The 111,726-nt window shown below is 41.6% G+C and overlaps 1 protein-coding gene across 5 annotated transcripts; it reads left to right on the top strand.

Annotated features, from left to right (window-relative positions):
* The first annotated feature begins 6,166 nt into the window (after window positions 1-6,166).
* On the top strand, window positions 6,167-108,449 carry DENND5A (DENN domain containing 5A). Of its 5 annotated transcripts, XM_026486081.3 has the most exons (23): window positions 6,167-6,333; window positions 44,022-44,093; window positions 44,857-44,966; window positions 46,813-47,470; window positions 55,539-55,726; window positions 65,260-65,577; window positions 66,787-67,002; window positions 67,503-67,737; window positions 74,920-75,070; window positions 75,756-75,849; window positions 78,522-78,653; window positions 87,010-87,162; window positions 93,818-93,902; window positions 96,660-96,744; window positions 97,209-97,337; window positions 101,150-101,271; window positions 102,455-102,600; window positions 103,183-103,301; window positions 103,706-103,887; window positions 104,524-104,606; window positions 105,099-105,222; window positions 105,767-105,935; window positions 107,414-108,449. In XM_026486081.3, the coding sequence occupies exons 1-23, from the start codon at window positions 6,225-6,227 to the stop codon at window positions 107,595-107,597; spliced, it is 3,864 nt and encodes a 1,287-aa protein (XP_026341866.1). In that variant the 5' UTR covers window positions 6,167-6,224; the 3' UTR covers window positions 107,598-108,449. The 5 variants fall into 5 exon arrangements, with proteins under 5 accessions (XP_026341866.1, XP_044235420.1, XP_057172830.1 ...); XM_044379485.2 differs by lacking the exon at window positions 65,260-65,577; XM_057316847.1 differs by having other exon boundaries at window positions 105,767-108,449.
* The last annotated feature ends 3,277 nt before the right edge of the window (window positions 108,450-111,726 follow it).

Genomic DNA, 111,726 nt, shown 5'->3' with positions numbered 1-111,726 from the left:
CCCACTCCCCCTGCTTGTGTTCCCTCTCTCGCTGGCTGTCTCTCTCTGTCAAATAAAAAAATGAAATCTTTAAAAAAAAAAAAGTATCAGAATAAAATTTCTTAGTTGTTAAAAAAAAAGCTGTCTTTTAATATGTGAATTTATTTTTTCTACATTAAAAAAATTGCTTCTGATTTATATCCTTAGCTCAGCTCTACCTTTTCATTTTTAAAAAAGATTTTTATTCATTTATTTGAGAGAGAGAGAGAATAAGTAGGGGGGCAGAAGCAAAGGGAGCAGCAGACTTCCTGCTGAGCAGGGAGCCCAATGTGGGGCTGGATCCCAGGACCCTGAATCATGCCCTGAGCCGAAGGCAGACTGAGCCACCCGGAAACCATACCCTTTCATTTTTAAAAGCTAGCATCCAGGGGCATCTAGGTGGCTCAACTGGTTAAGTGTCCAACTCTTGATTTTGGCTCATGATCTCAGGGTCCTGAGATCGAGCCCTGCATAGAGCCCTCTGCAGGGCTCCGTACTGGGTGGGGCTCCGTGCTGGACTTGGAGACCGCTTAAGATGCTTTCTATTCCTGTCCCCCAACCCTCTCTCTGATTAAAAAAAAAAAAAAAGCTACTGTCCAGGAAGTAAGTTCAAAACAACTAAAGAATGAAGAGTTTCCTTGAAATTCAATTAGTTTCCCGACTGTGGGTTTTTTTTTTTTTTTCTCAGTTTAAAAATTTGTGGTAAAATAAATGTACATAACATAAAATTTACCACATTAATCTTGTTAAAGTGTACAGTTCAGTGGCATTAAGTACACTGATAATGTTGTGCAACCATCACCACCACCCATCTCTAGGACTCTTTTCATCTTGCGCTCTACACCCATCAAATAATGATGACTCACTCTTTTCTCCCCACTGACCCCTGACAACCACCATTCTACTTTAACAATATATCTTGGATATTTTTCCATGTCAGTACACAATGAGTCTCCTTTTTGTTGTTGTTTATACATTATGAAATTGTTTTTATTTCCCAGTTTTTCCATTATTGATATCGTTATCTAGCAACACTCACTAAAAGTAGAGGAAACTTATAAAGTTCCAATGTATTTTTCAAAATATGCTTAGTGATCTTCTGGATTTCATATAACCAAAATATTTCACACTTTCAGTAGCTTGTTCTTTTTTCAGTTTCCCCTTAACTTTTGAGCCAGATAATTTTAAAGGGATTAAAAGTGGGACAGTACCATGCTATGCTTTATTTATTGTTTTTCAGAACTAATAGAATTTTGTTTTTTAAAAAGATTTTATTAATTTGAGAGAGAAAGTGAGCAAGAGTAGAGGGGAGAGGGAGAGGGGGAGGTAGAGGTAGAGGGAGAAGCAGGCTCTCCACTGAGCAGGGAGCCCAACATGGGGCTTGATCTCAGGATCCCTGGATCACGACCTGAACCGAAGGCAGACACTTAACTTACTGAGCCACCCAGGCACCCCACTAATAGAATTTTCTAGTGTGTGTGTGTGTGTGTGTGTTTTAAAGATTTTATTTATTTGACAGAGAGGCAGCGAGAGAGGGAACACAAGCAGGGGGAGCGGGAGAGGGAAAAGCAGGCTTCCCGCTGAGCAGGGAGCCCAATGCGGGGTTTGATCCCAGAACGCTGGGATCATGACCCGAGCGGAGCTGAAGGCAGACACTTAATGACTGAGCCACCCAGGCACCCCTAGTGTGTGTGTGTGTGTGTGTGTGTGTGTGTGTGTGTGTGTGTGTGTTTTAAAGATTTTATTTATTTGACAGAGAGAGAGACAGCCAGCGAGAGAGGGAACACAGCAGGGGGAGTGGGAAAGGAAGAAGCAGGCTCCCAGCGGAGGAGCCTGATGCGGAGCCTGATGCGGGACTCGATCCTAGGGATCCGGGATCATGCCCTGAGCCGAAGGCAGACACTTAAGAACTGAGCCACCCAGGCGCCCCCTAATGTGTGTGTTTTTGATAGAGGGAGAGAGAGAGACAGGAGAGAAATCAAGAATGAGTGTAAGGTTTTTCCATGAGCTGAAAGAATGGGGTTGCCATTTGTTGAGATGGGGGAAGAATGTGGAAGGGGCAGCATTATGGGGGCAAATCAGAAATCTGATTTGGAATATGTTAACTTGGAGATGCCTTTCAGATCTCCAAACTGAGATGATAAGAAGTCAATTAAATATACAAATCTTGAGTGGAGGGACAAGTTCCAGGCAGAATTAATATATATAAAGTGCTTAAAACAGTGCCTTGGAGGTCCTTTTAAAGTAAGTCATACCATGACTCTTTTTTATTAAAAACTCTCCAGTGACTCTTCAATTTATTCAGAGACAGAGGCCAAATCTTGACAGTATGCCTACCAAGCTCTCTGTAGTCTGCTTGGCCCCACCCCAACATCTTCTGCCTTGTGTTGATAATGCTAGCTGCTCTAACAAGTAAACTGCGCAGTACCAGAGGCTTAATAGAATTGAATTTTATTTCTTGCTCACAAAACAGTCCAGTGTGGGTATTCTTGGTCAGCTGAAGCCTTTCCTCTATGTGCTTGATTCAGAGATCCAGGCTTCTTCTGTCTTCTGTTTCACCATGCTTTAGAACCTCAGAATCCTCTACTTCTCGGTGGTGGAAGGTATAAAAGGGAGAGAGAAGCCTCATTTGCTTCTTAAAAATCCTGACCCAGCAATGACACACATAAATTCCTGCACGCATTCCATTGGTGGGAACTAGTCACGTGGCCACATCTAGACGCAAGTGGGACTGGGAAAAGTTGCCAAGACCAGACAGCTGCTTCCTAGGGACAACTCCACACTGTGGAAGGAGAAACATTTTTTGGTGAACTACAAGACACATCCACCATGCCTTCTACAATCTTCTGCCACTCCTCCCACCCCAACACTTTCTAGCCACTCTGGCCTTCTCACAACTCCTTGAACACTCTAGGCACACTTTGGCCTCATGTCCTTTCCTGGAATTATCTTCCCTCAGATGTCCACTTGCTCTCCCTCATGTCCTTCATCATGAAATGGGTGCCCTAGTATGCCACTTACTAAGAGTATATTTAGTCCCAGATATTTGAAAGTCCTTTTTCCATTGATTTTTAAAAATTAATTTAACAGGGACGCCTTGGTGGCTCAGTTGGTAATCGTCTGCCTTCCGCTCAGGTCATGATCCCAGAGTCCTGCATCCCCCCCCCCCCCCGCCCCGCCCCAAATCAGGGCTCCTTGCTCAGCAGGGAGCCTGCTTCTCCCTCTGCCTGCTGCTCCCCCTGCTTGCGCTCATTCTCTCTCTCTGACAAATAAACACATAAAATCTTTAAAAAATTAATTGAACAATCTTCAAAGCAATCTTGTGAAAGGTTAGAATGATTATTCTTATTCCAGAGAGGTTAACTGATGTGCCTCAGCTCACACAGCTAGTAAAAGCAGGAGTGGGGATTTAAATACTAATTCTAAAGAGCATCCAGTTCTGTTTTCTCTCAAAAGAAGCAATCACTCTGCCAAACATATTTCCTACTGGGAAGGAGATCACTTTACAGTTGAGTATTCTAGGCCTCTGAGCAGTTACATTTCCAAGGGCAAATTAATACAGTTGGGCTTTTGTTTCGAACTTGTGTTTTATGAGTTGAGTTAGTGTGAGAGATCTCCCAGCACCTGCTTGCCCTGGATGTATCGGATAAAGTCTCTGGACTTTTAAACTGAGGACATTTCTTTTCTTTTTCTTTTTTCTTTTTTCTTTTTCTTTCTTTTTTTTTTTTTTTTAAGATTTTATTTATTCATTTGAGAGAGAGAGAGAACAAGCAGGGGGAGAGGCAGAGGGAGAGGGCGAAGCAGGCTCCTGGCTGAGCTGGGAGCCACACATGGGGCTCCATCCCAGGACCTGGAGATCATGACCTGAGCTGAAGGCAGATGCTCAACCATCTGAGCCATCCAGGTGCCCCCAAACTGAGGACATTTAAGTCTTTTTCAAGTCTCTTCTTCCATATCACCCCCAAGTGATCATTTTAAGATATTGGTCAGATCTTATCATTCCCCAGCTCAAATTCCTCTAAGTTACCACCCCTCACACACACTCTACAGGATAAATTCTCTGGCCTGGCATATGAAGTCTTTCCTGCTCTGTCCCTCTCCTCTTTCCCTGATTTCATCCCCTTTTAATTCTCCATTTCACACTGAAATGAATTATGTGCTGTTGCCTGAATGTACCATTTTAATCTGTCACTCCCTGTTGTTGCCTATGCTTCCTGAAGCATTTTTCTCTCCCTTTTTACCTGAGAAATTCCTTTTGATTCTTTTACAACTCAGGTCGGATTATACCATCTTCTGGAAGCATTCCCTGACCATCTCCCAACCTGGGGGGATGCCCCAGATGCTGTGTAATTATTTAGCTCTCTGAGTCCCTTCTACTGTCTCTGTGTTCCCAACATACAGGATGGGGTGGGGCATCACCTTGAATAGGATTCGTGAAGCTACCTTCTCCTCCCCACTTTTTTTTTTTTTTTTTTGAGCCCAATGCAGGGCTTAAACTCACAACCCTGAGATCAAGACCTGAACTGAGATCAAGATCTGAGCTGAGATCAATAGTTGGATGCTTAACCAACTGAGCCATCCAGGCGCCCCTTCTCCTCCCCTTTTTGTCCCATCAGTTCTGGAGGTTACATACAGGGAGGGGCAGGTGCTATGGTTCCCAGTGATGTTGGCTGTGAACTCCAGGCCACCCTCCCCAAGGGAACCAATGCTTGAGAGAAGCACCCAGGAGAGAACCCAGGAGAGAGCCCATGGTTGGCCCTTAGGGAGACCAGCTGCCTTCCAGAGTCCTTAGTAGCAGCCTGCCCAAGCAAACCTCTGCTGGAATAATAATTATAATAATATGGAATGCCATCTATGTTCCGGGTACTATTATGACCCTTTTACCAGTTTGCACATTTATTTTATGTAATCTTCACGAAAACACGACTGCCAGAACCTGGAGAGTGCCCAAGGTCACATAATAAATGACAAAGTCAGGATTCAAATCTGAGCATTCTGTTTCTAGAGCCCATGGTAGTAACCACCATACTATATTACCTTCCTGGCTTCTGATCTCCGGTTTCCTGCCTACCCTCTGTGGGAAACCAAATCAGAGGGTCCCAAGACAAGGGCTAGGAGGCAAGTTTCTCTCCTCATTCCCCACTTTCTCTCAGGAGGACAGCCTCAGATATGGATCTGAGAATTCTCATAAGTGGAAGGGGAGCTCTTAAGTGGCCTGAGCCCCTGGAGGCTCCAGGAGAGAAAAGGGGACAGCCTGGTGCATGGGAAAAGGCCTGCCTGGGGTGGTGGGTGACAGAGCTGGGAGCTGACCAGGGCCCAGGATTCTAGTTCGCGTTTTGTCTCTTAGACTCTATATAGCCTCGGGGGAAGTCCTTGCTTCTTTCTAAGCCTTAGTTTCCCCATTTGTAAAAAAGGGTAAATACGCTACTGGCTGATCCACCTCCGCCAAAAGAGGGGGCATTTTCAGCTCCCCTGAGGAAGGGGCAGGGCACGGGAGCCAAGGTGCAGGGGCTGGGGGAAAGAGCTATCTGGGGTCTAGGTCTAGCCTGGAGACGGGACGAGGCAGGCTGCTGAGCTCGGTCCTGCGACCCCATCCCTGCGACAGGGCCGGGTTAAGGAGACGTCGGGACCTCCAGTGTGAGGAGTAGGTGGGGGGACAGAACATGGACCAGGGCCTCAGCTCTGCGGCATGCGCCCACTCATCCCTCACCTCCTTATTCTCTCAAAAGGAGCCGCAGCCCCGAGGGGGTGACGGTTGCAGGCGACCGGGCAGTGGCCGGCCGCGTTGCGGAGGCCGCCTGGGAAGCTGCGGCCCTCCGGGCCCGAAGAGCATCACGTCATCCTTTCCGCCGGGCGCCCGCCCCCTCCCCGACGGCGCCTGCGCAGGCGCGGCGGGAGGGGGTCGCGGTGGGGGCTCTCCTCCGCGCGTTCCACCCTTCTCCAGGCTCGCTCGGGTCGCGGCGCTCTCGGCTGGCGGCGGCGCGGAGAGGAAGGCGCTCAGGATGCGGCGCGGGGCGGCCCGGTGCCCCCCTGCCCCGTCACGGCAGCCGCGGCGGCCGCGGGGACCGGGCCAGGGCCGGGGGCGGCGGCCCGAGCCGCGGTAGCGGCGGCGGCGGCGGGAGGGGCGGCCTGAGGGCGGGCGGGCGGGCGCCCTGGTGCGGGGGCTCCGCGCTCCGCACGGCCCGGCCCGGCTCGGCCCCGGCGCCATGAGCGGCGGCGGCGGCGGAGGGGGCTCGGCGCCCAGTCGTTTCGCCGACTACTTTGTCATCTGCGGGCTGGACACCGAGACGGGGCTGGAGCCGGACGAGCTGTCGGGTGAGTGCGCGCGGAGCCCGGGGCCGCTTCCCCGCGCCCGCTGCGGCCGGGGACCCTCGAGGAAACCTCCCCGCTTTGTCCCGGCAGCTGGGCGAGGGCCGCTCCGCAGCACCCGCGGCCGGCGCGGGGCAAGGGGGCGTCGGGCTGGAGGCGGGGAAGCGGGATGAGGGCTTCTGAGTCGGGAGGGTCCGAACGGCCCCCGCTGCCCCTCTGCGCCGTGGTCGTCTAGTAGGGGCCGAGGAGGAGGGGGAGGCGTTGTGTGTTCTGTCTGGTGAAGGCGGAGTGACTTAGTACAAGATGAAGGTAAGCCTGTTGTCGAGCACCCGCGAAGGAGGGCAGAAGGTATCCCACATCTCAGTGAAAGTAAGTTCCACCCAGACTTTAAAAAAAAACAAGGAGAGCAAAACAGAAACTTGTGAGTTTTTCTGGCCTCTTCCCAAGAAGCCAGTTCCTCAAAACCGTTCTAACTCAGCCCTGGCCTGGGCCCCTGGTCTGATAGGACATGAAGTAATAGAGTGAACTTGAGCCACATCAAGAAGGGTGAGAGCTCTCTTAGTCCTAGAAAGGGCCTGTACCACGGGGCCATGCCTCTTTTTATGAAAAGTAATTGGTGGCCGTTATGAGACCCTCATTTGTGAGTAAAAGGGCAGGGACCTAGTGGGAGAGGGTTGGGTAGTGATGCTTCTCAAGTCATCTTTCAAAGGGGAAGTGGTAGGAAAGTGAATATGGGGCCCAGATCAAATTTGACAAGAATTGCAGAAGAATGTCATAATTGTAAAATCCCCTTGAATTCCACTGCATTGTCATTGGAGCCTTTGAATTGCAACAGTTTTGAAAAAGTTTTTGTATGGATTGTCTGGTTTGCAGGTTTCATGTGAGTGGAGGTTTGTTGTGTCATCCTGATTTGATGAGGGATATTCCTTTCCAGTCTTTTGTCACGATGTATTCACCAGTTTCCCGAAAGTGATTATGCTAATGACTATTTTACCTTGCTTCAGAGATAACAGGACAGGGTTTTTTTGTTTGATTTTTTTGGTCACCAGAAAAATTCCAGTGTTTCTTATGAAAAAAAAAACTAAGTGCATACTTCATATGACAAAAATAGACCATCTTTTAAAAAACATGATAACTTGATGACCTTTAACAAGGTCAGAACAAATACACTATTTTCTCAAGTTAATACCAGATGGAGAAAAAAATCGTGAAGCAGTAATGCTATTAATACTAGGCCTTTTGTTGGGGAAGCTTTATTGTTTCAAAGTCACTTTTTTAGGTCTTCAAATTCTTACAATACAGATGTTAGTTTTTCATCTTTGTCTCATATTTATTAAATTTGTGACTTTGTGACGTAGTTGTTGGAATTCAGTTCATGATGTTGGAGCTGGGAGGGACCTCAGAGAGGAAAATGAGCCCCAGGAAGGACAGTAGGGCCTACATCCTGTTAGTTAATTGCCTGACTTTTGGTTTAGTGCTCCTCTCTTACACTAAACTGCATCTCATTGCCTGGTTGGGTCTTTAGAAAACATTAACATGTTGAGAAAGACTAAAAATAACACAGTTCTTCCCAGTAAAAGAAACTTTAAAATGGTGGAATACACAAGTGTGTGTGTGTGTGTGTGTGTGTGTGTGTGTGTGTTTAATGCTGTGCTTTTGAGTGTCTATTAAGTTATATAGAAATTTGATTTTAGGGACACCTGGGTGGCTCAATCGGTTAAACGTCTACCTTCAGCTCAGGTCATGATCCAAGGGTCCTGGGATCGAGTCCTGCATGGGGCTCTTTGCTCAGTGGGGAGCCTGTTTCTCCCTCTGCCTGCTGCTCCCCCTGCCTGTACTCTCTCTCTGACAGATACATAAATAAAATCTTAAAAAAAAAAAAGAAATTTGATTTTAGAAAATAAAGAGAATGGTTTGCAGATGATAAAGTGTAGGAATGAAGCTGGGAAATGATGTGTTAGTGAGAGCATGGGTTTTGCAGTTAAACAGTACCCCTCTTCAATATGTTGGCTATCTCTATGACTATGGGGCAAGTTAGATAACTCTGCTGGGATCTTCATCTATAAAAAAGGGAAGGTAAGTAAAAAGCATTTTGTCAAGTAGACACTCAAAAATGTTACTTTTCTTTTAGTGAATATCTGTTAATTATCTGTTTTTTCAGCAAGCTAAAATTATATCCCTGTAAAAGCTTATTGGGAGAATAAAGAAAGGGGTAATCAATTGTATAAAATGTGTGAAGAAAGAGTAATTTTTCTGTCTTTTTAAATGTGGTTGCAGTAGTGGAATGCCAAAGACCATTTATTCAGTAGGTGGCCTTTGTTCAAATGGGCACTGATTGAAGGATTTCTTTTTTTCCTTCATTTCATTTCTGGTGAGTTGGTAGGGGAATCTGGACTACCCAGAGGGAATCTGAATAAAATAAAAACAGAATACAAGTAGCTTTATGCAGGTTAGTCTTGGGACTCTCCAGGGTGCATTTTCTCTCCATAGCTGTCCTTATAGCTCTCAAACTGATGATGTCATAGTAAGTGAAACTGTAGGAAATTGTGAATTGCACCCAGGTCTTTAGGGAGGTACTGAGAAGTCTGTGTTCTCTCTATGCAAGTTAAGTTCTGTACTTCAGGTAGCTTCTGTACTCTTAAGCAAATCCAGAACGGGCAAATCAAAGCACGCACTTGTTCCTTCTAGTTTTGTGGAGAAGGATTAAGATTCATCCTCATGTTGCAACAATAAGCATAGAGCCTGCTGTGTTGAATATAAACTCAAATCACTGGATTTTATTGGACTGTCTCCCTGTCACTTCCCCTTTCTTTCAGACTTAAGCATTTAAGCAAGTCATATGCCTGTTTGTTGTGCAAGAAACTGTGGAAGGTATGAAAATTGTTTTCTGGTTAGTTGAGGAAGTATTTTGGCTTGGAGGGGGGGAGGTGATCAATGAATGAATCCTAAGTCTAGCCAACTTTAGGAAATAGTGGCTGCTTGTTAGCTTTTTGAGCTTGTCAGAGAGAGAAGCAAATCTGTAAGAATTGCCTTTGATTTATGTTTTCCATTCCTGTTGGCTCATCCTAAGTGGGGAGGCAGGTGGTAGTTGAGTCCAGTCCCTCTTTTACCCCTTTGATGGATGGATGTCCTGGGTATCTTTGTTTCCCCTTTTTCTTCTTGTGGTCCCCACCAGTGACTGCAGGAGAAGGCTTACCGTGAGATGGGATTCCTGAGTTTAACTTTCCCTGTCTGCCTGAGAATTAAGGTTCCAGGATACTTGTGACCTATTTCTTACTTTGGAATCTTTTTAAGTTCCTCTGAACTGACCTGCACCTAGTATTGAGATGTAAGTATTCTTGATTCATGCATCCACTACTCTAGTTTTCCCAGGCTCTGAGCAGAGGACCTTGCCAACAGTTGAAGAGAAAGGTCTGGGGATATAGACAGGATACAGGCCAGTGTCCTGTATGAGCCTATTTAGAATACTGAGAATATATTGAAATCATCTCTTAATGTCACCATTAGAAGAGAGGAAAAATGCTTACTGACTAGGAGAGTCAGAGGACTGGTGAGATCATATTCCTCCTTAACTATATTGAGCAGTGAATTTAGAACCTAAAATTCATGGCATGTCAAATGTGGAGGCACTCTTCAAGAGATTATATAACCTTCTGATTTTACAGATGAAGAAACTGAGGCCATGAGAAAGTTGGAGAACATTTTTTTCCCTTGCCACATTTCATTTCTCTTTTCTGCTATTTGAGTGATGCTTTGCAGTAATCTGTTGAGTAGAGGGGACAAGTAAAATATTTGTTTGGCAGGGGCAGGAGCAGACACGGCAATTTTTCTAGTGCAGGTTTCTGTTTCATGTTAAGGAAGAATACTATGTGTGATTCTCATGAGGGATGTCTTATATTTTTTAGCATTTTCTTTTCAGATAATTTCACACTGAGCATTGACATGAATAGCACAAAGAACTTCAGTACATCCTTTTTCCAGATTCACTGATTAACATTCTGCTCCATTTATCACTTGTATGTGTATGTTCTCTTTCTTACATATACATATATATAAACAACTTCATTGGGATGTAATTCATATACCATATAATTCACACATTTAAAGTGTACAGTTCAGTGGTTTTTAGTATAGTCACAGAATTGTGCAGTCATCAGTATAGTCAATTTTAGAATGTATTCATCACCCCTCTCCCACCCTGCCCAAGACCCATACCCACTAACAGTCACTCCCCATTTCCTTCCAACTCTGTAACCCTCCTCAGCCCTAGGCAGCACTAATCTACTTTCGATCTCTATAGATTTGCCTGTTCAGGACATTTCATAAACGGAGTCCTATATGGTCTTTGTGACTGGCTTTGTTCATTTAGCACATTTTTAAGGTTCATCCATGTTATAGCATTTATCAGTATGTTATTTCTTTTCATGGCTGAATAATATTCTGTTGTAGGAGTATATCACATTTATCCATCCATTGATAGACATTGGATTGTTTATACTTTTTGATTATTATGAGTAATGCTGCTGTGAACATTTGTGTATATATATATTTTTTTAAGATTTTATTTATCTGAGAGAGAGAGCGAGTGAGCACAAGCAGGGGGGCAGCAGAGGGAGAGGGAGAAGTAGGCTCCCCACTGAGCAGGGAACCCTATGTGGGACTCTATCCCACCTGGGATCATGACCTGAGCTGAAGGCAGACGCTTAACCAACTGAGCTACTCAGGCACCCCTGTACATGTTTTTGTGTGGAGATATCTTTGCATTTCTCTTCGGTCTGTACCTAGGAGTGGAATTGCTGGGTCATATGGCACCTGTGTTTAACTTTTTGAGAAATTGCCAGACTGTTTTCCAGTATGAGTATACCTGTTTACATTCCCACTAGCAGTGTGTGAAGGTTCCACTTTCTCCATGTCCTCACCAATAATTACTAACTTTATTTTTGATTATAGACATCGTAATGGGTGTGAATATATATCTCCTTGTGGTTTGGATTTTCAGATCCCTGATGGCTAAGAAGGATATCTTATATAAAAGAAAAAAAAGAAGGCTATCTCTTTCCAGAGATGAAGTGGTTATAAAAAGCTTGATGAGCCAATTTCAAACAGGGAGTCAGTATGAGCTAATTTTTATTTTATTTTTATTTTCCTCTGCTAGTCTTTCAATTTTATGCAGATTCTCTCATGGTCATTGTATAAAGGCATCTCCGTTCTGAATCCTAGACTCCTAGCTGAAGCAAAACTCAAATCCTGGTAGCTTACCTCAAGCGTCTGTGATAAATTCCAGAGGTCAAAGTTGCTATATAGCAGGGGAAGATTTCCTAAGTTAGATCATATATTTCCTTTTTTAAAGTTGAGCAAAGGAGAAATCAAGAGAAGAGATCAACACACAGAAGACAGAGCAGTGCAAGGCATGCTGGGGCGCCTGGTTGGCTCAGTGGAAAGAGCATGCAACTCTTGATCTTGGGGTCATGAGTTCAAGCCCCACATTGGGTATGGAGCCTACTTAGAAAACTAAAAAAAATTTTCGGGGCTCCTGGATGGCTCATTTGTTAAGTGTCTGCCTTCGGCTCAGGTCATGATCCCAGCATTCTGGGATCGAGCCCCGCGTTGGGCTCCCTGCTCAGCGGGAAGCCTGCTTCTCCCTCTCCCACTCCCCCTGCTTGTGTTCTCTCTCTCGCTGTCAAATAAATAAATAAGATCTTTAAAAAAATATATTGAAAAAATAGAAAACTAAAAAAATCTTTTAAATTACACGCTAAATTTAGTCGAAGAGACTGTATATTCTTAAACATGAGAGAACCCCACTTTGCACTCCCTCAGGTAGGGAGGGTCACATCGAGGGTAAGTGGGATTTTACTTGAATGGCACTGGAGCCTTGCTCCTCTCTGCTTAGGAGGAAGTCCTAAGTTACAGTGTTTGGTGCATAAACCAAATTCTCTTAGACTCTGCATGGTCCTTCCTTCCCTCCTAGATTAGAACAGTTTTCTTTGCCTAAGGCATCCTTTGGCAACGCCCATTTCCAGTTCTATATCCTTTTATAAACTTGTTTTCTGGCTAACTCTGGTGGATGGTATTCTTGGACTTGGCTTGGCTCCTCAATTCCTCTGCCATCCCTGGGTATGAATTACTGTCAAGGGGTCTTAAGGTCTCTCAGGCATCTAAGTGCACATCAGGGAACCTGCTGGATAAGGCATAGGATCCAGTGAAAGAGAAAGACTTAACCTTTTAGAAGCTGGTGACTTAGGGAACTCAGTGATTGCAATAGGCTATCATTGCCAGATTTTTAGATTTAGTTCTCAAAAGTTACTAAGTGGGACAGATAAGGGAAAAGCGTCTGTGTTCCAGATGTCCTGTGGTGACTGATTTTAGTTTGGAGTATATGGAACCCTGTATGGGTTTATGAGTGGCAGAGTCCTGTGGAAAATGAGAGGATGTGCCAGCTCTCGAGCTATTTTCAGTATGCGATCAGGTATGACTCCAGGAAGTAAGATGGGAACAGGTATAGTTTAGATCATCAAGTTTCTCCCACCTTAGTCTAATATCTGAGACCCTAAGAATAGTATCTTATACTTGGGATTTGTCATAGTTTCCTGTTAAAGATAGCCAGGTTATTACTATTTTTTTGTTCATCAGTGTGATGGGTAAGTCAAGTCAGAATTGCGCTAGGCCATCTGTGATCTGCTGTATTGGTGGAACTAGACTAGGGTTAGTCTAAAATAGAATTTTCATGGAGTGCTGAGAGTCCTAAGCAGGGAGAAGGTTTATGGAGGTTCCTTTTGTTAAGCTTCATTCCTCTGTGAGTGTGGGATTCCTTGGCTTCTAAAGTATTCCTAGTTGGCAAAACATAAATGAGTGTGCATTCATTAATAGCGGTCACAGAATTTAAAAAGTCAGAGCTAGAAATCAGAGACAGTCTGTCCATCACTTTTGACAGATGGTAATGATTAATATTAGTGACTTTATAGTTTCGCAGTGTACCTTTAATGAGTTTTACAGTTTTGTTCAGCCCTACTTGAAATATAATTTTTTGTCCATTGTCACCAGTCAAATTGGAAAGAACTGTTAGAATCCATGTCTTCTGTCTGCTGTCACACCATTGATGAGATTATTGTTTTTAGTTATCGATTTGGGAAAACTGAAACAACGACTTAATCATTGAATAGCAGAGCTATGGTGTGACCTCTTTAGTTTGGTCCCCAACCCACATTGCAGTAGAGGAGCTCTGTTGGGAGAGGAACCATGTCACTCATGGTCTGAATTGTAGTTAAGGCTGGTTATTTTACATGTATATTTTCCTGTCTACCCCACTCTTATCAGTTCTGGAAATGTCTTTCTTAGATCAAATAGTTACTAGGGCTTTGTTTCTAAGAAGTTCCCTTTTTGGTGTGGCTTTTTCAGGATGTTTAATGCTTTTTTGTCTGAGGTTTGTTTTCTTTGAAAAAAAGAAAAAGGATTTGCATCTGTTAACCTCAGAAATCCCTCAGCGTAGGCTGTAGTTTGCGTATTTTGTGGTTATAGTTTGGGGGCTGGCTGTGACTTCTGGTTTACCATATTCTGTATAACAAAAGAATGTTATGGGAAGCAACAAAGAAACTTCTGGGATTTTTAAAAGCAGGAAGACAGAGGAGGAAATGATTTAGAAATGATAATCATAAGCCACAATTTGTAAGTGGATAAAACCAATTTATAATAAATTACATGCATTTTTGTTATACATTAGAATTACTTTCCACAGGAATGTCAAAGGACTTGGTTCTTTTCTCAGTTGTGTTATCAGCTGATGTCTTTTTCTTTCTTTGTTTTTGCAGTTTTATTTATTTATTTTTATTTTTAAAAAATATTTTATTTATTTATTTATTTATTTATTTATTTATTTATTTATTTGACAGAGAGAGGGAGCACAAGCAGGGGAAACAGCAGAGGGAGAGGGAGAATCGGCTCTCCGCTGAGCAGGGAGCCTGATGCATCAGTACCCTGGGATCATGACCCAAGCTGAAGGTAGATGCTTAACCAACTGAGCGTCCCAGGCACGCCTGTAGTTTTAGAATAATGGCCCTCTGACACTGCTTTAGCCTAGTTGTGAAGACAGGTATTGATTATTTTTATATTGTTGAAGAAAAGTAGAGATTTCATTTTACGTTAGGTGTCCCTTTTCTTGTTTTTCTCAGAGTCTTTGACAATGACCATTAAAATTTTTCTTATTTTTTTTTTTACTGATAATAAAAACCATAGATCATTGTAAAAATTAAAACATTACAGAGTTATGTTATAAATTCCTGTTGTCCTTGGGTTAGCTAGACAAATTTCTTAGCTTTGCTAAAAGACAGTGCTTTACATAATAGTTGCTGATAAAGATTTGTTCTATTAATTATGAAAGGATAGAGACTGCCTATTCAGATTTTCAAAGAATTGTATGTAATCATTTTTTTTTCTGATATAAAGCACAAGAGTTAACTTTTAGAATTCAAGCCAAGCTTCCACAACTTTTCTAAGTGCTGAATAAGTGATGAAATGTGGAGGTCTGTAGAAGAGAGGAATAGTATTGATTATTTTCCCATACTCAAAAAGTTAAGGGCCAAAGTCAGATTTAGAGGTAAGATGGTGATGGAAGAGGTGTTTTGTACCTCAGTCCATTTGTTTTATAATTTTTTTTTAAAAGATTTTATTTATTTATTCGACAGAGATAGAGACAGCCAGCGAGAGAGGGAACACAAGCAGGGGGAGTGGGAGAGGAAGAAGCAGGCTCACAGCGGAAGAGCCTGATGTGGGGCTCGATCCCAGAACGCCGGGATCACGCCCTGAGCCGAAGGCAGACGCTTAACCGCTGTTCCACCCAGGCACCCCTTGTTTTATAATTTTTAATTTATAAAGCTAAATTTTAAAAAATATAAAAAAATATTGTATTTATTTATTTATTTATTTTAGAGGGAGAGCAGGGAGGGAGGGAGCGAGTAGAGGAGGAGCAGAGAGAGAGGGAGAGGGAGATAACCTCCAGCAGACTCTGTGTTGAGCGCAGAGCCCCATGTGGGGCTCTATCCCATGACCTCAAGATCATGACCTGAACTGGACCCAAGAGTCAGTCGCTCAACCCAGGCACCCCAATAAAACTAAATTTTATAATAGTTCAGACGAACCTGCCTTTTTTTTTTTTTTAATAAATCTGGTTTTAATTTATTTAACCAGTTCTATTGACTCAGGATCATGATCTCTTATTGGGAAAAACCAAAACAAATACCTGGAAGTATCACCTCCTGAACTGACAGTCATTCAGTTTGCTAACTCTGAGGTTCTGTGTGTCCAAATAGTATTTAATCCCTTTCTTTGCTAAGTAGTTACTTAATATTCTTCTCCTAGCCCCCTTTTTTCACATCTGTATGAAACACATTATTTCCCCTCCATTTCTGTTGTGTGGAAAGTTGTATTTAAGCATTTGTGGCTTTATCTTCTAGAAGAATGTTTAGTGTTTTGTGGAGGATTGTTGGTCTGCTGATCTTGCTCTGTTGGCTGCTTAGCTCAGTTGGTTATGAGTGTGGTGCATTTAATGAGGCCAAGGTCATTGTGTCGGTCTCCATAAGGACCAGTTAGCTTTGTTCTATCTACTTTTGTGCTAGTGTCAGCTCACCATCCCACTGACAAGGACACTGTAGGTCATAGGGAACACAGGCAAGAAAGTGAGGTTAGAGTAGCATTTCATCCTTGTTGCAATAGATGATAATTAAATTACTAGGTGTTTGTTTATTGAATACACTTCAGTGCCAGGTATGAGATGGCATTATCCCCATTTTACAGATTAGGGACCTAAAGTGCAGAGAATTTAAATAATGTGCCCAAGATCATATAGCAAGAATTGGAAGCCTGTTTTCCCTGTCTCCAGAGTCCTCTACCACACTTTTCTCTTACTAAACGACCAACCTGATGATAGGACCCTTGTTTGCATAGATGAGTGAGATACAGTTGCTGTCCTTGAGCTCATGTCTTCTGAGGAGGCCTGCATATGAATCAGTTAACTTCAGAAAAGGTCAGTTCCTTATGGTGTGTTGTTGGGGTTCAGGAGAGGGAACGAGTTCTGTTCTCTAGCTTTGTACTTTATGTCTTGCAGAATTTACTACAGAGGGCTTAGCTCTGGGTGTGACCCTGAATAAAAAGATAATCTCTCTGATTTATTCATTGATTAATTCAGTGCTCATTTAGTATGTGCAAAACCACCTCTGGACCTATACATAAATTATAGAATCTGAGGGTTGGAAAAAACAAACATGTTTGAAGATCATGGTATTTTTCTCTCTCTAAAAATAAAACTTTGAGTTATAAAATACACACTCCTTATAGGAAATTTAGAAATTATAGAAAGGTACAGAAATAAGTGACTCATAATTCTTGTATCCAGAATTAAGCCGTTAGTATTTTGATGTCTTTATGTAGTTCCTTCTAGTTTTTAAACATTTTTATTGCAGTATAACTTAAACACAGATCCTAAGTCTACAGCTTGATGTATTTTTATATATGTATGCATGTGTGTAACCATCACCCAGATCAATTCTTTCCAGTTTTTACTATGTGTGGGTGTATACTTCTACATATTGTGATAAAGTGAAATGTAAAATTTTGTGTTTTGATTTTTTTCACTTAATGTTCTATCATGAATATTTCTCAGTGTCATGAAGTATTCTCCTGAAATTTTGTTGATACCAGTGAAGAGTTAATTACAGGGAGCAGAAACTCATTCAGATAAGCTAAAGTAAAAAGGGGATTTCTTTCAAATTCTAACATGTAATATATTTATAAGTAACATCTTAAAAGAATATCCAACATAAATATATGGAATATTTCAAATTTTCCTTTTTTCGATATCCTCATTCATATGTTTTTACACTTACAGGAGTCATTCTATAAGGTTAATTGCTAAAACTAGACTTTGTTGAGTCTGAGAAGTGCACATCTTAAGTTTTAATAATATTGTCAAATTTCCTCCTCAACAGTTTAGATTCACCGCAGTGTTTAAGATTCCAGTTTCTCTACGTCTGTAATAAATGTTAGGACTTTTCTAAAATGTTTCCAGTCTGCTAGGAAGAAAATATCTTGTTTTCATCTGAATTTAATTATTGGTGAGGTTGAGCATCTTTTCATATACTTTATGTACATTTGTATATTTCTTCTATGAATTACCTCTTCAGGTTTTTTCTTCATCCATTGTGTTGATTATCTTTTTTTCATTGATTTGTGGAAATTGTGTATTAGGAATATTTTGATTGTCAGGAAATAAATCAGAGCTTCAAAAATACATGTACAGTAAAATATACATGTACAATAGTATATATTTATAAATTGGGATCATAAGAGAAGTGTATTGTGTATATACTGCCTTTTGAATATATTACTATATGTCAATAATTTTCCCATGGCATTAAAAGTGTCTTGAATAATCTCATGCTATTAAATAGTCTTCATAAATATAATTTTAATTGTTACTTAATTCCAAAGTATGGGTGAACTGTAAAATTTTTTTTGAACTAAAATTTTTAGTGATTATTTGGCACTTGGGTGGTTTATACTTTATTATAAATTATTTTACACTTTAATACTTTATATAAATCTTGAGTATCCTATTTTTGCTTTAATGTAAATATTTTGACATTATTAAGCCAAATTAAATGAATCTTTAAACACATTTCACATGTAGTGATAAATTTCTTCTCAGAAGTGCTGTTCCAATTAATGCTCGCCCCTAGTTTGCCATTATTTAGTCATATATATATGTATATATTGTTTGGTGGGGATGGTGTATTACACATAACATAAATTTGGCTTTTGGCCACATTGCTCATATCTTCACATCCCTTCTCCTCTATGTCTTCTCTATATGTCTGTCTTGCAAGGATACTTAGCATTGGATTTAGGGACCACTCGGCTAATCCAGGATGATTTTCTTATCACAAGATCTTTGATTACATCTGTTACCTTTTCAAATAAGATAACATTACAGGTTCTGGGGATTAGGATGTAGACATATTGTTTTGGGGGGCCACCATTCAACCTACAGAGTGTCTATAAGGTAGGTTTTAAATTTACTCAGCTGTGAGCAAGGAGCAGACAGGAGTAAAAAGGAGATCCCAAGAAGAATGGTTAAGGAGAAAAGAGACTAATATCACCAGTGTTCTGTACTGTTACTATACTTGATATTCAGAGATTAGGATTCAGAGATAGGATTTTAGTATAAAAATGACTAAGAGTCTAAATTATTTGACACAAGCCACGTAACTCACAAAAGTCAAGCTTCTGCTATGGCAGAACATTCTTATCTATAATAAAAATATTTACTAGCACTGCGATGCTAGAACCAGTATCTACTGAACCAGTCAGATTCATTGTCATCACCATCAGTAATCATCACTATCACCTCTAATACTTTTGTTTATGCTGTATTTATTCTTTATTATTATTTTAAAAATTCAAATATAGTTCGCATTGTATTCTTTTTTAATTTGAGTATAGTTGACATACAATGTTACATTAGTTTCAGATGTAGAACATAGTGATTTGACAAGTTTATACATTATGCTATGCTCGCCACAAGTGTAGTTACCATCTGTCACCATACATCAGTATTACAATATCACTGACCGTATTCCTTATGCTGTGCCTTTTATTCTCATAACTTAATCATTCCATAACCTGAAAACTGTATCTCCCATTCCCTTTCACCCATTTTGCCCATCCCCTCATCCTCCTCCCCTCTGGGAGCTATCAGTTGTTCGTATTTGTAGGTCTGATTCTGCTTTTTGTTTGTTTATTCCTTTTTTTTTTAAGATTCTGCATATCAGTAAAATCATATGATATTTGTCTTCTTATTCTGACTTATTTCACTTAGCGTAATACCCTCTAGGCCCATCCATGTTGTCTCAAGTGGCATAATCTCATCCTTTTTCATGGCTGTGTAATATTTTAGTGTGTGTGCGCAGACACACACACACACACACACACACACACATCCCATTTTCCTTATCATTTGTCTATTGATGGACACTTAGATTGCTTCCTTATCTTGGTTATTGTAAATAATGCTGCAGTAAACATAGAGGTACAGTATTTATTCTTTTAAAATAGTCAACATAGGTCTCTTAGAAGAGAAGCAAGAGCTGGTTAGAATTTCCAAACCTTTCATTTTACGGAGGAAGGAAGTGTGCTGGAAGGGTTCTGAGTAACTTATCTAAGTCTCACAGCTGGTTAGTGTCAGAGCTGGGACTTGAGTTTGGGGTTCCTTAACTCTTGGTTGAGTGTTTTTGCATGATATATACAGTATACAAGCTGCACAAACTGATAAAGAAGGAAAGATTTGTGATTATTTATTTTTCTTCCTTAAAGCTGGGGTTTCCTACTGTGGCAGCGAAGGAAACAGGGTAGCCTAAAAGCTATATCTGTCACATGGATTTGAAACCCAGATCCTCCATTTACTATTTGCGTGATGGTGGGCAATTTACTTCTCTGTGTTTAAGTTTCTTCATCTTTAAAGTGGACATGGAATCTATCTCATAGGGTTGTTGTAGGATTAAAGGAGGTGATACATTAAATGGCTTGGGATAGTGCCTGGTACATGATGAGTATGCATTAAGTGTTTTCACTATTACTAACATTTTTCTTTGCATCATTTAACTATATAATTTTGACATTGATGCAAAGTGGAGAAAGAGTAATAATACTACATACATTCTCATTTGGGCCTGTTAACAACCACATGAGGTAAGTTCTGTTATTATTCACACTTTATATGTGAGGACACTGATGCACGATATGGTTAAATAACTTGCCTGAGATTATTTAGCTAATATTTGGGAAGATTGGTATTCAAACTCAGATCTGTCAGAATCAGAGTTCACTTTTTTTAAGAATTAAACTTTATTGATATCAATATAGAACACGGTGAAGTGCACATATCCAAGTGCACACCGTGATGTATTTTCACAAACTGAGGTGTTGCCAGCACCCCAGAATCCTTTCTTGTGCCCCTTCTGGTCAGTATTTGCTCTCTCACCTACCAAAGGTAGTCACTGTTCTGACTTCTAACAGCATGGATTACTTTTGCTTGTCTGTACTTTCATATAAATATAATAAAACGCTGTGCTCTTTCGTGTCTGGTTCTTCTGCACAACATCACGTTTGAGAGATTCATTCATATTGTTATAAGTACTTTTAGATTGTTCATTCTCACTGCTGTATAGTTTTCCATGGTGTATCTCTACCACAGTTTCTCTCTCACTTCTGTTGATGACACTGCGGGTAGTTTCTAGATTTTGAGTATTAACAATAGTGATATATTATGAATATTCCTGTATGTGCCTTTTTTGTGAACATGCCTTTTGGTCTGTTGGGTGGCTATTTACCTATAAGTGGAATTGCTTGCTGGGTCATAAGTATCTGTTCAGTTTCAGTGAATACTGCCATGCTGTTTTCCACTGTGGTTGTACCACTTTCCCTTCTCACCTGTAGCATAAGAGTATAGGTTGCACCTTGTCCTCATCAATACTTGGCATTTTCCTTCCTTTTTATTTTAGCCGTCCTGGTGGTTGTGCAGTGGTATTGCATTACACAAATTTGCATTTTTCTGGATGACTAATAAAGTGGAGCACTTCTCAAAAGTTTATCAGACATTTGTATACCCTCTTTTTAGAAGTAAACAAGTCTTTTGCCATTTTTCTTTCAGGTGGTCTTTTTTTTCCTTATTGATTTAATGGAATTTTTTTATATGCTCTGTATATGAGTCTTCTGTCAGTTATATATTCTGAAAATATCTCCTTCTAATTTGTTTCCTTTTCATTCTCTTAATGGTGACTTTTGAAGAACAAAAAATGTCCAATTTATCACTTTTCTCTCTTTATGTTTAGTGCATTTTATGTTCCGTTTAAGATCTGTTTGCTGTTGCAGAGTCACAAAGATGTTCTGTGTTTCCTACTAAAGGCTTTATTGTTCTGTCTTTTGCATTTAGATTTGCAGTCTCAGAGCTAACCCTCTTAATCACTATACTGTGACACTACTCTGTGCTGCCCGTGTGCGCGGGCATGCGCATGGACGCCACTTTTCAACGTTCTACAGAGTGGAAGAGAAACATTTCCATTGCTGTCACAGCTGGGCCTGTAGTACAACAACGCTTTGATATGACCAAATACAGTGCTTTTGATAGACGTTTAGTTAAACAAATGCTTGTCTTTGTGCTTTGATTTAGTACCAGCTGGTAAAATTTTAGTGTTTAGGAAACTGTAAAAAAAAAAAAATTACTATAAGATGTCTTTTTTTTTTTTTTTAAAGATTTTATTTATTTATTTGACAGAGATAGAGACAGCCAGCGAGAGAGGGAACACAAGCAGGGGGAGTGGGAGAGGAAGAAGCAGGCTCCCAGCAGAGGAGCCTGATGTGGGGCTTGATCCCACAACGCCGGGATCACGCCCTGAGCCGAAGGCAGACGCTTAACTGCTGTGCCATCCAGGCGCCCCTAAAAAAAATTACTATAAGATGTCTTAAGGGTAAAGTGAATTCACCTCTGTTATTGAAGGTAACCTGACAGGAGGCTCCCACATTCTTAAATCTCCTTGTACACTCTAGGGGAGGTGAGGGGGTGATCCTTTATTATAAACCGTGTTTTGAAATTTGGCCATAGGGATATGTTAGTGCTAGTGTTCTTGGTACAGCCCCGTTTGCTGCTCTGGGCTCTGCTTTGGGCAGATACATGTTGTCCGTTTTATGCAGTGGAGGCTTCCTTCTTGGGAAGAATTTGGGAATTCCCAGGGCATTTCTGTGTCATTTTCATGGTTAAAGATTTAAAGGTGACTCTTGCATGTATGGCTGTCCTTTTGGGAGGAAAGGAGGTAATATTTGTTGAATAGTTCTTGTGCTCTGTACGAGTATGTCCCTTTACATACGTTAACTCAGTCCCTCAATAGGCCTATGAAATAAGCATTATTATCCCTATGTTAAAGATGAGGAAACTGAGATTTATTGAAGAGAGACCTTGGGCAGGTTACTTAAAATTCAGGAAGACATGCAACTAGTATTTGAATCTAGATTTGCCTGTGTTTAAAGTCCAGTTTCTTCTGCCACAGTGTATGTATAACAGGACATACTGCAGTACCTTCCTAGCTTCATCTGAAGAGAGACCTTTGCGGATTTGTGAGCCTCATCTGCCCAGAGAGGAGATAAAGATTTATTCAGAAGTGTTCATGAATTCCAGGAGGCGTTGGTTTTTAATGATAATTTTTAAAAAAGATTTTATTTATTTGAGAGAGAGTGAGTGAGAGAGAGCACGAGAAGGAGGAGAGCCAGAGGGAGAAGCAGACTCCCCGCTGAACTGGGAGCCTGACATGGGGCTCCATCCCTGGACTCTGGGATCATGACCTGAGCCGAAGGCAGACGCTTAACCGACTGAGCCACCCAGGCGCCCCTTTAACGATACATTTTTCTGTCTCTATAGCACTTAGTACAGAGCCGTGTAAATAGTAGGAACTCAGTCAAGACTGATAAATTGCTTGAGCATGGAATAATGTAGTAATGTAGTAGAATGGCTGAGGGTGTGGTAGACAAGTTCTCTATCCTGTGGTGGCTGAGTGGGGAAAACATCACTGTGCTTATATTTATAGCTTGGATTTGGTGGGAGGGTGTGTGAGTAAGATGGGAGGCTTTGGGTGAATTGTTTTAAGTGTCTTGCACATTCAGTAAATATTTGTGGGTTGATATGTTGTTGAATTATGGGGATATTTTCACCTCGAGGAAGAATTTAAATTTTTGGCTTACGCATTTTCTTCTATTTCTCTGTGGTAGCAGAGGTGTATTCATTTTTAGAATTCTTCTTTAGCCTTATTTTGTAATAGATTGGCTAATTCAGTTTTTGCTGCTGTGGTAAAAAGAACTATGTTATAATTAGCATCTCTGCTTCCTCTAACAGTTTTATGGATTTGTTTTGAAGAACCTAAAAAGAAACAAACTTAAAGAAATGTTAATTGTACTAAATATTTCTTCAAGAAGGGCATTTAATGCTAGGTAGTATTCTAAATGTGAAATCCCAAATAACCACATTGGAAAAAGAAATCTCCAAGACTGAAATGGCCCCAGAAGCTCCTCGCTGCATTGTCATGGTAAATCATCTATAGATTGGAAAGGGTAGAACTGAATTATAGAGGAGACCCAAACCTGAGACCATTAAGCATTTATATAGGAGTGTTTAATTTCTCTGAATGAATTCAAGTCTCTCTCTCTCTTTTTTTTTAATTTATTTATTTGTTGGGGGGCGGGGCGGAGAGAGCTTGCACGCCCACAAGCAGGGGGAGTGGCAGGCAGAGGGAGAAGCAGTCTCCCAGATGAGTAAGGACTGATGCAGGACTCTATCCCAGGACACTGGGATCATGACCTGAGCCAAAGGTAGACACTTAAATGACCCAGGAGCCCCCAAATTCAAGTCTCTTGACCCAAACAAATTATACCCCAGAGTTCTGTAAGAGTATTGGGATGAGATCATTTAGTTGCTGTCAGTCACATCTAAGGCATATAGAATTACCACAAAAAGACATATTTTCAAGACTGAGAAGGTAAGACCTTGACATTTCTAGTAAAAATCTAGAATGGTTTATTAAGGATATGGAATGAGGATTTCAAAAAGAAAACTGATTTTTAAGAGCCAACACAGGCCCACTAAGATCATGTTAGGTCAGACTAACTACATTTTCTTTATTAAGGGGGAATAGACTGGTAGAAGAGGAGAATAACTGGCACCACCATTTTTGGATTCAGGAATGGTTTGATGGGAATGATTAGGATATACGTGGGGATAAGAGACAGATTTGAGCTGTATGATGAAGCAGGTGATGCATAAGTAGCAGTACAGAAAGGAGATGTTCTGAAAAAAAAGATGTGACTTAATAGCAACACTAAAATGTAAGGCTTTTAGTTGGCTGCAACTTTATGTCAAAAAGTTGTGACGGGGCGCCTGGGTTGCGCAGTCGTTAAGCGTCTGCCTTCGGCTCAGGGCGTGATCCTGGCGTTCTGGGATCGAGTCCCACATCGGGCTCTTCCGCTAGGAGCCTGCTTCTTCCTCTCCCACTCCCCCTGCTGTGTTCCCTCTCTCGCTGGCTATCTCTCTGTCAAATAAATAAATAAATAAATAAATAAATAAATAAATAAATAAAATCTTTAAAAAAAAGTTGTGATTTTAGCTTGCATTAATAGATACTGTCAGAGAAGTGGATAGTCCTGTTTTAAATGATGTTAATTAGACCACACCTAAATAGAATACTGATTCTAGTTCTAGGAGCTAGGGAGGTCAGGGAACTGAAAACCATGTCGTACATTCAAAGGAGCAGACTTGTTTTATGACCAGTGAATGGCTCTGACAATAGGTCCCACAGAAGAGTTTCAGAAGATCTTGGAGTTGCAGAATTGGCAACATTGTTGGAATACTGTAGATTTTGATAGCACTCACTTGAATAAATGTAGATTGGCTAATCAGGCGAAGAAGCCTATGAAGGTCATTCTAAGCAGAGAATACATTTAAAAAAGAATGAAGGCAGCTTGATAAAACATGCCATATTTTAGGAACTACAAGTGAGTTGGTGTGGATAATGTCTAGAGAGGGAGAGAGGGGTTGGGTAGGAGGTAAGACTGGGAAGTTGGCAGGTGCTTTATTGAAGGTGGAGGAACTAGAGCCCAGAAGATAAGACTGATTTGCATAAGGTTTGATTGAATTGAACCAGGAGGAATTCCAGGCTTTTTTACTTCCCTTGAGAGCGCTCTCATCGCTGGGGCGCCTGGGTGGCTCAGATGGTTAAGCATCTGCTTCCTGCTCAGGTCCTGATCCCAAGGTCCTGGGATGGAGCCCCTCTTGCTGGGCGGGGAGCCTGCTTCTCCTTCTGCTGTTTCCCCTGCTTGTGCTCTCTGGCTCTCTCTGTCAAATAAATTTTAAAAAATCTTAAAAAAAAAAAAAAAAAGGAGCTCTCTCATTCCCTTACTTTAGGTGTGTGGTTTTAGGTTTACTTTAAGATGGTCAGGGTATGCCCTCTGTTTATAAAAGGATTCTAATCACACAGGACTATCTTTTACATTCTTTAGCAAGCTAAAGAAACTTATCAGAAAAACTATGATCTGTAAGCAGTAGATTGAAGAGGTATAAACAATCCCAGTTATTATTATTACTTTTTAAAAAGATTTTGTTTGTTTGAGAGAAAGAGAGACAGGGAGAGGGCGATCCCAGGACTCTGGAATCATGACCTGAGCTGAAGGCAGATGCTAAACCCACTGTGCCACCCAGGTGCTCCATCAGTTATTATGGTTTTAACTTTTAGAGACAGGCAGGCTATAGTCTAGGTTATGCTAGAATCAAGAACTTTTCCCACTTTACCATGCTATTTGCTTAGAAGAGCATTTTTTTCTTTGCCTGGTTCAAATGATAGATGCTAGGATGAACACTTGAAGCTATAGTGACTAGCAGTTAACAGCTGTGCCAAGAAGCTGTGTTTATCAAGACCTTGTGATAATTTTGGTTGTGACTGATGTGGTTGTAGCTTATTGTTCCACTGCAGGCTGGGTTGAATTTCATGCGAAGCAGGTTCTTGAGGCCTCCTTGCTTGTTTCTTAGTCAGGGCTCTATCCAAGGTTGGTATCTAGCCTATATACCGTATGTATATGGCTAGTGTTTGTTCTCATAGGTTGGTGTCCACACTGCTCTGATAGTTAAGTATTTTGAAAATCATGTCTATCTCTAACCATCCCTCTTCCCCTATCATAACCCAGACCTGAAGTTTCTTTGTTTGTGGTTTGTTTATACAGAGAAATTGTCTTTTTCTCCTCATGCTCTTAACTTTATTTAAAAAAAAAAAATTCCTAGAAACATTTTTTTTTCCCTATTGAAGACCATGATATAGTATTTTCCTTTACATCCACTTAGTGATTTAAAATCTAGTTTCAAGTGCGCCTGGCTGGCTGAGTTGGTTAAGCGTCCCAGTCTTGATCTCAGGGTTGTGAGTTTAAGCCCCACTTTGGGCTCCCCACACAGTATGGAGCCTTCTTAAAAAAAAACAAAAGCAAAACTGTTTTCAGACATCTATAAGACAACCAAGGAAATTTGAACACTGACCAGAGATTTGTCATTAAAGATTTTTTTTGTCAAAATTTCCTAGGTGAGGGGCACCTAGATGGCTCAGTTGGTTAAACCTCTGACTCTTGATTTTGGCCCAGGTTGTGATCTTGGTTGTGAGGTCAAGGCCCCCATAGGGCTTTGCACTCAGAACGGAGTCTGCTTAAGATTCTGTCCCTCTGTCCCCCCCGCCGACAGTTAACACTCACTCTGTCTGTCTCTCTCTCCTTTTTAAAAGATTTTATTTATTTATTTTTCAAAGAGAGAAAGACCGCAAGCAGGCAGAGCGGCAGGCAGAGCAGGCAGAAGGAGAAGCAGGCTCCCAGAGGAGCACGGAGCCCGATGCGGGACTCGCTCCCAGGACCCTGGGATCATGACCTGAGCCAAAGGCAGACGCCTAACAGACTGAGCCACCCAGGCGTCCTGAGTCTTTTTCTCTTAAAAAAAAAAAAATTCTAGGTGTATTCATCATATTATGATTATATTAAAAGGAATAAAGGCCTTTTAGAGGCACATGTTGAAATAGAGATAAAATGATATGTCTAGGTTTGCTTTAAAATAATTTGGTATGGGAGAGTACAGATATAAAGTAAGATTGGACATGCATTGATAATTATTAAAACTGGGTGATGGATACATGGTAATTCATTGTACTTTTCATAATAAAAAGCTAGGGGCGCCTGGGTAGCATAGTAGGTTAAGCTCTGGACTCTTGGTTTTGGCTCAGGTTGTGATTTCAGAGTTGTGAGATGGAGGCCTCCCCCTACCCAGCACTGCACTCAGCAGGGAGTTTACTTAATACTCTCTCTCTCTCTCTGCCCCTCCCTGCCCCCACTGTCTCTCCCTCCCTCAAATAAATAAATCTTAAAAAAAAAAAAAAAAAGCTTTGTCCTCCAAAAACACCTCTGCATTAATAAAATTGTAGTTAGGGTTTTAAAAATTCTTCAAGATGTATTATTGGTGGTTATAACTTCTGATTGCCTTACACTAATTAGACTAATATACTTCCAGCCAAAGACAAAGAAATTTGACCTTTTAGTAATGTTTTCACATATATTTCAATACAGCTTTTTGAAATATTAAAAATGATACCCCTATCCTATCCTTACTATTTCCTTTATTGACCTCTAGGTGGGAGCCATTGTCCCAAAAAAAGTTTTATCAACCTTGTTTGTATCTAGATTTCTTCTTCTTTTTTTTTTTTCTTAAGATTTTATTTATTTACTTAGCGCGTGCCAGTGCATGCATGCACAGGGGAGGAAGAGGGCCACAAGGAGAGAGAGAATCCTCAAGCAGGCTCCCTGCCGAGTTGGAAGCCCATCCCCGGGCTCCATCCCAGGACCCTGAGATCATGACTCCAGCTGAAATCAAGAGTCAGGTGCTCAGCTGACTGAGCCACACAGGTGCCTCTGTATCTAGATTTCTTAACTGTAATTAATAAATGTTTTTCATTTTCTTTCTTTTCCTATGTGTGTTGCTTTAATGGTTAGATTATATTCCATTGTGTTGATGTACCAAACTATTATCTTGTTATGTATTTACTTTTCTTTTTCTCGTAGTTGTAAATAGCTCTACTGTGAGAAATTGCTTTATTTATTTAGCTTAAAGATTTTATTTACTTATTTGTCAGAGAGAGAGAGGGAGCATAAGCAGGGGTAGTGGCAGGCAGAGGGAGAAGCAGACTTCCCGCTGAGCAAGGATCCTGATGCAGGACATGATCCCAGCACCTGGGATCATGTCCTGAGCGCAAGGCAGACTCTTAACCAACTGAGCCAACCAGGTGTGCCGAAATTGCTTTTTCCCCCCCTTTAAAAAAAATGCTACTGGGGTGCTATTTTAGTGGTTGGTTTTTTTTTCTTCCCCTGGTGCCTTTTGGGTGGAATTTTAGTTGATTTAGCAAATTAAAGGGTATGGATTTTTTTTAAAACAGCTTTTATGATGTCATGCTAGTTTGGTTGAGCTTGTGTCAAAGGTGTCACTGTGTGGGTTGGAACCTTTTCAGTGTTTAATTCTCTGACTCCCATACTAAAGTTTTAAGGCATTAACAGTCTGGAGAAAAAGAATAATTTTTGTTCACTTCAAAAGAATTGAGCTTTCATTGAAAACAGGTGGAAGGATGGAAATGAATTAACTGTAAATCTTGCCTTTAGTGAAGTCACAGTTCAGTACAGTACTGCCATTTAGTTCTGTCAGAGAGTACACGATACTGGGTAGGGAGAACAGTCACATATGTTGGCAGTGATTAGGGAAAGCTGCATAATAAAGGCAGTTTCAACAAAGTCTTGAAGAGTAGGAAGGACTTAGATGTAGAGGATGTGAATAGGAATGGGTAAGAGGTGGATCAACAAGGAACTCTTGGGCATATTTAGGTACTGTGCTATTCAGAGGATAGTAATGGAGGCTAGGGGGAAGAAATAACAAGGGTGTGTCAGATAGATTGTATGACAAAAGAATAGTGGGGGAATGGAGAGATGATGGTATTTGACTGTAACAGCTTGAAGACTGTTAGCTGCCTCTGTTGCTTCATAAATAACTCATTTGCAGGAAAATGGTTACCCTGTTAGTCATTCTGCTAGGGTCCTCAGTTTAGCATTTAGCAGGCGTAATGGTTTTTCAGGAAAAGGAGGATCAGTGTTTGTAGGGTTGTTGATCTAAATGGAACGGATTCATTTTCAGAGTGTGTCCAGACAGGAGAGCATGAGAGCTACAGAAGATGTTGGAGGAGAGCGAGAACTGAGGTGGAGAAAGGTGGAGAGAAAGAACTGACATAGCATTTGCTCCTCTGGCTCTAAGAAGTTGTGGGTTTTCACCTAAAGCTTTAGCAACAGTGGTGGCTTTAAGTCTTGGTTTTCTTCCAAGGACTGGTAGAAGGCCTTAGCCTCATGTCTTTCTGCTCTTACTAAGCTCACTTAACTGTCAGGTTGTCTCATCCCCCCTTCTCCACCCTTCTCCACTGGATCTCTTCCATTCCAGCTACAAGAGGCTCTGAGGGGTCATCTGTTAGAGGGTCCTAACTGCTGGAGGGTAGGGTAGCTTGGAGATTGATGTGGCTTGGTGCAGTGAAAGGATCCAGATTTGGGGTTGCCTTTAGTTAGGGAGTAACCCTCTCATGACCTGTGGGTTGAGAATACTGCTCTGTGTTATAGTAGAGAATTTGTGGTTTTATGGCTTTTTAGATTTTTTGATGAAGATTGCTTACCTGTAGACTGTTCCTTTCCTTATACCAAAACTGTACTTCTTGACTGCTCTGAATTCTAATGTTGTAAGAGACATCTACTCGAGTGTAGTAGGTGAAAAGAGTATTAGACTAGGATGTCTGGTTTCGTGTCCTACTTGCTGAATGATTTATTATCTCTGAGCCAGTTTCCTTCTCTGTAAAATCTCTCTTAGGATTGTGATGAAACTTAATGAAATAATATATGTGAAAGTGGTTTCAATGGATTCAAAGTGGTACATATATATTTTTCTTTTGCATTAAAGGTTTCTCATTCCATATAATACAAAGAGGAGCAGATGTGCAGAGTAGTTGCAGTACAGAAGTTAGGAATTAGTATCCTAAATCTGAATTAAAAAGTATCTTCTTCATCAGCCAGGAGAAATGCACTATTAAATTATTTATATTCTTTAGTGTAATCACCTTATCATAGAGATTATATATGGTCATGGTAGGAAGTTCAGAAAATACAGAAAAGTATAAAGAAAAAAATAGCAATCACCCATACTTCCACTTTCCAGAGGTCATATAACCACATTTAATATTTTGTGTATTCCTTTTTATAATTTTTTCTGAGTTAAATTATTTAAAATATATATTTCAAGCAAGCTATCATTCTTTGTAATTTATAAGGAAGTTATTGCCATAGGTGCATAAGAACATCTATTTCTTTTCTTTTTTAAAAAATATTTTCCTGGGGGATGCCTGCAGTGGCTCAGCCAGTTGAGCGGCTGCCGTTGGCTCAGGTCATGATCCTAAGGTCCTGCGATCGAGTCCTGCATCAGGCTCCTTGCTCAGCGGGGAACCTGGTTCTCCCTCTGCCTGCTGCTGCTCCCCCTGCTTGTGCTCTCTCTCTCTCTCTGATTAAAAAAAAAAAAAAAAAAAAAATATATATATATATATATATATATATTTTTTTTTTTTTTTTGGGGGGGGACTCCTGGGTGGCTCAGTCAGTTAAGTGTCTGCCTTCAGCTCAGGTCATGATCCTGGGATCCTGGAAACAAGTCCCACATTGAGCTCCTTGCTTCTCGGGGAGGCTGCTTCTCTCTCTGCCTGCTGCTTCCCCTGCTTGTGCTCTCTCACTCTCTGACAAATAAGTAAAATCTTTAAAAAATATATTTTCTTTTTTTAAGTAGGCTCCCTGCCCAATGTGGGGCTTGAACTTATGACCCTGGGACCAAGAGGTGCATGCTGTGCCGACCAAACCAGCCAGGCACCCCAAGAAAATCTGTTTCTTTGCTTCTTTTAATGTTCTGTTTTAAATTTTTTTGTGCAATTTTTCTTATATGTAATCTTGTTTTTTGAGGTAGGTAGGATATAAGTTAAAAAAACACTATTTCTCTTCAGTATTTTATAAGCTCTATAGAATAATGTGTTAAGTTTCATCTGGAGTCACATTCACTAGGCTTTTAAAGTGCTTTAACTGTGTCTCTATTTCCTTTTTTTAAATTCCTACTTGATGATATTGAATCAGGAGAACTGTTACTCTCCTTCATTACTCTCTATATTTCTTCTCTGAGATTTACAACATCTGAAAGATTCGTGTGTGCGCGTGCACGCGCATGTGTTTAAATATGAGTCTTGCTGGGGCGCCTGGGTGGCACAGCGGTTAAGTGTCTGCCTTCGGCTCAGGGCGTGATCCCGGCGTTCTGGGATCGAGCCCCACATCAGGCTCCTCCACTGTGAGCCTGCTTCTTCCTCTCCCACTCCCCCTGCTTGTGTTCCCTCTCTCGCTGGCTGTCTCTATCTCTGTCGAATAAATAAATTAAAAAAAAAAAAAAAGTATGAGTCTTGCAATTTGTTCTTTGGGTGGGACTTAATATGGATACTATTAGGGGTGCCTGGGTGGCACAGCGGTTAAGCGTCTGCCTTCGGCTCAGGGCGTGATCCCGGCGTTATGGGATCGAGCCCCACATCAGGCTCCTCCGCTATGAGCCTGCTTCTTCCTCTCCCACTCCCCTACTTGTGTTCCCTCTCTCGCTGGCTGTCTCTATCTCTGTCAAATAAATAAATAAAATCTTTAAAAAAAAAATATGGATACTATTAAAGAAGTGGTTTATGGAAGTTTGGGGTTGATAAATCTCTGAGAATCTGATAGAAGCTGCAGATTCTTGCCCTAGCTCCATCAGCCTGGGTTGTTTGATGTCTTGGCTTGTTAAGCCTAGTGCGCATTGCACACCTTGGGATGTCCCTTTACCTTATCTTGGAGTTACCCTTTGCCACTCTCTTGTGATGGATCCAGTTTCCTGCATCCCATATGTACATCGTTCCTGGTTAATCTCTAGTTTTGGCAGAGCACCTTTTTAATTTCCACAAGCTTGTTGTTGTCTTTTAATTTTATTTATTTTTTTAATTTAATTTTTTTTAAGATTTTATTTATTCATTTGACAGAGAGAGAGACAGCCAGTGAGAGAGGGAACACAAACAGGGGGAGGAGTGGGAGAGGAAGAAGCAGGCTCCCAGCGGAAGAGCCTGACGTGGGGCTCGATCCCAGAACTCCAGGATCATGCCCTGAGCCGAAGGCAGACGCTTAATGACTGAGCCACCCAGGCGCCCCTGTCTTTTAATTTTAAGCAGTCTTATTGAGATATAGTTTATATACCATAAAATTACTCAATATCCCCCCATTGCAGGCAGCCACAAATGTACTTCCTGTCTGTATGGATTTGCTTATTCTGGACATTTTATTTAAATGGGATATAATTTTTAAAACCTTTTCAGTAAACTTCTTATTTTAGAATAGTTTTTTTTTTTTTTTTTGAAAGGAAGACTTCAGAAATAAATGCCATTCTCATCATAATATATTAAGAATACATGCATATTGGGTGCCTGGGTGGCTCAGTGGGTTGAAAGTCCAACTCTTGATTTCGGTTCAGGTCATGATCTCAGGGTCATGAGATTGAGCCCCACACTGGGCTCCATGCTCAGCAGGGAGTATGCCTGAGATTCTCTCCCTCTACTCCTTCCCCCCACCCCCTGCCACCACTCCCTTTCTCTATCTTTTTCTAAAATAAATAAATAAATCTTAAAAAAAAGAATACATGCATATTTTCAACACGACCTCACTGTTGATGTTAATCTTGATCACCTGGTAGTGTTTGTCAGGTTTCTCCAATATAAAGTTACTCTTTTTTCCTATGAGCAGCCCATGCTTACGGGGCAGGGAGTTACTTTCCGCCTCTTGGAGAGTCTAGTATCTGTATAAGTTACTTGGCGTTCCTCTGCCCAGGAAATTTGTCTATTCTCCCCCTGTTTATTTAATCATTTATTTATATTAGTATGGCCTCATGGATATTTATTTTATACTTTGGATTATAATTCAGTGTATTTATTTTGTTGTTCAAGTTATTCTAGCTTTGGCCATTGGGAGATCTTTTAGTTGGCCCCTGTGTCTCTTTGGTGTGCCCCTGTAATCATAGGTTTTTGAGTACTTCCTTACTTTTTGACACTGCAAAATACTCCAGGCTCCTCCTGTGTATGCCCTGTTCCAATTAAAGAACCAGCCATTTCTCTAAGCAGTCCTGATTCTTTTTATTTGTGGAAACCAGGATCTGGGTGCTAGCCATGCTGTCACTGGGGTCTTGTTGCTTCTAGGCCCTAGGATAGTACTTTTTGAAGCTCTTTTTTCTGCATAATTTTCTGTTTCCTCAGAGTTGCATTGGCAAGAGGTGTCTTTCATTAATCTTAGAGCCTTTTCCCAAGTGTCTCGTGATCTCCGGCTGTCAGTTTACACTTAAGAATGATGCATCAAGAAGCTGATTGGAAGCTCGATGTTCGTGGGGGGAAGGTTGGTTTCTGAGAGTTTCACTGGCTGTATAGTTTCTTCCCTGTAGTGTGAAGATCTGTAGGTCTTTTTTCTTGGGCTGGTCAGATTCATAGAAAACATAGAAAACATTCCTCTAAATCTCTGCCTCAAGGGCATAATCCTAGCTGCCAAGTTTGTAAGAGCCAAGTAGTAGAAGAGCACTGGGAATCTCAACATTCAGTATGTAAAATTTTTCATATTTTTCTATTTTTAGAATGATACCCTTGCTCTCAGCTGTGCCTGTGGCTTCCCAGCTGTTGATGCTTGATACCTCAACTATAATCCCAAGTATAGATATATCCATTCTTTTTAAAAATTATTTTATTCTTCAATTGAGATATAATTGACATATGGTGTTTTAGGTGTACAATATAATGATTTGATATATATCTATCTATCTATCTATATATATATATATTGCAAATGATGATCACAGTAAGTTTGGTTAATATCCATCACCACATAGTGACAATTCTTTTTTCTTGTGATGAGAACTTTTAAGATCTACTCTCTCAGCAACTTTCAAATACACAGTAGAGTATTACTGACTATAGTCACCATGCTGTACATTATTTTATAAAGTTTGTACCTTTTGACCACTGTCACCTATTTCACCACCTAACTCATTCTTTTATTTATACCTTATAAAAAATAAACTTCCAGGGACACCTGGGTGGCTCAGAGGGTTAAGTGTTCGCCTTTGGCTCAGGTCGTGATCCCAGGGTCCTGGGCTGGAGCCGCGCATCAGGCTCCCTGCTCAGCGGGGACACTGCTTCTCCCTCTTCCTCTGCCTCTCCTCCTGTTTGTGCTCTCTCTCTGTCTCTCTCATTTGCTTACTCTCAAATAAATAAAATCTTAAAAAAAAAAATAAACTTCCAGTTTTCTTCTGGCATGTTGGAGGCTGCACAGAGTGGGAAGAGTATGGGGATGGGGTGGGGTCTAGCTGGTTCTTTCATTTTAAAATTTTAAAAAATTCAATTTAAAAAAATTGAGATATAATTCATGTAACATAAATGAACCATTTTAAAGTGTGCACTTCATTGGTTTTTAGTTTATTCACTGTGTTGTGCAGCCATCACCATTATCTGGTTGCAGAACATTTCTATCATCCCAAACAGAAACTGCATACCTATTAGCAGTTAGTCCCCTGGCAACCGCTTTCTGTTTCTATGAATATGCCTATTCTGGATATTTCATATAAATGGAGTAATACAACATGTAGCCTTTTGTGTCTGGCTTCTTTCACTTAGCATAATGTTCAAGGTTCATTTGTGTTGTAGCGTGTAACAGTACTCCGTTCCTTTTTATGGCTGAATAATGTTCCATTGTATAGTTTGACAGCAGTTTATCTTTTCATGAGCTGATGCCACCTGGTTCTTCAATAGACTTTCAACCATTCCTTCTGTTTTTAGTCCCATCTTTATGCCTACTTCCAGAAGTGCCTGATGCCACAAGTTCCTGAGCTTTTTGGAGGTTATATTATATCTTAGCTTTCTTTAGTCTGCTGTCAGGAGCCACTCATCCATCTGCTTCACTTTCATTCTGTGGCTATGCTCCCCTGACCCCCACCCCTCTACTGTTGTTTTTATGAAGTTTTGGGGACAGAAGCAGCAGAGGGAGAGCTAATGCATGCTTTCTGCTCACTATTTATTTTATTTTTTATTTTTAAAAAAGATTTTATTTATGCGAGAGAGAGCACAAGCAGGGGGAGCAGCAGAGGGAGAGGGAGAAGCAGGCTCCCTGCTGAGCAGGAACCCTGACTTGGGGCTGGATCCCAGGATGCTGGGATCATGACCTGAGCCGAAGGCAGATACTTAACCAACTGAGCCACCCAGGCGCCCTTTCTGCTCACAATTTAAAAGGCACAATTTCCATGCCAGGTCAGATTTGAGGCCCAACAGTTATTAAGTCATGAAATGATCAAGCTGGAAAAACCTTTATAAACTAGCAACTAGACCTCTACTTCTTAATCTTTTAGGTGAGGAAAGTGAGACCCACAAGACCCAATAAATTGTTTAGGTCACACAACTAGCGAGTAGCCAAGGTAGGACCTTAGCTCTGTCTCCTACCTTCTAGGTTAGTTGCTTACTGTTAATTTAGGCTGATTGTTTTAAAATTTGATACTGAGGAGAGCATGAAAATTGCTCATATTTGTCCTCTGCTGTTTCTTACTTAGAGGTCCCGGTCCACTGAGTTTGTCTAAGTCCATTTTTCTGGAGGGGCTAGCTTTTAGAGAAAAGTGCTTATGTACAAATATAACCTCTGGGAGTCCTTACTCTATTAGTAATTCAGCGCAGTGTGTACTGTATGTAATTCAGTACAGTGTGTGTGTATCCAACTCACAGGACAGTGTGTGTTAGACTGGTCTGAAAGACCATGAACTTGACTGCTTGTTGCTTCCCATACTAAACAGAGCAAATTATGTAAGTTCGAGATGTTGTGTCCTGCCAGAGTTTTTGGCTGGGCTAAAAGGGAAGCAGTGTCTCCGCTTGGTATCTTGCTACCAAAGTTCTGTCCGAGCTGTTGTTTGGAGCAGTCCTGTCTGGGTGGGTTCTCAAACCCTAGACTCCTGTTAAAACTGGGTACATAAGAAGTTCAGTCATTTTAGAAATACTAGATGGAGGAGTTGGACTAGGTGTGGAGCAGCCTGGAAGATGTCAAGCAGGAGGCAAACATCAGTAAAAGTAATGGCTGTATACCTAAATCTAAAGTTATCTGACAAAGAAAACATGTTGAGAAAGAAAGTGAACAGATCTGCCTCAAGGGGAAAACAAAGAGGTAACAGATGGTTTCTGTTGCTTTCATTGAAAAACCTGGTGAGCAGCTTTTCTGGGTGAGTGCCTTAGATAGAAGAGGCCTTGTGGTGTGTCCAGAGTGGGGGGCAGCTCACTCCCTGCGTTCTGGGTTTTTGTGAGTGGCTGACTCCTGAGACCATGTCAGCTGGTTGCTGCGGGGCAAGGTACAGCCTGTCTCTTCAAAGAGCAGGTACCCTCTCTGTGCCTCAGGACCTGTAAATTTACCTCAATTTCATAAGAGGTGAGGGAGAGCGATGAGTAGAGGATAGTGTTAGATGGTTTTCGGTAGCTACCAAAACTCAGCTAGTCTTACTGTGTTTTTAAGCCGTCCCCATTTAAAACTGCTGATAGTAATGAAATAGTCACCTAAAACGAGTAGCAAAGTTAATTTTTGTTTAGTTAGAAATTTGCATTCCTTCTCTTTTTACACTGTGCCTCATCAGTCAGAGATGGCAGGAGATGGTCTCTGATTTATTCAAGAGTTCAGAAAATTATCTGAAAGACAAGGAGGATTGAAATAACTGAGGCAGCAGGTGAGTTGGCGAAACACAAGCTGATTTTCAACATGCACCAGACAGAAGTATGAGTTGGTAGTAATACTATTTTGGTGGGCATTCTGTTTTTGGAATGTTTATAACAGGAAAAATACAGTGACATGACATCTGTTAGTGCAGGAAGTAAACTGATCATAGCATGAGTGGCCCTGAAATGATCACCAGTGTCACCAGCAGGATCAATTTTAGGATATCCCAGCATGCCAATATGGAAATGATGACATAATAACCTGGTTGTATCTGTTCCCAGAGGAAGAAAATTCTATCACTCTTGCTGTAGATAATGTGAATTGGACCCTATAAGATTGGTGTGGATATGGTGAGGTGAGGCAGCCCATGTGACCATAATGTTTTGGCCCCGGATTGAGGGATAGTTCAGCTGCCTTTGAAGAGTTGGGTCCAAGGTATAACTTTGGTTGTTTGAATGTTTTTTTTTAAGGATTTTATTTATTTATTTGACAGAGAGAGAGAGAGGCAGCAAGAGAGGGAACACAAGCAGGGGGAGTGGGAGAGGAAGAAGCAGGCTCCCAGCGGAGGAGCCTGATGTGGGGCTCTATCCCAGAACGCCGGGATCACGCCCTGAGCTGAAGGTAGACGCTTAACGACTGAGCCACCTAGGCGCCCCTGGTTGTTTGAATCGTATTGCCTAAAGCCTCTGCTTTAAAACCTTGACAGGTTGTTAAAAACATTAAAAATTTTTAAATTAGAAAATATACTTTTTAAAAACATTAAACTTTTTATTTGAGGTGATTTCAGATTCACATGCAGTTGTAGGAAATAATACAGAAATGACTCTACCCTTTCCCCAGTGGTGGTAACATCTTGCAAAGCTATTGGATGCTCTTACAACCAGGATGTTGACATTAATACACTCAAGAAACAGAATAGTTCCATCACCACAAGGATTTTTGGGCATTGCCCTTTTATAGAACCCTCCTCCTCCCCATCTGTGACCTCTGGCAACCACTAGTGTGTTCTTCATTTCTAAAAGTTAGTAATTTCAAGAATGTTGTATAAATGAGCTCATATAGGATGTAAGTTATTGGGATGGGCTTTTCTCACTTGTGTAGTACAGGTCTGCAAGCAATGAATTATCTTAGTTTTGTTTTACTTGAAAATATTTTTATTTTGCCTTCGTTTTTGAAGGATTTTTTTTTCTGCTTATAGAATTCTGGGTTTTGTTTGTTTGGTTCAGTACTTGTATGGTGTTGTTCCATGTCTTCTAATCTCTGCTGTTTCTGGTAAGAAAGTAATGATAATTTCAATCATTTATTTTCCTTAGTGTATCATGTTTCTTTGTTTCCTTTTGAGATTTTTCTCTTTTTTTTCCTTTCTTTAAAAGTTTGACTGTGATGTATACTTTTTTATCTTCTTGGTGTGTATCCTGCTTAGAATCCACTGAGCTTTTTGAATCTGTAAATTTATGTCTTTTACCAAATTTGGGAAAATTTTGATCATTATTTCTTCAATTAAAAAAAATTTTTTTTTAGGGGCGCCTGGGTGGCACAGTGGTTAAGCGTCTGCCTTCGGCTCAGGGCGTGATCCCGGCGTTCTGGGATCGAGCCCCACATCAGGCTCCTCTGCTGTGAGCCTGCTTCTTCCTCTCCCACTCCCCCTGTTTGTGTTCCCTCTCTCGCTGGCTGTCTCTATCCTGTCGAATAAATAAATAAAATCTTTAAAAAAAAAATTTTTTTTTTTTTAACCTGATTTGCTGTCCTTTTCTTCCAGGGCTCCAATTATATGTGTATTAGACTTGTTGCTCCACAGATCACTCCCACACTCTCCTTTCTCTCCCTAATTTTTTTTCTCTCTGTTCTTCAGATTGGATACTTTTTGTTGATCTCTTTATTTTTTTTATAATTTTTTTTAAAGTAGGCTCTATGCCCAGTGTGGGAATTGAACTCATGACCCTGAGATAAAGAGTCACATGCTCTACCAAGAAAGCCACCCAGGTACCACTGTTGATCTCTTTTTAAGTTCACTAACTCCTCTGCATTTCCAATCCGCTGTTAAGCCCATCCTCTGAATTATAGAGTCTGTTTTGCTTTGTGATCTACTATTTTTTCATTCATTATGATCACAGCTGATTTCTTTCTTTCTTTTTTTTTTTTTTAAAGTTTTATTAATGTAAGCAATCTCCACTCCCAATGTGGGGCTCTAACTCACAGCCCCAAGATCAAGAGTCACAAACTCTATTGACTGAGCCAGCTAGCTGTTTTAAAATCTTTGCTAACCCTAGTATTTGATTCAAGTCAGGGTTGGTTTCTGTTGATTGAGTCTTCTCTGGAGAACAGAGCATGTTTTCCTGTTCCTTTATATGACAGAAAGTTTTGTTGGGTTGTGTCCTTGATATTGAGTATGACATGTTGGAGACACTCTGGATTCTTTTTTTTTTTTTTTTTTTAACCTTCCTCTAAAGAACATTGAGTTTTGTTTGTTTTGTTAAACTCTGTTCCCCTGCAGTGAACGACAGTTTAAATCTCAGTTCTGTTCTTTTAGCCCTAACTTGGTTGCTTGAGGTCTGTTCCGTGCATGCATACATTAGGGATTAGCCAGCAATTTGGGCAGAATTTATGCAGAGTTTGAGGCACCTCCTTCCCTCCCTCACTTCTCTGTTGTGGTTGCCTTAAAGTCTGTTCTTTGGTTTGTGAAGCTAGTAAGACTATGGGTTTTTATCTCAATTTCAGCCATCTTTCATGACACAGACTGGGACCTGTCTGGCCAAAAGCTGTAACAAGAGACACTTGGGTGGTGTCATTATCTTTCCCAAGTTTTTTTTTTTTTTTTTAAAGATTTTATTTATTTATTCGACAGAGATAGAGACAGCCGGTGAGAGAGGGAACACAAGCAGGGGGAGTGGGAGAGGAAGAAGCAGGCTCATAGCGGAGGAGCCTGATGTGGGGCTCGATCCCAGAACTCCGGGATCACGCCCTGAGCCGAAGGCAGACGCTTAACCGCTGTGCCACCCAGGCGCCCCAGCCTTTCCCAAGTTTTGACCATCTCTCTTCCATCATAATCTGCTTGCCTTTTGTTCCTTAGTAACTTCAGGTAGTTTTTTATATTCTGGCAGAACCTCCATCATGCTTGATATAAATTCTTCTTCTTTTTTTTTTCTTTTTTAAGATTTTATTTCATTTGACCTAGAGAGAGACAGCACAAGCAGGGGTAGCAGCAGGCAGAGGGCAAGGGAGAAGCAGGCTCACCTCTGAGCAGAGAGCCCGATATGAGACTCAGTCCCCAGGACCCTGGGATCATGACCTGAGCTGAAGGCAGACGCTTGACTGACTGAGCCACCCAGGCTCCTCCTCCCCCTCCTCCCCCTCCTCCCCCTCCTCCCCCTCCTCCCCCTCCTCCCCCTCCCCATTTTATTTATTTATTTGAGAGAGAGAATGAGTCAGGGAGAGGGAGAAGCAGACTCCCTGCTGAGTAGGGAGCCCAACTAGGGCTGGATCCCAGGACCCTGAAATCATGACCTGAGCCGAAGGCAGAGGCTTACCTGACTGAGCCACCCAGGTGCCCTAGATATAAATTATTCTGTTGACCAAGTTAGTTTTTTTCATTTGTAGTTTCACAGATGTTTGTATTATCCTTCCCATCTCTTCTAAGAGACCAGATATAAAAATGCCCTTAGCTCTTGCTCTTTTTTCTCTTTTTTTCCCAAACTTCAAGTTTTATGTAAAGCTTCTTAAGTGTATGTCCACTCTGATTACTGATAGGTTTAGAAATTGAAATACTTTAATTTGGTATATCTAATCCAGAATGGAGGTATCACAGATGTGTCCCATAAACACTTTCCTAGGAAGTGATGGTTACTTTTATTTTGCTTGAATCTAAGCTCGTGCTATGTTCTGGAGAAGCTCTTTGTAATTTGATGTAAACCAGGTGGGAATTTGACTGTATTGGGTCTTTTTCACATAGCTGTTTGGGACATGCCTTTTTGTACCTGTGCTACCATTTCAAAACTATCACTGTTTCCCACAGATGTAATACTTTTATTATAAATGTGTAACTTTGAGATTTTGGTGAGTGAGCATGAGTGGGGCCGGGAGGGGGGGGAGACAAAGGGAGAGGGAGAGAGACTCTCAAGCTGACTCCCCTCTCAGTGCGGAACCTGTGTGGGACTTGGTCTCAAAACCCTGAGATCATGACCTAAGCCGAAATCAAGAGTTGGATGCTTAACCAACTGAGCCACTCAGGCGCCCCTTGGTGAACATTTTCTGATGACCTTTCAGACAACTTCAAATACAAGTTTGAGGATAAGATTTTTTTTTCTTTTTTAACTCATTCACATATGTGTGTATGTTTAGAGAGAGAAGTTTGCATCCATAGGCTTCTCATGATAAAAAAAGAGAAAATAATGTTATCATCATCAATCCAGAAAGCAGTTATTTAGTAGTGCATATGTTTTATTCTAGATTGTATGTAAACCTACTTATTTAGGTTAATCTGTAAGTGGTCAAATGTTTCCTGCCCAAAATAAGAGAAACATTTGGAGCTGTGGCTTCTGACTTTTTTTGGGTCATGGAACCCTTTGAGAATCTGATGAAAATTGTGTTTTCTCTTTAGAAAAATGCACATATTTTCATACAAAATTTTGTAAATCATTTCAGAGAGTTTGAAGCTTCTCAGTTGTAAGCATCCTTTATTTAGGATTATTCGAATCAAGCTAGTACCAACAGGCTAATAGCAATACAAACGTCAGTTTGTTTCTGGCTTGGTCAAAGCAGAACAAGTAAACAAAGAACCTGTTAGAAGTCCTTGTAAGGCGTGCAGGCTTAAAAAAAAAATCTGTTATGATTTATCTGAATTGTACTTCCCCAGGGACAGATTCACAAAGATAGACCGACACCTAGTTGACTAATTTTTAAGTTGCTGTTAGAAATGAGCCTTAGTTCTGGTATCCAGACCTGACATTTATGGACTCTGTGTGTGTTAGGCAAATAAGTAGTTACTGTTTCCAGGACAATAGGACAGTTGTGGTTGCAATGTCTTATTCCTAATATCGTTTGAATTTCCGAAGGTCTAACTAATTGGAGATTTAAGGGATCTGTGACATATGTACAGGTTTCATGAGGTGGGTCTGTGTAGATGTTCCTGAGGCATTAAGTCTTTACAGCTTCTTCTCAAAACTTATCCCTCAGTAAATGATGAAAGACTGAGTTGTTTTAGGAAAAATATCTTAGGTTTGTGAATCCCCTTCCTCTGTGACTTTTCTGACACTATAGGTGCTGTAATGAACATGATTTGGCCTCAGGGTTCTCATTCCTCTTTATACACCCCCTTTCCCCTTGCAGTGAAGATACTAGGCACCTGATACTGGTCTAGTCTAATACACAGAAGGACTTAGGTCTAAGATTGGCAGTCTCAATGGTGCCTTTACTGACTCTTTAATAAGAACCTGACTCTTTAACAAGAGATCTTTACTTAGCTTGTTTGAAGAAGGGGCAGGAGGTGAAGAGGTGTTGTGGAGGATAGAGGATCTAAAGACACTTCTTGTGATTCATAACCTCCCCCTACTCTTTGTCTATACTCCAAGTCAATTCATCATTTTCACCTCTGGCTTCATCTCACTGGTTGTTTAAAATAGTCTGTTCCATCCTTTGAATGCTCATCATGTCTTGGGGTCACCTCATAACCATCTTAAAAAAGTATCTTTCTATAAAGGCTTTCATCAAGGACAGTGGAAACTGCCCTGATTCCTGTTTCTGTTCAAATATTTTGTGGTTTTTAGCGAGGGGATTTTCTGGCCTAGTAAGGAAGAAATGAGCAAACTGACAACTAAAAGTGAAGAAGCTTAGGACGAAGACATAGTTATCTTCTCAGAACTGAATGCAGTTTAAATATATATTCTGAGAATCTCAGACTGTAGACAAGATCATTATGTCAGCCGCGTGCTGTTTAATTTTTTTTGTGCAGTAAGTGCAGTCTTGCCGTGGGTGGGCTCTTCGCAGGTGTTTTTGAAGGCTTGAGACTAGCCGTACATAGCCGGAGGGGCTTTATTGCTCCCACTGTTACAGCTGTCTGCTGATTTTGTGAAGATTACCAAATGTATTTTGAGAGATGAAATTTGCTGGAAAAGAGTTTCAGAAAACTCAGTTTGGTGGGAGGATCAGGAAATGAGAGGAATTGAAATTGTGTTACTAGCTCTACTAACAGAAGGAAAGTTGAGTCTTGTCAGAAGTTGAAAATTATGAATAAGTGAGCTTCTGATGATGAAGATGGACAAAACCTGAAAGTGGAAGTGAACATTTTAGTTATAAATGATAACTTTCTGACTGGAATCATTGTTGATTTCTGGAACAAGTACCTTAGAATTACTGTAAACTCTTTAGAAACCTAAGATGCCTCCGGGATGATTTAGAGTGAACTCTGCAACTTTAGGTTTATCCCAATCCTTTGTTGGAAGAATGCATCTTCCTTAATCATCAGCTCCTTTGGGTTCCAGACCAACTCAGAAAAACTATAGTTAGAACAGAATTTACATTATCAACAAGAACATGTGAGCAGGATCCTGTGCAAGTGTGCTCTGAATGGTTGGACCACACAGACTCTAAAGCTCTGGAGCCTCCCAGATAGTAACCTCCCTGTGAAGTGGCTATTTGTGTCTCTTCTTTTTTCTTATACATTTGGGAGTAAGGTCCTGAGGTGTTCATTCTGTTCATCTCTATCCCCTCAGTGCCTGAGGCCCTTGTATGACATGGTTACTCAATAAATAGGTATCAAATTCAATCAAATTATTTTTGATCATGTTTTCCACATATTTTTCCATGACTCCTACTAAATTTATTTGTTTGAAATATTTAGGTACATTTAATTTGTCCCCTATTCCCTAAGCCCTTAGGAAAAGTAGTATTTGAAGCAGGATACTTTTGGATAAAGTACCAGTGACTTTATAGTAATTTGGTATCTGTTGAGCTCTTCATCTCATTATGCTGTTTTTGTAATGTTTTTTTCAAACTGTGAATTGTGTTAGTAGGTCCGCAATTAGCATATTTGGTTTTAATGTTATAGAGTAGAAATTATGAAAGAGTATCACACAGAGTAAGGGTAAGTATTATTTTGTGAAATTTGTTTTAGGCAAATTTATATGTACACATCATGTATGTATTTATTGCTTCATGATGTAACATTTGTTTCATACCGGAGTCATGGTCAAAAAAGTTTGAATAATATTGCTTTATTGTAATACTCTGTTATTTCATTTATCATATAGCATTATGCCAGTACATACAGGCTTCTAAAGCCAGGGATGGTGCCAGCCCTTTCATTTCCAGTACGACTGAAGGTAAAAACAAAACAAAATTGAGAACACCCACAGCTTTCTGGTGGCTTTTACATGTGTCTACAGTGGTATTTTGCACCTTTGACCTTCTAACTTTCTTGTGTGTTTTTTTGACCAGTAGGTTTTTCATATTTGTGTTCCTCTAGGTGGTGGGTTCTGTGGTTCTTCCTCTTTTCACTTTAATGTTCTTTATTTCAGTATATTCTGATGTTTTATAGGGGGAAAGGGGAAACAAAGTAGAATTTTAGAAATTTCAAATGATTCTGAATTGATAAAATATCTCATTAGATTTATCCTGAAGTCTGCTTTTTTAATGTTCTTGAATCTTTTAGTCCCTTCGTGTTTTTTCAGAGATCATAGAAATGCATACTTTATTTTGAATTTAAAATCATTTATGCTTCTATGATATCGGTTGACTTTAAGCAAACTAAATGTGGTTTACAGGAAGAAAAAAGATGGTTATAATCCTTTGTCATTCCTTGTGCTTTTTCTACTCTCCCAAGAAGATTAACCATTGGATTTGTAGTAATAACTCACTTTCAAGAAAAGAAAAGCTAGCTAGTGGTGTCCACTATTAACCATGCTAAACCTTTTCAGCTTCTTTACTTACCTAGTAACTTTAATACCTTTCCTCTTCTTAGATGGTTGGCATACTAACCCCTTTGCCTTTACTTCTGTACCTTGCTGGACTACCAACCTCACACAATCATAACTGTGATTTTGAGGGACTTTGTCGAGATGATTTGCTTCATTCTTTTTCTTGCAGGAGAAAATTTTGAGCAGACACCACTGAGACGAACATTCAAGTCTAAGGTCCTTGCCCGATACCCTGAGAACGTAGAATGGAATCCCTTTGACCAGGATGCAGTGGGAATGGTCAGTATTTGTTAGCTCCAAGTATGAAATAATTTACAAACTAATTTACAGTAGAATTATGAGTCTAGACTGTGGTAGCAGCAGTTCCACCAACTACCAGTAACTTTTGAAGAAGGGATTATGTGCATATTTTTCATGATTCTGCGTTTTGATCAACATATCAAATACACTGAAAATCACCACGTTTCTGTTTTGTCAGGCAAATGCATAGTAATGGTTCAGTGAACTTTGAGGTACTGAGCTAGCTATTGGTTGCTTATAGTACTGAGATTACATGATGAGTCTGATTTAAAGGAGTTTTCTCTCAATCTTGGTTGTGTATATCTGGGTGATGTGGCAGGAATGGGTATTTTGTTTCATCCTAATTTTAGATAGGACAGCATTTTTTTTTTTTGTTTTTAATTGAGCGAGGGAGAGAGCGAGCACAAGCTGGGGAGAAGGGCTTAGGGAAAGAGAGAAGCAGACTCTCTGCTGAGTGTGGAGCCCAGCTTGGGGCTCAGTCCAGGACCCTGAGATCATGACCTGAGCCAAAGTCAGATTGCCTCACTGACTGAGCCACCCAGACGTCCCAGGACAGCATTTTAAATCTCACGTAGAATACTACTATGAATAATCTAACCTTTATTGAGTATTCACCTTGTGCTAGGCATTATGATAAGCATTTTACATGAGTTAATTCATTTAATCTTCGCAGTACCTCTTATGTAGATGATATTAAGTAAACACACACACACATCTTATACATGAGGAAACTAAGATCCAAAGAGGTTAAGTAACGTGTTCAGGGTCACATGGCTAAGAAGCGCTTGAGCTGCAATTTGAACACTGTAGCATAGTCTGGTTCCAGTGCTGTGCTCTTAATCCCATCTTTGTACGGCCTGTATTAATTTTCAGTAGCTTCCTATACTTTTTGGAGGATGATCTTGTTTGATGCATGTAATAACCCTGTGAAGTAGGCAGAGTAAATTGTATTATCTTCATTTCACAGATGAGAAAACTGAGTCTTAGTCTCAAGTTTTTTTGACTCCTAGTCCAGTGCTTATTTCATTTTAACGTGCTGTATTCTAGAAACACCTAGGTTTTGGGAAGTCACGTCCAAAGGTAATGGATATAACGTAATGTAGGTCCTTTCATTTGTTAACCCAGGCCGCTGGTAGATCTTTTGTAGCCGGGGTATGTAGGACGGGGACGGGGACTGACTGATGTAGGTCGGTTTGGTTAGCTGTCCACGTTTCTTTATACAACCCATCTGAGCTGAAGTGAAACAAGTGCATCTTTATCCTTATTATGTCATCTCCTTTATGTGAAATGCTCCCTTTTTGTTTATGAAAAGAGAAGGCTCTCTTGATGACAGAATTTTCTGAGCTGATAGAGTCTCAAACTTTATTTTTAGGTACGAAGTTGTATCTGTCTATAGGTATATCTCTAGCGTCATTTCCCAGTAAGCGCCATCATGCTTAATCACCTACCTAAGTTCTCCAAGCTTTCTCTTACCTCATCTTTGTGCATTTTCTTCCTGTCCCTGAAATACCCGCTTTCCCTTGTCTACCTGACGAATTCTAATATAACCTCATCTATGAAGCCTTTTCTGATGTTCCTGGGCTGGGTTGTCTGTTCTTTGTTGCCTTAACACTTTGTTTTTGGGTAACCCTGGTAACTGCATTATAATTTTATTTACTCGTATGTCTTAGAACGGGAGATTTTTAGGACAGGTATTTTGCTGTGTTGATCTCAATATCCCAAACACCTAGCATGGTAGGTACTCTGGAATAAATAGTGATGGTATTCTGAAAAGAGGAGCAGCAGTGAGTGTTCTCACCACTTGTTTCCTTATTGTCTTTTGCAGCTATGCATGCCCAAAGGGCTAGCATTCAAGACCCAGGCTGATCCCAGGGAGCCCCAGTTCCATGCCTTTATCATCACAAGGGAGGATGGCTCTCGGACATTTGGGTTTGCCCTCACGTTTTATGAGGAGGTGACTAGCAAGCAGATCTGCAGTGCAATGCAGACCCTCTACCACATGCATAATGCTGAGTGTGATGTCCTACATTCTCCCTCTGTTGATGGCCGAGACCACAGTGGCATGGAGGATGGTGAAGGCACTCCTGGGACCAAGCTTCAGCGCTTCAACTCCTATGACATTAGCCGGGACACGCTCTACGTCTCTAAGTGCATCTGCCTCATCACACCCATGTCCTTCATGAAAGCATGTCGGAGTGTGCTGGAACAGCTTCACCAGGCAGTCACTTCACCTCAGCCCCCTCCACTGCCCCTTGAGAGCTACATATACAATGTACTCTATGAGGTGCCACTCCCACCTCCTGGCCGGTCCTTGAAGTTTTCTGGGGTCTATGGGCCAATAATCTGCCAGAGACCAAGTACCAACGAGCTTCCTTTATTTGACTTCCCTGTCAAAGAGGTCTTTGAACTGCTTGGGGTGGAAAATGTGTTTCAGCTTTTTACTTGTGCCCTTCTGGAGTTTCAGATCCTTCTCTACTCACAGCGTAAGTCAGTGCTTACTGGAGCTTTCTCCCTGCATAGGGCTTCCCTTCTTTCCATATCGAATGCAGTGGAACTGACTGAAAAGGTGAAGGGCTGTTACAATTTGAGCAAAACTCAGATCTTTTGCAGGTAGGTGGTAGATGGCAAACTGATGGAGCACAGGAGGGTCACAGTTTCTACTTGGCTATCATCATGGCCTTTTGCTGGGCGCTTCAGCCTGGGAGGGGATCCTTTCTGACATCCCTTCTAACTGTGCTGAAAAGAGGGGTAGGAAATGATGGTTCTGGAAAGCTGACTTTCCATCATTGTGCAGTACTTTTGCCCCTTCAGCCTGACAGTAAAAGTGAGGGTTCACAAACGATGATCATTCGTATAGCTGAAAGAGTGTGTTTGAGAAAATGAGGATGTATTGCTTCTTTCTGCTGTTTGTTATAACTGAATTGTTTTTTATAAATTAGAGGTGAACTGAATGTGAGCATCAGGTTTGGACAAAATAGTAAAGTCGATCAGAAGGAAACAGATGTTTATTAAATGAACCAGAAAAAGAACATAAAATTTATTCATTCAGTACCTATTTATTGAGACCCTGCCATGTGCCAGGCATTGTTTCAGGGACTAGAGATACAGTGGTGGACAAAACAGGTAAAAATCCTTCCTGTAATGGAGCTGATATTTTAGTGGGGAAGGAGGGGATGATTAAATAAATAAATAAAGTTCATAGTGTGTAAAGTGGTAATAAGATCTGTGGAGAAAAATAGGGAAGAGGATGGTATTTGGGGAAGGGAAATTCTAGTTTTTTTTTAAGATTTTTTAAAATTTTATTTATTTGAGAGAGAGAGAGGGAGCACCAGCGGGGAGGAGGGGTAGAGGGAGAGGGAGAGGGAGAAGCAGACTCCCCACTGAGTGGGGAGCCCAATGCAGGGCTCAATCCCAGGACCCTGGGATCATGCTTTGAGCCAAAGGCAGACGCTTAACTAATTGAGCCACCCAGGCGCCCCTCCAATTTTTTTTTTTTTTTTTTTTTTAAAGATTTTATTTATTTATTTGACAGGATAGAGACAGCCAGCGAGAGAGGGAACACAAGCAGGGGGAGTGGGAGAGGAAGAGGCAGGCTCATAGCGGAGGAGCCTGATGTGGGGCTCGATCCCATAACGCTGGGATCACGCCCTGAGCTGAAGGCAGACGCCTAACCGCTGTGCCACCCAGGCGCCCCGCCCCTCCAATTTTTAATAGAGTGATTAGTTTAAGCCCTCTCTGAGCAACCCTTGTTAATATCTATAGGAAAAGTATTCTAGGCAAAGGGCATAGCACATATAAAGGTTTTGAGACAAGAATGTGCTTGTTATGTTCAAGAACAGTCGAGAAAACTGAGTGGATGGTACGGAGTGAGAAAGCAGAAATATAGAAGCAGATGTTGTTAAACTTAACAGGAGCTTAAATTTTACTATTGTAGACCACTGTAAGGACTTTGTTACTCTGAGATGCATAGTCATTGTAGGTTTTAAGTTTTTTGACTTTTTATTTTGAAGTAGTTTCCAGCTTATGGAAGAGTTGCAAGAAGCATTGAAAGAACTTTTGTGTGCTCTCCCACAATTCACCAATTATTAACATTTGGCCACATTTGTCTTATCATTCTCTCTCTCTGTGTGAACATAACTGAACCGTTGAGAATCATTGCAGATGCCATGTCCCTTGACTTCTAAATGTGTCAGCTTTTATTTCATAAGAGCAAGGACATTTTCTTACATAACCATAGTATGATTATCAAATTTAAGAAATGTAACATTGTTATATCGTATTCAGGTTTCACCATTGTCCCAAAAATGTCTACTTTGATAAGTTTTTTTTTAAATTCCTGATCTGGGCTCTCGTCTAGTAACATGACTTGCTTCTACTTGTTACTTCTTCATGTCTTTCATGACATGGACATTTTTGAAGAGTGCAGGCAAGGCATTTTGTAGCGTGTCCCTCAGTTTGGGTTTGTCTGATGTTTCCTCAGGGTTAGATTTGGATTATAAATTTTTGGCTATAATACACGGAAGTGATGTTGTGAGTCTCTCAGTGCATTGTATCAGGAGGCACATAATGTGTATTTTTATCATGACAGGACGCACTTGATGTCAGTTTGCCCATCTTTGGTAATGTTAATTTGATCACTTGGTTAAGATTATGTCTGCCAAATTTCTTAAATGGAAAGTTATCCTCCTTCCCTTTGTAATTAGTAAGTAATTTGTGGGGAGTTACTTTGGAACTCTGTAAATATATTGTTCCTCTTTGAAGTTTTCCCAGTAGATTTAACATCCATTGATGAGTCTGGTCTGAATTAGGTAGGACCATTATGGTCACAAAATGGTGATTTTTCTAGCTCCATATTTATTTATTTATTTATTTATATTTTTTTCATTTATTTTTTAGAAGATTCATTTATTTATTCAAGAGAGAGAGAGCACGCAAGCAGGAGGGGCAGAGGGAGAGGGAGAGAGAATCTCAAGCAAACTCCATGCCAAGTGTGGAGCCTGTCACGGGCTCAGTCTAATGACCCTGAGATTACAAACTGAGCCGAAACAAGAGTCGGGTGCTTAACCAGCTGTGTGACCCAGGCGCCCCTCCATCTATGTTTATTAATTGTCATTGTACTATAAGGAGTAACGTTCATTTTTCCTTGTTTGTTTATTACTATATGGACTCACAGATTTTTATTTTGTTCAGTACGTTAGGTACCTGTAATGCAGTGGGGATGACGTAGACATGGGAAAAGGAGGGTTAAAACCAGAAGTATGATAGGTGACATTTTTCCTTCAGGATTCCTTCTTAAATTTCCCAGAATATGCGTTATTGTATCAGTAATACGAATTTTAAGAGGTGATTGAGAAGATTTGTGTATAGAATCAAGTGGAACTCAGGACCTAACGCCATGTTTCTAGCATGGTTAGGAAAAAGATTTTTCCAAAAAAATTCCTGGATATTGTTGAGCGTGGCTGAAGGTAAAATGGAGTAGCCTTTTATTGGATGTAGGCTGTGCTCTCTGTTAATAGTGTCGTTTAAACAGTTCAGGTGGCTTTTCTTGAAATAGGTTTTGCCTCAGGTGGATGAAGAAGGTGGCCTTCCCAAAAACATTGTATTTTTGCTTAAAACATGACTGTATAGTCACTAGTCTTTTGATGAAGGGTCTAGTCTAGGTATTTCCTTTGATTATGGGTCTGCTAATCAGATGTCTGCATTGTTTTTCTTATATAAACAACACCCATAATGCATTCACTAGGTTTTCCAGATACATTTTGTTTTTTAAAGGGGAGTGAGAACTTAACAAACCTTGCAAAAGAACCAGAATGGAGACTACCTATAGATTTTTGTGGTTTTCCCTGTTTTTTTTTTTTTTTTTGCACTTAATTGCCTCATGATATACTTAATTCAGTTATACTATTTTTTAGCCACTTTGCATTACTCAGTCTATTTATTTTAATTTAATTTAATTTTTTTTGAGAGAGAGAGTGTATGCATACTTGAGGGGTGAGGGGCAGAGGGTGAAGGAGGGAGAGAATCCTAAGCAGCTTCCACACCCAGCAGGGAGACTGACATGGGCTCCATCTCACGAACCTGAGATTGTGACCTGAGCCAAAATCAAGAGCTGGAGGCTTAACCAACTGAGCCACCCAGGCGTCTCTACTCAGTCTTTTTTTTTTAAGATTTATTTTACTTTGGGGAGAGGGCAGAGAGAGATGGAGACAAATCCTTAGGCAGGCTCCCTGACTTGGGGCTCAATCCCAGGACCCTGATATCATGACCTGAGTTGAAATCACGAGTTGGATGCTTAACTGACTGAGCTATCCAGGCACCCCAAAAATAAGTTTTTAAAAAAGCAAATAAATAATGTGTCAACAAACAAGGTAGAGAAAGTTGAAAGTTTCCCTTTTTTACCTAGAATCCTACTCCTCAGAAGTAATCTCTTAATTTTTTTAGTGCCCCCTCTCAAATATTTTTGAACAATGAAATATTTTCATGTGAAGTGTTGAGTACATATGTGTTAATTGTATTATTCTTTAAAGTATACATGTACATTATGATACATGTATGGTATATTAAAATTAATGTTAAAATTTCATATACCATATGTATATGTTTTAAATATGGTATATTAAAACTTAGGAAAAAAGCCTTTCAATCATATGGTAGGAATTTTAACACGTTACAAAAGGGTGTATCGTGAAGTGTAAAAGACTTCCACCTCTGGCCCCTGGTTCTCCTTCAGGGAGATTACCACTGTTTTCCTGTTTCCTTCCAGACATAGTCGTGCATATACAACATACATACTTTTTAGAAACAACACAAATGGGAGCATGCTAATCATTGTTTTGCACTTTCTTTCATTTAATAATGTATCTTGGAGATAGTGAGACATAGAGATTAGGTTGTTTCCTAAGAACAACGAGTACATGAGAAACATCCTTATTCGTAAAGTTTTCACAGAAGTGTGAGTATGCAAGGACCGTTCGTGATTCAGTTTCCAGTGCATGGAACTGGCCCCGTAGTTTGTTTAAGGGTGGGTTATCTGTAGAGTGGTCCCAAAGCTGTTGTCTTCCTCTGCACAGAGACAAGCCATGAAAACATGCTGATTCCTCCCACCCTCCCTCCCTCCCCACTCAGCAGCGGTGGTTGTGATCCCACTGTGTTTTGCATTATTTCCTTTTGTTAAAAGTAATCGCTCGTTAAACATTATGGGGATTTAAGAGAACATAGTTGCCTAGAGCCTTAGTATCTCCAGTTGATTTTGGTCGTTTGAAATGCCTTGGGTGTACGTGACCTTCAGCTGCTTCCTGGTTATTGATTTCGCCTTCTTGGAATGATGAGCACAGACACAGGCAATGGCAGAGGAGGTACTGATTTTATCATTTGTGCTGGTGTACAGAAATGGGTTTTGTGCTGTTACTTACAGCTCCTGGAGGTCAGCATCCTAGCGTGGGTACCACAGATTACTGGATCCCTGAGGCATTGTTTGTTAGGCCATGCAGGCCATCCTTCAAGGTGGGATGTCGCTTTTTTTAAATGTAAAAATGTAGAGAAAAAGAAACCTACAACTCAGACCAGAAAGGCCATGCAATTCCAACTCTCTGGTGTCTGTAAAACTAAACCACATAAATGGAAATCGGCTTAGCCTTGAGAGAGGAGATTATCTCTGACCTCCAAAAGTGTTTTGTTTCTAAGAATCCCATAATTTCAAGTGCATCACAAGGAATTCTTCAGAGATCTCAATCTGAGGCAAATAAAGTTATCCACTCTTAAGAAACAAGTGGGCTGAGTTTTAGATACTAAACTAGACTAGATTTTTTCCTGAAAAGTAGGGGAAAACCAGAACCAGATTTCTGTGCTATTGGAAAACCTGCTTTGATGGAGTAGGGAAAGCCTTTTCCTTCAGACTGTAGCGTGCTCTGTTCTATGTTGTAGAATGGTTGTTCCCAGACACTGCAGCTAGGTACTGGAAGTAGTAGTCCAGCACCAGGAAGTCTCATGACAAAGGCGTTTTTGGGACTTCTTTACTCAGACTGTCTGTTGGCCTTCTGTGAAATGTTACTGTCCCTGAGCAGACATGCCAGGAATGCCAGCCGAATAAAGCACCTGCTTTATTGACTTTGGGCAAAGGAAGGAGGAAGTCTTTTGGTTTTCTCGTGATTGAAAAGGCCTCTGGTACTCCTGCCTGCCTCCCCCCCTTTAAATCCAGCAGCGGGGTGTGCGTGTGTGTGTGTGTGTGTGTGTGTGTAGGTGTGTGTACACACTGAAGATGGGGATGGATATTTTGGTGTAATATTTATTCAAAATATCATGTCCCAGTGTTGGGACATAGAAAGACTACACCTTTAGCTTTACATATCCCTTGAAGGTTTTCTCCCATGCTTTTGCATTCTTTTGATTCATCTTAATTTTGAATTTTAAAATAAATTCTTAAGATGACTGAGATTCTCAAGATTATTGCTCTTGAGTAGATTATTTGCAGACATTCATATGTAGAAAAATAGAAGAATTTAAGTCTAATCTGGAGAATCATTAGAATTTTTCTTTTTTTCTTTTTTAAAGGTTTTATTTATTTGAGAGGCAGAGAGAGCACACGTGTGAGTGGGGGGAGGGAGACTGCGAGAATCTCAAGCAGATTCCCTGCTAAGTGGAGCCTGATGCAAGGTTCCGTTTCACTAGGGGCCTGATCTCAAGATCCTGAGATCATGACCTGAGCTGAAATCAAGAGCTGGCTGCTTAACTGACTCAGCCTCCCGGGTTAGAATTCTTCTTAATAATGGTTGTTGGAATGTCATCGAGCAGAAGAATTTCAGCAGAAAGATTAAAAAGCAAAGTCGTGTGGGCATCCCACGGAATTGAGGTATCACAGAAGAGGCTGAAGGCGGAGCTTGCAATGGCATACATTTTGTTCGTCGTTTACTTTCATGTGGGACTAAATACTTTTTCTGAAATTATTTATGTATATAAAACCTAACTCCAAAGATTGCTTTTCTTTTTTTTTTTGTAATTTGGGAAATGTTTTTGTTGTTGCTTGAGTGATGGTTGAGAATCTTCACTACATAGTTTTTAATGTAGGAAGGACGTTGCTTTGTGTAGGCACAATGAAAAATGAGATAGACTCTCTCCTTGAACTCTTATTAGTTTGCCTTGATCTTTAGTGAATATGAGAAGCTCATATTCTTTTGTCCTTCTGCTAAACCAGTTTTTTGTTTGTTTGTTTTAATTGATGATCAATCTCAGAGTTCACTTTTAGGCATTAATTGGTCATATCACTTATCTGTCACGTTCCTTAGTTTCCTCAAAGAAGCATATGAGGCATTTTCCTGTAGTGCCCTTAAAATCAAGTTTGAGATGATGGAGTTTTAGTCATTAATTTCTATATATTTTCCTTATTCTTTGCTTAGCCAGTAGTAAGGTAGGCAACTTTCAAAGCATGATTAGTGAGCAAATATGGGATACTTTGCTAAACTTCTACCTAGTTGATACATATCAGTTTTTGCTCACTTTTTTACTCAACCTTCCTCATTGTGGGGAAACCTTTCTGTTACTTATAACTCCTTTTTGAACCAAGCTATTATTTGTTTAAATGATGGGGTGGATTTTTAGTACGTGAAACCACTTTAACCCTTATGAGAAAGCTCATTTGAAATCAGCCATTCCAGAGGATATTAGTCATATGATTTTAAAATTTATGTGCCTTTGTCCTTAAATGCCTGAAACCATTATACCATTTGTGAATAGTAATTTTTTTTTTGTAAATAGTAACTTTTAAAATTTTACTTTTAACCAGTCCATTTTATTGGCTTTGCCAATGTATTTATTACTTTTTTTTTAACTATAAAATGGGTCTAGAAATTGTGTTCTAAAAGTAAAGCTAAACTTTGAACACAAAGCCTTCCCTTCCAGACTAAGATCTCTGACCTAAAATAAGAGTTTTGAAGCATGAAAGTCAATCTTAGTCTTTCAAATTCTCAGGAAGCTTTTTATTCAAGTATTAAAGTAACACATTTGTGCTGTTCTCATTGAGGAAAAGTTCCAGGTGGAGGACAGACTTGACTGGTGGAAAACCAGCTCTGCATGCTTTGTGGTTCTTTGGTCTTGATCTTGAAGGCAGAGCTCCTGTTAGTTCCTAATAGAATGCTGATATATCTGAGTGGTAGAAGAGCTTCCATGCTGAATGAAGACCCAGGCCACTGTTCCTTTTGTTGTTGTTGTTGTGGTTCCCCAACCCCTTTCTACTTCAGAGAAGCTACTTAACATTCTGTTTAGTATTTGGAGCAAGGTGCCATTTAGGATTTCTACTATATTTCCATAGTAAATTTTATTACCAGCAAGAACATGTATGTGGGTATATTTCAGCTTGTGGTCCACTGAGGTCTCAGGGTTGTCTTTCTGATACCCATAAGGGAATCACATTCTGAGCATACCCTTGCTGAGGTTTATTCTGAGCCTTTCTAAATGTGAAATTGTATTGAAGGTTTTAACTTACTATTTGACAAGCAAGTGCTTTGTTTTTGACTGGTTTGTATGTGTTTTTTTGTTTTGTTTTGTTTTTTAACCTAGATTACCAGAGATTGATGACTGTGGCGGAGACAATTACAGCTCTCATGTTTCCTTTCCAGTGGCAGCATGTCTATGTCCCTATTCTCCCGGCTTCTCTCCTACATTTCTTAGATGCTCCTGTTCCATACCTGATGGGCTTGCATTCCAATGGCCTGGATGACCGGTCAAAGCTGGAGCTGCCTCAAGAGGTGAGAGGAATGCGGAGCTTGGGCGCTGGCGCCCCTGGCCCCAGTCTAGGATTGGAAAGAGAATGGCTTTGGGATGAGGCTAGGGTGGTGTCACAAAGTTTATTTTCTTTTATTTTGAGGAACATAAATAACTTTCCAGGAAAAAATGTAAAAACAATGAACATTTAGCTTAGTTTAAGTCATTGCGGGAACATTTGTCATCTCTATTATCTGACATTGCATACATTGTAACATCTGTGTTTATACTATCGTGAATTTCCTTTTCCATATGCAGTTTTTCAAGCATTGTATTTTACGTACTCTTCAAGACATTTATTAGGAGATCTTTTTAGGGGCACTTGAGTGGCTCTGTTGGTTAGGCCTCCAACTTTTGATTTCAGCTCAGGTCTTGATCTCAGGGTCCTGAGTTCAAGCCCCTGCATTGGACTCTGTGCTGGGCATGGAGCCTACTTAAAAAGAAAGAGAGAGAGAGAAAGAAAGAGAGAGAGAGAGAGAGAGAGAGAGAGAAAGAAAGAAAGAAAGAAAGAAAGAAAGAAAGAAAAAATCGTTTCATTCTGTAAAACTCGAAATACACACAAAAGAGTAGCATAATGAATTCCTGTGTTCTCAGCACCCATCTTCAACAGTTATCATACATGTTAAATTGAATTTTACTTTTATACCTCCTACCCCCTGTTATTTTAAGGAAATCCCACATAACATAATTTCATAATCACTTCATTACTCAGACCAAGTATTAATAAATCTGTGGGTTTCTTTTATAGGCCAAGTGTATCTGTAAATGTTGACCTGATCATAGTGATTTTTGTGGTGCTGAGCCAGCTGAAAATTTTCCTTGTTCAAGATAAGGAAGACCTTGAGAGAATGCTTTTCCTCTTTTGCTGTGAAGATGGCCTGCTCCTCTTTCCTCTTATTTCATATACCAAAAGAATTGATTAAAAATATATTTATTTATTTCCTGCTTCATTCTAAAGCAGATTTAAAGCACGATTAAAATAAGATTATTTTTTATTTTTCTAGAATTACTCAAAGAACCGGTCTACCTTTTTATCTCATTTTGTGGCTGGTATGAAACCACTTGGGAGAAGGGGTTTTCATATTCTGAATTTCTTAGTCATTAGAAATTCAGAACAAGATTTTGGAGTATACGTACACTGGTGTTACATGGCTCTGTTTCCTCCCTCCACCAAAGTGTTTTTGGAGGAGATTTTTGCATAACTAATATTAGTAAGGAAACCTCCAAAGAAGAGCACGGTCTCATGTAATTGGATCTGAGCCTCATATTATTGGGCATGTCTCGGCAGCATCCTTGATGAAACCCTGATTATTAGGTCACACTCGTAATATTTACATTATAGTCAGATGCATCTCTACTTTTTCTTTCTCCTTTGGTTTTAGAAGCAAAATGTCCTCCTTTTAGCTTCTTCCCTGTCTTACCGCTTTTGCTGCTTTGATTTTATAGACCTTTGTGTTGTTTGGAGTGGGACAAGATTGATTAAGGAAGAAGAGATCTAAGTGATGGAGAAAATCATTGAGTTGGGGTATTGGGTTTTTATATATGTTTGTTTTACTGATAAATATACATGAGGAGTACATAGCAAAGTTTGGAAAATGGAAACATGCATATTTAAATTGATACCTCTTCAGAATAAATCTATCATTTTGTAAAGTCAAAACAAGAATAACAACAAAAAATGGGTGAAGGTGGAGAGCTAAAGAGGAATGCTACGTACCAGTGTAGTAAGTAGGTCACCAGGCAAGAAGCCAGTTTTCTCGGTTTTATTTTCATCTTTAGCATCAGCTTGCTTATATTTGGGGCAAGCTCTGTTCCCTGTAGGATCCCTCAGCATCGTTCTTTGGGTGCCTCATGTATGTGGGTGTATGAAGAGGCTGCTAAGAGACCAGCAGTTTTCTTAATGGGGGACTCAGTGAAACTGTTTGAGAAACCAAGGGTTGTTTGAGGAATCCAAAAGTTCACTCTGTCCTGGTTCTTGGGGTCTCCACTTTTATAATATTCTCCATCGTTGCTACATCCTTTGCGTCTCCCTGTGGTCTGCTTGGGAAGGAGAGGTGACAATGAATACCTGTACATACTTAATAAGTAATTCTAGGGTTTCGGAGTCCCACTTCATCCAGACTGTCCTTTTGAAGGTCACATATTTGTGCAGGTTGTTTCATAGCTGGATATTTACCTTGATTTTTAGCAGAGAACCTGTAGAATACCTGAGCCTGTGTCGTCCCTCTGGGGAACTTTAGACTGGGGAGAACTTTTCTCAAGGAATAAAGCGCCCTGAAAGGTATGCATAATGAAAGACTAAAAATATCTCTGAAAGACAACTTTGGGATGTCTCACAAATTTTGTATATATATACTTTTTTTTTTAAGATTTTAGTTTTAGGTACTCTCCATACCGAACATGGGACTCAAGCTTACAACCCCGAAATCAAGGGTCCATGTGCTACCAGTCAAGCCAGCCAGGTGTCCCATAAGTGATACGTGTTTCTAGTAAAAAATTATACCAGTGCACAAAAGCATAAAAATAAAGTAAAAATGACTTCGGATTTTACTACTCAGAGATAACGACTTTTAACATTTTGGTGGACATCCTGTGGTATCTTTACGCTGCTAGAAGGAGGTTTGAGGCAGAACTGGGGAAATTCACCTGGGCCTGCGCAACGGTGCGTCATCAGGCTCATGGGGCAAGCTTGACTTATAAAAGGGACTTTCCCCAGAGGGATGAAGACTGTACATTTCTTAGATCTCTAAATCTGAATTCATCAGTTGCTGCCCCATCTTGGGGCATCAGAAGTCTGTGAAAAAGCCCTTTGTTCCTTTTTATACCAACACACGAACTCAGCTGTCCCTGAGCAAGGGAAAGTGCTGAGCTGCCTTTGTGAGGCATTCTTTGTCCTGTGCTTCTCTTTTGGGTTTCATTGTGTGAGTCCAGGAAGGGGGCAGTTTGTCCACAGCTATGTCAGGGGAAGCAGGCAGAGGATATTAGAGTAAAGAAGAGGGTGTTACTTCTTTCTTTCTTGGGTCTGTCTGTCTTTCCTACTGTTTTTTCTCCTTTCTCAAGATATTCCTTCAATAGCTTTTCCCAATAACGTATGCGTTGAGCTCCCCTTCATTGAATAACATGGAGCTAGACTAGGGGTGAAGCTGGCTGTAATTTGGTATTAGGAACTCAGCTCTGGGAAGGGGCATTGTGATCTCCTGCAGGAAAAAATTTGGAAGACTTTTCAGGATTTTGGGGATCCATGTGGTTACTGTCCCAGAGTAGCTAAGTCTTCCCATGGCCTCTCCCAACAAGGCAGGAGGTGAAAAGAGGAAAACTGATCATGTGGGTTCAATGCCTCTTCTAGGCTACTTTTTGTCCCCCAGGCTGTTTTGCAGGAGTTGGCCTCTTAGCTGAGGAAAGGGGTGCATGAGGAGTTTGAGGTGGGCTTGCAAGTTGCTTCTCTTTGCCAGACCTCTCAGCGTGTAGGAGAAAGCAGTGTGAGGCTATTGTTTGAGCTTAGTGTTTGAGTGACCTCCTGTTTCACTTTGCCTTCTCATCCCTACCTCCTTCAGCCCAACTCTGTAAAGAATGGCTAGTGGTATCTACTCAGAGGCTCCTGTCTTAATCTAGCCCATCTCTGATGTGTGCCTGAGCTGCATTCTCTCCTCTAGCTACCTCCCACCAGGAGTGTATCTACAATACGTGGACATAGCATTTGGAGTTCATAAAATTCTTTACAGACATTCTATATTTGGCTCACATCAGTGGGAGAAAAGCCAACCAAGCATTGTTGAGTGGATGCAGTTATTTTTAGATGCCTCTGTGTTTCCAATTGGACAAACTGCTTTTTTTCTACAAAGAGAGGAGAACCAGTGGGGTAAATGATTGCACTGTGTGCCTTTGGAGGGTCCCACAGCTTTGTTCTGTTAGCTGTATGGACAGGGCTGATGAGGTAGGTGATCTTCATGACTAGATTTAGTTGTCTTTACTACCTTTTTTAATGGCTTGATATGAAAGCATTTATAATTTTAAAATCTTAAAGGGACAAACAAAAAGCCTATTTTTAGGTGTTAAACATTTGTTGGCCTTTTTTCCAGTCAAGGCTTAAACTTGTTATCCAGTGGAGAACTCCAGAAAGTGAATTTTTTTTTCATTTTTTAAAAATTTAAATTCAGTTAATTAACATATAATGTATTATTGGTTTCAGAGGTACAGGTCTGTGATTCTTCAGTCTTATATCACACCTAGTGCTCATTACATCACGTGCCCTCCTTAATGTCCATCACCCGCTACCCCACCCTCCCACCATCCTCCCCTCCAGCAGCCCTCACTTTGTTTCCTATGATTAAGAGTCTTTTATGGTTGGTCTTCCTCTCTGATTTCGTTTTATTTTTTCTTCTCTTGCCCCTTCTTCTCTAGTTCCATCCACATTTGTGCAAATGGCAAGATTTCATTTTTTTTGATGGCTGAGTAGTATTCCTTTGTGTGTATATACCACATCTTCTTTATCCAGTCATCTGTTGATGGACATTTGGGCTTTTTCCATAGTTTGGCTGTTGTGGACATTGCTGCTGTAAACATTGGGGTACAGGTGCCCCTTTGAATCCAGAAAGTAGTGGATTTTAAAGCTATTCTTCTTTTAATCTTTGTGTCTTAGATATGGGAAAGTTCCCTTTTTTGACTGTGGATTGGTAGGTGGAATAGTTTATGCACCCAGCAGGTGTTTATTGAATGAATGCATGCATGGACGTCTTAAAGCATGCAGTTTTAATAGATTGAGAGTTTGTGGAATGGTTCTATTTAGCTAGACTTACGTCATCCTCCCACCTCTTCTTTTAGACTGCAAGACTTATTGGTACAGGGAAAAATAGAAGGATCAGTGGATCAACGCTTTGATATACAACAGAGGTACCATCCTAAAGGAGGGACTGTTTAATAATGGAGCTAGAAAATTGTTTGTCCAAAAGGGAAAAAAGTAAAAGGATCCCTACCTTCCACCATAATAAAATCAACTTGAGATGGGTTAAGAAGTTATAAACATCAAGAGCAAAAATTAACTCTTCTAAAGATAATATTAATAAGTACATTTCTGACCTCTGGGTAGGGACGTTGTAAACAAGATACAGAAAACACTATCCCTAAAATAAAAAATTGGTAAATTTGGTTTTTTAGTAAAAGGCGAAACATTTATGTGGTCTGAAGAGAAACCAGAGTATATATTTGATTTTTTAAATTACGAGAAAGACATCTGAAAATGAAAGGATACGATAAAAACTAGAAGATATGTAACACGTATAACCTACCAAGAATTAGCATCAGGAGATTGTAAAGAACTTGTACAAACCAGTAAGATGATAAGCAGCCCAGTAGAAAAATGGGCTAAAGATGTGAATAAGTATTGCACAAAAAATGCACATTTTTTTCACTAGCAACCAGACAAATATAAATTAAATGCACCTGTTTCAGTGGCAAAATTAAGAAATCTAATGATACCAAATTTTGGTAGGCTCAATAGATTGCTGGTGAAAGTGTAAATTGTTATAACTAGTTTGGACACAGCTAGGCATTATTTTATAAAGTTGAACATTTGCATAGCTTAGAACACAGCAGTTCCACTCCTAGGAGAAGATCTTGCACACATGTCCAAGAAAACATGTAAAAATGTAAAAGCAATAACAGGAAAGAACTTAAATGCCCTTTAATGGGAGAATTGATAATAAATTGTGCTACATCCACACGGTGGAATATTATACAAGAATGAAAATGAACATCATATAGCTACCTATAAGAAAATGGCTGAATCTTAGTAATGTCAAGTTGAGTGAAGAAAAGTAGTAGCACAGCACTGCTTAAGGAATGGTAATCCTTTCATAAATTTTAAAAAACAGGCAAACACTTAAAGGCATATATATGTGCTAAATTGTAAAACAAAGGGCAAAAAGATAATAAATAGAGAATTCTGGATCGTGGTTACCTGGGGATGGGAATGTGTAGATTGGAGGGTGGGATTGGGGAAGAGTGTATAGGTAGGTAAAGTATTGGCAATGTTCTAGTTTTTGGTTTCTCAGGAAAAAATGTCTTTAAGATTGTCCCCAGAAAGTGTTCAGTTTCCATTCCTAATAAGAGTGTATGAGATGTTTGTTTTCTAGTGATTTGGCCAGCATTGGACTTTATAAATCTTGTAGATCTTTGCCAACCCAGTAGGTAAAAAATACTTTGTCTGTATTTCTTGGATTATTAGCAAAATCGAAGAACTGTATATGTGTGTATATGTAAAACTTTATTTGAGAGAGAGAGTGGGAGTGGGAAGGGGAGGGGCAGAGGGAGAGGGAGAGAGAGCATCCTCAAGCAGACTCCCCGCTAAATCATGGATCCTGATGCAGGGCTCTGTCCCAGGACCCTGAGATCATGACCTGAGCCAAAATCAAGAGTTAGCTGCTTAACTGACTGAGCCACCCAAGCACCCCCATCTTTTCATATATTTGAAGTTAATTAACTGAAAGTTCTTCTGTGTTTGCCTTCTGTAACGAGTTCCCATTTCTCAGTTGGGTGATTTATTTTTGTTTCAGTGATTTCTTTGGCTATTAACCTTGTGTTATGTATGATAATTACTGTTTCCTAGATTATCTTCTAATTTTTTTATGGCAGTATTTACCTTTATGGTTTTTAGCCTTGAATAAAGTTTAGAAAGCCCAACTCTACCTTAAGATAGAGCAGTAATCTTTTATAGTTTGTTACTGCTTCTGTGGGTTTATTTAACTTTTTTAACTTTTTGTTATGGAAAACACGAATGCATGTCAGAGTAAAGAGACTAGCATCCATCATTCTGTGCCCTTCTTTCCGTATTGACCTCCCTCTCCCCACTCACCCTGCTGGATTATTTTGAAACAAATCTCACACAGCAGTATTGTGTTATTCAAATATATTCAGTATCGATCTCTGAAAGATACTCTTTTTAAGAAAATAGAGTGGCTTTATTTTTTGTATTTAAATCTTGAGTCTATCTCAAATTCATTTGTGATATTCTATTTTAACATTTCTAAATGTATAGCCATTTGTCCCGAAAACAGTTATTGAATGATCCATCCACATACATGGGTCTGTTCAAGACTCTTGTTTTCCAACAGATTATTTTATGTTTATATTAGAATCCAGTAAGGCAAGTGTTTTCTCAGAATTTTTTTGGCTATTTTATTCTTTCAGGCAAGATTCAGAATTAATTCATCAGACACTCCCTTCAAAAACTCTCTGGAATTTTGAAAAAAATTGACATTAAATTTACAAATAAGTAGGGGGATTATCAGCATCTTTTCAATGTGAAATTTTCCTATCTAATAATATTGTTATATATGATAACCATTTATTGAAGTTTTATCTTCCACAGTGATAATAACAATGTTAATTACCATTGGTTAGTAATATGGGCCTGGCACATAAATCCTCAACATTTATTGTCTCATAATCCTCAAATTTATGACATAGGTAATATTATCATTTCTGTTATATGAACAAAACAGAAACACTTTTTTTTTTAAGTTTCAGAGGTAGAATTTAGTGATTCATCAATTGCATATAACACCCAGTGCTCATCACATCACGTGTCCTCCTTAATGCCCATCACCCAATTACCCTATCCCCCCCAACCCATCTCCCCTCCAGGAGCCCTCAGTTTGTTTCCTTGAATTAGGAGTCTCTTGTGCTCTCCCTCTCTGTTTTTGTCTTATTTTCTTTTTCTTTTTTTCTTATTTTCTTTTTCCCCTATTGTTCATCTGTTTTGTTTCTTAAATTCCACATGAGTGAAATCACAGTATTTGTCTTTCTTTGACTGACTTATTTCACTTAGTATAATACCTTCTAGTTCCATCCATGTCATTGCAAATGGCAAGTTTTCATTCTTTTTGTTGGCTGAGTAATATTCCATTATGTATATACGCACACACACACATATATATATATATGTACTTATATGTGTGTGTGTGCGTCTGTCTATCTGTCTATCTCACAGGTTCTTTATCCATTCATCTGTTGAAGGACATAAAACAGAAACACTTTTTAAAAAAATTTCTGTGTTATGTTTAATTCATTCAGCAAATTTCAGATCTTTTTTTTTTAAGATCAGTTCTCAAACTTTTTTTTTTTTTAAGTAAGATATAATGTATTATTTGTTTCGGGGTACAGGTCTGTGATTCATCAGTCTTATATCCAGTGCTCGTTACAACACATAGTCTCTCCAATGTCCATCACCCAGTTACCCCATCCCCTCACACCCCTCCCCTCCAGCATCCCTCAGTTTGTTTCCTAAGATTAAGAGTCTCTTATGGTTTGTCTCCCTCTCTGGTTTCATCTTGAAACAAACACTCTTTTTTTTTTTTTATTTTTTTAAAGATTTTATTTATTTATTCGACAGGATAGAGACAGCCAGAGAGAGAGGGAACACAAGCAGGGGGAGTGGGAGAGGAAGAAGCAGGCTCATAGCGGAGGAGACTGATGTGGGACTCAATCCCAGAACGCCGGGATCACGCCCTGAGCCGAAGGCAGACGCTTAACCGCTGTGCCACCCAGGCGCCCCTAAACAAACACTCTTAAACATTTAATAATGCAGTGAAGGAAATGATAGTTGTCTTGGCTAGACAGGTTATGGTTATAAGATAAATATTTTTTAAAAAGGCTTCTCTAACTTATAGCTACAAGGAAATACCATAGGGACAGGAACTATAAAATATTTAAGTTAAAGTGAACAAGAAATGTGTAGGACCTCTAAGGAGAAGAGTGGAGGGTTAGCTTGAGCATATGTCTGAAGTCAGGCTAGCTCAGTTCAAATCGCAGTTCTACTTACTAGCTTTGTGACTTTGAACAAGTTCGTTAACCTCTCTGTAACAGTTTTGTCTGTAAAATAAGGGTAGGTAGATATTGCCAAGTTGGTCTTTGTTAATCCATATTATCTACCTCACCAGCAGTGTATGAGAGTGCTGTCTCCGCACATCTTCTCAGAAGCAACCTTAAAGCCAGAACATAGCACAGAAATAATTAAGACCCACCACCAAATCTAACAAACTAGGACTAAGGCTCAAAAGGGATAATGGTATGCTGGGGTCATATAGGGAGGTAGTGCTGGAGTCAGATCTGGAACCTAGACTTTCTGACTCACTCCGGATGTTTTCTTTACTACTGTAAGAATTCAGGAATTCAGCGACTGTTTTATGAGCATTTGCTATAGGTGTGACTTTTGTGGTAGGTGTTCAATATCTGTGTCATCACAGAATCCTTAACACTCTCTAAGATAAGTGTTTTTATCTCTTTATTTGCATTTTATAACTGAGGAGACAGAATCAGAAAGTTTTAAGTACCGTTCCTTAGAAAGTGGCAGGGGAAGATTAGAACTCAGGTCAGTTTCCTTCTTGAACCCCATGTTTATACCGTATCTCACACATGCCAATTTCAGATATTTCCTCTTCTCTCTCTTGTTCATTATCCTTTCTAAACCTTCTTCCTAATGCTCTGGAGTTGTTTACACTCATCCTGTTTTGACTGCCAGGCTAACCTCTGCTTTGTGGACATTGACAACCACTTCATTGAGCTGCCAGAGGACCTGCCTCAGTTTCCCAACAAGTTGGAGTTTGTCCAGGAAGTCTCTGAGATTCTCATGGCATTTGGCATTCCCCCTGAAGGGAACCTGCATTGCAGCGAGAGTGCCTCCAAGCTGAAGAGGCTCCGGGCCTCTGAGCTTGTCTCTGACAAGAGGAATGGGAACATCGCAGGCTCCCCTTTGCATTCCTATGAGCTCCTCAAGGAGAATGAAACTATTGCCCGGCTGCAGGCCTTGGTCAAGAGGACTGGGGTGAGCCTGGAAAAGGTGAGATGCTGTATATAAATTTGTGACAGGTTTGGTCTGTACTAGGGGGCTGTCCTGGTGAAATAGAGTGTGAGATAAGAAAGCACCTAGTTCTGGGCAAGGCTTATATGTGAGCAGTGGAAGAATGCTCTTGGATGGGAGACTCTGGATTCAGCTCTGGCAAACGTTATCTTAGTAAATGCTATTTAAATCTAAATTTGGGTAGCTTTTCACCTGGCATCAAAAAGAACCCGCTGTCATCCTTTGTGAGCACCACGGGAGAGTGACTTGGGGGTGACAGTCGTCATCTTTGTATTCAGACCTCTTCCAGATCCATTGCCCTTTGAGTTTCACGGCAGCTGACAGCATGCAGGGCAGGTATTGTTAACACTGTTTTATAACTCAAGAAAGCAAGGCTTAGAGAAATTAAGTGCCTACTAGGTGACTGAGTGGAGGCTAGATCCTGGTCTTCCTGAATGCTAGTCCTGTGCTCTTTCCAGGCTGAAGTTAGCTTTCCATCTCCTGACTTTGATGACACTATCAGCTTTCTGTAGTTTTTTACCCATCTCTTCACCCTCCCCCATTCTCACTGTTAAGTTATTTTTGTAAATTACATATAAGCAGAATGGGCTAATCACTTTGTTGGGCTATTTTTTTTTTTTTTAGTAAAGTCTGAAACATTTATTTTTCCTGTTCTATTTAATTAGTAAAGCAGATATTTTTAAAAAAATCATGGCTAAAGAGGAGCAGAGAAATATTTAGAAAGGTTAAAACAGACACAGTAAGGAGAAATTCTTAGGGAGAAAGATGAGAACAGTGATGTGGGGGAGAAAATCAAAGAGGTGAAGGGAGAGCCAGAGTCTGACTTTGTTGCTTTGCGTTATCATTTTCTCATTGACTTTCCAGATTTCCTCCTTTCCCTGACCCTTGAGATAAGTAGCAGCTTTTCTTCTGTTGCTGAATCTCTGCCCATAATGACCTTATCTCTACTATCGTTGAGTTCCTGGGTACCTGCAAGTGCCGACACCCTCATTTTTCTCTTCTGCGTGTCAGAATTCCTTTCTTACTTTTTTTCCCCTTCCCTTTGTTGTTGGTATGTTGTTGTTTGTTTCTTTTCTCCATTTGCTGCGAAGTAATGACCACTGTGGGGGGGGGGGCAGGAGACAGACGAGTGGCATTTTTTTGGATTAAAGAGAAACCTTATATTTTCAACTGTTTCTTTTTTTGTAGCTGGAAGTGCGTGAAGACCCCAGCAACAATAAGGATCTGAAAGTTCAGTGTGATGAGGAAGAACTCAGGATTTACCAGCTAAACATTCAGATCCGTGAAGTTTTTGCAAATCGTTTCACTCAGATGTTTGCCGACTATGAGGTGTTTGTCATTCAGCCCAGCCAGGATAAGGAGTCCTGGTTTACCAACAGGGAGCAGATGCAAAACTTTGATAAAGTGAGTAATGCTGCTGGGGAGGTGGTGAGGAATGAGAACATGCCAGACCCTCTTGAAGATTTAGCTGAAGATGAGCTTTCTTGCGTTACATGCTGGAAACAAGTGCAGATGTTGACGCAGTGTGAGGTCTTGTGATGTTGACGCAGTGTGAGGTCTTGCTTTAGAACGGAGTGCTGGTTATTACTGTCGGGTGAGTCAGAGAGCGGTCTTAGGCGAAGGTGCACGTGCAGGTTGAGCACCGGATTCTGGGGAGCTTGGTTGCCACAGTAGGTTACCTGAGTAAGTTCGGGCTAGTGTGCCGAAGTTTCAGGATACCTGGAATTATATGAGCATTAAAAAGCGATGAAGAGATTTTGCTATTTGCTTTTCATAAAGACCTAGGAAACTTCAGAGAAAAATTAACCTACTGGATCCCTTGGGTGTGTTGCCTTTGCTAGTCAAGGCTGATATACCTGCTTCCCTCTTCCCTGCCAATGACTGTTTTCTTTTGGTCCCACCAGGCCTCTTTTCTATCAGACCAGCCTGAGCCATATCTGCCCTTCCTCTCAAGATTCCTAGAGACCCAGATGTTTGCTTCTTTCATCGACAACAAAATCATGTGTCATGATGATGATGACAAAGACCCTGTGCTCCGGGTATTTGATTCCCGAGTGGACAAGATCAGGCTGTTGAATGTTCGGACACCTACTCTCCGCACATCCATGTACCAGAAGTGTACCACTGTGGATGAAGCAGGTGAGGCCTTCTTGGTGCTGTACGTGCCTCTTGGATTATGTCACTGAGGTGTCCCTGTTCCTAAACATGCCAGCTTCTTTCCCTGTTTCTGCTTTTGCATAGATTATTCCCATTGCCTTCCCCTTTTTTTGCCTGGCAAACTTCTCCTTTCACACTGCGTCAGTTAGGAATGGGTCCTGCTGCAAGTAATAGAGAATTTAATTAGCTTGGGTTAGATGGATGGGGGTTATTTTTCTCAAATTAGTAAGAAATTCAGAATTAGTGGTTTTGGTGTTGGCTCAGTTGCTCAGTAGTGTAATCAAGAACTAAGATTCTTTCTTTTCACTCAGTTATCCTTAACATAGTCACTTTTATATTCATACTTGTTGCCTCATGGTTGCAAGAGGCTTTTTATGTTCACATTCAGGGCAAGAGAGGGGAAGGTGATACCAGTGGTATTTTCCCTTTTGTATCAGAAAACTAAAGCTTTCCCAGAAAACAACTTCTGTTGTCTGATAGGCCATGACCGTGTTATATGACCATCGTTAAGTGCAAGGGAGGCTGTGAAAGCGAATATTGAACTGGGTGTAATGTCACCCTGAACAGTATTGGGGCTCTATTAGCAAGAAAGAAGGGGGGAATGAGTTATGATTAGGCACTTGACAGACCACAAAAACTTGGCTGAAATGTCTCTTTGTCTGAGGAGCCTTCTCTGATGACCTCAGGCTGAGTCAGTGGATTCCCCGTCTGTGCTCCTGTGGTGCTTTGTTCTTGCCTCTTCTCTATAATCTCTATTCGTTTGAGCTGTCATTATTGGGGAACAGTTTAAGAGCGGAGACTCTTTACTCATTTTCTTGCCTGTAATCTGCTAGCGTCGGCCCAGCACATATAGATGTTAAAAGCTGTTTGCTCTCACGTGTGACTGAAGAGACCTTTTTGTTCACAGAGGCCCTGTCTAGGTCAGCTTAGCTAGAGAACAGTCTCATTTGAGGTGTCAGATTAAGTAGTGTGTTCGCTTCCTTGTGGGTTGTTCAGTGTCCTTGTTGTAGCCTTTTTGCATATTTTTTTCATTCATTTACCAAATTGTATAATACCTGTTACATATTCAACATACAGTAAGTGTTCAATAGATATTTACTGGGTGAATGAATGTGCCAGGCATTTTTCTAAGTTTTGAAGATGAAACTGGTGACCATTTTTTTTTTTTTAAGATTTATTTGAGAGAGTGAGAGAGAATGAGTGCGTGTGCGTGCACGTGAGTGTGGGGAAGAGCAGAGATGAGGGATAGGCAGGGGGAAAGAATCACAAGCAGGCTCTGCACTGAGCATGGAGCCTGATTTGGGGCTCAGTCTCACGACCCTGAGATAATGACCTGAGCTAAAATTGAGAGTCAGATACTTCACCGACTGAGACACCGAGACACCCCAAAACTGGTGACAGTTTGGACAAAGTCCTATCTTCATCAAACGTATGTTCTCTAGCCTTTTCTCTTTACCTTTCAACTCTTGTTCCATGCTTTTCATTAAGGTGACAGTCCTCTTGGCTAAGGCTTGAGGACATGCTGCCTGTGCAAGTGAATTACTCTAACATAGTCATGCTTGCCTCCTGGAACACATCAGGCTTTGTATTCCTGAACTGCGCCTAAGATTTTGGTCCTGGGGTGTTTGGTGGAAATTTTTTTTAAGGAGTGTCGGTTTAGAGAAACATCTCCCAGTTTAAATCAGGACTTCCCAATCTTTTCATGTTGTGTTACACTTGAAAATGATAATATATGATTCACTGAAATAAACGGAGGAGTTTGCTTATAGCTAGAGGCTATAAAGCTAGAAACTCCAGTCATGAGGCCTTGCCCATCTGCCACAAGGGTCTAGGCAATCAGTTCGCAGCCCATCTGTAATCCATTTTTTGAACACCAAACACTGCTGCATACTGATTGGAATTATTGTAGTCTCAGCTGTGGCCAGAGCACATGGTCTTTTGGGCTTGTTAGAATGTGGGGTTTGGGATTTGGTGGGAGGGTCAGCTAACCCTCATTTGTATGGCTCATTTCAGAAAAATGGATGCCACAGACCCTTCAGCAACTCTATGCTCTGCTCTTAGGAATAATGGCAATATTTTAGGTATGCCCAAGAGAGATGTACTCCAAATATGCTAGAGCGGGGTTCTTGCCGCTGGTCTCAGATCCCTAGCCTGGAGGACTAGTTCATTCACCTCACCGCATCTCACACCTCAGCTTCTTGAAGCAATCTGATTGGAAAATGGTAAAAACATAACTAAAAGGATCTTTTCTTTTTTCTTTTTTGTGCTTAAAATTTTTATGTTTTTTTTTTAATTTTTATTATTATGTTGAATTGGCTAAAAAGATCTTTTTGGAGATCCTTTAAAATTCTGCATTCAAAAGGGATCCTGATGGCAATCAATTCTACTTACCCACTAATTTTATAGATAAAGATGTTCCTTTGATTCACCATTGTATCTGCAGGGCCTAGAATAGCACCTGGCACATTTTAGACACTGAATAAGTTCTGTTGAATGAAGGTACGGGCGGGAGGAAGTGAGGGAGGCCCAAAGAGAGAAGGTGACTTGACCTAGGCTAACATCAAGGCCCAAAGGCTGAGATGTTTTTATACGACTCTAGGAAATACCAGGAGAGTTACCAGCTTTTTTTGTTTTTACTCTTTAAAACAAAAAAAAATTTTTTTTTTTTAATTGGCTGGCTTGGGTCATGATTCACACCAACCTAAAGGTGCTACAAACATGAGGACTTGAGGTGTGGTGAGAAACAAAGTGCACATGAATGCATTCCTCCTCCCAACCTGCAGGCAGGCCCTCACAGATCATGCCAGGGTATGAACCCTTCAGGGCTCACCGTGGTCACAGGAGGGGACCTACCTTATTCTTTAAAATTTTTGAAGTTTAGGGGTGCCTGGGTGGCTCGGTTAGTTGAGTGTTTGACTTCGGCTCAGGTCATGATCTCAGGATCCTGGGATTGAGCCCCGAGCTGGGTTCCCTGCTCGTTGGGCAGTCTGCTTGTCCTCTCTCTCCCTCTGCCCTTCCCCCAACTCATGCTCTCTCTCTGTCTTTCTCTCAAATAAATAAATAAAATCTTAAGAAAATATTTTTCTGGGGACACCTGGGTGGCTCAGTCGGTTAAGTGTCTACCTTCTGCTCAGGTCATGATCCTGGGATCCTGGGGTCCTGGGGTCCTGGGGTCCTGGGGTCCTGGGATCGGGTCCCGTATCGGGCTCCCTCCTCAGCGGGGAGCCTGCTTCTCCCTCTGCCTGCCGCTCTCCCGGCTTGTGCACTGTCTCTCTCTCTCACAGATAAATAAATAAAATCTTTAAAATTTTTTTTTCTGAAGTATAATTGACATATAAGAAAACTGCACATACTTAAAGTTTTGGTATATGTATGCATTTACATCAAGAGTAAGCAAATACATCCATCACCCTCAAAAGTTTTCTCATGGCCTTTTATAATATCTCCAACCTGTCCCCTCCCCATTCTGTCCCCAAATCCTGAGGCAACCAGTGCTATGATTTCTGTTACTATAGAGTTTTCATTTTCTAGAATTTTATATAAATGGAATCATACAGTATGGTTTTTTTTTGTCGTTGTTGTTTTTAGTCTGGCTTCTTCTACTCCGCATAATTATTTTGAAGTTCATTCATATTCCCTTTATTGCTGAGTAGTATTCCATTGTATGGATATTACTGCAGTTTGTTTATTTATCCGTTGTGGGCATTTGGGCTATGAACATTTGTTTACGTTTTCCTTTCCCCTGCATAAATGCCTAGGAGTGGCATGACTGGATCATGTGATATTTGTATGTTGACTTTTTAAAGAGACTGACAGTTGTCTTTCAGAGTGGTTGATTGTACATTTTATATTCCCACTAGCAGTGTATGAAAGTTACAGTTACTCTGCATTGTTGCCAACATTGCGTGTGGTCAGTCTTTTCACCTTTAGCCATTCTAATAGGTTTGTAGTGAGATATCATTGTGGTTTTGATTTGGGTGTTCCTGATGACTAACAATGTTAAACATTTTTCCGTCTGCTTATTTGCTATTCATTCATTTCATATTTTCTGGTGAACTGTCTCCCCCCACCACCTTTTTGGGGTTGTTTGTTTTCTTTTTGTTGAGTTTGGAAAGTTGTTTATATATTCTGGATACAAGTCCTTTATCGGATATATGATTTGCATATATTTCTCCTACTCTGTGGCTTGTCTTTTTGTTCTGTTTTTTTTTTAAGAACAGCATTTTAAATTTTGATGAGGCCTGATTTATCAGTTTAAAAAAAATGGATCAAATCTTTAAAAAAAAAATGGGGCACCTGGCTGGCTCAGTGGTAGGGCATGAGATTCGTGATCTCAGGGTTGTGAGTTTGAGCCACATGTTGGGTGTAGAGATTACTTAAAAATAAAATCCTTAGGGAAAAATTGGATTATATTTTGGTATTATATGTAAGAAATGTTTGCTTAACCAAGATCACAGATTTTTTTTCCTCTGTGTTTCTTTCTAGAAGTGTTATATTTTCAGGCTTTATATTTGGGTCTATGATCCATTTCAAGTTAATTTTTATAGGTAGCGTAAGCTAAGGATCCAAGTTCATTTTTTCCATGTGGATATCCACTTGTTCCAGCATCATATGTTGGAAAGAATATCCTTTTTTTTTTTTTTCTAATTATGTTCAATTAGCCAGCAAGGACTGTCCTTTCTCCAGTGAATTGCCTTCTGACCTTTGTCAAAATATCCATGATTTATATATATGTGGGTCTATTTCTGGATTCTCTGTTCTGTTTCATTAATCTTTTAGTCTGCATTTACATCAGTACCACACTGTCTGGATTACTGTAGCTTTATGTGAAATCTTGAAGTCAAGTAATGTTAGTGGTCCGACTTTATTATTCTTTTTCAAAGTTGCTTTCACTATTCTGGGTTCTTTGTATTTCATATATATATATATATATATATATATATAGGATCAGCTTACCAATTTTCACAAATAACCCTGTGAGATTTTGATTGAAATTGCCTTGAATCTGTAGATCAATTTAGGGAGATTTGACACCTTAATGTTATTGAGTTTTCTGATCCGTGGAACATGACCTCTCTTTCCACTCATTAAGGTCTTCCTTAGTTTCTCTCAGCAGGGTTATGTAGTTTTCACTGTGCAAGTTTTGCATATCTTTTGCCAGATTAATCTTTTAGGTATTTCATATTTTTTGGTGTTATTATAAATGGTATTTTAAAATTTTAATTTCTGATTGTTCATTGCTAATATATAGAAATACGAGTTCTGTATATTGATATGTGCCCTGCAACCATACTATACTTATTTCTAGTAGTTTTTTCTATGTTCTAGCAGATTTTCTGTATAGATAATCATATTACCTGCAAATAATGATAGTTTTATTTTTTCCTTTTCAATTCAGAAGCCTTTTATTTTTTTATCTAGCCATATTGCACTGGCTAGAACCTTTCTACAGTGTCAAATAGATGTGGTGATAGTGGACATTGTTGTCTTATTCCTGATTTTAGGGGAAACCATTCACCATTAAGTACGATGTTAGCTGTAGGTTTTTCAATGGATATCTTTTTTTTTTTTTTTAAGATTTATGTACTTATTTGGAGAGAGAAAGAGTAAGCAAGCATGTGGGAGGGGGAGGGGCAGAGGGAGAAGGAGAGAGACAGTCTTGAGCAGACTCCCCACTGAGCACGGAGCCTGACATGGGTCTCAATCTCGACATGGGGCTCAGTCTTGCTACCCTGAGATCATGACCTGAACCAAAGTCAAGAGTTGGATGCTCAACCAGCTGAGCCACCCAGGTGCCCTCAGTGGATATCTTTTATTAGGTGGGTATTTGTTTCTGTTATTAGTTGGCTACGAGTTTTTATCAGAAGTGGATGTTGTGTTTTGTCAGATGCTTTTTCTGTATCTGTTGAGGTAATTATATGGTTATTAGATTTAGTTTTTTAATTTGGTGAGTGACATTCATTGATTTTTGAATGTGTAAATCAACTTGCGTTCCTGAAATAAACTGTATTTGGTCATGATATATTATCGTTTTTGTGTATTATTGGATTAGATTTACTAAAATTTTGTTTAGAATTTTTGCATCTATGTTCATGAGGGATATTGGTTCATAGGTTTTTTTGGTAGTATTTTGGTCTGATTTGGTATCGCGATAATGCTGGCTTCAAAGAATAAATTGTTAAGTATTCTTTCCTCTTCAGTTTCCTGAAAGAGCTGGTGTAATTGATACTATTTCTTCTTTGGATGTTTGGCAGAATTCATCAGCGAAGCCATCTGGCCTGGAGTTTTTTGTGGGAAGGTTTTATATTATAGATTCAGGCGTCCCTCCCTGGCTGGCTCAGTCAGTAGACCAAGTGACTCTTAATCTCAAGGTTATGAGTTCGAGCCCCACATTGGGTGTGGAGCCTACTACAAAAATAAAATAAAAAATAAACTACAGATTCAATTTTTATAATAGATATAGGGCTATTCATATCCATTTCTTCTTGAATGAGCTTTCACAGCTTGTGTTTTTCACGGAATTTCTCCATCTAACCTGTTGTTAAATTTGTTCACATTAAATTATTTGAATATTCCTTTTATTAATATCCATAGAATCTGTAGCAGTGTTACCTCATTCCCGATACTGTTAATTTGTGTCTTTTCCTTTTTATCCTGACCAGACATTTTTTTATTAGTTTGACTGATCTTCTGAAAGAAACAGTATTTGGATTTTTAATTTTCTCTGTTTGCTATTTCATTGATTTTGCTCTGGCCTTTATTATTTCCTTTCTTGTATTTGCTCTGGATTTAATTTCCTTGTCTTTTTCTGGCTTCTTAAGGTGGAAGCTGAGGTCATTAGTTTGAGACCTTTCTTTTCTAAAATAGGCCTTTAGTGCTGTAAATCTCCTTTCGAGTAATATTTTAATGACATATGCTGATATTTTGTGTTTTCATCTTTATTCAGTTTCAGAATACATTATTTCTCTTTTGATTTCTTTTTGACTTATGAGTTTTATATGGAAGTGTGTTATTTAGTATTAAGATGTTGTTATTGATTGTTGTGGTCAGAGGACATATTTTATATGATTCAAATGATCTTAAATGTATTGAGGCTTATTTTATGGCCTAAAATATGGTATATTTTAAAAAAGTATTTGGCTTATTTTTGTTGTTCTCATCCAGAAAAAGCAATTGAACTGCGTCTGGCAAAAATTGACCATACTGCGATTCACCCCCATTTACTTGACATGAAGATTGGACAAGGGAAGTATGAGCCGGGCTTTTTCCCTAAGTTGCAGTCTGATGTACTTTCCACTGGGCCAGCCAGCAACAAGTGAGTCAACCCCAAGGATTTCCTGATCTAGCTCCCTAACCACAGGTGGTAAGGGTTATCCAGTATCTGTTCCTGAGCTGATAGAAGACCCCTGGAATTTTGTAAAGCAAATATGGAAAAGACCCAGACTGTCAGGTTGTTCACTTGTTTGAACAAGAATACAGGTGACAAAGTATAATTATTTCCCGTCTCTCCTCTGCAAATGGGATAGCCCCACATGCCCAGAAGCTGCAGAAAGCCAGGCTGCAGATAGGTTGCAACCATCCCTCAACTAAATCCCATCCCACACCTAGCTAGCATTGTGTCTTCAGTGAGTGGTAGTTGAAATAATTGCAGTCTGAACTGAAAGTAATTACTTTAGCAGGGTTGCTCTTTTTTCGTTACTTTTGGAGATGAGTGTATCAAAGCCTAGACAGAGTTGAATGAGTATAGTTTTGGGTCTGCCTGTGAAGTTTTTGTACATGTTTTAAGAGAGCTATGTCTGTGTTCCTTGGGGAGTTGTTCCTTCCCAGTCACTGGGGTCTAAGCTCCTTTTCCTCCAGGTCTCTGAGCTATCTCTGGTGGCTTTTTGGTGGTTTTCCCATGCCCAGTGTTGTTCTCTAGACGTTCAGGTTCTTTCCTGTCAGTAACTTGACCTTTCTTTCTCACTGAGATGTTCGTAATTTGCCTGCTTGGATTCTGTCAGGTGGACAAAAAGGAATGCCCCTGCCCAGTGGAGGCGGAAAGATCGGCAGAAGCAGCACACAGAACACCTGCGTTTAGATAATGACCAGAGAGAGGTAAGCCTCCTGAAGAGTGACAGTGACACTATGAGTATTTTACACTCTCCTTCTCTTTCCCATTTCCTTGGCCCCTGGTCTAATTCAGATATCCTAGCAATGACCGCTCCCTATAAAGAAGGGTTAACATTAGGATTAGTTCCTGCTACCTGATACTGGGCCTTGGTTATGATAAATCCAGAATGTACGATGTTCTGCAAGGGACAGCTGGCTATTAACGGTGTGGATCCTCTCCCTGAGCCACGCCCTGTTTGGAGTCCCATTAGGAATGATGTCCGTGCTTAAGACAAAAGCCTTTCGGGGCGCCTGGGTGGCACAGCGGTTAAGCGTCTGCCTTCGGCTCAGGGCGTGATCCCGGCGTTCCGGGATCGAGCCCCACGTCAGGCTCCTCCGCTATGAGCCTGCTTCTTCCTCTCCCACTCCCCCTGCTTGTGTTCCCTCTCTCGCTGGCTGTCTCTATCTCTGTCAAATAAATAATAAAATAAATCTTTAAAAAAAAAAAAAAAAAAAAAGACAAAAGCCTTTCACTGTCCTTTCAGTACTCAGTCATGTTTGATACTCTCTGGGGAGTGTGATAGGAATCTCCGAAGATAAGAGTCTGAAATTTAAGAGAGTACTTTTAAAATTTGTGGGACTTTTTGTGTGTGTAGTATGGTAGTAAAGAAGTTAATTGTGTTAGAGTGAGAAGGAAGAAAAGCTGGACTTGGGTTAATACTTTGAATCTCTGAAACTGGGGAGTGGGAGGCTTTTCTTCTATTTTGTATGTATCTTAATTTAAAACAGATAATATTGACTTTTTTTTTGTTAGAGGAACAAAAAAGAGAAATGTTATCATGAGGTGCCTGGGAATTAGGGAACCCTGAATTGACCTCCTGAGTTTACCAGCTGAGTTTCTTAGCTCTACTGTAAGTTGTTTCCAGTGAAGTTTCTAGTCCTTTAACCTCAGGATGGAGACTCTGCCTTACTTAGTTGCAGAGAAGTTGTAAAAATGGAGCTTCATCTTCAGATTCCCATTTCAGGAACTTCTTTTTGAGAAAAGACCCTGCAATTTACATTTTATACATTAATTTTTTTTTTTTAAAGATTTTATTTATTTATTCGACAGAGATAGAGACAGCCAGCGAGAGAGGGAACACAAGCAGGGGGAGTGGGAGAGGAAGAAGCAGGCTCATAGCAGAGGAGCCTGATGTGGGGCTCGATCCCATAACGCCGAGATCACGCCCTGAGCCGAAGGCAGTCACTTAACCGCTGTGCCACCCAGGCGCCCCACATTTTATACATTTAAAACCTGTTAAAGCATATTGTTTTCATATGTGTCTGACACCTCAGTGAATGGGAAAACAAATAACCATTTTGTCTTTGCTGTTTTTTAAAGGAATAAATTAGAATTGCAAGGTATGGTTATGAATTTTTGACTGCTGATTTACAGAATATGATTGTGCTTAGACTTTTTGTGAAGGTGGCATAAGGGATTTGGGGTTTGGTGTTATTTTAGAAGTCTCCCCTGGGTCTTCCACCTCACCTCCTTATTACTTTTTTCAGCAGTGTTTATTGAGCATGTTTTCTTGGTCAAATCACTGTAGTAAGCACTTCGAAATATAAAGATGACAGGAGGTAGGCTTGTCCTCAGGGAATACCAGTTTTTTAAGGGAACAAAGATACTCAAATAACTTTAGAATAGTCTTTTGAAAGGGCCATATGGGAGGCAGGCCAGTGTGTGAGCTCTGATTATCAGAGCTTGATTCTGCCTGGGTAGTATTCAAACAAGACTGAGGGAGCCGTCATCTCTTCAAGTTTTAGAGGATGAAGGGATTGTGAGAGACAAAGAAGAGCATTCGAGTAGAGGAAATGGGGGATCAAACGCTTGGTAGTTGTTGTGTAATGGAGGCTGTGGACAGAATACTTTGGAGTAAAGAGGTTCAGGAGGTAGGTAACAAACTAGGAGGCAGATAGCAGTAGTCCAGGTGAAGGAATTGAAGCCCAACGTTGGGGGTTGGTAGGAGGGGCAGACTGAGGACCAGAAGGTAGAATGGACAGAATTGTACGACTGGAATAAAGTCTAGGGTAAAAATATTGGTTGCAAACTTTTGATACTGAGAGGAAGGCAGTGTGCAGTTCACTGAATTGATGTGAGCTCTGTGTTAAAACAAATAGCATATGGAGAATCACCAGCACATTGTAGAGAAACAGAAAATGTGGTTGTTGTTTTTAATGTGCACTCTTATTTTCCAGGCCCTAATTTCACAAGGCTATACTCATGATAGTAAAGGTAGATATTTTTGATACGGGCTGAAGAGTTAAACTCCTCGCAGCGGGGTGGAGAAAATGAGTTTCTCATTAGTACTCTGAAATTTGGGTGGGTTTGTACACTGAGCTGCACATGCTGCAGCCTTGTGTTAGCTATGTGTTCTTTACCTCTTCTATTATTCAAGCAAAGGTAATTACAGTACACGTGGAATGTCTTACATCAGAGAAAACTCATCATATTGTCTTAGTTTTTCTTTTTGCTGTAGGAGTTGCATTTTAAGCTTTCCACCCCCAAATGTAAGCATAAGAGACAGTGAGAAAGTGTGGGGTGATAGTAGTGCCCTCTTCAGGCTCTCATTAGTACTGGTTACCTGTGGTTTGTGTGCGTGGATCCAAAGAGCCTTTGATTTTTCTGTTTGCTGTAGAAGTACATCCAGGAAGCCAGGAATATGGGCAGTACCATCCGCCAACCCAAACTGTCCAACCTCTCCCCATCAGTGATTGCTCAAACCAACTGGAAGTTTGTAGAGGGCCTGCTGAAGGAATGCCGCAACAAGGTGAGCCATGGTTGCTCGTGTATGTGTGCTCTTTTCCTTGGTGGCCAAGGGGAGACCACATCTGGGCTCTGACCACTCTTTCTTGGTTTTGAAAATATTGTTAATATAATGAAATAGTACTGATTTTAAGATCCTGTTAACATGGAATTAGGTGTATTTGTTTTAAGTAAATACACCTTTCCCGGAGAGCAAGCACACTTCGCTTGGTCTTAACATGTATTTTTTAAAACTGAGAGATGGATGTAGTTTTCAATTTTAGACATCTTACATTGCTTACATGAAATCCTTGTAGTTGAATTGTCTTCAACAGATTAGTCTTACACACATGAAAATGTTTTTGCCTGTTTTAATTTGACAGCAGTAATATCATTATTTAGACACAGGAATTTACTGGGTGCCAACTGTGTGCCAGGCCAAAGTGTGTTGTTCCGTTTAAGCTTATTTTGGGGATGTTTTTCTCAATTCTACAGACAGTAATATTTTTAAGCTTTATTGAGGTATACTTGATATACAAAAAATTGCACACATAGTTTTCTTTTTTAAGTAGACTCCACGCCCACTTATGACCCTGAGATCAAGACCTGAGCTGAGATCAGGTCGGGTTGCTTAACCGACGGAGCCACCCAGGTGCCCCTACACACATATTTTAATGTACACATTTTGACAAGTTGGACATATGCATACACCCATGATACCATCACCATAGTCAAGATGCTAAACATATCTGTCACTTCCAAAAACTTCCTTATGTTGTTTTGTGGGTTTTGTTTGTTTCTGTGATAAGTACACTTAACATGAGATCTATTCTCTTAACATATTTTAAAGTACACAATAATCTATTGTTAATAATAGATGCTATGTTTAAAAATAGACACTTAGGTCAGTGGAACAGAGTAGGGTCCAGAAATAAACCCATGATTATTTGGTCAATTAATCTTTGACAAAGGAGGCAGGAATATGCAATGGGAAAAAGACCTTTTCTTTAACAAATGGTTTTGGGAAAACTGGACAGCTACATGCAAAAGAATGAAACTAGACCACTTTCTTACACCATACACAAAAATAAACTCAAAATGAATTAAGGATCTAAATGTGAAACCTGAAACCATAAAAAACCTAGAAGAGAGCACAGGCAGTAATGTCTCTGACACCAGCCATAGCAACATTTTTCTAGATATGTCTCTTGAGGTAAGGTAAACAAAAGCAAAAAACTGTTGGGACCACATCAAAATAAAAAGCTTCTGCACAGCAAAGGAAATAATAAACAAAACTAGAGGCAACCTACCGAATGAGAGAAGATATTTTCAAATGACATATCTGATAAAGGGTTAGTATCCAAAATATATAAAGAACTTATACAACTCAATACCTGTAAAACAAATAATCTAATTAAAAATGGGCAGAAGACATGAACAGACATTTCTCCAGAGACGACATAGAGCTGGCCAACAGACACATGAAAAGATAGTCATCATCAGTGAAATGCAAATCAAAACCACAACGAGATATCACCTCACACCTGTCAGAATGGCTAAAATCAAAAACACAAGAAACAACAAGTGTTAACAAGGATGGTAGAGGGGCTCCTGGGTGGCTCAGTCGTTAAGCGTCTGCCTTCGGCTCAGGGCGTGATCCCGGTGTTCGTTCTGGGATCAAGCCCCACATCAGGCTCCTCCGCTGGGCGCCTGCTTCTTCCTCTCCCATTCCCCCTGCTTGTGTTCCCTCTCTCGCTGGCTGTCTCTCTCTGTCAAATAAATAAATAAAATCTTTAAAAAAAAAAAAAAAACAAGGATGTTAGAGAAAAAGGACCCCTTGTGCACTGTTGGTGAGAATGCAAACTGGTGCAGCCATGGTGGAAATTAGTATGCGTGTTCCTCAAAAAATTCAAAATAGAACAACCCTGTATCCCAGCAGTTGTACTACTGGATATTTACTCAGAGAATACAAAAACACTAATTCAAAAAGACACATACACCCATATGTTTATAATAGCATTATTTACAATAGCCAAATTGTGGAAGCAGCCCAAGTGTCCATTGATTGATGAATGGATAAAGAAGTGGTGTATATGTATAGGAATATTAGTCAGAAAAAAGAATGGAATCTTGCTGTTTGCAACATGAATGCATCTAGAGGGTATAATGCTAAATAAAATAAGTCAGTCAGCAAAAAACAAATATGACGATTTCACTCATATGTTGAACATAAGAAAGAAATGAACAAAGCAAAGAGACAAACCAAAAAACAGACTCTTAACTGTAGAGAACAAACTGATGGTTATGAGAGGGGCAGTGGGTGGGGGATGGGTGAAATAGGTGAGGGGGATTAAGGAGTGCACTTATCTTGATGAGCACTGAGTAATATTATGGAACTGTTGAATCACTATATTATACACCTGAGACTAATATAACACTACATGTTAATTATACTGGAATTAAAATAAAAAATTAAATATAAAAAGAAATAAAGTGGGGGCGCCTGGGTAGTGCAGTCGTTAAGCATCTGCCTTCGGCTCAGGGCGTGATCCTGGCGTTCTGGGATCGAGCCCCACATCAGGCTCCTCCGCTGGGAGCCTGCTTCTTCCTCTCCCACTCCCCCTGCTTGTGTTCCTTCTCTCACTGGCTGTCTCTCTGTCAAATAAATAAATAAAATCTTTAAAAAAAAAAAAATAAAGTGATGGGGCACTCATCAGGTGGCTCAGTCGGGTAAATGTCTGCCCTCGGCTCAGGTCATGATCCCAGGGTTCTGGGATTGAGTCCCACGTGAGGCTCCTTGTTCACTGGGGAGCCTGCTTCTCCCTCTGCCTGCTGCTCTCCCTGCTTATGTGCACGCTCTCTCTCTCTCTCTCTCTCTCTCTGTCTGACAGGTAAATAAATAAAAACTTAAAAAAAAATAAGCAAGACCAATTCAGCATGGTTACTGCACTGGTTTAGGCAGAATAGGCAAAGAGCTGGCTTTAACTAACATCATGGTTTTGTGATGAGTACTGAGTAATATATAGAATTGTTGAATCACTGTATTGTACACCTAATACTAATATAACTATATGTTAACTATATTAGAATTAAAATAAAAATAGGTGCTATGTTGATCAGCAGACCTCTAAACCTATTCACCTTACATACTGAAACTTCATACCTACAGAGCAACAGGTCCCTATTTCCCGCTTTCCCCTCTCCTGGCAACCATTGTTCTGTTTGCTTCTGTGAGTTTAACTCTTTTAGGTATCTCATATAGTGGAATCGTGGGGTATTTGCCCTTTTGTGACTAGCTTATTTTACGTAGCATAATGTCCTCTTGGTTCATCCGTGTTGCTGCAAATGGCAGGATTTCTTTCTTTTTAAAGGCTGAATAATATTCTTTTGTATAGTAATATTCTGTTGTATATCTGTACCACAGTTAGTTTATTCGTGTATCTGTTGATGAACGCTTGAATTGTTTCCGTGTCTTGGCTACCGTGAATAATGGGGCAGTGATCACGAGGTGCAGATAGCTCTTTGAGATTCTGATTTCAGTTCTTTTGGAGATATACTCAGAAGTAGGACTGTTGGATCAAAACAGAGCCACTCTTTTTTTTTTTTTTTAAAGATTTACTTATTTACCAGAGAGAGAGAGAGAGAGGGAGAGTGTGTGTGTGTGAGAAGGGGGAAGGGCAAAGGAGAAGCAGACTCCCCACTGAATGGGGAGCCCTACGTGGGGCTTGGATCATGACCTGAGCTGAAATCAAGAGCTGGGTGCTTAACTGACTGAGCCACCCAGGTGTTTCCAAAATATAGCCGTTCTTAATTTTTAATGTTTTAGTTATGAGTGTAATTTCTTTTCTTTTTTTCTCTCTTTCTTTCCTTCTTTTCTTTTTCTTAGTGGGCAGCAAAGCAAAGTTTATTGAGTGATAGTAAAGCAAAGCTTATTGAGAGTACAAAGCTCCCGAAGAGGGAGGGGACCCAAGAGGGTTGCCTATGAATGTAATTTCTAATAAAATACAGCCTTTCAACCAAATCGGTATACCATGCTTTTTAGGACAATTCACATAACTTGGTCTCTACTACATCCTGTTTATTCATCAGTGGGAAAAAAAAAAAAAGATTTTCCTGCATTTGCAGCTTGTAAGTGGTGGTCATTTATAGGATGAAATCAAATATATATTTCCCTTACAGAAGAAATCATTACAGGTACAAATTGGGTGGATATATCAGTACTGGTATTTTGAATTCAGGGGTTTTAAAAGCAGCTTCTATCAGCTCACTCTGAGTCATTGATATTTTTATTTTCCACATAATATTGTCTTTTCTGCTATCAAGAACATTGGTGATGCTGCCTTGCTTGAAAGAAGCCTTCTCTTTTGTCTCTCAGACTTGTTTACCAAGCTGCTGACATTCATTCTCAAGTTTTGAGATGCATGTCCAGGCAGTGACAACTTCCTTATGTTCACTGTCTGGTCAACAATGATTATGAAATACATCCCAATTTAAGAGATGTTAATATGTAAAATAATGTGCATATTAGAATTGAAGAAATAACAGTAATCAGTCTAGCACTGCCAGATGTTGCTTGGCTTGTGGAGCAACAGGAACTCTTGTACGGCTGGACGTGGAGATTAGTGTGGCTGCTTTGGAGAACAGCATACATTATCTAGTATTCTTCTCCTGGATATATTCCCTAAAGAAACCTTTGCAGTGTGATCCAGGAGGTCTGTACAAGTAGCTTATAGCAGCATTGTTTTGTTGTTGTTGTTTTGTTTTGTTTTTTGTTTTTTTTTTTAAGATTTTTTAAGTTTATCAATTGCCAGAAAGAGAGCACAAGCAGGGGGAATGGCAGGCAGAGGGAGAGGGACAAGCAGGCTCCCCGCTGATCAGGGAACCCAATGCAGGGCTTGATCCCAGGACCCTGGGATCATGACCTGAGCCGAAGGCAGGTGCTTAACCAACCCAGGCGCCCTTATAGCAGCATTCTTGTAGTATCCCCAAACAGGAAGCAACCCAAATGTCAATCAGTAGGAGAATCAATAAATAAATTGTAGTATATTCATATGATGGAATGGCATATACTGATGGACGTGGATAACAGTTATACCCATCAGTGTGTGTGAATTTCACAAACATAAAGTTAAATGATAAAGCAAATCACAAAAGAAAACATGTAGGCAACACTAAACTACCTTGTTTAGCAACACAAATATAGGTGACAAGTATTTCCTTGCTTTTCTGTAGTTCTATTGTGTAGGTCAGGATACTGGTCATTTCCAGAGTGGAAAGGTGATTAGAGAGGACACATGGGCAATGTTTTATTTCTTAACTTGGGTGATGGTTATAATAGTGTGTGTGTATATCTCACACACACATGCACATAATACATGATTATGAGATCTATTTTTATAATAAAAGCTTTAAAAATAACAACACTGGAAAAAATATGCCACGGTATTAAGAATTGTTGCTTCTTAAAGGCAGAATTTGGGGTGATTTTTTTTCTTGCTCTTTAGATTTTTATATGTCACAGATTCATAACAGAATTAAATATTAGTTAAGTACTTGAGCTCAGTATTCGGGCAGAGTTAGATTCAGAGGCCAGATCTGCTACTTTTTTCTGTGTGGTTTTGGCAAGTTCCTTAAGTTCTCTGACCTCAATTTCCTTATTAATAAGTTGGGAACAATAATGATACTTCTCTCATAGAGTTGCAGTGTCTAATATAGTGCCTGGCACATAGTTGAAATTATCATTACACAGTGTGTGTTTTTTTATTTTTGTTCTATAACAAGCATTTGAAAATTTTTACTTGAAAGTAAATTATTCTGGAAACTATAGAACACTTACGAAAGAAATTGAAGACACAAAGAAATGGAAAAACATTCCATACTCATGGATTGGAAGAACAAATATTGTTAAAATGTCTATACTTCCCAAAGCAGTCCACACACTCAATACGATTGCAATCAAAATAACGCCACCATTTTTCACAGACTCAGAACAAACAGTCCTAAAATTTGTATGGAGCCAGAAAAGAACACGAATAGCTAAAGTAATGTTGAAAAAGAAGAGCAAAGCGGGAGGCATAACAATTCCACATTTCAAGCTGTACTGCAAAGCTGTAATCATCCAGACAGCATGGTACTGCGCAACAACAGACACATGGATCAGTGGAACAGAATAGAGAACCCAGAAATGGACCCTCAACTCTTTGGTCAACTCATCTTCGACAAAGCAGGAAACAATATCCAGTGGAAAAAAGACAGACTCTTCAACAAATGGTGTTGGGAAAATTGGACAGCCACAGGCAGAAGAATGAAACGGGACTGCTTTCTTACACCATACGCAAAAATAAATTCAAAATGGATGAAAGACCTAAATGTGAGACGGTAATGCCTCAAAATCCTAGAGGAGAACACAGGCAGCAACCACTTTGCCCTCGGACGCAGCAACTTCTTACTTGACACGTCTCCAGAGGCAAGGAAACAGAAGCAAAAATGAATTATCCTGGGACTTCATCAAGATAAAAAGCTTCTGCAGAGCAAAGGAAACAACCAACAAAACTTAAAGGCAACCCACGGAATGGGAGAAGATATTTGCAAATGACATCAGATAAAGGGCTACTATTCAAAATCTATAAAGAACTTCTCAAACTCAACACTCAAAAACCAAATAATCCAGTTGTTAAATGGGCAGAAGACATGAACAGACATTTCTCCAAAGAAGACCTATTAAAGGCTAACAGACACATGAAAAAATGCTCAACATCACTCAGCATCAGGGAAATCAAAACCACAATGAGATACCACCTCCCACTGGTCAGAGTGGCTAAAAGTAACAACTCAGGAAACAACAGGTGTTGGTGAGGATGCAGAGAAAGGGAAACCCTCTTACACTGTTGCTGGGAATGCAAACTGGTGCAGCCGCTCTGGAAAACGGTATGGAGGTTCCTCAAAAAGTTAAAAATAGAACTACCGTGTGACTCAGCAATAGCGCTACTGGATATTTATCCAAAGAATACAAAAATGCTCATTCGAAGAGGCACATGCACCCCAAGTGCTGATTTGAAGGGGCACACGCACCCCAAATTATGGAAAGAGCCCAGATGTCTATCAACTGATGAATGGTTAGAGAAGATGTGGTGTAGGGACGCCTGGGTGGCTCAGTTGGTTAAGTGTCTGCCTTCGGCTCAGGTCATGATCCCGGGTCCTGGGACCAAGTCCCTCATTGGGCTCCTTCCTCAGTGGGGAGCCTGCTTCTCCCTCTGCCTGCCGCTCCCCTTACTTGTGCTGTCTCTCTGACAAATAAATAAAATATTTTTAAAAAAGATATGGTATATATATATATATGTACAATAGAATATTACTCAGCCTTTTGCAACAACATGGATGGAACTAGAGTATATTATGCTAAGTGAAATCAGTCAGAGAAAGATAAATATATGATTTCACTCATATGTGGAATTTAAGAACAAAACAGATGAACATAGGGGAAGGGAAGGAAAAGTAAAATAAAGACAGAGGCGGAGGCAAACCTTAAGAGACTCTTAACTATAGGGAACAAACTGAAGGTTGCTGGAGGGGAGGTAGGTGGGAGGATGGGGTAATTGGGAGATTGGTGTTAAGGAGGGCACTTGAGGTAATGAGCACTGGGTGTTATATGCAACTGATAAATCACTAAATTCTGCCCCTGAAACTAATACTACACTATGTGGGAACTAACCTGAATTTAAATAAAATATCGAAAGAAAAAACAAAAGTGAATTATTTGTGCATAATTTTTTTTTAAGATTTTATTTATTTATTTGACAGAGATAGAGACAGCCAGCGAGAGAGGGAACACAAGCAGGGGGAGTGGGAGAGGAAGAAGCAGGCTCCCAGCGGAGGAGCCTGATGAGGGGCTCAATCCCAGGACCCTGGGATCACACCCTGAGCCGAAGGCAGACGCTTAACCGCTGTGCCACCCAGGCGCCCCTGTGCATGATTTTTGATCCCCTTGACAAGTACTTTAGATGTATTTCTAGCCTAGCTTGCAGGTTTGTTTGGTAAGATCAGTTAAACAGTGAGAAAGGGAGAATGTCAGAAGTGACCGTGACCAAAGGGTTTTCTTCAACTCTTTTCATCTCATAAATGCAAAAAAATTAATCCAGTGATGGCATCACTTGCCCAGGGTCATACCGTGATTGCTCTGTTCTTATCTTTGTAACTGAACTTTTAAAGAATGCACTCCACCAGAGCCTGACCTATATGATGGGGAATAAATATACTTTATGTCTCTTTGTCTTACTCATCTGTCTTACTCGGATGTGCTGTGCAGGTCACCACAGGCCCCTCCAGTTGCATGTGATCCTGCTCACTGTGGTTATCTAATCCTGCTGACTGATTCCTTGTAGACCAAGAGGATGCTGGTGGAGAAGATGGGCCGCGAGGCGGTGGAGCTAGGGCATGGAGAGGTGAACATCACAGGGGTGGAGGAGAACACCTTGATTGCCAGCCTTTGCGACCTCCTAGAGAGGATCTGGAGTCATGGGCTACAAGTAAAGCAGGTAAGGAATGTCTAGACTCCTTGCTGAGCAAACTGTCTTTCCCTTTTCACTTACTAGCTTTCCCACACTCTTCAGCTGGCTGCCTTTGAAAAATGGTGCATGCCACGTGTGACGTGAGACTTGAAATAGCTAAGCAAACAAATAAGTAATAAATGTGATCCAAATTCTTTTCTTTAAATATATGCTAAATGAATCTCTGTGTGTTTGTTAGACATTTTTAGAGTAGCATCTTCCTTATTGTAAGTAGAGCAAACAGCCAAACTGATAGATCCTTTTTGGCAGCTGGCCCTGGTCCGGAGATGGGACACAAAAGAAAGAGAGAACTTGGAGCTCATAAGTATCAAATGTACTCTAAGGGTTCTTCACTAATTGTACATTCCCAGTGGGAAAAGGTCTGTCATTAACATTTCTTTTATATACAGTTAGCTTAACTGTCTAAAGATTTGAGAAAGGACTGTGGGAAATTGAGTAAGTTTGATTTTTATTGCTTAGTACCAGAGAATTTCCTTATTTCAAAATACTCTATTTTGACTAGCTAGTCACGATGGACAACTTTTACTTTTACGCATTTTTAAATTTGAAAGGAACTTGAAATCTTTTCAAAAGCAGTTTTGGGGCACCTGGTGGCACAGTCGGTTAAGCACCCAACTCGTGATTTCAGCTCAGGTCATGATTTCATGGGTCGTGCCCCATGAGATCTCATAGAGATGGAGCCCTGCAATGGGCTCTGTGCTCAGCAGGGAATCTGCTTGAGATTCTCTCCCTCTGCCCCTCTCTCCACTCGTGTTCTCTCTCCAAAGTAAATAAATCTTTTTTTTTTTTTAAAAAGCAGTTTTAATATGACTAAATTAGAAAACACATGTAAGTATCCAGCAAGTATTTATTGAGGGCTGACCGTGTGCCAGGCATTGTTGTTGAAGGCACTTGAGATACTTAGTGAACAAAACAGACCAGGATCTCTGCCCTTCTGGAGTGCCATTGTCACGGGTATAGAGACAGTCTACCGTATCTGTCCTTCGAAACATTTGTTTGTGCATGGTGTACCCGTATACCGTGGATATTTAAAAATCCAACCACAGTGAGATACTTTTTCTCATCCACTAGGGTAACTAAAATTAAAAAGACAGACAATAACAAGTTTAGTAAGGATCTAGAGAAATTAGAACCTTCGCACATTGCTGATGGGAATGTAAGATGGTGTAGCCACTTTGGAGCATAGTCTGGCAGTTCTTCAGAATGTTAAACATAGTGTTACATGACGCAGCGACTCCACTTGTAGCCGTGTACTCAAGTTAAATGGAGACCTATGTCTGTATAAAAACATTTACACAAATGTTCATAGCAGCATTATCTCTAATAGGCCAGAAATAGAACAACCCAAATGTCCATCAGTTGATGAATAGATACAGTAAATGTGGTGTATCTGTACAATGGAATTTAGTTCAGCAGTAAAAGGAATGAGGGATGATACATGTTTCAACACAGTAAGTGAAAGAAGCCAGTCACAAAAGACCGCATATTGTGTGATCTCATTTATATAAAATGTCCAGAGTAGGCAAATCCATAGACAGAAGGCAGATTAGGAGATGTCAGAAATGGGAGGGAAGGAGGAATAGGGTGTGACTGATAATGGGTATGGGGTTTCCTTTTGGGTGATGACAATGCCCTAAAATTAGATAGTGGTGATGGTGGTACAACTCTGTGAACGTACTAAAAACCAGATTTTTTTTGTAACAGAAAATCGTATACTTTGTAAGTGTGAATTTTATGGTAATGTGAATTATATCTCAGTAAAACTTTTTAAAAATCTAGATGGGATCATATGTACATAATGTTTTATAACTTGGTTATAATATTTTTTCCATGTCCTTAACTATTTAGGTGATACCATGGTATTTAAGTGCTCAGGCTATGAATCAGACCTGGGTTTGGTTCCTACTTAATAACTTTATAAAACTGATCAAGATACCTAGTTTTGCTAAGCTTCTTTCATCCTATATATGGTGGACTTTTTGAAGTACCCACCTCCATAGGATTCCTGTGAGGGTTTGCTAATAGAGTTTAGGTGAAGCACTAAAGTCACAGCCTGGAATTTGGGAGGTGCTCTGTAAATGTTTGTGGTTATTACTCTTCTCAGATCTCAGTTTTACTACTGTATCCATTGTATGTATTTTCCATGTTTGAATCAATCCTTTATTACTAGTCATTTAGGTTACTATGTCTGGTTTTTCAGTATTGTAAACAGCAGTATGGTTATAAATTTTTTAAAATGCTAAAAATTGTGTATCACATTCCTAAAATTTTGAGAATCCTGTAGTATAATAGCAATACTGTGGGCTTTGGAGTCAGAAAGACTGGGAATCCTAGCTCTGCTGGATAACTTCCAGTAATTTGTGATTTTTGAATCTCATTTTCGTTATCCATATTACTGGAATTAATCAAATCTACCTTTGAGGGTTATGATAATTAGACGTAATAAAAATAAATACCTGGGGGCGCCTGGGTAGCGCAGTCATTAAAAGCGGCTGCCTTCGGCTCAGGGCGTGATCCCGGCGTTCCAGGATCGAGTCCCACATCGGGCTCCTCCGCTATGAGCCTGCTTCTTCCTCTCCCACTCCCCCTGCTTGTGTTCCCTCTCTCGCTGGCTGTCTCTATCTCTGTCAAATAAATAAATAAAATCTTTAAATAAATAAATAAATAAATAAATAAATAAATAAATAAATACCTGGCATGTGGTAGGTATATAACATACGATGGCTATTTTGGAAGTCTCTACATGAAGAATTTCTGTTTCTTTCCTTTTCTGTATAACAAATGAGTAGAATAAACATAATCATTTTATCGTTTTCCTTTAAGCTGAGCGAGGCTGACACTTATAGTTGAGCTCTTTAGCTTTTTGGTAAAATGAATGCCCCCCAAAACTTTCTAATTTTTGGCATAAAAATTTTTAGAGAGTTAGTGAGCCTTCTCCTGCATTTTAAGAAATAATACCATATCACCACATGTTCTAAACCTATCCTCTGAGGCTTTGCAGCCATATTCTGTAAAAATTCTCATAGCATGAGGAATGTTTTTTGGAGCCCATTTGAGTCCCTTCTCAGTTTGGATAGATAGAGGCTACTTGTTCCCCCCCTCCCAAAGATTTTATTTGTTTATTGGACAGAGAGAGAGACAGGCAGCGAGAGAGAGGGAACACAGGCAGGGGGAGTGGGAGAGGAGGAAGCAGGCTCCCAGCGGAGGAGCCTGATGTGGGGCTCGATCCCAGAACGCCGGGATCACGCCCTGAGCCGAAGGCAGACGCTTAACGACTGCGCCACCCAGGTGCCCCTGATAGAGGCTACTTGTTTAGTGAGAAACTAATATAAAATAATGGGGACTTTTCAACCGAGGTCCCATTCTGTTCTGAATCGTGCATTTGGAGCACTAAAAGTGAAGCACTGACATTGTCACCAGAGGGAAGCAAGGGTGCTTTTTGGCAGGGTGTTTATACCCTCAGGGACACATACATGGTCAGCTGCGGATTGACCGTGACTATCTATGTTGGGTTTCTACCGCATGTTCTCCTTAGGCCTTCACTTTGCTAGCGTGTGTGTAGAGCACCTGTCTCCTGGTGAGACCTTCTTCGGTTATATTCTAGTCCAAAACTTCTGTAACCTGGTTCCCTGGACTCCATTATGCAGATTATGCAGGATCCTGCAGTCACCCACATTGTGACCAAACGCACGCCCAGAGAGTGATCTTACTGCCGCCTTCTGAGGGCACCTTACTGATCAACTACCTATTTGATGTACTTAGAAAGTAGAGAGAACCCAAACAGCAGTTTTTGCTCTAGCTTCCTAAATTTTGTCATTAGCCATGACTGCCTGCATACAGGGCTGTTTTCAGCAAGTCCTTATAAGAAGTTCTGTTATCCTCACAACTCTCTTTGGCTTTCAGTGACATTTTTCAAGGAGATGGGCATCCTTCTCTAGTATATTCTAACAATGAGAAGTGAGGTTGGTTTTTCATACTCGTTTTGTAACTGCTGCCCTTTGGGTAAGTGAAAATGGGTTGTTTCTTACCTCTGTGTGATGTCCTCAGAGAATCTGGTGCAATCTATATCTTGCTAGCCCTGTATAATACCCCAAATGGGTAGTTAGGCTAAACTGAACCTTGCAGTCTCAATCAGTCTTTGTGCAAAAGAGGAAGAATAATTCATATCTCCTGAACTAGAAGGACCTCAGTGCCCTGTCACTAAGCTTCAGCCCAGCCGCTGCTCTCTCATTCCCGCCTTTGCTTTCTCTCCGGTGAAATCACCATGAGCCAGGGCGTCCTTCTGGCATGGCAGGCTGGTGCTCCTCTAGCCTTTGGCTCTTCAGCAGCAATGCATGTGAGGGCTCTCTGGTGACTGGCTGTATTTAGTGTAGGTCACACCCACACAGGTCTGTTAAGGGAGCCTGCCTTTCTAGTCTTTCTAGATTCTGGGGACACAGTGACGGGTAAGCCAAAGTCCCTGCCCTTTCAGGAGCCTACTCTAACTGTTTTGGTAGAGGGGTGGACAGATTTCTGGAAGCTGAATTACTAAATCAAAGAGTGTGAATATGGGACACCAGGGTGGCTCAGTTGGTTGAAGAGTCTGCCTTCAGCTCAGGTCATTATCCCAGGGTCCTGGGATGGAGCCCCACATCGGACTCTTTGCTTGGAGGGGAGCCTGCTTCTCCCTCTCCTGTTACCCCTGCTTGTATGTTCTTTATCTCTCCATGTCAAATAAATAAATAAATAAAATCTTAAAAAAAAAAGGAAAAAAATTTTAAAAAGTATGAATATTTTAAGCTCTTGTGTTATCTTTCACATATATTGTATCAATATAGCAGGTAGTGTGTAGGAGTTGTAAGTCTCATTAATGTTGAACATCATTTAAAAAAATATTTGGTTTTTCAATAAATAAGTCTTTTCTAGTTTTAACTTGCGTGTTTTTTTTTTTTTAAAAAACCATTATGATAATTGGGTTTTGTTTTAAGCTGGTTAAGTCCTTTTTTTTAAAAAAAGGATTCATTTATTTGAGAGAGAGAGATAGCAGAGTGAGAGAGAGCACGAGTGTGGGGGGTACGCAGAGAGAGAGGGAGAAGCAGACTTTCCACAGGGAGCCTGATGCGGGACTCGATCTCAGGACCCTGGGATCATGACCTGAGCCAAAGGCAGACGCTTAACTGACTGAGCCACCCAGGTGCCCCTTTCTCCTTTCTCTCTCTCTTTTTTTTAAGTTGGTTAAATCTTAGGATATCCAAACATAAAGTGAGTTCATGTCAACAGCCTGCTGATCTGTAGATGAGGGTTTTCTTCCATTCAAATGCTTGATTCCCCCCCCCCCCAAATCTATCAAATGGATAGAAACAAGATAGATCCTCAGTATTCTCAAGGGGCAAATCTTCAGACATTAAATCCTCACATTCATCCGAGAGCATAAAATTTTCTTTAGAATGTATAACTTCATAAATTAAATGATCTCTTCCAAGCAGTCTATATAGCGTCATTATTGGGAGCAGTGGTTCTGACATTAGATTGAAGCTTGATCCCAACACTCTTTACTATCTGTGTGATCTTTTACAAGTTACTTAATCTGTCTGATGCTCAGTTTGCTCTTTTCTAAAGAGAATGAGGATAGTGCATCCTGTGGGATTGTTGAGAGCATTAAATAAAATACTGTATTTTGAACACTTAACATAGTGCTTAGTTTGTGGCAAGTCCCAGGACAGGGTAGCTTCTATTGTTGTTACTATCACTTCTCCAAAATACAGAACTGAAGTCATTTATAAAATTATTATAATAAAACCTCCTACTAAAACAAGCATAATACTACATTTACATTATATCAGCTATATAGAAGCATAAAGCATGAATCTAAGATAGAGTTTTTGTCACATAACAAGGGGCACTGTGTTCTGCAGGACGACTAGAAAGAGGCGAAGCAGTGGCTGGGTGGCCACTCACCACCTAGGCAAATGGCTCCGTTACAGCAGGCTTGCAAATGCTAATCAGATTGGTGCCTTGGTAAAATGACAAATTACTACATAGCTCAAATAAACTGCAACTCCTTACATTTCCAAACGCTAAGGTTCTGTTATATTAACTATAGTTAAGGACCAGCCTACCCTCCTGCAGGCTTCTTCATTTTTACCTTTAATAGTAAATCCCCCTCTTAGTGACAGCTTATTCTTCTCAGCCTGCACTAAGGGCAATAATGCCTTTAAGTGTTTTAGGAAATTCAGAAGCTGTCCTAGAATCTTATAGACGGGGTATTAGCTCCTCTGTACAGAAGCCATCATGCTCTACCCAAGCTGGCCTTTAACCAGCTTAGAAGTTGATAGGTTGTTTGCTTTTTTCTTTTTTACCCGCTGGTCCAGACTCTTTTTGGCCATGTCCTGTTTGAAGTGGTGGACCATTTCTCTTTTTCTGTTCCTTTCCATTCTTCTTTATATTTTTAAATTTTTCTTTATATAGGGTGATATATTTGTATACATTGCATCTGGGTGTACATCAAGATAAGGAAATAGTACAGATACTTTTGAGTAAAAGCCCGTATCTATATGCTAAAATTATCCGTGACTGTGTTCACTGGATGCTTTGGCCTCTGATATCTAAACTGATAGGTGTTTCTCCCTTGTGTTGGTTCCAGGGGAAATCAGCCTTGTGGTCCCACCTGTTACATTATCAGGAAAACCGGCAGAGAAAACTCACATCAGGAAGTCTCAGTACCTCAGGTAAGATGGTTTTTGCACCACTGGGGAGAACCGCCTCCATCCACTTTCCCATCCCCCACTGGAGTGATCGTCTGCAGTAGACTATTCTAGGTCATTGAAACCTTTGCTGTATAATGTTTCCTTTTTTAAATATTAAGCTACCCGGCTCTCTGAACCACAGAGTGTGCCAAAGCCATGGTGTTTGCTTTCATTATGCGTTTCTGTATCCACCCTTTTTTTTTTTTTTTTTTTAAGATTTTATTTATTTATTTGACAGAGATAGAGACTAGAGACAGCCAGTGAGAGAGGGAACACAAGCAGGGGGAGTAGGAGAGGAAGAAGCAGGCTCATAGCGGAGGAGCCTGATGTGGGGCCCGATCCCATAACGCCGGGATCACGCCCTGAGCCGAAGGCAGACGCTTAACCGCTGTGCCACCCAGGCGCCCCTGTATCCACCCTTTTTAAATGTAAATTCTGTGCCCAACATGGGGCTTGAACTCATGACCCCAAGATTGAGAGTTCCATGCCCTATTGACTGAGCCGGTCAGGCGTCCTGTTTCTGTACCTTTTGATGAATGAGATAGAAGATTTATGTCAGCAAGAGGACAGTCTTAGAATGAATTTAGGCTTTTAATGAATTTGTGTGGTACTGGTGTCCTGTGTTTGAAGCAAGTTGTCTTCAGAGTTTTTTGTTTTATACCTCAGAGATGGGCATTGAGATGATCTGTCAGTTAAGAGAGCCTGTGTCCTACCTTGGAATTCCTCAGAGTCAGGGCCTGGTGTGAATGATCCCTTAACACTTCTTTTCTATTTTTTTTTTTTAAGCTTTATTTATTTATTTGTTAGAGAACGAGTGAGCACAAGTAGGCAGAGCGGCAGGCCGAGGAAGAGGCAGGCTCTCTGCTGAGCGGAGAGCCCAGTGTGGGGCTCCATCCCAGGACCCTAGGATCATAACCTGAGCTGAAAGCAGACGCTTAACCAACTGAGCCACCCAGCCTCCCCTTGTTTTCCATTTCTAATTTAATAAAAATATCAGAGTTGGCAGGGACCGTTGGAGATGATCTAGTCCAGCCCCTTTATTTTACAAGAGGAGGAAACTGGGATCCAGAAAGGAGTTGAATTTATTCAAGATCGCATACTGCATTCATGGAAGAGGCCAGATTAGGAGCCAGGCCTCTTGTCTCCTGGTCTGGTGTTCCTTCTGCAGTGCCCCTTCCAGGACAGTCCCCCTCTTTTCTGTACTTCTTGGCAGCATCTCCCCTTAGCACCGTCCTTCATTTTCCTCTCTCTGCCAAGAAGTTGTTTGCTCTTCTTGGATGTTCTTATCCTAATGGTGAAGATCAGTTCACATGGAAGTAAAGACATCAGCATAAACTCAATGTTTCTTTCCCCTTGAGCTAATTGACCCCAGCTGGCACTGAATGTGGGGAGAATAGTTGGCTGAAAACCAGGTGTAAGAGCTCCCTAAGTAGCCTGATAAGGAGTTTTTTGGTCCACTTTCTGGACATTGGAACAAAAAGTCTTCTCAGGAAGGCTATAGAAGAAAGTTACTGCTGAGGGATAGACTATAGCCAAAAATTCTCAACAGCTACATGGTGAAGATACTAAGTTTTAAGTATTGGACCAGACATAAAGATAATATATAGGCATACCTCAGAGATGTTGTGGGTTTGGTTCTAGACTACCACAAAAAATGGATATCACAATAAAGTGAGTCAGGTGAATTATTTAGTTTCCCATTGCATATAAAAGTTACATTTATACTGTAGTATAGTGTGTTAAATGTGCAATAACATTATGTCTAAAAACTGTTTATACCTTGATTAAAAAATACTTTATAGCTAAAAACTGCTAACCATCCGAGCTATCAGCAAGTCATAATCATGGATCACAGATCACTATAACAAATACAGTAATAATGGGGGTACCTGGGTGGTCCGGTCAGTTAAGCGTCCAGTTCTTGGTTTCGGCTCAGCTCGTCGTCTCATGGGTTGTGAGATGGAGCCCTGTGTTGGGCTCAGCACTCAGCGCGGTCTGCCTGGGACTTCCTCGCCCTCTGCCCCTCCCCCGCACTTGAGCATGTGCTCGTGTGTGCACACACTCTCTCTCTCCCAAATAAATCTTCTGAAAAAGCCAAATATAATAATCATAATGAAAAATTTTGAAATATTGTGAGATATACCAAAATGTGACACAGAGACATGAAATGAGCAAATGCTGTTAGAAAAATGATGCCAGTGGACTTGCTTGACCCAGAGCTGCAGTAGACCTTCAGTTTGTAAACAAACGCGGTATCTGTGAAGCACGGTAAAGTGAAAGCGCGGCAGACTGAGGTGCGCTTGTATTGTAGCGTGCGGAGCACGTGCTGTACGCATTCCCTTGGCTCTTTTGTAGCCCAGTTAGAGGCAAGAAAGGACAGGAGTAGTAGCTCCAACTGGAAATACTGCTTCCGTGGCTGCCTGATGAGAACATGCTGGATTAGGAGCCAGAAGATTTGTGTTCCCTCTAGTGCTGACTTGGACACTTGGTAACTAGGGCAAAGCATTTAACTTCTCTGAATTTTGGTTCCCTTCTCTGTAATACCTTCCTTGACTATCTAGTTGTTAGAGGATTAAATGAGATAATATGTATAAAAGTACACCATCTGATACCTATCAAGTACTTAACAAATATTCATGAAACACAAGGTGTTACCAAGTAGTCCCTGTACAAATTTGGGTAGTCAGCTCTTTGGATAGTCAGATCTCTCTTGGGACGTGACCAGCTTTTTTGTTCCAGGAATACTTCTTGATTCAGAACGGAGGAAGTCTGATGCCAGCTCAGTCATGTCTCCCCTGAGAATCTCCCTCATTCAGGACATGAGGTCAGTCTGGGTTCATATATAATAAGCCACTGAAAGCCTGTTTTCAGTTGCTCCTTAGGCGTCTGCTTCAGTAGCAGGGTGTCCGTGACGTGGGCTTCCGCAGCATCTCCGTTAACCAGGAAGACCTTGTCTTTGGTCTTGTGCTTCTTGATGCAATCGTGGAGCTGTACGAGCGGTTGAGGTTCCTGGTGCTTTTGGAGAATTATACCGAAGTACCACAGGGCTCCAGGGTTTGCCTGGTTTTTTGAGAGCCATATTGTCACCCCTGCCGCCCCCTGCAAATTGTGGCGAGCCTATCTGCAAAGCCACATGGAAGCCCAGGATTTAGAGAACAAGAGATGGACTCTCACCAGGATGGGATAGGATTGTCTCACCAGGCCTGCTTGGCTTTACAGGGGGAGGTATTAGTAGTGAGTTCCTCTTCTACCCCACTCCCCACCTCCTGTTTCCCATTCTCCCTTCAGGCACATCCAGAACATCGGGGAGATCAAGACTGATGTGGGAAAAGCCAGAGCATGGGTGCGACTATCCATGGAAAAAAAATTACTTTCCAGACACCTGAAGCAGCTTCTCTCAGACCATGAGCTCACCAAGTAAGGCCATTCCACCTGGAGTAGACCCAGGCTCCCAGGAATGGTGGGGAGGGTTTGGAAACCCTTGAGTGAGGAGGGAGAATATTCACTATTTCATTTCTGCTGTACTCAGCTAATTCAGCTTGCGTGTGAAGATTTTGTAGCATTTCCTCTTCTCCGTCTTTAAGTATAGAAGACCAATGCTGCTGTGTTTGTCCTTCCTCCCTTCTCAATCTGCATGTCCCCGATAGCTTTCTTAAAGAGGTAGTGAGAGGGGTGGGGTCCTTATTGGGTACCTCAGAGTTTGGGGCTCCCCTCTCCTTACTGTACTCAGGAGACTTGCATACCTCTTAGGCACAGGGCATTTTCTTGGTCTCTTTCCTGTCCTGGAGAAGAAAGGATTAGGGAATGAAAAGAACTTCTAAGATATTCCCTTATCTCTTTTGTTCTCTTCTGAAGCCAGGGCCGGCCCAGAATAACCCAGTCCTTGCTTTTCCTCTCTGGACCCTGTCTGAGTCTCCCTAGAGCTTAAAAGGGCTTCCGATGGCCCTCGTAGGCCCCCTCCCTCCACACTTTCCACCTAGAAAGAGAAAGAGGAGAAATTCCATGGTTCTCACACTCCCAGGGGCCGTTCAACCTATGGTTCCCTTCTCTGGGTTTGATATTCTTTGCATTCTTTTTGTACCCTAGCTACCAGAAGAGGAGTGGGAAGGAGGACTGACCCCCTTGTCTGCCTCTCGGGCCACCACCTCTCTACTTCTCCTGTCTATGTGTGGCTCTTTCTTCATCGGCAGGCCTGTTGGGCATTTTGTCTAGCATTTCCTTAGGCATCTTTTCATGGCGTCCTTTATTATTTGACTTTCCCAAGGATGATAAAACAGAGGAGTGGGCCTTGGGGAAATTTTGTGTAGCCAGTTGATTAAACCTGCAGAATCTGTTTTTATTCAAAGTAAAAATATAATGATTTAGATTGTTTACTGTGTATGTAAACCACAGTAAGAACTGGGTTTAAAACTTTGATAAGTTAGCTCATTTTGAGAGGTCGTGAAACAGCAATTCTTAAAGCACTTAAATGTTATTTCCTATAGGGACAGAAGGGCTTAGGGATAAAATTTGGAGATTGGGAGAACAACTAAAAGAACAAGTGAACATGTAAGCTTGGAGTTGGGAAGGGAGGTGTTCGCACACAAGATTCTAGGGGACAGTTGTGTGTGGCTGAGGAAAAAAAATTTGCCATTGTAGCAGGATAGGGCAGGAGTGTTTCCTGCTGGCCAGTGTGGGTGTCGCCAGCAGGAGGACAGGGAGGCATCTGAAAGGTGGTCAAGCACAAGAACTTTGTGAAGCCCGGAATAGTGGATAGGTCTAGGGTGTGAATGCGCCTAAAGGCCCAGGCAGCAGCAAACGGGACACAGACCTTGGTCAGGAGGCTCATTTTGGTTTCTTTAAACTGTAGCCCCATTTAAAGGAGATAAGCTCAGAATTTACTCAGTACTAGAAACTTTCCACCTTATGTTCTGGCCCCAGTGCTAGTCCAGTGAGTGGAAAATGAGTTTTGCTGCCACAGATTGCATTTTGGATGGGGTGTAAAGGAGAAAAAAGGGGCCCTTCATCAAACCTACTTATTCCTTCATTCTCCTCTCTCTCGTCTTTCTCTTCAGTCTGCCTAACGCTCCAGCCACATCATACCACTCACCCTTCTCAGGATGTCTGTAGTCCTTTCAGGGCCTGGTCAGAAGTTTTCTTTGCCAGAGTTTGTCTAGACACCTCAGAGACTTGGTTCACTCTTCCCCTGAGCACCCATAGCATTTGTCACAGTATTTATTCAAACCTTCTCACCACTGATGGGCTGTATTATCATCACCTCGTTGCTTGCTGCTTATTACAGTTTGCTTTCATCGAGGGCATGAATGCGCGTGTTGCCTAGCACCTAGCAGGTGTTCAGTGGGCACATGAAATGTGTGCGTAGCTGCACAGCCAGGAGGTGGTGGGCCGCCTTGGAGAGTATACCTTGATAGAATGTTCCTGAGTCTCTGGTATTTCCAGGTAGCCTCCAAAACTGTTTGTAGCTTGGAGAGGGGGTCAGGTCAAGGCAGGGTAAGGGGGGCTGTAGGGTCTAGGGGGAAAAGTTAGCTTCTAAATAGTGAGCTCACACTGTTTCTCCTTGACCTCCCTGCAGTGACTAATACTGTGTAGTAGCCCCTCTACCTTGAAACTCACTTGGCATGGCTGCCATAGCCTTACACCATCCTGTTCTCTCTCTCCCCCTACCCTTTCCAGGGCGTTGGCTTCCACAGTCCTAAGTTCTCTGCATGCACGCTTTCTCTCACTTAGTGATCTCACCCGTTCTCATGACTTCTGTTACCCGTCGAGTGACTTCCACATCTGAAGCTGTAGCTTTGGCTTTTCTTCTGCGCTTCAGTCCTGCATTTATTTCCATTCAGATGTCTTAACCTCTAGCTCAGAGAGAGCGAAAGCAAGCTTCACAGAATTGATTCACCGTAACTGCCTTTCTCGCAATGTTTTGTCCTCCGCCTCCGCCTGTCGTCTTACTAGTGCTGCTGCCTTAGCTTCACTTCTCCGATGCACTAAATTTACACTTTCTGGAACCCGCTGTGGCTTTCCCTTTACTTCTAGGGTAAATTGCCGAAACCCATTACTTGTAGGGCAAGTTGCAAACTCTTTAGCCTATTTAGGGCCTTCATTCACTTGACTATAGCCCAGCCTTTCAGCCTCATTGCTAACTGGTCATCTCCCTGAGCCCCAACTCCAGCCAAACTGGTTTCCATACCCTGTCCTCTTTCTTCTGCAACATCTCTCTAAACTCATGCTGTCCTTTATGCCTCTCCTCATCTAGGACCATCGAAGCTCATGGCTCTTTAATTCCCACAGAGAGCCTTTCGTTCAGCAGCTCATTATGGGCAGTCTCGTACCATGGCCCTCCCTGATTTGTTCGCTTGCATTGTCTTTGAGGATAGGTGTTCCCTCGCCAGCACTTGCACATAGTAGGCCCTGGTTGGTGAATTACTCTCTTGGGTGTACCTTATAGGTAAAACTTCACAGATTTACTGAATCCATACCTCTTTGGCCACAGTGCTTGCAGTCTTGGCAACCAGGACAGTGCCTTCTTTTGTTTCTCTGTGCTGAAGGCCTGTGCACTTGGCTCTTCATGTTCCCTCTATTTGGGGAAGGTATCATTGCTGTTGCAGGGGGTCTACAACGTCAGACAAAGGAGTTGGCCTTTGATGAGTAAGTGGGGGTGGGGCTGGGGACGGAAGAAAGTTTGAAAAAAGGGGAAGGACATGATGTATGCAGCTTTCCTTGCCTGTGACCTGGATCATACCCTCTATTGCCTCAGGCTGTCCTGGGCTTATATTCACATTCAGAGTGGTGTTTTAACTCATGGGTCTTAGGTCTGCTGAGGGTCTGAGGCTAGCCCTGTTAATGATTGGTGATCACAGACCTCCTGCCATCGTTACTCCCACACCACACACTGGGTGATGCCCCTAGCTAGAAGCCTGAGAGGGCCTGTGCCATCCCTGAGGGGTGACAGTTCCAGCCCTCAGTTCAGGAAAGGAGACCCCATGACTTCTGACACTGCATTGTAGTGACATCAATCCTTGGACACAGAGTTTGGTTTTGCTGTTCCTGCTATAGTTTCAGTCACTTTCCCTCTAGGCCTCTAGCTGGCTTTGTTCCTTTTTTAGGTGGCTCCAAAGAACTTGAAGCTTGATATCTTATTCTTTCCTTAGCTGTCTCCTTCCAGCACTGAGTAATTCTAGCCTCTTCCCCCTCCTTTTGGCTGGGGGACTGATGTATTGCCTCCTCTCCGACAGAAAGTTGTACAAGCGCTATGCCTTCCTGCGCTGTGACGACGAGAAGGAGCAGTTCCTCTATCACCTCCTCTCTTTCAATGCCGTCGATTACTTTTGCTTCACCAATGTCTTCACAACTATCCGTGAGTAGCCCTGTGCTCCCCACAAGCCTTCTCAATGCCAGTCTTCCTGGGCCTGCCTAAGGCTAGCTCACTGTCCCTTTTTTAGAAGAAGACGGTCACGTGTACTTTGAGTTTGCCTTTTGCTTCTGTAGGAGAGAGGTGCATTTGCCCTCTGTGGAGGTTGTTTTTTTTCTCAGAAGCTTCTTATTCTTGTTCTGAACTGGGGAGCTCAGTCTTTTTGGCCATCATGTTGTCACTGTTGTCCTAGGCACTGCTCTGGGAGCCTAAGGCGATGAAGGTGGAGTGGAGTTGGGTGGCGTGGTGAAGTTCACTGCCCTCTTTGCACACCTGTAAAGAAATCTCCCTTTTGTTTTGGGCTTAGAGAGTGATTCCGTATCCTAGAAGGTTTCAGACCAGCGCACAGGGAAAAACAACTCTTGCTGAAGTAACAGAACTCGAGGTTGCGGTGGGAGATTTGGGTCCAGGCTCTGCTCTGCCCTAACTCATTAGGTTTCTGTGAGCAGAGTTGACCCCTGCTGTGGGCCTGTCTCCCTGTTTGCAGAGTCAGGAAGGAGGATTCAGTATGGTCTAAAGAAGGCTTTTGGAGCCTCATCTTCCTTTGGTACCAGGATGCTCTTTTCCTTAGGGGTTAGTCTCTGAATCTGCCCCATGGCTGGTTGTTTGGCCGGTGACTCAGCAGCCTCAGCAGCATGGACTCTTGTTTCTATGTGACACCCATCTTCCCTCTCAGAGATGAGTGTTGTAGGCTGCAGGAGGAGCAGTACTGGACTGGAACTTAGGGGACCCGGGGGAAATTATTTCCTTCTCAGTGCCTCAGAAAAGGCATTGTAGGACCTCTCTGGAGATTGTTATTAGAGTTCACAAGACGATAGATTGAAAAGTGCTCTGAAAAGCAATTCAGTACAACGTGGAGTTGGTGGTATTATTTAAGGAACAAATTTACTTAGCCTCCGAGCCTGCAGATGGGCTTGGATCTTTGATGGTTGGGTGGTAACCCTGAGAGGAGTGAGACTGAGGGTAGGATTGGCTAATATTCTAAGCCAGCGAGAGACTGGGTCCTGCTGGGGCCGGTACAGCGGGACTGCAATCATGCCAGCACTCCTGGGCAGGCAGGTCAGGGCCCTTTCAGGTATGGGAGGGATTCCTGATCCCCCTCAATGCCTTTGTGGCTTCCCCCACACAGTGATCCCGTACCATATCCTGATTGTACCGAGCAAGAAGCTGGGGGGCTCCATGTTCACCGCCAACCCATGGATCTGCATTTCGGGAGAACTGGGTGAGACACAGATCCTGCAGATTCCCAGGAACGTGTTAGAGATGACCTTCGAGGTATGTGTTATCCAGGGATCACAACCCCAGGCTCTTTGGGGGTCTGAGTTTGCAACAGCCGCTTATGGGAGCTTTCTGCAGGGTTTTATGGTGGTCTTGCTCTTGTAGTATTAGCGCAGTTGATGTGTCCTGAGATGCTCAGAGGCCGGAGCCAAGGGTTGACCCAAGAATGGGGGAGCCTGCCCTGTCTAAGCAGTCTCTGGCTTGAAGGCACTTATCTATCTGGACTTGCATAACGCCCTGCCCATGGCATGTTGAGAAATCCCCAAGAATTCTTTCAGTTGCCAAGTCCAAGTGTTCACAGAAACCTCTGACTCTGAGACTCCCGTCCCACTTCCAGACCCTTCTGCTTATAGGCCCTATTCTTCCTTCATATAGTAGCATCTTCTTTCTCAATCATTTCCCCGTCATGAGAGTGCGTACCACCAGTCTTGGTGGTAGGTAGAACCATGAGCTCTTCCCTATAGATACTAAGGGGTCAGGTTGCAGGCAGCCAGTCAGATCTGTGCCTCTGAGTAGTGCCTCTGTGTTCTCTTGTTTTCTGGACCTACCTGCCTTCTTTATTTGGCTCTTCTTTCACAGTGCCAGAACTTGGGAAAGCTCACTACGGTGCAGATAGGCCATGATAACTCTGGGCTGTATGCCAAATGGCTGGTGGAGTATGTGATGGTCAGGAATGAGATCACAGGACATACCTACAAGTAAGTGTTCCCTCAGTTATGCCCTAAGGTAGTGGGGCAAGGTAGACCAGGGGCTGGGTTTGATGCCTGGATATGTGGAGTTCTCAAGGAGACCCTTTAGGTCGTGGTAGACTAAGGTACTTCCTATTTGGCTCTGCCTCACGCACCTGAAAAGAAATAGAAGGAGGGTTTTCCAAGCTAAGACATATGACGTTGCTGTACACAGGTTCCAAGCCACCTGTCATTCATTCGGGTGGCTTCCCTGATGATGCACGGTGGGATGGACGAGCAGGGCCTTGAGGGATCCCCAGCCGGGTTTCAGAGCCTATCTCCAGGGATTGGCTTTTTGATGGCTTCTGCTGAGCAGCAAGGGGAAGGACACTGGAGAAGCCAGCAGCTCTGACAGGCCATTGCTTGACCTTTAGGTTCCCATGTGGTCGGTGGTTGGGGAAGGGCATAGATGACGGGAGCCTGGAGCGGATCCTGGTTGGCGAGTTGCTCACCTGCCAGCCTGAGGTGGACGAGAGGCCGTGCCGGACCCCGCCCCTGCAGCAGTCCCCCAGCGTCATCCGGAGGCTCGTTACCATCTCACCCAACAACAAGCCCAGTAAGTGGGAGGAGGGACTGGGCCCTGATGCCACCCAGGTGGGGAATGTGGGCAGATGTCTGGGAACCCTGATGTGGGAGTCCAGACCCAGCCTTTGCAGCTGCCTCAGGAACCCCTTCTGCCAACAAAGCAGCCTCAGGTATTTGTCACCCTCCTCTCATGAATCAGTGTGTGTGTGTGTGTGTGTGTGTCGGGGTTGAAGGGGGGTGTCACACTCCTTAGAGGCCTGGAAGGAGAGGGGAGAGGTCATGCAGCCTGGCCTAGGTCTTTTGTACTATTTATATATGATTCTAGAGAGGAGAGGGGTCTACCTTCTGGCCTTGTCCTTCCTTGTTCCTGGGCCTCACAGCCAAGTCTTGGCCCATTTTTAGTTGCCAGAAGTTCCAGGGTAAAATGGAAAATAAACTTAACCAGCCTCTCTTAGAGATGGAACTCTGAGGTATTAGCTTGTGCTTTTTCCCCAAGATTTTAGGAAGGGCAAGCTCAGCAAGGTTGGATGGGCAAGAGCTGCTCTTCTAGGGTCCAGGCCATCCTGCCTCTCCCAGGAGCCCTTCCTATGTTCTCAGTCTTGAGTTCAGTTGCTAAGCATTGTTAGCCTCTGAGATTGGTTAGGGATGTCTACTTGACTTTTATCAGAGCTGAACACCGGGCAGATCCAGGAGTCCATCGGGGAGGCAGTCAATGGCATCGTGAAGCACTTCCATAAGCCCGAGAAAGAGGTGAGCCTTCCTTCCCTCCAACCCAGGGCTTTATATTGAATGAGAGAGAATAATCTGTTTTCAGGCCCATGTAGTGCGAACAACCTGGAGTCTATAGAGTGTGTGCCTCCGTTTGGCACTGAGCAGATTCCTTCCTTAGGGGCCTCTGCCTTGGGTTACCCTGGTTTCCTTTCACACTAATGACCCAGCAGAGTCCCTGGGCCCCTAAGGAACAGTGTATATTCCTTTCCTCTTCTGGATTTTCCTGGGTCTCCCTGAACAATGGTCACTCTGGCTTTGTCCCTCTTGTGGGGACCCAGATCCATCGTCTGTTCAGCAGCTGTGCCCTGGCAGCTGCTCTGTGCCCCTCACCGTGCCGGGCACTAGGGGAGATGGACAGGGTCCCAGCCAGGCTTTTGCTGCCCTCCCAGCTGTGGACTATGGGTTGGGGGAAGCAGTAGTGGAAGGCAGCTTGGCTGAGGCAAGCCTGGCATTTCTTATTTCTTTACGTAGCGAGGCAGTCTGACGCTGTTGCTCTGTGGAGAATGTGGCCTAGTCTCGGCCCTGGAACAGGCTTTCCAGCATGGATTTAAATCCCCCCGGCTCTTCAAGAATGTCTTCATTTGGGATTTCCTGGGTGAGTTGAGCCAGGGTGTGAGGGTGGGAAAACCATACAGAGACATGGGGACTCACCGACACAATGTGGGTGCTGACCACTGGGGTCTGAGGTGCAGAAGCCAAACCAGGTGACTCTCAAATGCGATCTGTTTCTCTTTGCTCTGGCTTTTCTTAAAGGCTTAGAAACAAGTCCTCACGCTTTTTCCTTGTAGATCCAAAAGGCCAGTTGATAGTATTAGGAGCCCCACCCCTGTGATGTACTCATTTAGAGAATTTTCACGCAAGAACCTTTTACCTCAAGAGTGTTTTTCTTTCTTCTTCTTTTTTTAATCTTCAGACTACGGAAAGGACCCTCTTTATATCAAGGACCACATAAAGAAATGTAAAACATAAGAATAAGGACCTTATATTTTGAAATGTGATCAGTGATGTCAGAACATTCATGTTACATTAAGTTATCTGCATCAACATGGAGAGAGCCATGGCTAGTGGCCTGTAGGACAGTTAGGCATAGGTTGGTTTTGAGAGCCTTTGTCACTGGCAAACTTTTCTACTCTTCACAGAAAAAGCACAAACCTATTATGAGACTTTGGAGCAGAACGAACTTGTCCCCGAGGAAAACTGGCATACAAGGGCCCGGAACTTCTGCCGATTTGTCACTGCAATCAATAATACTCCCCGGAACATAGGCAAGGACGGCAAGTTTCAGATGCTGGTGTGCTTGGGAGCCAGGTACTGCAACCTGATGGCCGAGCGCACAGCACCCAGCCTTGGAGGTGGTGCTGGGGGCCTAGTGTGGTGCAGGGGGTGGGAGTGGCTAATGACCAGATGCCCCTGGGGAGGTGACGCCTTGGAGGTCCGTAATTTCCATGTACGAAGCGTATGTGTGGGGATATGGAGGGGTGGGGATGAGCATGTGTGTAACTGGGTGGAGGCCCATTTTGATGGGAGGGAATAAAACCAGCCCACTGGTGAAATTTGAAGCAGAGTCTATCTAGTCATGCCTTCCACAAACATTTGAATGAGCCTGGCGTTATGGAAGGCAGGGGGATGAGCTGAATAAAACATGGTCCCTACCATTTGAAAGTTTACTTGTCCTAATTAAATACGGTATAAGGCAGAAGGTTGTGAGAGCCCAAAAGGAAGCATGTATTCATAAGTTATGCTGAAGCTGTAGAGAAAAGATCAGAAAGGGAGGAGGTGGTACTTGAGGTGAGCCTTAAGGGGAGGGTAGAAGTGGGGAGAGAGTTTGAAGCAGACGGAACTAGCAGAGAGGTCCTAAAGGAAGCAAAGGTTGTGCGGTTAGGAAATAACAAGTTAATATGGGAAGGGCAGTTGTAGGAAACAGTTGAAGAAGGGTAGGGGCCTCGGGGAGCTGGGGCAGAGAATCCTTCCAGAGTTGTTTAATCAGGGGGCTGAAATGATCTGAATTTGATACCATGGATGGTATATATCAGTGGGCAGGACTGTTAGGGGCTATTCCCATGGGTCAGGTGAGAGCGTGAAGGCCAAAAAACTTAAGGCAGTAGTTCATTTGGGCCAAGGAACGGAGGAAGTTGGCATAATAGTTAAAAACAGACTCTGGAACCAGCTTGACTAGGTTCGTATTCTCAGCCACTTACTAGCCATATGAACTTGGACAAACTACTTAATCTCTGTCTACCTCAATTTCTTTATCTATAAAGTAGAGCTACTAATAGCACTGATAGCACCTACCTCATATCATAGGGTTGTTATGAAGGTTAAATCTCTTAAAACAGTGTCTGGCACATGCCAAGTGCTATGTGGATGTGAGCTCTTAGGATTATTCCTGGCGGTGATAGCTCCGTGGAGGAGTGATGCTCTGGCTGTTGAGATGGAAGAGGTGGTGCTGACTGGACCTGATGTCTGGTTGGTGGTGGGCTGGTCTAGGGAGGTGGGGTGGGCAGGGGAGGAGTTGTGGACCTGGTGGCAGGTAACTGGGTCAGTCTGGGTCAGGTTGGGTTGGTGTCCCTGGAGCTGAGTAGTCCCTAGTAGGAGCCTTTTAAAGCCATGTAAGGCCTCTTAGCCTAGCACTATTAGGGGAGAGAGAGGGGGCTGGGGAAGCTATCCACTTCTCCAGCCTCAGACTTTGTTCAAGCAGTGATGGAGCAGGTTTCCCCTTGGCCTTGTACTAACTGTCTCCCTTCCCCTTCCCTTCTGATCCGTCCGGACTGACCCTTCCCTGCCAGAGATCACCTCCTGCACCATTGGATTGCGCTGCTGGCTGACTGCCCCATCACCGCACACATGTATGAGGATGTAGCGCTGATCAAAGACCACACACTTGTCAATTCCTTGATCCGCGTGCTGCAGACTCTGCAGGAGTTCAACATCACGCTGGAGACGTCCCTTGTCAAGGGCATCGACATCTGACCTCCCAGCACCAGCTAGCAGCAGGACCGAGAGAGACTCACCCTGCGGCTCTGACCCTTTTCCCAGGGGGATTTAAGCAAGTCGTGCAGGAGACAGAGAGGAGATGTACACTCACTGTAAAAAGAAAAGTAGAGGATTTTTGGAATAAATAATCTATTTTAGAGTTTATTTGCTGATTTGCTTTTTACACACTTTCATGTGAAAGAGTGATAGGGAGAGGGAGACGAGGTTGGCGCCGCTTATTTTGAAGCTGGTGCCCTCCCTCGCCACGGCCGCGTGCTGGGAGCCTGCGGCCTCCCCGGACTGAGCCTGCGGCGCGCGGGCGGGGCAGTTCTCCTTCCTCACCCGCGCCTGGTCATGAGGCCATTCCACGTTGTTTTTAAACTAATGTTTTCTATATTAACATTGTTATGGATATTTGGCTTTCACGGGCCACACACAGGTGTGCTGAGCAGGAAGCCCCAAGCTCCAGTCAAAGGGATTTTTCGTAGTGCCTCTGCAAGCACTGATGAGTCAGTCCCACATCTTTTCTTTTTCTGTCAGTATTATTTGGAACGGAGACATGCCGGGACGCACCATCGTGCAGAAGATCACGTTTCCTCTTGGCACACAGCTGCACAGAAGTAAACAGAAGCATGTTTTAACAGGTTTTCTTTTTCTTTTTTTTCCTCTTATTTATTTAACCCTCCGTTGTGTGTTTTAAATCTTTTTCTTTTCTTTTTTCTTTTTTTTAAGGAAGGAAAAAGCTTGTCACAGTCTAACTGGCTATGTTATTATTGTTAAATTTATGTTGTTTTGCAACCTAGAAACCAGCTACAGTATGGCCCACTTAATAAAACACCTGAAACAAAACTGCATGGATCCCTGACTTTTATGGGGGTTTGTGAGCAGTGGGTGGCGGGGGCTATGGTTTGGTCCATGTGGGAGGACGAGTGTGAGAGGGTGTAGCATTGCCTTGACTCCTCCCTCAGCTGCCTAGGGTGCCCCCTCAGGGCCTGGCGTCTCGTGGGTCCTTCCTGCTGTAGCACCAGGAGCTTTCATAGTTCTTAAGTCAAATGGCTGTTTGAGAGGGATGCAGATAAGGGTTATTTTCCCACTCCACAGAAGAGGAGGCTGAGGCACAGAGGGGAAGAGATCTGGTCAAGGTTGCAAAGGTTGTCAGTTGACCGAGGCAAGATGGGCTATTTCTTGAAGGGTAAGGAAGACCAGGTGTGGGACCATAGGGTACATGAGAACCTGTCTGCCCTCAGGAAAAAGAAAGCTTTTTCTGTAGAGAAACATTTGTTTTTCCCAGGATGGTAGATAGTAGAGCTTTATGAGGGTCCTGGGAACCAGCTTCCTTCAGTTTTATTCTTTAACCAAGCTGCTTTTGCAGAAAGTTCCAGAAGTGTGGCTTGGTCAGGTAAAGGGCCTCAAACCAATTAATGTTCTCTTTTATGCTTCCCTGGTTTTGCCTGTATGCTCTCTCTGCCTGGATGGAATGCCTCCCCTGGTGCCTCCCTCCTGGTCATTGTTGAAGATACTTTAGGAGTCACCCACTATGAAGCCTTCCCTAATCCTCCGTGGGCACAGTTAATCATTCTGTCATCAGTTGCTTAGATGCTGGTACCTCCTCTCTGGGTTGTTGCTGCTTTCATGTTGGGCCCACTCCGTAGGCTCTGAGCTCCTGGAGGTTCTCTCATTCATCTCCATCCCTGGCTGGCTGTGAGTGCCCAGGTAAGCTTCTTGAAGAGGTGAGGAAAGGGCCTGGAGGCTTTGAGGACAGCCGCAGTGCAATATCCTGCCAGCAGGGGGTGTGAGTGGGTTACGGGAGTCCACAGTTTTTTGGAAGTTGGGGAGGTAGGTAGCAAGAGGGGAGATTTCTGGCTGGGCAAGAAGGCAGCACAGAACTCACTGCATGTATGTCTATAGTGGGCCTAGGCCAGAGATGACCTCAAGCCAGGTGCTTTACACACATACTTCTCCCTTTTCCTCGCACCTCCCCAAGGCAGATGGAGATGATCACTGGTTTATAGGTAAGGAAACTGAGTGTCAGAGAAATTTGGTCACTTTCCCAAGGCCACACATTCGATAAGTAGTTTGCATGGAGAACTGTCTCACTCCAAGAGTGTGGCTTTTCCACTGACAACTACTACTTTGCTTGACTCAGGTCTCTGCTCAGATGTCCTCAGACCCATCCTGACCACTCTAAAATACCAAGTTCCGTCAGTCTCTCTTATCCCCTTATTGTACTTTATTTTCCTTCCTAACCCTACAACCACTCTACTAGCTGTTTGCTAACTCCAAATGTTAGATGTATGAAGGAAGGGCACAGTCCGTTCACAAAGTAGCAACTGGCACATGGTAGCTACCCAGTAGGTATCTATGGAATAAATGGATTCATTGGCAGTGGTTAGGATGACAGACTATGGAGCCGAATGTCCTTCAGTTAAATCCTTGCACTGCTGATGTGACCCAGAGCAAGCTACTTAATTCCTGAAGCTTCTTTTACTCACCGTCTGTGAAGTGGGAATGGTAGTAGTGCCCGCATCGAAGGCTTGTTGTGACTACTGGTTGACTACACGTGTGCCTGGAACAGAGTCAGGTGTGTAGCAAGTGCTGGATGAATCTTGGTGGTTGTTACTGCCCTATTGTAGCAAGCCCTGGTTCCTGACTGAAACCCAGACCCCCAGTCCTCAAGGAACTCGAAGGCAAGTGCAGCTGTGGGGGGTGTAGGACACCAGGGAAGGTATTGACCCTAACGAGCTGTGCTTAGGGTCGGGGATTGTCAGAGGGAGTGCATGTTCCCTGCAGAGAAAACAGCGTGAGCAAAGGCGTGCTGCTGTGAAGGAGCCAGCCAGACTGAACGCTCGGGGAAGTCTAGCGCTAGAGTCAAGTCTGAGGTGGGGAGAACAGATTTGTGGGCTCCACATCCATAAAGTAGGAGACAAGGAAAAGGCTTGAACTTTGCCGGTGCTCAGATGTGGACTGAAGGAAAGACCACATGCTGCTGGCACAAAACCCAGAGCCACGTCACCTGTATGTGGCATTCCTAGTACACACGTCCACCTTGTGAACTATTCCTGCGGCTTTGGGCCCTCCTGTGACGCGAGGCATGGAAGCCTGTGGTCAGAGCACAGCTGCGGGGCTGAGGCGTGGCATCTGTGTGTCTCAAGTGCAGTGTGGGGCCTGAAAAGTCACAACACACAACCGACTCACCCCATGGCGGGGCCTTGTGTCTCAGGGAAGAAGGGGAGGAGTCTCTTTTAGGTAACCTAGGCGCGCTTCTCCTTTATCTTCTTCCAGTTTTTAGATGCTGATTACTGGAGGCAGTGCTCATACCAGTTAGAGTTACATGACCCTTCCTGTATGTGGTGAGGGGTCTAACCTGTACAACTGTCCAGTCGTCGTGGGTCTGTGTGGTGGGCAGACAGCATCTGGCACTCAGTTATGTGCTTCCGTGCTTTCACGGAGGGTGCTGGCGGCCTCAGTCCGCCCAGACTGCAGGAGCAACACCCTTTCCAGCAGAAGCTGCACAGGTGAGTGTCGGTCATGTTTTGAAAACCCAGGCTCTCCCAGGACCACCTATCTCTGTGCTCCTTCTCACAGCTGAGTCTGCGGTGAGCACCTCACTTTCTACTGTGTTTTGTCTTATAATCTGCGAATCCTTTTTGGAATGACGTGTGATTTAAGAGAACAGGCATGTTTAGTAGCTCAGTTTTTCAAGGACACTTGAGTCAACTCCTCTCCAGTAGCCCTAGGTAGATGGAGTGCATTCAGGTCAAGTGCTGCCTGCTTTGGCTTTTGCACCTGCCCTAATTCAGTGCTTCTCAGACTCTGAGATTTCAGGGACTGATAAATAAGCATGCAACTGAACTCGGTGAATTATTAGAGTGAGCACCCTTGTAACTGCCACCAGGTCTACAACAGAGCTTTATCAGCCTTCCCAGAGTCCTCTTTGTTCCTAGTCCCAGTCTCAGCCGCCTCCTTCCTTCCCACTTCGTGACCTTTATACTAACCACCTCCTTGAGTTTCTTTGTTGTTTCATCACCCAGTGTACATCCCTATACACTATAGTACTCGAACTGGTTTCCCTTTTAACTTCATACATCTTTTAAGTCTTTTAATATAAAGGGTTCCCTCTACCCCT

Source organism: Ursus arctos, unplaced genomic scaffold, assembly GCF_023065955.2.
Source record: "Ursus arctos isolate Adak ecotype North America unplaced genomic scaffold, UrsArc2.0 scaffold_22, whole genome shotgun sequence".
Lineage (NCBI taxonomy): Eukaryota > Metazoa > Chordata > Mammalia > Carnivora > Ursidae > Ursus > Ursus arctos.
Note: the sequence above shows the minus strand (reverse complement) of the source record. Positions and strands in the feature narration are given on the sequence as shown.

Bases quoted from the DNA above. Each gene is read 5' to 3' on its own strand.
- DENND5A (XM_057316847.1), top strand. From the start codon at position 6,225: ATGAGCGGCGGCGGCGGCGGAGGGGGCTCGGCGCCCAGTCGTTTCGCC. The intron at 101,272-102,454 runs GTGAGTAGCCCT...TCCCCCACACAG, and splicing joins CAATGTCTTCACAACTATCC to TGATCCCGTACCATATCCTG. The intron at 102,601-103,182 runs GTATGTGTTATC...CTTCTTTCACAG, and splicing joins TGTTAGAGATGACCTTCGAG to TGCCAGAACTTGGGAAAGCT.